Below are 130,547 nucleotides of genomic sequence, written 5' to 3'. Positions count from 1 at the left end.
CTAAACTCTAAACCCAAAAATTTTAGATAATTTAATTTATCAAATTCAAAATATATCAGTTATAAAACAAATAATAGAAAAATTGTGAGTTTTTAAAATTGTTTTCACCATAAAATAATTCTATTATAAAAAAAAATTAAACTTCTAAACTAAACTCTGCTTAAATCTTAAAATCATAAACTCTAAAATATAATATATAATTTAATTTATCAAATTATATTTTTTTTACATATGTCAGTTAAAAAAATTACCATAATAATTACAAGATTTTAAAATCGTTTTTATCTAAATATAATTACATTATAAAACTAATTTTTTATTTATTAAATTGTCTAAAAGAATTAAATTTTAAACATGTGAGTTACAAAATAATTATCAGAATAATTAAGATATTTGTAAATCCTATTGTAAATCCTTTAAACCTAAATATATTATTAAAAAAATTAATTTATAAAATTATCTACAAGTTTAGAATTTAAAATATGCCAATCATAAAATAAATACTAGAAGAATTATGAGTTTTATAAATTGTTTTCACCATAAAATAATTTTATTATAAGAAAATTAAGTTACTAGACTAAACTCTAAAACCTAAACTTTAAAAGAGTGATTATACATGTAATGGGTATTTTAGTTGTGATATTTTAATTATTTCAAAATTTGGTTGTAATATTTTAGTTATTTCAAAATTTGGTTGTTTTGTGTTGTTTAAGTCAGCAAAATCACATTTTTAGCTTTTCTTAACTGCACACACCAATTAAAATTTGATGCATTTTAGTCACACATATTACCAAATTAATTTATCATATATATTTTAACTAAAACTAATAAATTAAAGTACAATGGTCACAAAAATTTGAGCAAAATATGATAGTTAGGAGAATAAATAATTAAGAAGTAAAATCATGATTAGCAAAAGATAATGTAGTTACAATAAAATAAAGTTTCACTAAGTAAAAAAAAAAGAGAGAGAGATAGATATTAGACTTCTATGTCATGTGTAAAAGTTGAGATTACTAAAAAAAAATTAAGTATCATTTACTTTTTTTTTTTGTAAAATTTAGCACCAACTAGATGATCATATCATAAAAAATAAAAAATAATAATAAAAAAAAAGGTATTTTCAATGTTGACTCTTAATAAGCAAATTATAAAAATAACTCTTAGAAACTTCTCTGCATAGTTAAAAGTTTGAAGACAATCTCTTAAAGATAAGTTGGGATTAAACTTTAGTTTTGTAACTATAAAATTAATTATCATTTCTCTTTAAAATGTTTATGCATGCTAATATATTTTATTTTATTTTTTCTATTATGATTAATATCATGTAGGTCAAATATAAATACTTTTATGCAAAGCTAACATATTTACATTGTTATGCTTCTCTATATTATATCTAAAAACTGAAGTTACCATTTTTTTTTATAGGTTTTTGGCATATTCATTAGTTAAAATTAAGGATCAATTAGACTAACGACGGATTTACGTTCACAGTAGTGGGATAGTTGTCACTAATATTTTTTTTATATATAAAATATTAATTATTTTTATAAAATATATATTATTAAATATATTTTAATTACTCTATTATGTCTAATATAATAAAATATATTAATATTTTATTGTTTAATTATTTTTATTTTATGGTAAAATTATTTTAATTTTTTATGAGAAAAAAAATTACTTATTTTAAAAGTAAGTCTTGATAGATCTTCTCTATTCAATAACTAATGTTCTATATCAAAATTTTAAAAATTTAAATATTAAATAAATTTTTTTAATATATAGATTAACTTTACAAATTTTTTTAAAAAAATAAAAATTATATAATACTTCGTACGCAAAAGTTATTTACTAGTTCTATCGTAAAATAAGACCACTTTATAGAGTTTTTTTTTTTTTTAAAAAAAAATCTTCCTATACCACACGTATTTTTCATTAAATATAGTTATTTATAGAGTAGGTACAGTGTTAGATGTTGGAGTTTTATTTTTATATATATGGTTGTAAGTTTGAACCTAGTGTCTTTGATTGATAAAAAATGAAATAGATAATTTTGTTCCAAGCGGATTGGATCAGTACGACCAATATGATAACAAAATTCTCCTATTTATTTATCAAAAAATTAATTGATCTATTCCGTGATTTTGGTGAGCGGTTGATATTATAGTCTATAAACGATAGGACTAGTTAAAGGTTATTTTGTTAATTAGTCATAAATAATTTTTGGAATATTCATATATGTTTTTTCAAAAATTATATACTTAATTTTATGTTTGATTTTAATAATCTCGCTTTAATTTCCGAAAAGATATTTCTTTAAAAAATATATACTTTTGGCGAAATAATTAACCTTATTAGGTACACTTCTTATAAAAACCTTATTATTATTTAAATTTTCTAATATTTTTATTTACCATTTGAGAACATTTTTATTTAAATAATTTTTTACTTTTTCGAAATAAAGAAAATCTATGAAAATATTTTTGACTGTTTTTAAACATTATTAAATTATTCTTAGCTATTTTTAATCAGATAGTAACATTTGCATATAACTTGTAATCAAATTTTCTTGTATGCATATTAAGATAATTTCTTAGAAAAAAATAAGTTAATCAAATTATAGGTTTTGATTTTGTTGTAAAATATTTTTATAAATTTTAAAATTTTAAAAATACATTATTGTGATAATATATATTTTATTCGACTTTAACATGACAGCATTTTTTATTTTCTCTATTTTTCGTAGATTCTACTAAAACATTTATTGAATCTTGCGACAATAATCCTTCCATACAATTTGCTTATTAATGACTTAATGATTTTGAAAGAGTTAAAAAAATTATTTAAATGATATAATGTTTACTATATTAAAAATTTAAAACAATATATTTAATATACAAATTTTAAATTATAATATACATATACGAAGATTATTTATTGTATCATTATTCTTAAAGTTATGAATATAGTCTATATAATATATTAAAACTAACAATAAAAATTAACTGGTAAAGTATCAGTTGACTAAATATTATTTTAATATGATAGAAAATATGAAATGATTACAAAGTTCATTAATAAACTGAAATTATTACCAAAATATTAAAAGCTACGCCGATATACAACAAAGTAAATTGGTATTAAAATGAAATTAGCAAAATGGATCCATAGAAGAATGTGTTGTTACATCATTGATGATTCAAAGTTAGGTTTGTGTTGATTACTCGTTAGCTTATTCTTTTCTTTTAGCAAGCAGACAAATGAAGGGAATATTACGTAAAGAGTACTAGATGTTCCCAATGAAAAGTTAAAACTTTTTTCTCTTACATTAAAAAGCAAATTATTCAATGTTCAAAAATAAACAAGATCAAAAGTAAGCAATTCTCCCACACACCTCTCTCTTGTTTTTTCCCCTCTAATTGGAAAAGCAAATTATTCTTGGTCAACTAGATCCTCTTGATAATATCCAAGGATTTTGCTTTTTTGTAAGATGATGTTTCTTCTAATCATCCTACTCTACACCTTCGTAGGTGCCTTGTCTTAGGAAACAATGTGGACTGTGGTAAGCCAATCATTTTCCATTAACGAATCAGATTACTGTAATTGGCTTCGTATTTCCCGTTCCCCTTTGGATCATTTGCTTTGGACATGCCTGTCATGATGAAGACAGCTTATAATAATTTCTTTCCGTTTAAAGCTACAAAAACATGTGTTATAAATCATAGAGCAGTGTTTGGGCATTTTCTCTTTTTATTCTGTGTGTGTGTGTGTGGGTGGGTGGGGGGCTTAGTGTTACTTGCATGTGGCAAACTGAAGTGTGGCCTTTATTTCCTTAGCACTCAACAATGTGCATGTGTTTTGTTTTGGCAACACATATCAAATATATTGGTTTGGTTTGGTTTGGTATCATTCTTGCTATCTTCCTACTCATGGACAACTTTTCTCTTTCAGTGTCATAAGGGGAAAGGATCATTTTACACTCTTTCAAACCCTTTGGTTCCTTATGTTTCAAATGTTCACAATGTAGCCAGTTTCTTTCCTTCCAATCTTAGACTGGCTTCTGAAACTGCCAGACTGGACTATCATTTTACCTCACTCTCTACTCATTATGTACATATAAATACTTTTTTCATCCCCTTTTTAATTATTCCCACCATGGTTAAAATTTCTATTAATTAGTTTTGACATCAAAGGTAATTAATTAAGATTGAGTGAGGCATGCATGTCTCTATCATGTACGTAAAACTCATTGATTTGGGACCTGAGTGCTTATGATAGAATCTGTATGTGTTTAAAAAAGGAGTGAAAAGCAAGGAGTAGCCGTTGGGAACATTCCCACTGCTTTAAATATTTGTCTGAAGTAAGAGAGTAAGAGCCAAAGAGAAGAAACAAATGGGGCACCCACGTACGTGGCCAAGGCATAAGATTCAAAGTAACGCCACGGCCAATCAACAAATTTAAATTATTACGAGGGAAAGGAAGTGCTTTTCCTTTTATATAAATATATATATATATATATATATATATATCCCTTCCACTTTAATTTCTTATCCTAACTACCATCTTCCAGCTAACAAATAACAATAACATGGAGGAGGAGGAGGAGAATATTAGGATCGAATCCATGTCGTTAGAATTACAACATCCACATAGTATTTTGAATTTGGAATTAAATTAGATGATGAATTTTGAATTTGTTTGAACTGTGTTATAGTATTTTGAATGCATATATATATCCGGACGAAAAAGTGGATAGAATAATGTTATCTAGATTTTAATGATAAGGTGGAGTGGTGCATGAGAGAGAGAAGACACTGACGATTTTGATTCAGTTGGGGGACCATAATAAAAATAAACTACTCAAACCCCAATACTTGAATACTCTCATTATTGCATTTATGCTAAATGAAGAAAAACATGACTAGATTTATCTAGACATATCAAGTCATTTATTGAGAATGAACTAGAGACCATGACCATTCATTATGCCATTTCTCTCTCTTCTTTCCTTCCACACAGGCAAGATAACTAAAGTCACAAATCCATCGAGGTTAGCCATTAATACCTGATCACTTCAGTGTCCTTTTGTTCTGATTTCTTATTAGTACTTATTTAATCCAATCACGTAATATTGGTATGGGGGCTCCACGGCTTCTCGTGTACTTTCAGGTATGCTAATTAATTGCTTCATGAAAAGTGTTTAAATTCCTAACTTTTTAAAGCATAAAATGTAGGTTAAATTGTATTTTTTTTTTAATTTTTATCTGATTAAATGTTCATTTTTTTTTATCTTTTATACTTTGATTGATTTGCTCCTTTTACACGAATATAAAAATAAGATTTTTTTATAAATTTGTTATATTAAATGTTATCTATACGACATAGAAAATGACATGGTGATATACTTATAAATAAATCAAAATATTTTATAATAGATGTTGACTTACTCGTCATTGAAAGAAATATTTTATGATAAATAAATTGTCACTCGTTATAAAATATTTTTTTATTACTTACACTAAGAGTTCGTACTCTATTGAGCCAATTTTTAGCGACACCGACGACCCTTCAAGTGATTTTCGGTGAAACCCTTCATACTTTTCTTATACTCCTAGGTTCGTTCTCATTCTCATTTTTTTTTTGTGCATTTCATGTATGGTATTGGTGCTATTTGATGTTGGTCCAGATAGAGAGAAAGATAGCAATGAAGGAAAAGAAGTGCGATGACAAAACGTTAAAAATGCAACAAGAGAGAAAAACAACATAATGCAAAGAGATGGGAAAACAAGAAGAAAATAGTAGTATGACAGCACGAAAGAGAAAAAGTGCAATAGAGGATCATTTGTTAACTTAAAAATAAGACTTTTTATATTGGTTATTTTTATAATTGACATAGAAAGTCAACGTCGATTATTTTTATGACCAACATAAAAATCAATACTTTCTATGTTGCTGGAATTTATGACATTTCAAAAATCAACATAAAAAAATATTTTTAATCGTTTATATTCTATTTTTTTATTTTATTTTTAATATTTATTTGTTAAAATGTTCATTTTAGGTTTTTTTTATCTTTTATACATAGATTGATTTGGCCCTTTTAAAAAATGGTCATTTCTAATTTTGTAACAAAATTTTGAAACAATTGTTGATTGATTCAAGAGGTGAATATTTTAGTATTATATTTTCCTATATAAAAAGTATGAAATTCAATTGACATTCATATTTAATAGATTTATAATCCTAGTGAAAAACATATCCTACGAGTAATTAAAAAAATAATGTGATTTTTTTTTTTAAGTTTTGCAATTGTTTTTTATTACCATGTTTATGAGTTTTTTCATTTAAATTTTAGAAAAAAAAATATAAATTAGATAAATTTATTATTATCAACTAAATTAACTACTTTTCTTAATTTTAATAAATTAGGTAATTATATCTTATATACAGAAATGAAGGTGGTGATATATTACTCCATCTAAATTTATATATAAACAAAGAATATTTATTTTTTAAAACAAAAATATAAACAAATTTAAATTAAATCTACTTTATTTAATGTTCTTAATCCAAAATACCTCTAAAATAATAAATAAGAGCATTATTTACTGCAATTGTGGTTAAGAATATTTTAAAAAATATAATTTATATTTTATGTAAAATTGTAAAAATAATAATGTCCATTTAATTATCTTTTTAAACCGTGTAAAATTATTATTATTATTATTATTATTATTATTATTATATATATATATATATATATATATATATATATATATATATATATATATATGTGTGTGTGTGTATGTGTGTATATATGTATATAAAGGGTTGTTTAACATTTACTTGCAAAATTATCAAAATTTTCAATATATTATGATTTTAAAACGTCAAATATTTAGATACCGACCTAGCTATAAATTTCTAATTATATAATGTGTTGTATTTTCATACATATCTCAAGTAAATATATTGACATTATACATGCTCATGTAGAAAAAATAATGATACATGTATGATAAAAACTATTCAACTTTTACGACATCTCTTATATGTTTATTTTTTTTAATCATTAATATTATATCTCTTCATAATAAAATAAAGGAGTAATGTTATACATAAAAAAAATAAAAATTGGAAAACAAATACGATGATTTTGAAGAATCAAAATTATCGTGACCTTTCTCCATTTTTAATCATTAAATTAATAGTTCTCTTTCAGATTTTATCAAGTATCTTATTAAAATGAATAAAACACTTCGATCGACAAAATATAAAATATAAGAATAATAAAAAAGAATTTTATTTTTCAAGCTTAAATATTTTTTGTCCTTGTAATATATCAATTTATTTGTCCCTAATTTTCTTTGTTTTTTGTTCTTGCCATTATTTTTTCATTGTTTATACATGATTGTCAAACATAAAATGACTAAAATTCACTCAAAATTGTGTTTATTTGAGACAAGTCATGCAAAGACAATAAAAAAAAAACGATAGAATGAAAAAAAATTACAGGAAAAAATTATAGGGTCAAGAAATGAAAAATGGATATATTATAGGAAAATAATATTATGGAAGTTTAATATTGTTTCATCTATTGTTGTATTTTGTCTTTTTCTAGTGTGTAGGTACAAATATAGGAGTAGTGGCGGAACTTTGATAAAAAATTTGGGAGTGCCAAATTATTATTATTTATATATGAATTAAATTTTTTATTAATTAAAAAATAATAAAAAAATTTATATTCTTTATTCAATTTTTTGAATTTTATTATAATTAATAATATAATAATATATAAATATAATATTAAAAAATATATAAATATAGAAAATTTTAGAAGAATGATGACTGCCAGTATCATAACTAAGATCCGCTTATGTATAGGAGTATATTCTTAATTTAGTGAGACATATTAACGATTAATCGAAAATGTCTAACTTACATCAACTCAATTAGACATATTAAAAGTAAGATGATAGAAAAAAATCTTCTACCGTCGATATTTGTAGGTAAAAACCGTTGTACATTTAAATGAATAATTAAATAAATATTTATTTAATAATGAGATGGTGACAAATTTAGGTAATCATACAAATAAATGTGTTATATATAATTATTTTTTAGTACAAATATATATATTTTACAATTACTTTTTAATATAAATATATGTTTTAAAATAATTTTTTAGTTTCATTTTATTTCTTATTTTTTATTTAAAATTTTACATTTTAACAAACACTCGAGATACCCATCAACACTCGTAGATATATGAAAAAATTATATATATTCATCAAATAAATAGCTGCATTAAATGTGATAGGTGATGAAGGACTACTATCCATTTTCGTCCTGCCTAACTTCGTTTTGTTCTCATCACTAATTAATAGTTAATTGAAAACATTTTTAATAAATTATTGTGGCTTATGTTAAACAAAATGAGAGTGAATATTTATATTTTAAAAAATAAAATATTTTAATAATTTCTATTTATTTTAATAAATTTTTTTAAAAATAATAATTTAAAAGTCAAAAATAAAATTATTCAAATATTATACATGATTTTATTAATTAAGATTCTTCAATGTAAAAACCAAATTTAATTGTTAAAGTATTATATTCTAATAAGTTTAAACAAATTTAATATGTAATTATATAATTAAATATTAATGGGTACTCATAGGTACGGATACTATAATACATACTCATACCAATTTGGTTAATATGCGAGTATAGAAAATACTCATGCTTGTTATCCGTGAATACTCATTTATAATATTCATTTTCTACTCGTAATGAATTTTATTCATGGATTTTTTTTTTGGACATCCCTAGTTAGAATGATGTGTGTGTGTATATATGTATATTTTGTAGGGATGTTGTATGTTAAATGAAAGTTGAAATGTAGAGATGTTGTGTAGTGTTAGAAATAAATGTGTTGGCGATGTTTAATAGTTTAAGGCATGATGTTGAGTTGTGTTGATTGATTTATGATTAGAGCATAAATTCTTTTAAAAATTGAATATCCCAATGTGTGGATACGGTGTCATGGTGCTCTATGAGCCCAATTATTGAAAACTCCTTCTTAAAAAGTTGACTCTTTAAGTAGAGTATTGAGTTTCCTCTAAAATCTTAGTTGATGCAGTATGGGAGTTAGGTCGATCCATATTATCTATAAGCAGCCAAATATAAATCTATATAGGGGTAAGATAGAGCCATGTATATACAAAGTGACCAAACTGAGTAAGGTACAAGCTCGAGAGTCAAAATCCCTAACTTAGTACCGTAAGGAGTGTAGTATTTGGAGGGTAGTCAACAGACTAATCCCATAGGAGGCTTACTTATGCATGCTAATTAAGTTATATATGCTAAGGCTAAGGTAGGGTGACACCCAAGTTATTCTACCTTGACAAAAATACTAGACTTTCATAGTTTAAGTGACGAAATTCGAGAAACCATGTTGTGTTATGAATTTATATCAAAACTAGTTGTTGATCTAGCTAGTAAAAAAAGATCGTGTTGTTAAGTTAGTTTAATAGGATCAAATCATTTAGACTACTCATTTATGTTGTAAGAGATCTATTAGTTGAATGCGTGACAACACATATGGTTATTATGTTGTGTATATGATGTGTTGATTTTGTTGTGTTGTTTGTTATGTTGAATTGTTTATGAGTTGCATAGTTGTGTTGTAAGTTGAAATCATTGCTATGTGGTTTAAGTTGGAAAAATATGTATGAATTGCATGATGTGCTCCAAATGTTGATGTTGGTAATATAGTCATACATTAATTCTATACTCATTATGTTATGCTTTGTAAGTTTATCATTGCATATTTCCTTATAGTTGGATTGTAATGATCATACTTTGTGTGAGAGCAGAATAATGATAGGCGGGAGGAGGAGTTCATAGAGAGCCATATTGAAGGATATCATAGTTGTTTTAGAATTACCCTGGTGTAGCTAGTTTTTTTATGGTTGCCTGACTAGTAACCTATGTTATGTTTCAGTACTAGTTTTTATATTTATATACTTGTATAGTTATAATTGTAGTCTCAGTAAATGATTTGTTTTATTAACTCATTTGTAGATAAAATTTTATACATGTATATATATTACTTCATGTATATCAAATTATTTTTCACATGTTAATCCTAAATAGTTGATATATGTTTTTCGTTACTATTAAGTAAGTCGTAAAATATAAGACTTTGTTAGATCATTGCATTTTGTTAGGAGAGTGATTGTACAATATTAATATTTTTAAATGATAAAAGTGTAACTTATTTTATATTTTAATATATAAAGTTAGAATAATATAACATTTATATTTTTCATAAGTGTAATTTAGTTTAATAATATTAAGTTAAATAAATTCAATTATATATTTTAATATGAGTAAATTTTAATATAATATTATTATCTATCTTCGAAGAAAGTGTAATTTATACTAAATGTTATTTATAATTTTATATTAGTGATAGGATGCGCGATCCAAGAGTGGGAGAGACGTACGCATGCGAAATCTGGCATGATCTATTAGTGAAAAAGTTTGTCTCTCTGCATTAAACTTTTTCATTCAAGTGTGCACGTTGGAGGGTCCCACCAATTTCTCTTTTCAATTTCAACATATATAATTTTTTTTCTTTCCAAGAACTAGCAAGACAATAGCTATAGCTATTAGCTTTGGTCAATCAGTCAGAGATATTCCTCCATTTTATTTTATTTTAACTCACCATAGTTCGTATTTACTTATTGTTCTATTCTACCACATTGCCATGCGGGACAAGACCCCATCTTATTTTCAGCCCTCTTTAGATTCGTACTTCATCATTATTATTCATTATCATAATCACAATTATAACAACTTCTTACTAAACTATTAGACTTAATATAGGCATGGAAACATCTTAGCTAGAGAGCATGGATTGTTTTCCATCTATTTCTCATTTGGTTTAGTAACGTTTTTGTGCAAAGATAGACGTTATGTATTTCAAATAACGAGAAAAAAAGAAGTTTGTTTGAATAACCAGTGAGTGCTTCTCGTGTGTGTGTATATATAGATAAGTGAAGGGTAATGACCTAAGATTTTTGGATTGAAGCAGTAAGAAGCATCCGCGAGACACGCTGGGTCATAACTATGAATAGCGAGTTATTTTTGTTTCATATCATTTATATAAATTTCAGTCGTACATAGGTTAATATAATAAAACATTTTCCTCATAAATTACAAACATATGACTTATTTTTTATAATTGATTTGGGTTGTGGTGATGTTAACATTTGCAGAAAAAGGAGTTGTACAGCAGTTGCTGCTGCAATGCAATAAATAAAAGAATACAAAATGCAATTCCCCATGAAGGTGTATGGTATAGGATTAAGCAAAGCCCGCAATTCAATGGGAAGAAAGGTTTGTCTGAAGTTGCCAAAGGTTTGGTAATGGCAATGCTATGAAGTGAAATGACAGTAGATGTGTTACCATAATGGGAATCTCATGCAATCATTTACTTAATGGATGTGGCGTGTAAGAAAGCTTCGCTCCCAAGACAAATCAGTGTCACAACAAAAACCAAGTACACATCTTCAGCCTTACATTGCATTGCATGCATACATGCTGTTGCTCATGGATGCATGCCTGTAATGTGGATTTTTCCCATTGCTCTCTTTCATAACTCATTAGCAAAGATTTCATACATTGCAGATTGAAGATTGAAGATCGCAGTTTGCAGTTATCAGTGCAATTAAGATCAAAAAGTTGCCCCTAACGTATCCTGTCAACCTGCTCATCACCAGAGTTAGGTACCCAAAGCTATCAGAGCTGACGACTTTTGCCAACACTTTTGCTAAACATATATTCCTTTTAAAATCTTACTAATATATCCCACATCTATACACGTCACATTTTCCTTTAAATATGTTTTAGTAAGGTTAAGCAATTTTCAGTCAAATTCAATTTTAATTTCTAAACTTTAAAATCAATAAATTTTATCTCTCCATTTATAAGAATGTGAGGCATGATAGTCGAGTGATTTTTTTTATTAATGGGAATTGAATTAGCTATTAAAAATTTGACAAATCAGTCATGATCATTTATATATATATATATATATATATATATATATATATATATTATTGACATTAAGTATAAGTTTAAACATTCACACCAAATTTTATATTTTTAATAATTTTTTATGTAATATAAATTTAATTGATTTAACTATTGAATCATATGATATTTGTTAAGTACCAATTTTATCTAAGTTTTATGCATGTTTTACTTGTAAATTGATATAGCTTTTTTTTCTTCTTTAGAAATTGTTTAAGATAACACACTTTGCTAATATATTTATACTTATCTCATTTTAATCCAATTCATTGTAATTATATCACTTTTTGATTACTTGTGATGTGTGTTATTTTGTAGGAAAAATAGAAAGAAAATTTGATAAATAGAGGGGAAGAGAATTGGAGACTTGAGCAAATTTGCAAGAAAGAAGATGAAATTAACTATTTAAATTCAAATTCAATTAAGCATTAGAATAAAATTTTGAGCAAATTTAAGACAAAAATTCAATTGCTCTCTTGGCAAATTTTAGTTCAAGTAAAAATCTCAATGCTCAAGCATTTGAATAAAAGCTCAAGCAAATTTTGAATGCCTAAGCAAAAATTATTTTCTTCACCTTAAAGGATTTTTTTGACTCGAGTAAATTTCCTAAAACTTAAGTGAATCTATGGTGACTTGATCACTATATTTTGAAAATCACAGCATATTTAAGACCAAAGGTGGAGAACAAGATTGAATGACTAGACTTAAAATGAACCATCTACCGACCCAAGTTGCTAGGAATAGAGCTTAGATTCGTATTTTAAAAAGGATTTTTCTTAATGCAAATTTCTCTCTTGAATATTCAAGGAATGGGTATTCAATAAAAAAAAATCTTAGAACCTCTTTATCAAGGAATAAGTATTGAGTGAATTTAATACTAATCAAAATAGTGAATAGGTATAAGAAGTGAAATCCAATCTCAAACATCTCATATTTGAACTTTTCAACTTTTAGTTGCAAGTTTGTCACATATTTTATGTTTTTATCAATTTGAACTTTTAGTTTAATGAATCAATGAACTTTTGAAAGTGTACTGTATATATTCATTTTTTGCTTTTTTAGATTAATTGAGAATCAATCAATCAACCTATTTCTTGAGGTGACCTTACTCATCACTGTTATAAATTGACTCTAGTATACTTACCACATGATCAACATTATTATACTTAAGATCACGATACCAAATTTTATATGATTTGAACTTTTCTATATATGTTATCCAAAAATTGATATTTACATATATTTTAAATATCATATTATGCGTTAAAATAAAATAATATGATGAACTATTAAATAATTTGAAGTCATGTGAAATTTGATATACATGATCTTTCATTGGTTTGATTGGTTAAATTTATATTATATAAAAAATTATTGAAAGTATAAAATTTGGTGTAAGTGTTTAGACTTACATCTTGTATCAAGGTATCCCAAATCTCTTTCTCTCTATTTATATATATATTTCAAATTTTACTCCTAGACTAACAATTTTTTTTAAAATTTTTTTAGGTTACATCAAGATTTTTTTTTTGTTACAATCAATTATTAAAAATGTAAGTGAATTAATTATTATAATAGTTAAAACAAATTAAATTATTATAAAAATAATAATAATAAACTAGGTAAAATGTGATTTTGGTCTTCAAAAATATGGACAAAATTAGTTTTAGACCCTACAATTTAAAAAATCATAGTTTTGGTCCTTGTCGTTTTTAAGAACATTAAGGCAGGTCGCAGGCCTCTTTAGTGGTATCACCTAACCTTTGAGAAGTGTCCTTGAGCCTATTTATATAATATTATAAAACTTATTAGTCTACATAGTTGTACAACAAATCCTGTTTTTATAGTTTTATATTATTTTAATAAATAGATTATAATCATTGTCTCTTTTCATGCTTCTTGTAAATCTTTTGTGATACTGCGCAGAAGTGTTTGTTTCTTCAACAACACAAGAGACACAGATTAAAACTTCAATCACAAACCAATATATTGTACTAGGATCCCTAATCTTGAGAAGAAAACTCTCATTATCCCCAAGAAAAATGTATCGAAAATTTATCCATGAATTTTTCACCTTCTAGCACCTCATGGTTGTACCACCGAACTGACCTCTAGCTGAATATCATGGCTTGTAATACTTAGAAGCATTAATAGGTTTTCTATCATACTCTACTTCAGTCGTAAGCCTGCGGCATAGAACTCCATATAGGGCTTTCTTTTTTAACTTACGTATGCCTATGAACCGGAACTACTTTCAAGAAAAATAGAAGAAGAAAAAGCAAATTGCATTGTGTCTATATTAGCAGACAGCTTTACCAAAGAAATATCCTAATCTTGTTTGGTTCTGTCACAACTGCGGCATCTGAAACAAACTGAGCTGCTGCAGTTTGTAAAAATGTTTTTCTTTTGTACCTACTTATATATGGTAGCCTTTTAATTTGACAGCATTGTTGAGAAATATAAATTTAAACTCTGCAATTTGCGTTAAAAACATTAAAATGTTTTGTGCACGTCAAATTAGCCAACAAAAAATTGCTTCTTATGATTTTGGGATGTATTTTCAAGATGTTGACATATGAAAAACATGAGTGAGAAACATAAATAACTACATATGATGTCAGCTTTGATATCAATTTTTTCTTGATAAAATCATGGAACTAAATAGTATTACTCCTCGGCGTTTATTTCAAATCATGTCAGAATAATGAAGTGGCGTGACAAGTTCGGTATTGGTCTATCTAGTTGTTTCCCCGTTCTTTAACATGACATTTTGTGTCTGCATTTGTAGAAACTTGCAATCATTGAAGAGAGATAACATCAGCTATTAAACCATGCTTGGATGAAATTCATCTTCATAGAACCCAATTCCTAATTTTAATTAATAACAAATCACCCATGCACACAAGAAAATCCTTGTGCCATAACAGAAGTTACGACAGATTGAATGTTATATTCTACATGGAAACATGCAATGTCAATTGGATTTGAAGGTTATTGCTAAAATTAAAACAAAGTGATGAAGCAGAGTCTCGCAGTTCTGTTCCCTCATACTCATACATCCATCCACCTATAGAAATGACATGTTTCTGTAACATTGAGGTGATTCTTAACAATTAGCTAACTGTTATATTTTAAGTTAGAGACTGTTAGACAATTAATCTTGTCCATAATATAAACTCCTAAATTGTATACAGTCTATGAAATGGATGTTAACATGATTTAGAATTTTGCCTAAACAAAACTCCCAAATTGTGTCTATCTATGGATTTGTGATGTTATGCGGATGTTTTCTAAAAAAACATATTTGCACAGCTTATGTTGTGCATAAGAGAACAAGCAGAAAAACTATTGCCTAACATAAGAGAAGGGCATGCTTAATGTTCCCCCCTCTTTAACTGCTATCAGTTTTGTGGTATGTCATGATTCTGATTCACTGCAATATCTTTAGAGGCTTTTTGACTAGGAAACAGAGGAGTAAAAGCCTCCAATTGAACAACAATACTACTACAGTTCAATGCCTGCATCTCTCAATTGAATTATAAATCTTGACATGCACTGAGAAAGAAAGGGAGTGAAGCTTCAACTTTTGCCCCTAAAATTGGCAACAATCGCTAGATAAACATTTCAAATTTGTGAATCTAATTCCGAACAAGAGCAAATAAGAAAAGGCAAGAATGAAAGAGGTAAATAGTGAATACGAGAAGGCATAAAATTAAAATTTAGGCATACTGAGTAGCATAGTCTGGAATTTATAGATTCATGAAATGAAGGCAAAGTTTATTAAAAAGCGACGATGGAATCGAAGTCGAAGTCGAAGTCGAATACTTTTAGTGGTGGTTCCCGGATTTGACCTGCAAATAGGGCTAGGGTTAGGGCAAGTCTGATAGAGAAGAGAATGGAAATAACAGTGAATTGTGAATTGCGTACGTGAGAAGGAGGAGACGCATAGAGGTTGTTGTAGACTTGCTCGCCGACGAGGTAGATGCCAAAGGCGACGAGGGCGATGCCGAGACCAGGGGTGGCGTGACGCAGCTGATTCGTCAGCATCGGATGCTTCCTCCATTCATCCCTTCTCCTGAAGAACTCTCCCGTGTGTTTTCCCTTTCCCGATCCCATTTCCTCTTCTCTCTTCTCTCTTCTCTCTCTCCCCTTCACTCACCACTTTTTCTTGCTTTTCTTTCTCTCTCTCCCCCTTACTGGGCTCACCCCGGCCCAATAAGAATAAGAAGCCCATGGGCCAGGTGTAATTAATTATATGAATATGAATATGAATATGAATATGATGAGGCTATGGTGTTCTGGTTGGTAAACTACAGTCACCAACCACAGGGGCAGGGGCAGAGTCAGAGTCAGAGTCAGAGGCAGAGATGGTAGCTATTGCATTTCAACAAGCTCTCCCATTTCGTCTCTCTTATTCTCCTTCTCCTTTGGCCTTCCCAATCATTCACAAATTCTCCAACGCAGGCAAGTGAGTCAATGCCATCTCTTTTCTCATCTGCTTTTCTTTCTTTCAACTCCATACCTTGTTCAATCAGGTCGTCATGCGATAACTATCTGTTCAAAGAAACATGCGAAATCAAGGCTCACCCTCTGCTTTGCTCAGGCACAACCCGTGGCAGTAAGTGCTTCTGCTTCCATTCACTCATTCATGCTTATATTTTATGAATTATGGTTGTGTTACGCAGGGGCAGGAGCACAAGGTGGAGTCTGGTAATGATGTTGTAAGAGACACAAGTGTGTCCGTTGTTCTATTGGCTGGAGGCCAGGGCAAGAGGATGGGAGTCTGTTCTATTCTCTTCTCTTTATTCCAAATTCATTCATAAATCATAAATCATAAATCATAAATCATAAATCATAATCCTATTTCTTTCTTATCATAGGCTACCATGCCAAAGCAGTATCTTCCTCTTTTGGGTCAACCCATTGCTCTCTATAGGTAATCACATCCTATTTTCCTTGCATTCTGCGGACCCTCCACAATCACTCTTTCAACCATCTATCATATAATTATGCCAATCCTTTGCAGTTTCTACACCTTTTCTCACATGCTTCAAGTCAAAGAAATTGTTGTGGTTTGTGATCCTTCCTACAAGGACATTTTTGAAGGTTACCCCCTTCCTTTGTTTCTTTTGTAAACCATGTCTTTGCTTCTTGCTTATATATATATATATATATATATATATATATATATATATATATATATATATATATTATTTTATTTTATTTTTTTTGCCCCAGATGCCAAGGGAAATTTACAACCACAACTCAAATTTGCCCTGCCTGGGAAAGAAAGACAAGATTCTGTTTACAATGGCCTTCAGGCATGTTCAGTTGCTTTTCAATCTTAATCGTGGCTTACTTTCATGCATACTAAGCCATTTCGTTACTTCAATTTTATTTACTTCTTAGAAATTTCTTTCCAAATAATGATATCCAGATTTGGGAATGAGAACCCATCTGATACACACAAAAAGAAAAGAAACCTGAAATGTGGTTGGATATCCAACATATAGCCAGTTACCAAAACCATTTTTCTCGTGAATCATTCATCATAATTATATAGTTAATTCATCCTTGATAAATTTTTGGTCAAACCGTCAGAAGCACTGAGTCGCCTTGCTGGGTGAATCAATCAGTGATGTAATATAGCTGAAATCTAATTGCTTAATATGTCAAGACAATATTAATATTAATAGTTTGGTTTTCTATTCATCCACGTTTTCAATTGATTTCAAGTTTTCACACACTCAAAATAATGTGTTGTGCTGTTAAAAATCTTGTAAGATATTAATTTAACTGTGATCCACATGACAACATCTGCTTTTGGTGTTTGATTCTGAGTTGCATAAGTTAAAATTAGCAAGTTTCTGTAAGCATTTGTGGATCCCATGTTATCATTGAGTTGTTGATCCCTTTAATTATTAAATGCTTTTTTTTTTTTTTTTTTTTTTTTTTTTTTTTTTTTTCTGTTTTTGCAGGCTGTTGATCCAAACTCTGACCTTGTTTGCATTCACGATTCTGCAAGGCCTTTGGTGTTATCAGGAGATGTGAAAAAGGTAATGTTTCCACAAGTTTAAGTCCATTGCATTTGATTTTTCTTAAAGTTACATATTCATGAAGGAAACTCAACAATATTACATGAGTCTGGTGTGAGTGAGGTACGGAAAAATTCTTGTCTTTGAGAATTGATGAAGTCAGAAAATGACAACTTTATATTTATGTTAATGTTAGAGTCAGGGACGCACAGACACTTCAAAGTAGTAGTCATGTTATGTTAACCATCTCTGATGGCACACTCCTGATAGAAATGCTCATGTTATTTGGATCCACATAGTGACATTATGTGCCTGTACTATTTACTGGATTTAAATGCACAGTTTGTCTGTTTTTGGTCAGGAGCATTTTTCAAATTCTTCTGAATGCCTATTGGTTAACTCGCCCACCCCCTCCTTCCCTTAGGGGCTCTCTCTCCATTTACAATTCAATAAATTCATATAAGAGGATGCTTAGATTACTCATTTGTATTCTGTGTTTAGGTCCTTAAAGATGGATTATTGTACGGAGCTGCTGTTCTTGGCGTCCCTGTGAAGGCCACAATCAAAGAGGTATTTGCTAGTTGTTAGCATGATTATGTCAGTTCCATCAAATAATTGAAGTGGTTGATGAATTTTCTTTTTCTATAGAAGGGAATATGATATCCCCCCATCCAAAGAAAGAATTCTGTAGAAAATTTCAAATCCAAGTGATAAACAATTTTATGCAAGAGTCCACATCTATACATTTCCTCTTGATAACGGATTACTGTTCAACAGGGTTGCTGATGCTCGAACAAATTAGTTCAGAAACACTAAACTTTAAAATACTTTCTGTTCTGATTTCCAACAATTAACATTTATCTTCAAACCTTTTTTTTTCCCTATCAGTTCCTCTTCCCTACGTATCTTAAAAGAAGACGTGGTTTAATGAATTTAGTTTGTCTTCCTCTCACATAAAAATATGTTTTTCTGTTTTATTTATTTATTTGCAGCTATATTCTTTCTTCGTTCCTCTGCTTGTGTTGACTCTCTGGTTTTTTTTATTTTTTATTTTTTATGTCAGCTGATCCACAAGCTTAATTTTTAAAATTCTCCTTCTAAATTAACTTGGAAGTTTAGGTTCACACTTGTGTATGTATGGAAGTTAGTTGTTCCCTTCACAATTATGGACAAGTTTTTATCTCAGATGCGTTTTTTGTTTATACATTGATAGAAGTAGCAATAAGCCAATAACTATAGGAATAATTGTGCATACAAGAATGTCTTAAATTTTTTTTCTGAATATGCATGAATTTAGACCCTTTCCTGTGATGGGTAAATGTACTGAAATTTGTCTAACAATCTTTCTGCAGGCAAACAGTGAATCATTTGTAGTTAAAACACTGGACAGAAAAACGCTATGGGAGATGCAGACCCCACAGGTCTCACTAATAATATATATCTCATCTTTGTTTGTGAACTTTGTCAATTACTTAGATGTATCCATTTTTACAGGTTATCAAGCCCGAGTTGCTTAAGAAAGGCTTTGAGCTAGTACATAGGTAGTTTCTCATTCTTATGCTTCATTTAATTGCAACTATGTGTGCACATTAAGAGAAGTATCTTATTATTCGGTTATGCACGAAATCAAAGAATGAAATATACTGTCGTAGTGGCACTTGTCGGATAATTGGATGAGTCACACCCACTACCAAATTGGAATATGTAGTAACAAGTACAGACTATAGATAATTTGGTTTCATTATTTGCAACAATGTTTAGAAGATACATTCTTTCTCATAATCTAACTGGTTTTTTATGGCAACCTTCCTTACAGAGAAGGTCTTGAAGTTACTGATGATGTGTCCATTGTTGAGCACCTAAAACATCCTGTTTATGTCACTGAAGGGTCTTATACAAATATTAAGGTAGGCAAACTTCCCCCTATTCCTTCTCTATTGGAAGCTTGATGGATAGCAATTTATTTTGGTAGAATTTCTTTTACTTATTTTATCTTGAACTTGAATTATTTCTTGTTATAAACATACCTCCGTTAACATATTTGGTCCAAAATCTTGTCCTCTTTAAAAATATTTGACTTATTTTATATTTATTTAACCAATAGCAAAAAGATTTTCCTGGATTTAACTTTATTTACATATATATATACCTTTGCTAAAAAGAATACTTACACTAGCACTAGCATTGAAACATGTAGTAACGTCTGTTACAAAATATATAAACTCATTGTGAGCTATCTTGCAGGTGACTACGCCTGATGACATGTTACTGGCAGAGAGAATATTGAATTTAAATGCTGGAGAAAATATAGTTTTGCCTATTCACCTTTGAAGGGAAATCATCCCCAATTTTTTCATAATAGATTACTTTTGATCCTGCAAGGTGCTAGCAATCTCGCAGCAAACAAAACTGTAAACAATTTCTTGAATTACGTAGTGTAGTTTCTATTGAAAGTTGTGTAAAAACACATGGTTCATGCTTAAAACAAGGAAAATGTTCCTGCCTGGAAGGGAAAATCCTCTTCAATCAATGAAGCACCGTCCGTTAGTGGATAAAGTTTGACCTAATTAGAATAAAATTCTTCATTGACGGAAAAAAATTAAGAAGTTAAAATTACGCAAACTTTTATTATATATATATTTTTATAAATATAGAAAATATTACAAAGATAATGAAAATAGAATTGAACCTAAATTCACATGTTTCTACTACCTTTTTCTAAAACTGAAATTAAGAGTATTGTTAAAAAAAAATTTACACTATCAATCAATTAAAAATTATCTGAAGTACAAGTAAAAAAAAAAATATTTAGTATCACTTTTAAAGTTATCTCATCTATTTTATCTAAAAGTTAAAGTATATGATTTAATTTTAATTTATTAAAAAAAACTAATTCATTTTATCTTTTTTTTTATAAGCATTTATAAAAGTATTCATTTAAATTACGCAATCTAATATGGTATTACAGGAGATATTTGATATACAAAATCTTTTTACTTCCTTAAGAATTTTAAATCAAGAATTTTGATTTCTTATATTTGGTAACTATTTTAATTTTTTTTAAGAATATATTTTTTTATGAACCATTTTTGTCTCAATTTCTTACAAAAACATTTCTATGGGATGAAAATCCAACAATTTTGAGTTAGGAATTTGTTTTTTTATATATATAAAAAGATAACAGTATCCCATTTAAAACAGAAAATCTCTTTTTCTATTTTTCTCTCTCTGTGTCTCTCCCCCTCTCCTCTCCCTATCACTCTTCCTCTCTCTCTCTCCCCCTCTCCTCTCCCTCCATCTTCTATTTCTCTTTCTCTCTCTCTTTCTCTCTCACTCTCACTCTCACTTTTCCTCTCTTCCTCTTCCTTTCCCTCTCCCTATCATATCTCTATTTTTTTTTCTTGTATCTCATTATTTTTTAACATTATCAATTTTACTAATATTATTAAAGTCTATTTTGTTTCTACACTTTAATAATATTTGATAACATTTTATTTATTTATTTAAATGAAATGAAATAATATATTTTTATCCTTCTTATTTATTATATAATATTTTCTTTATTTATTTCTTTTTGTTAAATTTTGTATTTAAATAATTTTAACTATAAGTTTTCAACTTTTTAAAATAGTTTATTGTCATATTTGTAATAAGATTTGAGTAAATAAATATATTTAATGAAATTATTTTAATAAAATATATTTTTGTAAAAAATATTATATATCTAGGAATATACTGTTGTAATCAAATATAAAAAAATTTAATTATTAAGAATGTTGTGTGAATATTTTTAGAAATATTTATGAATAGTTAAACAAATTTTAATTATTTTTAAAAATAATCATTTTCGATATTTATAATTTTCAAGAATGATAATTATGAAAAAAAACTTCTCTTTTATCAAATCTCAATTATAGTCATGTCTTCCACTTTTTAGTTTAAACGAATAGTTTCAAAGTTGGTTTCGGTGGCTTCACAATCATGGTCATACATAAAATTCGTCTGTAAATTATTATTGATTGTTTAAGAAACTCAAATAATAAGTAGATCCTTATAAAAGCTCCTTCATCCCCCGGTGGAGCTGTTCAAGACGATCCACGAATATACCTCAGGTTAGGGCACGTGGCAGATTGACCACCTCCAATCATGGCTTCCTCAAAACATTTTAGAGAGTATATATCACTTCCCCCTTCCAACTAATGACTATGGGCAGGATGTCGTGCTGTGGGGCCCCTCTAAGGATGGAGTTTTTACTACGAAGTCAGCATTTACAATTGCATCCTCCTCTCATACAATTTCTCACCCCCCGGCCTTTAAAGCAATATGGAGATGGAACGGCCCAGAAAGGATACGAGTCCTCTTATGGCGAGTGGTGCATGGAAGTCTAATGACAAACCAAGTAAGGGTCGATCGAGGTTTAGGGACTGATCCAACTTGCCCGGTTTGCATGCAAGGAACTGAAAGCAACCTTCACGCCCTAAGAGATTGCAAATTTGCGACAGAAATCTGGTATAGAGCTTCAGGGGGTTCTCTGCCCAGATCATTCGCTGAAGATAATATTCATGATTGGGTTCATGCTAACCTAAAGGAAAGAAGGCCATTTCACGTGAACTGGCCAATATTGTTCGCTGTCACGCTAGACTCCCTTTGGATTAGACGAAACAAAATGGTATTCGACAATTCCTTCTCTTCATCTGAACAGGTGGTAAAGGGAATCAATGCTCGTGTTATGACAATAATCTCCAGCCACACAAATAATTCTTTATTGAGTGATCCTCTGTGTGGTCGCCAAGATACTCATTGGAGGTTTCTGCCTATAGGTCACATTAAATTAAATGGGGATGGAGCCGTGTCAAATGATGGAATCGGAGCTTGTGGAACGTGATTCATCAGGCAACTTTCTACTCACTTTCTCAAAAAAACTAGGTTGCATTTCAATCCTCAAGGCTGAATTATGGGCCATATATCAAGGGCTTCTTATCATCAAAGAACGCTATTCTAGAAGCCTTATCATTTGTGAATCAGACTCCGCTGAAACAGTTAAACTAATTGAGGAAGGGTGTGCTCGTCACCATCCTTGCTTTGGTCTTACCCAACAAATCCAGGAATTATCTTTACATTTTTCATCCTTTTTGTGTATTCACATTCCTAGAGAAGCCAACATTGTGGCAGATAGGTTAGCTAAACATAATTTTTGGATAGAGGAGGAGCTAACAGTCTTCTTTTCCCCTCCTAGTTTCTTTCATTCTTTACTATCGGCAGACCTTGTTGGTGCTGCTTAATTTTATTTCCTTTGGGCGTTTAGCCCCTTCTTTTACCAAAAAAAAAGCTAACATGATTCACGTGCAGTCGGGTACTAACATAAGGATTTTTATAACCTAAGTGTTTTTAAAGTAATTTATTTGTTTACATGATAAATAAAATTCATAGATTGTAATACAATAAAGGATTTGTTGTGTTAGAACTCTGCTATTCACCTGTATAAATGTCCTTTATATGAATGAAATTCTGGATCTCCCTTTTATCTTTTCTATATTTTTTCCCTCTTAATTCTCTAATTCTTTTTCTACCCTCTTCTTTTGTTCTCTATAAAGCTTTTATCTTTTATTGACATTGCTTCAGAACAACTTCTAAGTTATGTTTCGGAAATATGGATAAGTTTTTTCAATTCTTTCAAATTTAATTTATCAAAATCTCAACAACAAAAAAACTCTTAATTTTTTATGATTGATATTTATTTATTTTTAATGAAACAATGAATTTAAAGTCAACAAGGAACGCGGAATAAGCATTATGACAAAAAAACTTAATGAATGGTGGTGGCATTTGACTTGGCAGAATATGGCATAGGATAGGAGAGGCCATAGGTCGTTCCCTCTCTCCCACCCCAACCCTCAATTTTTTTAAAAATTTATTAAATTTATTTTAAATTTTTTTAATCCTCCTAAAATTTATAAAAAATATTATAGATTAATAGATGAAAATTATCATGTTAATTTATATTTAAGAAAAAAAAGAGAAATATATGTAAGATTGATATATAATGTGATAAAAAGAGAAATAAAAAATTATAAATGATAATAAATTATTATGTTAAAATATTTTTATATATGTTAAAAAAAAAATTGATCCTTAGGCCAAATTTTTGCCTCTTCCCCTAGTTATGTCATCACATTATAGTACTATAATTTTTGAAAACAATAAAATTAAATAATATTATGTTAGTCTAGGTGAGTAGGTGGAGCCAACACTAACATCACGTAAAGTTGTAAATTAAAACATTCATGAAAAAATTAATATTTTTTTAACAAGTAATTAGTTATATATATTATGAAAAGTGGGATCGATTTGATGATGTCATATTCAATTTTTGTCTGTATTAAAATAAAATTTGATCAATAAAAGTCATATTCTTTAAATGTAAATTAATTTTTAATTATTAATTTTAAAAAATATTTAACCAACAAAAAACAAAGCTCTCCATATATATATATATTAGTTATCAATTATCAACTTTGAAACAATATATAAATTATATTAAAAAAAATAATTAGGAAGGGAGCACAACAAAAGAAATTCAAACCATTGGAACTCGGTGACAACCTTGGTGGCATTGAAAATGACAAAAGGCTCAAATCAATTTTGGATGGATGATCGTTGATCAAAGCCCATTTTGGCGGGAAGCTTATGTAAGAAAATGGATTTTATTAATCAATATAATTAATAAACATTAAATAAAGATAACTAATTATTTGAAAATGGATTGTGCTTTAACATAATAAATATTTTATTAATTAAAGCTTTTTCATTTTTCGATAAAAACCTCTTTTCGTCCCTTACATTATTTAATATTTTCAATTTAGTCTCACTTTAATTTTTGGTTTCAATTTAGTTCCCAATAATTAAAATCGTTGCAATTTGGGACTTCCGTCCAAATGATTTAAATGGAGTTAACTGGTGGTCACGTGGATGTCAGGTGGATGCCACGTAGATGCCACGTAGGTGGATCAAAAAATACTTGAATACACCTGGAACCAGAACGGCCCGTTCTGAAACCAGAACGGTCCGTTCTGGTTACATTATTGATGTGTAAAATTTACACCTAGAATGGGTTGTTCCAAGTCCAAAATTAACACATCAACAGTGTAACCAGAACGGGCCGTTCTGGTCCAGAATTTCGTGAAAAAAAACCAAAGTACAAAGCATTTTTTTTAGGGAAAATACAAAACATTTCAAACACTAGATTTAATAATATTGTTAATGAGGATTAATAACTTCAATCGCTAAACATTTGGGTTATACAGTATATCATTAAAGATGATGCAGTGTATCACTAAGGACAATGATAACAAGTTTTATTTCATTGTTAGTCAAACCGGAGTGAACTACTTACTACCAAATTGACACTATATAGTCAACGATAAAACGAAACAGTGTTTTTCCTTAAAGTCATTGACGATGTACCCCAACAATAACAACCTGTTCTTGAGGAGGTACCCCTAAACCCTGAATTTTATTTTCAACTTTTTAAATACATTGCGACATTTTAGTCAAGATTTTGAACTGGATAAATTTAAATCAAATAAATATTTTAGAAGGTCTTATCTTATTTGATTTTTTTTAGTTTTATTCATAAATGAATATTAATTTATTGTATTTTTTATTTATTATATATATTTATTAATATAGATGTAATAAAAAAAATATATAATAAAAAGCATGGCGTTCTGGAATGGGCCGTTCTGAATTCAGAACGGCCCGTTCTAAAAGCATAACGGCCCGTTCTAAAACCAGATCAGTCCGTTCTACTATCAGAACGGCCCGTTCTAGTTTCAGAACGGGCCGTTCTAAATTCAGAACGGGCCGTTCTAGTTTCAGGTTTTTTCAAGAATTTTGGCATCCACGTACGCATCCACGTGGCATCCACATAGATGTCACGTGGCCAACAGTTAACTCCGTCTAAATCATTTGGACGGAAGTTCCAAATTGCACTAATTTAAGTTATTAAGGACCAAATTGAGACAAAAAATTAAAGTGACACTAAATTGAAAATATTAAATCATGTAAGGGAGGAAAAGAGATTTTTAACCTACATTTTTCGATAAATATCTTTAAGATAGTGATTAACATCTGATTTCTGGAGATATTTTGCCACATCAACTTCGGAGTGGCTAAGGTAAATTAGAGTGTTAGCTGTAAAGTACAGAGATAAGGAGATGTTTGGGGCCACTTGTAACATTTTGAGCAACATAGTCAGGTCTGAACCTAAAATTGCTTTTGAATTAAAAATAAAAAATAGTTTAGCCGTGCTAAGCAAGGCTCCTTTATATGCACGCTCACCAACTCCTGCCCAGTTTTTATTGGTACTCACTCCACTAAAAATATAATCATTCCTCATATTGTGTAGTATTAAATAATTCATGTAACTCATTTCATTTCCTTTTCCTTCTACTGTACTACATACATACGAAACTCTAAACTCATTTGTAAGAGTAGATTTGACTTCTCTTTAGAATAGTTGAATGTGCCAAGAATTGCAAAAGTAAATACGATTTTGTAGAAAGAAAGGAATCTAAAAATGTTTCAATATTCCTCTTTATTAGTTCTTTGAATAAAGGATGGAGCAAAAGAAACACAAGCTGAAACTGCTGAACCACATAAAATTCACATTTCACGCTCGCACCCTTCAAGAATCGCTCAAAGAAAAAGAAAAAAGGTAAAGAAGAGAAAATATATATCCCCAACTCAAACTTTCCTTATCTTCTCCGCTCCCTTTTTTGCTTACCGCAGTCACGAAACAATGTAAAACTTCCAACTCTACGCGCTCTAACCGGGGTGCCACCTTTTACCTGCTTACAAAAAACATCGTGACATGTTATGTTATGTTACATGTTTTGTACAAATAACAACAGTTATTTGGAGAAACAGACAAGTTTTGAAATTAATGGCAGAGAATGGAGTTACCTTTATTACCCTTCTAGGCTTGGACTTATTCCAACATAAAAATCCACAACCACCAGCTCCCGACCCTGATTCATATCCCCTACAGTAAACCCAAAAAGAAAACAAATTATTTTTTTGAACCAGCAATCATTTTTTGTACGCCTCTTTTTTCACACTCGCATGCAATATTTTATCATTAACTATCATTCACTTTAAAATACTATTAAACCAATGGTGCAAACAAGAGGTGAGAGAAAAAGTGCATGCAAGTACAAAAAATTTCATTATATGGACCCTGTGAAAATCCATACAGGAAACCATATCAGAACAACACATCCGCAAATTGTGATTACCAAGTTGCAGGAACTTGTATTATATTATAGAGCTTGAATTATGGGTTATGTACATAAGAGCAATCACTTCCAGATATTAAAGACATATCTCAACAATAAGAAAAATATTAATACTGAATTAACTATTGTTGATGGTGAGATGTCACTCATGTCAGAGTCAGGCACCATCTACGGGTCCATTCCAGATAGATGCCATGTGAAGTGGCAAAAGTGCAAAGGCTCCAGACAGAGCTAACTAACAAGCGCACATGCCAGTTGCTTGTGGTGTGTGTCAGTATATGTGCATGTAATGACTGCAGATATTATATATAAAGCAGCATTTAAAATACTATAAGCATGCATTTCAAAACCACAATAACTTTCAAGTAGACATCTTTTATCTTCAAAGAAAAAAAAATCCCGTTATCCTAGAAATTAATTCATGCATCCAATACGCATCTCTTAACTGTGATGGATAGAATAAGGCCGGGAATTCACCATGCAATTTGCCAAGTTTCTAATCATATTGTCCATACAAGTGAGATGGACTGCAAAATTGAAAGAATACTTACAGATTGTCTTTTCCAGAAATTGATGCTAAACTGTTGTCATGCAATAAACTTGGAGACATGGGATATCGATCAGCTTTTCTACCAATCTGATCCTTCTGTGGAACCCTTCCATTTATAAGGCTCAAAACTTTAACTTCATTATTTGAGTCTTCTTCCCAATGCTGGTGAGAGCAAAATCTTGTTGAATCCATGGATTCTATTGAGTCCACACCATTCTGTGGCAGTACTTGATTCTTCTCCGGTCTCAAACGACTCAATGATCCAGGGGAACCCTTTTCTACAGCCTGTAACCAGGCAGTTTCCAGCCTCTGCTCACGAATGATGGATTCAATTCTCTGCATTGGATTATCTTGTCTCCTCTCTCTCACACCATTTCCTTCAGCCAGAATATCTGATGAAGCAGTGGTAGATTGAAGGTTTCCATCCAGTAAAGGAGGCAAACTAGAATAAGACTCCGTTCCATTCATATGACCTTGTCTCTGTTCCTTCTCACTAGCCATTGCTGACTCTGCCTGCTTTAGACCCAGTAGATTAACCTGAATTTCACCTTCACCATCTGGCAAGTGGATTATTCTGACTTCCACATTGCGCCTAAGAACCTTTTCCATCGAGTCTGTAATGCTTCTTAAAAACCTCTCAGCCCTAACTTTAATATCTGCATCTCCAAAAGCAACATATGCTACCAAAACACCTGCAAGGAGAAATATATTAGGAAATGGGGGGAATAATGCATGACAAAACAAAAGGTGAGTTCTAGTAATAAGGTGCAGCAGAAAAGTATCTGATTAGAAGAGAGAAAAAAGGGAGATCGGGTTCTGAAAGGAACAGAAAAGATGGAATGAAAATGGAAATGCAAGATAAAAGCACTGTTAAAATATCTACAGAATATCTTAGAGGGAGAGAATGACACATAATCGATTCAGATGACTTGTGTTATATTGGGGTTTGTTCCTTATTTTTAAAAATTTCATCTTGTCAGAAACTAAATTTTGTTCTCAAGGAATCTACCATATATTTTGGTTAGTTGTTTGTTACCTTATTAGATTCGGAATAGGAATACAGTACTTAACCTAATTCCTAGGATAAATAGGGGTTAGTAATAGTACTTCGGTTTTTGTAATACATCATAATGCATAATATTAGTATCCTATATTATTCCGAGTTTCTACTCTCTTTTCCTCCTTCACCTAACTCCTGTAATTTCAATAAGCACAGTGAAGAAATATCAATTAAACTCCTACAGGTTGCACTTGCGGCCAAAATGATGAAGTGCTATCTGTAATACACATTCTAACCATCATCAATGATGAGATTCATTTTCTCACAACATTATTCAAGTTGACTTCCTTCAACCATGTTATGTAACTCAAAGTGTCCATTATCTTCTTTGAAAATAGTAGACATAACTAAAGGGGAAAAGGAAACCATGCAGAATAATTTCTGAAAATCAAGTAAAATATCCTTTCAATTAGTACATACAAGAGCAAACAACCACCAGACAATCCAGGGAAGTTGTCAACAGTAAAAACAGGCAATAGTAAATTATTGGCTTGATAAACTCTGAATCCATGGTAATAAAATCCATCTGGTATCTATTTGTTTAAAAGTAAATGGCTTAATATAAATAAGTCTGTCAGAAATGCTTCTAAATATTCTTAAAGAAGAACTTCAATTTTCAGCATAAAATATAATTAACTTACCTTCTACTTCGCATACTGACACAAGCTTTCCATGAATGTGTAGCAGCTGCTTCAATGTCTTAGAGTGACACTTCCCGATACAATGCACCCAGATGTCACATAACTTCCCTGAATCTATGCACCTAAACATTGTATTCCCAACCATAAAATCATCAGATGAGACCACTGTAGAGCCATCATCTAAGATCGGGCTGTTTGATGGCTTTGATTTCAAGCTGACACCACCAGTCTTAGAGGATATATCCTTTTGATGGTGGGAATTATCATTTACTGCTTTTTGCTGGGATGCATTGAATGTTGACTTTCGAGGCACATATTGAGAGTCTGACTTGTGCGTATTAGAGGTAACATCTCTTGAAACACTTGATGGATCATCTTCAGTTGTCTTGCAGCTCTGCCTCCTACTGCTGCTTGACTGAGTAAGATCTGGAGAAGGTGTAGAACCAAGCTGCAATAGAGTAGCTGTGAACCATGTAGAGCGTTCACTGGATGTCCTCAACTGTTTTTCGGCCTCTGAGAGAAGCTTCAAAGCATTCTTTAACCTCTCCAACTCCGATTCATTCACTGAGCATGAAATCCATGTGTGCATTTCAATAATCATCGGGTGATGGTAGAATTTTCATTTTTACAACACGCAACACTATAATAACAATAAAAGGGGATAAAAAGCACCATGGAATACCAGGAAACAACAAGAAAATATAAAAAATAAATAAATAAATAAAAATAAAAATAAAAAAAAACAGATATCACTTTTCTGAGCATTAAGGGTACTGATAATCTGCACCAAAGCCTAAGGTCACAACCAAAAAACAAGATTTAGGAAGCAGATTTGGCAACATGTTTTTTAAATGCTTTGGCAGTTTTTCCAGTAGACAAATGTGAAGCTCCACCAAATACAAAATAAAAGAACATCTTCAAATCTAGAAATGAGAAGTTGAGAATTATTAATTAAATAATACACAGCCTTCACATTGGTTTTTCCATAGAGAACTTAAACTGGATGATAAATCAGAAGTACAAAAAAGAAAAACATTAAGTCACATGAAAATATCAATCATTCTAAACTTCTGAATGGGAAAGGGCATTGCACTATATAACACCAAAGTCACTCTGCATGTTTTAAAGATTTGTCACCATAAAATTTAGATAACAAAGATAAAAATCTTATGAAACCTAAGCAGGGGTTGTACTCACAACTACGTCCACCTAAGAATGAATCATCATCAGGTTTGGTGTCAATGACAGCATATGATCCAGCGATGATGTCCATAATAAGGCCGGCTAGTTGAGACATCAAAACCATTGGATCAACTCCAGAATCCATCAATTCTCTGGCTCTTTTCACTGTCTCTACAGTATCAGATGACATTGCTAACTCCAAAAGTTCCAATAATTTTTCATCTGAAACAACTCCCACCTGTTGCAGGTAATACAAAGCAGCATTATGTTTTTATGATAACCATTTGACCAAAACACTTTTGTAAAGTTAAAAGCATTAATAGAAGTTAGAACTGTTATATGCAAGTTTGGATTAACTTATAATAAAAATTAAAAATAAGAAAGCTTTTTTTTTCGTCAACTTCCTAAGAGAGCTTTTGAAAACCAAAATGATCGTCTCCTCATATAATTAGGTGTTTGAAAACATAAATTAGTCACAACACACTCACAAGTTCATTTACAAGAGAAGTGGTAATTCTTTTCCCCAGCAAACTAAGCTGTTCTAACATTGTTTCTGCATCTCGAAGTGAACCATCTGCATTCATAGCAATGAGTTCCAGTGCATCTGTTTCAACATCAAGGTTCTCCTGGGTAGACATTTTCCTCAACCTGGTCACAATATCCCCATCTTTGATTTTATTAAAAAGGTACTTCTGGCATCGAGATTGTATTGTTCGTGGCACATTGTCAAGATCCGATGTTATAAATATGAATACAACTCGCTGAGGTGGTTCTTCCAGAAACTTTAGAAATCCCAGCCATGTCTTGGAGGGCAACAAGTGACACTCATCAATAACAAAAACTGTATATTGCGAGGAGACTGATGATGACCCCATTGACAATCTTTTCAGTAGATATCTAGCTTTATCAATTCCTCTCTTATTGGTTCCATCAACTTCCAGTAGATCACTGCTCTTACCAGAAAAGAAATCAGCACATTCCCTGCAGTAGCCACAAGGCTTACTCTCATCAGGACTTGCACAATTCAAGGCAGCTGCAAATATCCTAGCAGTTGATGTTTTGCCAGTCCCACGGGGTCCCTGAAAAAGATAGACAGGAGCAACCCGTCCCCTCGAAACGGCATTGATAAGTGACTGAACCACAATATTCTGCCCAATCAGTTCACCAAAGAACATAGGCCTATACTTCTGGCTGAAACTCCTACTATTTTCTGGCGTGCCTTCATCTTCCCCTTCCCCATTGAAAGCGACAATCTCCAATCCCTCTTGACTCCTACAACTTGATGACCACCTTCTTCCATCCAATCGGCTCAAGCCCTCGAGATCAAGCTCCCCAAAGTTCGTGGAAAGTTCATCATCACTCCTACCAGTTCCCACAGACGACCCTTCTCTAACATCACCACTATTAGTAAGCAATGGAATAACACCTCGAGCACTTCTCAAAGAAAGTCTCCTCTTGTGCGAGGCCGAAACAGATCTCCGGTGTCTCGGATAAATAGTTTGACTTCCACAGAGCATGCTACTCCCTTTCCTCCTTAAAGTGTCGGAGAGTGAGGGGGAATAACAACTCCCACACATCCCTCTATGTTTAGGAGTCCTCTTGGACCAATAGCAAGGAATTCCACATCCTTGGCGGCCAGGCAAATCCAAATGATCATCAATCTCATCGTCGCAGTCGCCATCATTCACCGAAGTGGTGGTGCCATCCCAGGATCCAAGAGTGCTGGGATAACGGCGACCATACCTATTGTAAGAACTAGTTGACAATGCAGGGGTGCTATAGGAATAAGAAGAGTCCTCTTTTCGACTTCTTCTCAAAAACTTAGAGGAAGAGCGAGACCAATTCTTCCGCCTAAGCTTGAGAAGCAAAGGAGAAGTCCCTGAAATTGGCCTCACACCCTCAGAATTAGTGTCATCATCAGAGTGTTCATGTTCAACCGAGTCATCCCTGCTGAAAAAAGACCCCTCTAGCAATGCCTTGGAAGAACTCACAAAATTTCTCCCTGGATTGGTTTCTCTACGGTGCTGATACTTTGCTAAAAAATCAAAATGAGGGTTACTTTTCTTACTCTTTTTCTTATCGGGGACTGTTCTTCTGGAAACAAGATTGGCATCCCCACATCGGAAAATGGAAGAACGAGTTCCACTTCCACCAACCGCCAAGAAAGTATCACTCTTTGAGTCACAACCATTGCGAGCATCACTTAAACTGTCTCTGTCTCTATCTCCAAGAAGCGAAGAAGATCCACCCCCATCACCGTCATCATCATCATCATCATCTTCTTCTTCTTCTTCTTCCTCGTTGTGTTTCTCGCTGGAAGATTTATAGTTCTTCCAATTGTACAAGAAGACCCTCTTCTCCTTCTCTTTGTCATTGGCGTTGTTGGTGAACCTTCTGCTTCCAGTGTCCTTGTTCCATGCAGCGACGGATCTTGAGGAACTGAGTGGTGACTTCCAAGAAGAAGTGGTGCCAGGATCTCTGAGAACTCGAGCAGCCTTGCGGATTTGGGTGAGTTCCTTCTTCAAGTGAAGCTCAGAAACCCGCATTTCCGACATCTTCCCCTTCTTGTTCAATGACACACGCCCATTTACACTAGAAACATACCCAGTTCAGGATTCGGTCTCAAAAACCTGTTTATCGTGTAAAAATCATGGCTTTGTGAGAAGAAAAAGAGAGGGCAGAAGCAGATCTGACAGATGACACAGTGGAGAGCGTGTGTGAAAATGAAATGAGGTATTTTTTGGTTGACCGCTCCTATTTCTCTCTCTCTATTTTTGCTTCTAGTGTTTATTTTTCTCTTAATACGTTAGGGTTTTGTTTTGGCGCTCCAACAAATGCGAGAAGAGTTGAATGGAATCTGTTTGTTTGTGAGTGTGTGGGTTGCTTTTGATGATCATAGAAAAAAGTAGCAACAACTAACGTAACGTTAACGTGGGATGGGATCAAAATGAAAATGGTCCCTCCAAAGTCCAAACACATTCGGAACACAAGAGAACCCAATTTTCTCTTTCTAAAATCTTTTTCTCTCTCTTCCTTATCGCCTTGATTGATTCCTGTCTTGTTTCTCCAATTTTTGACTTTCTGTCCATCTTAATTCCCATTTCTATTTCATTAACATCATATTCATATCCATAAAGAAAAAGTGCTTTTACGATAAATAAAAGGGGATTTGGTGTGGGCATTTAAGGGGATTTAGTTGTATCACCGTCCTACGCTGTTATTCAATGCATGGTCGTTAGTTGCGATGTGAAATTCTTGTGACCCTCTCAACGTAATTCTTGCATTATAGATATCATAACTATTTTCACTATTATTCTACACTTAGCCACAAAATAATTAGGCAAAATAGTGATTATGACACTAGTCTTTATCTTTGTGTGTGTCTGCGAGTGTTGATTCAGATACCTTAGTAGCATATTTTTTTATTATTAAAAGTTTTATGTGAATTTCATTGAATAAGTTTTATTTTATTTTATTTTCAATTAAATAAAAATTACCAAATAACAAAAATATTTAAAAAGAAAAGGTTTGAATTGCCGAGGGATATGAATGGAATTAAACAAGAAACAAAAATAAACGAAAGTGCATGGTAATTAAACCCACCCTAAAACCGTGTTGAATGCAGTAGGCAATTAGACAAAGCATTAAATTAATGGAGTTTATATGGATGTTAATTATTTTACAAGCACAAGGCTATTGCCATTAATATTATTGGGTAGCTTATAAATATAAAGCATAGATCCTTGAAGAAACGAAATTTGATGAATTTAGCAGCAGAGATTTGTAATTATGTATAATGTTTTCAAATGTTACATAACAAAAGCATGGTCACATTCATTACATAAGACGATATCGAAGTACGTAGGGTACAGATATTACTCATTTCATATGTAAAATGTACTAATGTTGGATATCTCATTCGTTACATGAGATAATCGATTTCCAACCCATTTCAAATCAATTGGGTCTAGTAATGCATCAATAAACAAATATTCTTTACATTAATTTCACAAATAACATTTTAAAAAATTGAAATTGTTGTTTTTGGTTTCTAATTTTTATGTGATCATTTTTTAACTATTTTTTTTTTTATAAAAGGTTAAGTGGTCATTTTATATATTATACACAATCATTAGTGATATCATGTCAATGTTTAATATCTCTAAAAAGTTTATAAACCCTTAAAATATATATTATTTATTTATCTTAAAATAATTACTAGGGACTAAAAATAGTGAATTTAAATTTTGAAATGATGAAAATCAAAGATAAATATTTTGAAGGAATCAAAATAAAAAAAATATTTTACAAAGATCAAAAATAATGTTTATAAATTTTAAATAGATGAAAAACAAAGAAATTATTTTACATGAACTAAAATCAAAATTCACTCATTTAAAAAAAAAACATATTTAAGTCTTTGAATCAGCAATAAGCATTGAATCATTATAAATTGTCTTTGACTTATTAAGTTGAAATACATATAACAGGATAAAAAATTATCTCATTAACTTTCAATTAAATTATGTTAATTTTATGAAATACATCATATTTCACTAAAAAAAACTGTAAATGAATAAACTGTAATTGCGGCTATAATTGAACAATTTCTTTTGACGGTAAAAAAAAATAAATAAAAAAACCTACAATTTCTGTTATTTTTTTTAATTCGTAAATTATGACTAAAGTATGTCATGAAAGAAAAATGATAAATGTAAGAATAACAAATGACAAAAAAAAAATATAACTGCATACATTAATCCAACAATGCAGGGCTACAAAATATTAGAAATTTTGGCCTTGTGTTTTTTGTTTTTGACAAATATTGTGTAAATGATATTAGTGATTAGGTCGGACAGAAGCAAAGAATATATGGATTTGAAGGAATTTCATTTTCCAACGTTTAATAGAAGTACTCCTACCCAGCAGACACCACTATTATTTTATTTCAAGCAAGTTTCAATTCAATTGCATTGCTTCTATCGTAAAATATTATAACAAATTCAACTTCCAACGTATTATTATTATTATTATTTGTTTGGCATTTGTCGTATCCACTTCCCGTGACGTGAGTGTGGCAATTGCATAACCCAAGGCCCAACAATGCAAACTTGAGAGAGAGAGAGAGAGAGAACAATTATTTCAACTTTCCAATAATAAAGTAAATAAATGCACGACAGGAGGGGAGGCTTTTGTTCATAATCACCTCCATAGTCCATACTACCGATGCATCCAAATTTTTAAACACAACATAATAAATTTGAAAAAAATAACTTATTAATCTATTTAAATTCATTAAATATTTATATAAAAATTCAAACTATCCAATTTTTTTAAAAAGAGTTCATCCAATTTATTTATTAACAATTTTTTTATGAATAAATATGTAATTCATCCATAAAAGTAATATTTCAAAAGTTAAATAACTTATTTTTTAAAATACTTTATTTCTCTTTTTTTTTTATTTTTATAAGTTATTATAATCTTATATAGTCTTTAGAATTTACAAAAAAAAATTATGTCAAAATATTATTCTAAAATCTCAATTCAACAAACATCTTATATTATAATTTAATGAATTTTGAAAAATAATAAATAAGTCACTAATCATTCATAAAATCAAATAAATAAATTAAATCCAATCTATAATTTATTTTCATTGTAACGGATGGATCAAATGGATTTACTTGTAGATGGATGATAGATAAATAAATTTATTTGCCACTCTTATTACATACTCATTTTAAAATAATACACATTTAATTTCATACTCGTGAATAATAATTTCAATACCTATGTTCGTTGAATGTCTTTATATCTTATATTTTTAGTTTTATCACCTGCATTTTAATCAACTTGAACATAATATATATTTGAAAATACCATTTATAAAAAAAAATGGAACACTAATAAAAAGTAAAATATGTAAATTGTAAAAATATCCACAAATAATTTAAGTTTTCTTTACTAAAAGTCAATTAAAATATTTAAAATTCTATTTGTAAAATATAATACGTATATTATGAAAATATGAGTATAATTGAACAGTTATTTATTTATTTATTTATTTATTATTTGATAGAAAAGTCCAACCCTTATCTATAAAATAATATCTCTAATCTTGATTTCATGTCCAAAATTAGAATTCAAATTCTGGTGCTTAGTTAACTTTATTGAATAATTTACTATCGCAGCTACAAGTTTTTGTGAATAATATCCATACTCAAACCAAGACTAATTTGACAGAAAAATAAATACCCTAGCCATTATGAGTACCCATTGAATTTAAATCTGATGGTCATCCGTTGGAATCGGCCTTGATAGTTTATTTTTTAGCTTCGAAGTTCAAACCAAAAAGGGACCAATTTTTTCTTTTTCAGTACTTTATTTTTTACCAACGAAAATTGAGAGCAGATTTTCAGTTTAAACAAGCATACTAAATGGAATGCTAGCATGGCAAAGTGATGAATTCGAAGCATAAGGTTAAGGTGGTCCTAATCTCTGATCAATATTGAAACAGTACCGAAACATTATAAAACGGAAAACAGAGTTAACAATGAACTTCTGGAAAACAGGAGTCGAACAATTTAAAACTTCAAGCTTCAGTTCGCTGAAAGATTTCACTACGAACCTCACCTCCAAAGATGAAAAAAAGAATTATTAGTGCGACAAATTATCAGTACCCTGTTTTTTCTTTCGAAACGGAGTGCACCTTGGTATGGTATACCTTCCACGAGAGCATTGGCTCGAGCAGCACCAAAGTCCCTTTGAGGCCCACTTATCTTGGAATTGAATTCCACTGAAGCCACTTTACCACCAAGGTACCCACATCAAAATGTAGAAATGAATGAAAAATTTATTAAAATCAAAACAGAAACTGCAGAATATATTTATATAATATCTTTGTTGTCAATGACTACTTAAAAACACAATTCCCAAGAAGATTAAACAGTAGGAATGAACAGTAGCAAAAACTTGAAGTTCCATCTGCATAGTCATTAGAGTGCACCATTCACTAGGAACAGGAAGCAATTTTGACTTGTAAAAATGTTATCAAACATTCTAAATCTTGTCTGTTTAATTGATGACTGGTTCAAAGGTTGAGAGCTTTCAAACTCTAACCCTCTTGTTACTGCAGCTAGGGCACTTGTATTGCTTGATGTGCTCAGCCTTAGCAGGAGTAATTTTAACACATTTACCATGGAACCATCTTTCACACATATCACAACAGATCCAGAATTCATCAGTGCCATAATTATCGCCACAAGCGCCACATGTTGCACCTTGTTCATCATCCTCTTCTTCATCTTCTCCACTTTCATCCTCTTCTTTGGGTGGTGCAGACAGCTTCATTCCCTTGGCCTGAGTCTCAGGTTGACGGGACTATTAAAAGGAAGCATCCAAAACAGGAAGACCAAAGTGACTTTCCACCCAAGGGCAGTGATAAAAACAAAAAGTACGAAATAATTAAAAACTGCATACCACCTTTCCACTTGATTTGCATTTGCTACCATTGTTGTGAGCAGATGGTTGATCCTTAGATTGCTTAACACTTCCCGTCACAAGTTCGAAAATTGTTGGCAGATCATTTATCATCTGAAAAAGCCTTTTCCTGTAAATATCCATTTGAACCAAAATTAGAAGAACCTCCTATATTTGACGTCATAAATGAACTTTGAATCCGAATTATTCTTATTGGGCTCCTTGAAATTTTTTTTCTTCACCCTCCCTATCCCAAAATTTATGGGAAAGATAAATGATTTACCTACCAATGCCTCAGTATTTAATCAAGCAGACTAACTTTGTAATCATTTTAGATATTCACTTGAGTCACTGTCAATTGTATAATGAAAAAGGGATCAACAGGAGACTCAATTGTATAATCATTTTACCCTGTCCCAATATAATGTTATTTAAAGTCTCTACTCTCGTTGTCTTCTTCCTAAATACCTAAAAACCTATTTCATCATGTTATTAGAGAGGCACCATCCTCCGTGACCCATCCCATCACTACTCCACTACCAAGTTCTCTAAATAAGTTTTTATCTGAAGGCCAATTCATAAAACCCACCCAAAAAAAAAATGAACCATTTACATGTGAACCTGTGTAGGGTCGTTTGCACAAGCCCATAGGTTAAATGGGTTTGGTCCACAAACCCATGGACCAAACTGCTGGTCTGCATAAAATATAAAAAAGACTAACACCCAACAGCTTAGATAACCTTTCCCTTCACCCATTCTTTCATCATTCTCACTGACAAGCTCCTAAGCTTCGAGATTGTCCTAAAAACTCTTTTAAACCTAAAACACAATTAATTATTAGTGACTTTTAGACACAGCCCACGGTTGTTCCTCTTTTAAGCAGAACAGTCTGTTTAACAGCGGGCTTAAGTGAACAAATGTGGGCTAGACTAGGCATGCTAAGGCTGATCCATATACATAGATTTACATGATTCTTTTGTTAGAATATTCACATGTTAAATGCACCAAGTATTCATACTTCATAGGAATCCGTGCCACTTATTCTAAGCCTCAGAAATATTAACAACTTAGTTTACGAAGTGAGTATATGTGTGTAGCCAAGTATCTTTGCAGTATAAACTATAAGCACTATTTTAAAAAAAAATTGCTAATATTTACTCTTTGCTAAAGCTATTCTAGCCTTTCTCATTTAATCACTTTCCATCCTTCAAATTAGATTCCCCACTTGTCATGTTTCATTTTCGGTTTTTAATTGCCCGTTGTCATGTCATCATTCTAGCATCTCATTCAATATTTCCTAATGCCATTTGTAGCTGATGACTCCCAAATTGATTGCTCCTATCCATGACCCAATGATTGATTAGCATAAACTTAATGAAATTGATATATAAGCATATAAATTCATATATGTGCATATAAAGTATGCATAAATAAGAAAATAAAACTTTTAAATCAGACTTCATATACGTAGTTGGAACTTAAATTAAAAATTATAAGAAAATCAATCGACTCAAGTCATGCACAATCAAATCATAATTACACCAAAACATGAAGGTGATTCAAAACATCAAAACATGAAGACCTAGATATTTTAACAGAAAAATATATAAAGACCTAGATATTTTAACCAAAAGATATATAAATAAAGACCTAGATATCTAACAAGATATTTTAGTTTGTGGTGTGGAGGATCATTTCCATGGGATTTTCATGGAAGACAGAAACTTGGTGTAAGGGTGGTCATGACTTATTTGTAGTGGCTTGGAGTAGTAACACAGGCAAATGGGGCCATGGATTATCATTTTGTTCCTGGGTTTGATTTGAAAAGAATATTTGCTCCATGATTGTTGGTTTGAGTTGGAGGAGGATGTGTGTGTATAAATATTGGACATTACTGGGAACAGCCAATCAGAACTTGGACAATGAAGGAAGCTTTTCTTTTGCTCATTTTTTGATTGTAAGTTGTAATCCCTCCTATCACATTCTATTCTTCTGCATTGCTCCAATGCTCTCACTTTCTTCGCTCTGTATTTTGCTTTTGTTCCCTTACATTTGAGGTTGCTTTTCTGTTGAGATTGTTTATGGCCAAAAATTTGGTAACTTAAGGGGGTCTTATCATTGCTATCATATTTAAGTCAATACAAGTTATAAACATTCATTTATTTGACAACATGTTTCATCACTTCAGCAAGAAGTAGTTCTAGAATACACACTTGTTACAGAATTAGGATGCTACTACAGTGTTAACAGTCCTTTGACAAAACTGGGGGCAGAAAATAAGCTCTGGTTTCTTTCAGCCATGGCAAACAAAAACCAGTGTTACCAGTCCTTTGACACATCATCACTCAAAAAAAAATCGAACAGGGAATTAAAAAAAGTAACAATTTCAATAACAATAGGTTTCATCAAGAAATAATATCAAAACAGGGATAAATAATATCCAAGAAACTAAAATTTTAAACTCCATTCCTTCCTTATTTTTACATCATCAGTCACCATACACTTACTAAAAGCATATACTAAATGGAGAATTATAACATCTACAATTTAAGTTTAATCTTATATACTAACCAACAATGTATAACCAAATTCCAGTGTTTACATACTTCACAGTGAATAGGTTTAAACCTCATAAAGTCTCATGTTACATGAATTGAAGCAAAAACAGAGCAAATGAATGAAATTTAAAACTGAAAATGGAAAAGATAATAAAAAGAGAAACAAGCCAACAAAAAGAAGAAGAAAAAAAAAAGTTCCTTCAGACAAACATTACAAATTTAATAAGTAATTATCTTTACAGTCAAAAAAGTTACCCAGATATAAGATACAGATAGTCATTATACATGAAGACATGAAGAAACAAGATTGAACATGCAATTTACACACAAGCATCAACCTTAAAGCCATGAGAAGAATATAAATAACATGGTCATGTCCAAATTGGTTATTCTTCCTTAGAAATAAAACAACATGCTTAAATTTATTGACAAGAAGATCGAGATGGAAATAGAATTGGTACTAAGTTTCCTCTAAATACTCTTTAGATTGATCAAGACTTTCAAAGATTATTTACATCAATTAACTACATAATTCTTTAAACTCAACCATGAATGAACTAGCCTTATATAGTTTTTGGAGACTGAGGTGATCAATTGAAAAAATAGTTTTTGAGACAACAAATTGAATTAAATCCAATATTTCAGGAACCAAAACATAAAATTAGTAAATATCAAAAGTGGGTTATCTTGCACTTCTATTTTCTAACCTACTCCATCAACAGTATGTTTCTCCTCCAAAGTTGTAAACTAATATCAAGTACACACATGAACTTGATTTTCATTTGATTCAGTGTTTCATGAGAAATTACACAAATTACAATGTTGCATGTTTGACTGTAGACTTGTAGATTATTGAGAAGCATGAAATACTAGCAGTTTAGCACTGACACAAAGCATGGATCAATAAAGATTGTAATGTGTAAAGAGACTAAACTAATGATAACTTTTACTCCAAAAACTCTGCACTGCTTGAAATGAGTGATTGTAAACAATCTAGATGTATCAAAGAAGTTCAAAACTAGCAAGGATATGAAAGACAAAATACTTAATAGAAAAACATAAGGGAAAGATAGAAGCGAGTATAGAAAGAAAGTTTTAGGTATTACAAGAATAATAAAACAATTTTGTAAGGCTAATAGGAATAAAAGATTTTGCAAGTGTATACTAGAGAACAGGATGCTTACCTTTCATTCTTACCAAATCCAAAGCGCGCACCAAAATAGAAAGCAACAGCAAGCAGCCATGAGTCACTGTGAACTGCAACCAGTGATAACCAGTCCTTCTCTTGCATACCATCCCTAGCAAAATTTATACCTAATGCTGGCTCAGGAAGTTCAGGAGGCACTTCCTCAACAGGCAAGTTCACTTCCCAAGTTTCATTTGGAAATCCATAAAGACACAAATTCTCCTTCTCTGCAACAAGAAAAACATAACGTTAACAAAAAAACACATTGCACATAACACTTCAAATAGTCACTCTTTTGGGTTCTTCCTATTTGGAAAATTATGGAGGACAACAATATTTGTAAATTACTTTAATAACTGTTCAGATATTTGCTATTTGAATAAAAAAAATTGATATTGCATTACAACATAGTGCTTTATTAACAAGGGATAAGTAAAAATGTATTTTAAAATTAATAATTTGCCCCCACTCTCTTTCTCTCCGTTCCCCTAATATAAGGGTTAATTCCTACCCTAACAACATCAAAACATAACAAAGTAAAGGAGAAAACGACAAGCGATGAAGTTTGATAGGACATCGTGAAAAGCATTCAACCATGTAGAATTGACTATTGAGCACAGTGATAACTAAATTCACATGAAACACATCAAACTTTACCAACTCTTGCGTAAGAGGAATAAACAAAATAATCGTTACTAACAGTTCATTATCAACAGGAAATCCCCACATTCAACTGCCAACATTTATGACTGTTCAACAGCCATTATATCTCAAGTCCATATTCATGGACACTCATGGATGGACAGAAACGGGAGAGGGAGTTACATTACAAGTCCCTCACTAGGGAACAGACATGCACGCTACTCGCACCATGCACATTCATACTCTCAAGTGTGCCTATATAAGGCTAACACACAGTTGGTCGTAGATGTTAGTTTAATTAAAGTGGAAGGGAGATAGGACACCCTCAAACTTTTTTGAAATGATCGTTCTACCCTTGCCTTTTATTTCTGAAAATTTAAAATCTTTAACTTGGCCACTCCAACAATTCGTGTTTCTCATGGGCCTCTCAATTTAGGGAAACAGGAATTCTCAAAATAAATTATCAAGGCATACCCTAGCTCCTTCCCCTGTACGCAGTGGAGATGAATTCACAATTATTCATGGATGAGGCCAACATGTAAGGTTTGAAAAATGGAGTAGAGTAATAGTGGAAATGTGGTCCTTAGTAGTAAGAGTTGAGAAAGGCAGAAAACAATAACTGAATTCCACAAGCACAGGAAATAATGAAGGTGCAACAAGCAATATTAATAATTTGGGAGCAGTGTAACAAACAGGAAAGGATAAGAAATGGTAAAATGACAGAATTACAGTAGTGAGTGAAAAAGCAGAAGCCATAGTGATACTGATAGAAGACGAGGTTGTATTACAAAAATTAAATAATAATGAAGAAAGGCATAAAAGAGAACCCACCAGGATCGCACTGCTGGTAAAACTTTTCAACGTCTGGAAGGAAGAGCAAGAGAAGAAGAGAGTGTAAATAGAAATGGAAAAAAAAAAAAAAAAAAAAAGTGGAGACAGAGAAGAGGAAAAAGGAGTAGTGTACCGGTAGTGAGGGCCTTAATCAAACCAGCGCGTCTACCCTTAAAGTCGGTGAAAACCTCTTCCACTGTTCTGGGTATTGGGTGCGGTATACTTTCCATTCTGTGTTTGGATTGAACAAGGTGAGGCTAGGGTTTTGTTTTTGCGTAACAGATTTGGGGGAAAAAGAGGTTGTCGGGTCCGAATTTAAATTAGCGAAGCAAAAGCGTGAAAGAGTAGAGATTGAAATAAGAAGGAAGCATTGGAATTTGGTGCAGAGAGAAAGAGAGAGAGGATTGGGTTGAGACTTTGAGTTGAGAGAACCAAAACGGAGATGATTATTAGTATATATATTAATATTAACATCACTTTTCACTTTTCATTTCCTCTTCCTTCTCCTTTTCCCAAAAACAATTCTCTATTACCCTAAATAAAAACAACATTTCTTTCTTACCCTAAATAAATTATTCAAATTCTTATCAATATCAAAATATTTACATTTTACTTAATATTTATCTTATGTTAACAAAAATATTTGTCATGTAAAAATATTAATATATTAAATATATAAATTAGATACATTAGTTTTTTTTTTATCGTTTTGACAATTTTTTTAAGGAAATTTAAATTAAATAATCAAAATATTAAATATGCATGTATGATTTTTATTATTTTTTATAATATATATGCATGTATGCTGAATGCTTGAAAAAAATCATTTTTTTTTCTAAAGTAATTGATACAATTTTCATTACAATATATACAAGTTTTATTATTTTCAAATTTTTTATAGTGTGTGTGATTATACGTTTTTAATTATGTTATTTAAAAAATCTATTTTTATTAAAAGATAATGAAAACACATATTTTTGTTTGATAAACTAAAATATTCATTAACTTAAAATTAATGATTAATGATTAATTTAGGTTGATTTTTCCTGATTTTTTTTATATAAACTAATTAAGAATCAAACTTCTGACGACATACTTAAAAATATGATTATCTGTAAGTACGTATATCGTAAATGTATTTCATCTGTTTTTGAATTTAACCTTAATTAAGTATTCCATTAGTTATAATGTTTTCTCTCTCTTTAATTTATACTATGTTAGATGCATATATTTAGATTTTATAAATCTTTATTTTTAAAAGAGAAAATATTACTGGAAGACTTCATGTCTCTAAATATTTTTAAAAATAAAAAATATAATAGTGTGAACGATTATTTAAAAATAGTTAATAATTATTATTAAAAATATTTATTTTTTTAATTAAAAATTAAGAGTATAATAGCGAAAAATAGTTACGAGAAAAAGTATTAATTCTTTTTAAAAAATATTACGATTATTAGTACTAGTATGTATTAAAACAACCATTATTTCATAACTATAAAATATAAAAAGAGAGAATACAAATTTATAAATGTTAGTAACATTATTCATATAATGATACCACTTTTAAATTTAAAATTTTTGTTAAAAATTATCATTATTAATTATATATCAAATATAAATATTATATATAATACACATTTGATATATATATATATAGAGGAGGGTTCAAACGACACCGGTATAACTTTTACAAAGTGTTACACCGCTCAATAACTTTATATTAAATGTGAATTTTGAAAATTCAACCGTTAGATTGAAAGTTCATCTCTCTTAGATCATATATGTCAAATTTTATATTAATCTAAGATGATTTGATACTTCATTCTCATAAAATAAAATTGACGTAATATATACATTTCAAAATATACTAAAATATGAACGTTTTGATTACCTTCAAGTTGTTGTTTAATTTTAATAAAATTTGACATATATGATCTAAGAGATATGAACTTTCAATCTAACGGTTAGATTTTCAAAATTCATATTTAATATAAAGTTATTAAGCGGTGTAACACTTAATAAAAGTTACACTGGTATCGTTTGAACTCTCTTCATATATATATATATATTTAAAACCTAAACTCTCACTTTTATTTAAAAGGATCTTTCTTTAAAAGATAAATTTGACCTTTTTAATAAATAAGTTAGACTAAATCATAAACTTTGATAAATCACTTGATCTATTTTCATTTTTAAGAAAATTGGAATCATGTTTTTTTATTAATATAAAAGATTATAATGATGACACAGATAAAAATATGTCCTTACACACCTATTCTAATATATTATAAATTAAAAAATATATAAATAAATAAATTAATTTACCTCATGATTAGAATAAAATAATTTATATTTGTGTAAATATTTATCTCATAAATTTAAATACTATTTTGGTCTAATGGTTTATAAAGAAACTAAAATATGATAAAAAGAAGAAGATTAAGAATAAAATTATAATACTATAAGAAATAGAAATTGTTTCTATCCCCTAAATATCACTCTATCACTCTTTTTATGGTACATAAATAATCAGTCCATCGACAAATATTTAAGAAAATATTCTATTACTAACTATAACAAAATAATTAATATCTTAATTGTAATAATGAAATAATTAACACTTATTTAACATTATTTTCACACCAACAATTTAAATTCATGATAATATTTGGATAAAATTCTATCTACTATGGTTGAGGTTAAGGGTACCATATACGGTTTCTGTAAGATGAGTTGATTTTGCTTACATTTTAGTGGAATGTATATTTCCATCCGTGAGAAAAGAAAGGCATACACAATAGACCTATTAAAAGTAGTGTTAATGTTATGTAATAATTTCCTCTTGATACATTTTCTTTAATTAATTAAATATGAGACTCGTCAAATTTTATATTTTTAAATAAATTTTAACTAATTTTAACTCTATTAGTATTACTACTGTCTATTAGTGAATTCACTTAGTAAAATACTAGCTTGCTTTGTATTGTAACATTTTTTATTATTAACATTACCATTGTATGTAAAGACCATGTAATCGTTTACTAACATCAAACTTCATGAATTCTACCACCCTAATCTTCAATCATTACCACAATATTTATATTTGTTCCTCTAAAACAAACATCCCAATATAAATTCAAACTTGAATGCAAATGATAATCATAAATATTCATTCACCAATCAAGGAGTTTATGTGAACACTGAGATATAAAGTGAGTTAAGAGATGAATTTAAAGTAGCAATAATTAAATAGAAGGAGAAAAGAAAATGTTCTCTCTTCTAAAGTTTGCTCCCCTCATGCCAGTTTTTGTTGAGGGGTGGGAAGGAATTAAATTCCATCTCACTTTTTTTGGTGTTTTATTCTTTTGCATGAGTGGATATGGCAGTCTTTCCCAGCCTCCTCTTTCATAAGTTAACTGACACTCACTGGTTCATTTTCTCCTATCAAGCTTGATTCATTTATTAACATTTAGAAATCAGACACAAAAAAGCCCATCAACTAGGATTTGATCTCCAATATTTTAATGGACAATATCAATATCAATATCACTAGGAAGCATATCATATATTGAAAGCTTCTGTCCACAACCCCATTTCTCTTTATCTAGATCCTTAAACTGTAGTGTTTGTCTAGAATCACTTGTTGCAATAACAAACACTACAAGCAATATGCTTGCCACCATACCAATTCCATCCTGTGCACCACTGCACCCTTTGAGCATCCTTCCATTATTATTATACCAACCACCAAAGAGACCGAGGCACAAACAAGTATCAAGATTCATGAGGGTTTTATGTATCTTGAAGGGCTTCCCATGCAAAAATCCAAAATCCCGGGGTTGGACTTCTCATGTATAGCAAGAAACTCCATAACTTCATTCCTTCATGTGGAATTCTCTTACATGCCAAGAAACTCTCCTTATCTCTCTCAGTGTAACTTGAGTCTTGAAATGCTTAGCCCTCAATGACATTGATAGTTGCGACACACTATCTTTTACTATTTCATTTTTATATAAAAAAATATAATATTTTTTTTATATAATAATTTTAATATTTCTTATTATATATTTTTCATTTTTCTTCATAATAATACATATTAATTGTCATATACAAATTAATTAAAAATTAGATAAAATATAAGAATATAATTAATAACAATTAATGTTATCTTAAAATTTAAAAATTACAAATAAATAAAAATAAAATTTTACTAAAAATTTGACAGATGAAAAAAATAAAGAGAATATTAAAGATGGAATATAGGATGAGGATTATTACCTTATTATAGATAAATTACATATTATTTTCTGTTCAAATTTTGTTTGTTTCATTGAAGTTCCATGATGATTTATAAAACGAAGCAAACACGTAGGACGAAATGATTTGGTTAACAATAGGAGATAAGCTCTGTTGGATCGGAATTGCATCTGACCACTGTTTCTAAGCATAATTTTGTATGAAATTAAATTAATATAAATTATTACAAAATTAGGGTTTGTTTTGGACGCAATGAACAATGAATAGTTGTGGAGCAGAATGAGAAAGTTACTCAACTAGGGATGAAATGACCCGGATCCAGAGGCTTATTTTTTTCCACAAGTTCAGTTGTAAGTTGCAACTTCCTTGATCCGATTCCTTTCACTTGGCAATATGAATGAACAAAGTTCCTCTCTTTCTTTGCAGTTGTGAGGGGATTTTGTAGCCTCACTGCACCTCTCGATTTTACTCAAATTCAAATTACTCGGCTCCCCGCTGTCATCATTCTAGGGCGACCTAATGTAGGCAAGTCTGCATTGTTCAACCGGTGAGGCACAGCCACTCAAATTTAAACACAGTTTGATGATTTTGCTTTGTGATAATTAAATATTATTGGTTTTAGTTTAATTCGGAGGAGGGAGGCTCTGGTATATAACACCCCTGATGATCATGTTACCCGAGACATACGAGAAGGAGTTGCCAAGTTGGGTAACTTACGATTCAGGGTCTTGGACTCTGCTGGCTTGGAAGCTGAAGCCTCTTCCGGTTCTATCCTCCACAGAACTGCTTCCATGACTGCAAACGTCTTAGCAAGGGCTCACTTTGCACTCTTCCTCACTGATGCAAGGTTTCTTTCCAATTTTCTATTACTCTGCCTTTCACAGCTTGCTAATGCTGTCTCACCATTCACTAGTGTTTTTTCCTCTACATTAATCTACCCCTATCCCTCAATGCCTCAATTCAACGTACTAATGTCTGCTATCTCTTTCTGTTTCTTTGGTTGCTCACCAGAGCTGGACTTCATCCTCTTGATCAGGAGGTTGGAAAATGGTTGAGAAAACATGCACCCCAAATAAAACCTATTGTTGCCATGAATAAATCTGAATCACTCTTTGATGCCTGTGGCTCTCTGACCACAGCTGCTAATGAAATGTGCCGGTTGGGATTTGGGGATCCTATTGCCATATCTGCTGAGACTGGACTGGGAATGCATGAATTGTATACCTCTCTTAGGCCTCTCCTGGAGGACTACATGCTTCGTGTATTGAATGGTAAGTGAAAGCTTATGTCATTCAGGCTTCAGCAATGAAAGAATGATAACTAGTTAACTGCAACTGCAAGGCTATTTTTTGCTCACTTGTACATTTGATAAACTTTTATCATTTTGGGTACATGGAAGGGCTTGCTAAACTAATTATATGTTGTTGAATTTTTTTATCACACAAGGGGAAAGATCATGTATTTTGGGTTCATCATTGTATTGCTGTCTAATCACCTTTTTTTTTTTAATTCTGTATTCAATTGTTACTGATCATAGATGAAGGTGTTCTAGAAAATAGCCATGACGAGGATAGCAGTGACCTTGATGTTGACAAAATTAAGCTGCCATTGCAATTAGCTATTGTAGGACGCCCTAATGTCGGTAAATCAACCTTATTGAATGCATTGTTGCAAGAAGACCGCGTTCTTGTGGGTCCTGAAGCTGGTCTGACAAGAGATTCAATCAGAACCCAGTTTGAATTTCAAGGAAGAACAATTTATCTGGTATGTATCCATTAAAGTTTTGGTTCTGGACTTCTGGTAGTATTGGTAAAGTTAAAGACTGATAGCGATGAGAGATACAAGTAGGAATGTTGCTTGTAAGAGGAAAACATAGTAGTTCTTTGTTTCTCTGGCCTTCAAATTAGATGATATTGGTTCATGCTTCTTTACCATTTCATGTGTCCTTGCAAGCATACAAACACGTGTCTCTTGTTCTGAAAGGCAATATTGAAAAAATGCAATTGCAAGTCAGCATGTTCTCTTTAAAGTTCATAATACCCTTCAAATATATTTTCATAATAGCTATTGTACAATTTTTTCTGGTGAGCATGATCAACTTTCTACAATTCTGATTTTCCTTTAATTCTTTGATCTTTATTCTCTGCACCTTAATTGTATGCAGTACATTTAACTGTCAAACATGATGCATATAGCATGGTTATAAGTATCTGAATTTATATTTTGATTGAAAGTACTCAATATGCATGCTGAATATAGTTTTGCTTCAAGGGTAATAAAAGCAAATATTTATTATTGAAATGTTAGTAACATTTTATAAATATAATAATGTTTGCTGTCATTCAGGTTGATACCGCCGGTTGGTTGCAGAGGACAAAACAGGATAAAGGAGCAGCATCCTTGAGCATTATGCAATCAAGGAAGAGTCTACTCCGGGCTCATATAATTGCTTTGGTACTAGATGCGGAAGAGGTATATATGTTTCATGCATCTTATGTTTTGGACAAGGCCAAACAACTGTGATATAATTCAGGCGATTTTTTTTAGCTTGTTAAATTGCAATTTCATGAAGTCTACTGTTCCAATTTCGTTCACATGTTTCTATTTATAAACACAAATTTAAACCTATTAAAATATAATTGCTCTGGTAATTCACTTATTGGTTGGAAATGTTGAATTTGGTGCTTAGTTTTTGCTGTTTTGGTTTGAAATACTTTTCATTGATGATTCCTTAGAGTATCTCTGTATCTGTAATGTGTTTGTTCTAATGTGAGCAACATGTGTCCCATTTAATCCCCTTCTGTTTTGTGTACCCCTCAATTATGATGGACTTAGTGCATGAATGACTGTGAAGTATGTGTATGTGTGCAGAATATCCTCTTTTATAAGCATGATCAATCAGAAATATTTTTTCTCCTATATCCCGTTCTATATGCTGATTAGTAATTACATTTTGAATTGATTAGATTTTTTTGTTGAAAAAATCTGTATTGACCAGATTTTAAATGCAAGACGAAGTATGAAACATGCTGAAGTAGTTATAGCCAGACGGGCAGTGGAAGAAGGACGTGGTCTGGTTGTGATTGTGAACAAGATGGACCTTCTAAGAGGCAAACACAAATCATCATCCTATGAGAAGGTTATGGAAGTTGTTCCACAAGAAATTCAGACAATTATACCTCAGGTCTGTCATGTAATAATAAGCTCAACTTTAAGTCTAGCTGTTCAATAAATTGGATTGTCACGCATCATGCTTTAAAGCATTGTCTTTAACATAGATGTCAAAGTTATGTATTTGGGCATGATGTTAAAATCGGTCATTGTTCAAACTGGAGAAGATATGTGCATGGTTGTCAACTTATCATACAGTCCTTCCCAGTTTCTCTCTTTGCTTTTAAGGGCGAGTAGCAAACTTAGTATTTGTATTTTGATTTAGCATTGACATTTGACATTGTCAACAGGTAACAGGAATCCCAGTTGTATTCATTTCAGCATTGGAGGGAAGGGGCCGGACCACTGTCTTGAATCAGGTCATTGATACATACGAAAAATGGTGTTCAAGATTACCTACAGCTCGTCTTAACCGTTGGTTGCAAAAGGCAATTTTCTATCATCACTTTTTGTAACAGTAACATGCAATTGGTAGTAAATTTGGTTTCTTATTTCTCTCTTTGGGTTGGTTGGCTTTGATCAGGTTATGAGCAGGCATTCTTGGAAAGACCAAGCAGCACAGCCTAAGGTCAAGTATTTCACTCAAGTCAAGGCCCGGCCACCTACATTTGTTGCGTTTGTGCGTGGGAAGACTCAGCTTTCTGATACAGACATTAGGTTCTTAACAAAGTCCTTGAAAGAGGACTTTGATTTGGGTGGAATTCCTATAAGGATCATGCAACGTTCTGTCACTAAGAAAGATGGCAGCGGAACTAGCAAAAGTAGCCATTCAGTAGGCAGAGTGTCCGAAAGGATCGTCTCTGACAAGAGAAGTGTCTTAGTTGAATCACAAAGTTGACTCCTCAATAAAGGTACATGGGCATCATTCCGCAAAATTTGCAAAAGCGAGCTTAGAGTAATTTATTTTTAATTTTATTCTCAGTTCAAAATCTTGATAATCATAAAAAAAAAAAGTTCAAAATCTTGATTCTGAATTCTTGAACTATGCCCGGTAATGAGAAGCGCGATTCAAAGGTGCTGAGTTTTATGCATATGACAATAATAGTATGATATTGGCATAACTGTTAGAATTTAATGATTTCCAATTTGAATAGTATGATTTGCGGTTTGATTAGTTAATGATTTGTATATGAATTGTAGATGAGTTTTGATTAGTGCAGTATGTGAATGTTTCAATTTTGTTTCATTTGTACTGTCTTTGTTCCTATTTATAAGACTCAATAAGACTCAATAGTGAATAATTGTTTATTTTTTTAAATAAGACTCGATTCATATTATCTCATATTAATTTTTTAAAAATTAAAATATTTTTAGTTAAAGTGTGTTGTCTTAATTTAGTAAAATGCATTAATTATAATTTTTTTAAAGAATATGCACTCAAATCGGTTATAAAATATGAGTAATAATTAGGAAAGAAAAATAATATATATATATATATATATATATATGACAAATTTATTGTTATCAATCAAATCAAATTAACTAATTTTCTCAATTTTGGTGAATTAAGTCATATATATATATATATAAGAACAAAGGTAATAATAATTTTATACCTTTTTTCATTAATAACATGAATGGATATCAATTATTGTATTATTAATATTTGGAACATGAATGAATAGCAATTGTATCATTTATAACATGAATGAATTCTCATTTTTTACAATTTAGCTATTTGTTATGTTCTTTAGTTTAATTAGCTATTTGTAATTTTCTTTAGTTTAATTAATCATTTGGTCCTTGTGTGATATTTTTTTTTTGTTTTTGTTTTAGTCCATAAATTAAAAAACTTTACTTTTTAGTCTTTATTCAAGTAATTTTAATTTTTTATATTTTAGAAGTTTAGGGTGATACATTTGAAATTCATCAGTGATTATTTATTTATGTGCATTTCTCTCATTTTCTAAGCTTTGAAAGAGTAATATTTGTTTTTTTTTTTCTTTCAAAAGCTTAATAATCTATAACAATATATAAAAGGGATATTCTATTTTGGTGTTCATTTTTATAAAGATAATTATACTGTTATATTGTATTATAGTTTTTTTCCCATCAATATATAAGTAAGAATAAAATAGTAATTTTTTTTTATAAAGATAAATAACTACTTTCTTTAAAAATAATATTTACTCACTTGTGTTTTATTCATTTATTTTTTCTGAAATATATATATATATATATATATATATATATATATATATATTTTTTTTTTACAAAGGCAGGAGTGCCTTTTCCCATGTAAGTAAAAATAATGGAAAAGGAAGAGGGTATTTTCTCGTTCAAAAAGAGAGGCTTGTATTCCACTGAGGATACTATTTAGAGAGCTAGCGAGTCACCATACCCTACTGATTTATAGAGACCAAAAATATGCTCCAGATAATTGTGGGTCATCATATGTTGGTTTTTCTTTATTCAATGAAAAGACCAGATTATATGTAACACCACGTTAGTCCAATCATTATTCTACATGGCTGGACAACGCATTGCTCACCACCATTCGCAAGGTATTGAGACACATCTTAGATGTTGAGGTCACGATTACAAAGATGCAGTGGCAGAGGTCACAAGGGCATAATAAGTATCACAAGATTAACATCATCATCCTTATAAAATTATAAATGCCGACAACTCATTGTAAGACAGGGAGGGGACAGACACAACGAATCTACATTTCCCTTTCCTCTTAATTTGTTGAGAAAACAAAAACAAGCAGGGTAGAAATGTAGAATACCAAAGCTATCCTTTGTTATAAGGTAAGCTGATTTTTTAAGCTCAGCATTATATTATAGAAGAAGAAATCCATATAAAAAAAAAATGTTTCAGAAAAACATAATTTATATTTTCAAATCTTACCAGGTGTCCCTACTCACCGGATATGATGAAATTAATATTGATTTACATGTGAAGAAAAAAAACTAAAAGGAGAGGAAAATCAGTTAAACACGGTGGAATATTGGATTAAATTGTTTTAGAGAATCCCAATTTTGTTGTAAAAATTAATTAAGATATCATAAAACAATTCATTCGCACACTAACTCAAAATAATATCATAAATTTTGTCCTTAATAACTTTAAAGTTGTTAGGAAATTATCATCATTTTTATTAAATTATATCCACAAGCATTTATCTTGGCACTTGGTTATACACTTGTACGTGGATTCCTATAATACGCACGGTGTATTTTTCATATCTAAGTAGAAGGTATTTCATGTAATTATGTTTTTTTTTTCTCGCGTGTTTTACACAAATTTGAAGCTTTTGACACAGAAGCAACCAAACACATGGTTCGTATCTGTAGATGGATTCATCTGAACATGGGCTGCCAAACATAGCCAGCATTCTCTAAAGAAATTTGAAACAGCTGTCTGTGCAGCCAACCAATGTCTAGCTAGATAGCTTATCAAATAATAATAATCATAATACTAATTTTGAAGAAACATTGGACCAGTGTTTCGTGGGAAATCATATTTTTAATACGTTCTCATATGACTCATCAAAGTGGTTGTAACTATGATAATCAGACAGTTATTTTGCTAACATAGTGTAAGGAATGAATCAATTGTATGAAGAAAAGAAACATGAACACATAAATTGTGGCGATGATAAATATAGATATATATGGGGGAGGAATAGAACAGGAGGGCCTCCAAAAATGACAAGGAGTGGGAAGTCTTGTACAAGGGTGATGAAAACAAAAATCGCAAGCCGATGATCACCGAATTTTATTTGTGAGGGCAATTCACATAATCAATGCTTCCCCTGGTATCCCCATGGATTTTTGCTCGCCCAGTTCCATAAGTCCCTGCACATTTCCTCTATACCGTATTTTGCCCTGTATTTAAAAACAAAATCATAATCATAAAATGTATAATACTAACAGTGCTAGTGAAATTGCATCTATAGAAGAAGTGTGAATGAACAAGGAAAATTAAGGAAGGAATAGAAAAAGCAGATTTATGTGGCATGTTGTGAAATAGGATGCAGTGTGGGTGTAAGTAACATAATGATAATGGGATGGTGTGTTTTAGATGTGATATTTATAGTGAAATAGAAATACTGACTTCCAACCAAGTTCTCTCTCAGCCTTGTCGGTGGATGCATATACGGCAGTAGCATCTCCGGGTCTCCTGGGACACATTTTGATTGGAATTTTCTGGAAAAATGAAAGGGGTAGCGAGATTAAGTATAGTAGTAGGTGCATAGATATATGAGTATGAGTGAATGAGAATATATAAAATAAAAAAAAAAGGACCTTGGCAGAAGCTTTTTCAAATGCAGCAACCATTTCAAGCACAGATGTACCTCGTCCAGTTCCCAAGTTATAGGCAGTACAACCAATGTTGTCGGTTGCAAAAAGCTTTCGCAGTGCAGCAATGTGACCCTCGGCCAAGTCCATTACGTGGATATAGTCTCGGATCTGCATAGGATGTAGATGTAAATGTAAATGTAAATGTAATGTAAGGGATATAATTAAGGGATATATAATATTCTGGGAATGAGGAATTAATGACCGGTGTTCCATCTTTAGTAGGATAATCATGACCATAAACATTGAGTTGAGGCAAGCGTCCAACAGCAACTTGATGAATGTAAGGCATGAGGTTATTGGGGATGCCTCGAGGATCTTCTCCAAGTTGGCCACTCTCGTGGGCACCCACGGGATTGAAGTAGCGGAGGAGGATGATCCTCCACTCAGGCTCCGCTCGCTGAATGTCTCGGGCAATGTCTTCCACGAAAAGCTTTGTTCTTCCGTAGGGATTCATGGCCTGCAAGAGGGACTCCTCCACGCAGGGAACTTGGTCTGGCTGCCCGTAAACGGTGGCGGAGGAGGATATAACCATCTTCTTACAGTTGTGGTTGGCCATGACTTGGAAGAGGTTGATGCTGCCCACCACGTTGTTGTGGAAGTAACGGCGTGGCTTGGCAACGCTTTCTCCGACGCCTTTGAGACCGGCGAAGTGGATGACGGCGTCAAAGTTAGTTTTGGAGAAGAGGTTGTCCAAATCGTGGACATTGCGGAGGTCTCCGTGGTAGAAGGTGAGGTTGTTGGAGAGGTGAGGGCCCACCAGACGCCCAACCCTGTGGACTGCTTCCATCACGGAGTTGTCGAGGTTGTCCATGATGGTAACTCTGAAGCCCTGCTTCAGAAGCTGCACCACCGTGTGAGATCCGATGAACCCCGCCCCACCCGTCACCAGAACCGTTGTCATTGGGGACACCATCTCTCCTCTCTCCTCTCTCCTCCCTTCAACTCTATTTATTCAACTACTCATCACCTTCCCTTTATTCTCTCTTTTAAATAATAATGCCTACTTACTTTCTTTTTAATTCATATTTTTATCTTAATAATTTCACTTTTTTATTATTTTGGTTGATTATTTTGTTGTTCCCAAAGGGTGGAAATAAGCAGCCTTAGCTTAGGAGAGAATTGTTGCATGGGTTAGCTAAAATATACTTGTCTTAGTGCAAATATTCATCACACTGTCCTTTTTTATTTCCCTTCGTTTTATCTCCTCATTCCCCAACAACTAGTTCACATCAATGCTTCATTTCCATCTTATTATGATTAAATGAATACTCTCCCACTCAATCGCATAAATTAATTAATGGATCATATAAATAAAAGAAGATTGTGACTACTCATTCATGAGTTGAGATAAACTTACATGAAGTTTCCACAAAAGTAAAAGACACTAAATTTGTCCCCTTATGTTATTTATTACAGATTACAATGCAATGTCTATCGTTTTCTTTCAAATTAACATGATCCAAAATCAACATCGGATCATTTTAGAAAAGTTAATGGTAACTCATCCAACGAGGACGCCAGAATATAATTTCTCACCATCTTCCGTTTCCAATGATTCATGACTTCAATTGTATTATTGTTGTAGTTTGTCCTAACCTTGTTGTTCCGGCCAAAAGGTGGACTAGGGTTTTTTCCTAGATCGTGCCTCAAAGTCAGAGCATTCAAAAGTGTAATCTGCCTCCTCAGCTCTAGGGTTTTGGGTTTTATGGTACCTCGTTCATGGGCCTCTTGGGCCCCGAGAATAAGGGGATTTCCTTAACCGTCGTTATCTCTAGGGTGCAGGGTGAGTGAGAGCAAGTCTAGTCAGATTCTGACCGACTGGTTATTTCGAGGGTGCAGGGTGAACGAGGTCAAGTCGAGTCGGGCTTTGACCGATTGGACCCACATTGAGCATTCAGTCGGGTGAATGCCGAGAACCCCCTTTCATAGGCGAGTGGGAATCGAGTTACGACCGAGTAGAGGGTCAGGGTCGCCCTACTACCGTTAGGGAGGTCAGGTCGGATTACGACCTGGACGGTACACTTGCCTTCCAGCCCTGAGCCTATAAGGCGAGAGGGCTTAGGGCCTGGCGGCATAGTCGGGTATTTGCCGAGCAGAGGGTCAGGCTCGCCCTACTGCCGTTAGGGAGATCAGGTCGAATTACGACCTGGACGGTACACTTGCCTTCCAGCCCTGAGCCTATAAGGCGAGAGGGCTTAGGGCCTGGTGGCGTAGTCGGGTATTTGCCGAGCAGAGGGTCAGGGTCGCCTTGTTGCCGATGATGAGATAGGGTCAGCTATTAACCGGGAGGATCTTAGGGAGCCGGCCGATGCGGGGGCTAAGTTATCGTAAGTAGAGACATCCTTTCCGTATCCGACCATGCCTTAGAGCACATATGGCGAAATAGCTTAAAAGGGGTCGGGATCCGATTCGAGTGACGTTTGGGGTGTTGGATGCGTAACGGTTCCCAAAGCCTGCCTCTTCACCTTACCCTTGAAGAGACGTGCATTCATTGTAGCGCCGTCGCTTGAAGGGAGTCCTTATGACAGTGCCACGTGTCGATTGGTACGCGTTGCAGAAGCGTTGGGGGTCCCAAAGGTCAGGAGACGTGGCGTTTCACGCGCGTCCTTTCCCACACGCGACTCTCCATCCCTATAAATACCCTTTTTACACAAATTACTTTACTCTTTTGTTCCCTCCTTTTTCTTTCTTGCTTCTTCTCCAGCGAGCGCTTTTCTTTTCCCCTGTCCCCTCACGGTGGTTTACGGTGGTTCTGAGGCATTTTCTAAAGGAAAGGAAGTGTCTTTTTTGAAATCTTGGTAGGTACGCCCAAATACTTATTGTGTTTAGTAGTTATTCTTTGCCTGTCGCTCTAGTTGTTTGGTTATATAGGCTTTAAATCTATGGAACTGGTAAATTATAAGGAGATTTATGAATGGGTGAGGGATGATGTATTGAGGTGTGACTCTTGTATAAATTCTTGGGCTGCCATGGAAAGTTTCAATAATGAACATGTAGTGAGTCGGGGTTCTGATAATATTCTAGTGTGCGAGCCTTGTGTGGATAAAGAGCCAGTGTGTATTAGTTCAGCCTCGGAACGTTTTACCTTTTGTTATGTTACCCTAGTTGCTAAACTTAGGGTTAGGTGGCCTCTTACCGAGTGCGAAAAGGGGGTACTTAGGACTTTGAACGTAGCCCCTACCCAATTCCATCCAAATAGTTGGGCCTTCGTTAGGGGGTTTGATGTTTTGTGTTCCAGTCTCGGAATAACACCGACTCCTAGTAAATTCTTTTATTTCTTCGAAGCACGTGTCTCCAAACGTAGTAGCTGGGTTTCGGTGGGTAGTGTGTCGGGTCGAGGTTTGCTATCTCTCTTTCAATCGTCCTACAAGGACTTTAAAAGGTCCTTTTTTCGCATTCGGTGCCTACCTGGGCACGAGGGTTTACTTGAGGGATTTCCTCTTTTCTGGAACAAGCAACCGATCTCTTTTGGTGGGCTAAAGCCCGAGTCACTCCCGGAGGATGACCGAGAGGACGTTAAAAAACTTGAAGACTTGAAAACCCTTTTCAACACCGCGAAACTTCTAGATCTAGAAAATAGGCCCCAAGAGTTGAGAATATATATAGGTATTTTGCGTTTGTTTGAATGTTGAAATTTTGTTTATTTCGTCTTTGGCCTCTGTTATCATTATTAATTATCGGGTGCATTTCTTGTAGATAGAATGGCTAGCTTGGGAACTCGTGAGATGATGAAGTTATGGAAGCAACAAAAGGCTTCCCAAGTTGCTGGCGTTGGCGAGTCGGTCACCGAGAGGGTTGTCGTGGCCGCGAGTCCTGTGACATTGGCGAAAAACGTGGGCCAAACTTCGCATAAGCGTCACCGCGAAACCGACAGACCAATTTCGGTAGTCAACTTGGATACCATTATGGCCTCTGAAGGGGATAAGGGTGACACGGAGGTCCAATCGGCTGAAAGGACTATCAGCGCTTGCCTTGGTGAGAATTGGGAGCCAGTTGATCACGGTGTCGATCGTGGTGACTTGGTTTCTTTCTGGGATGAAAAGTTCAACCACAGTGCCCATATTCGTGGGACTGACCTACTAGAGGGAGACCGTGAAGACTTAGAAAAAATGAGTGCTTTTTCGATCACCAAAGGGGTTGAGTCACTGACTAATCGACTATCTGCGCTCTCAATCGTCAATGAAGATAAAATTCGTGGGTTAGTCCGAGAAGTCAAACTTCAAGGCAAGAAAATTAGTTCCCTTGAGGAGAGTGTGAAGAAGGGCAAATCCGATCTCCAATGGGTGGTGTCCGAGCGCGACAAGTTGCTTGAGGGGCGGCGCGCCTTTAAGGAGGAAAAGAAGACGTGGGCTTCCGAGAAGTCAGTCCTTGAGAAAGATCTCGAGGAGGCCCACCTGGCCCGAGACAAGAATGCTGATGCGGCGCAGATTTTTGAAGGCGACCTTGCCTTGGCGAAGGCCGAAATTGAAAAATTACAGGCCGACCTCGAAGCCGCTAAGATGGATGCCTTGACTAAGTTTGTGCAAGGTTTTGATGCTGCAACGAGCCAAGTGAAGCTGCTTCATGCCAACATCGACCTTGGGGGGCTTGGCTACTTCAAGGAGATTGTGAATGGGGAACTTGTGGACCCCCCGGAGGACGATTGATCTTGTCCGTCAAACTTTGTAGTTTTCATTTTATTTTCAATTTCTGTTGTACTCCTTCTATTGTCAGTTGTTGTTCTTGTTTTGAAAACGCTTCATGAAACATGCTTTTTTGCTTGATATTGTGCGTTATTGAAATTAGGGATTCGTTCCCAACTCTTAACCATAAGAAATGCATTTTGAACCAACTGTAAGGCTTTCTAAATGAAAATGAGCAACAAATTATCACCTAAACGCCAAATAAAATGTTGAGTAGAAATTTCTATGTTAGAATAGGATAATCACTTGATCACCCGAATTCCGGATCGAATAAAAAGAATTTTTAAATAAAATAAGGGAAACACATGATCGCCCGAATTCCGAGTCAAAATAATGAATGAAAATTTTTTTAAGTCAAAATAAGGGAACCTTCGTGATCGCCCAAATTCCGAGTCAATTTAAGGAATGAGAAAATTTTCCAAGGGAACCACGTGATCGCCCGATTTCCGAATCAAATAATGTGAAAATTTTCTAAGTTAAAAGACGACCGTAACGTTATCGCCCGAATTCCGAGTCAAAATGATGAATGAGAAAAATTTCTAAGTCAAAATAAGGGAACCTACGTGATCGCCCAAATTCCGCCCTATAGTTGTAGAGATCTTTATGAAACGAACGTCATCGGTCCTTTACCGATTTACGATTTTGGGATTGCCGATTTTCTGGGTATAGAAAATAAAATGTTGAGTAAGAAATTCACCACGTTAGAGTTCATAATCGCGTTTTCGGTCTTCGAGTTGTTTATACTCGCCCAGTCGGACTTTTGCCGACAATTACGAGTTTCGGTCTTCGAGTTATTTATACTCGCCCAGTCGGACTTTTGCCGACAATCACGAGTTTTGTCTTCGAGTTATTTATATTCGCCCAGTCGGACTTTTGCCGACAATCACGAGTTTTGTCTTCGAGTTATTTATACTCGCCCAATCGGACTTTTGCCGACAATCACGAGTTTTGTGCCTTTAAAATAACACGTTAGGAATCATGAAAGAAAGCAATGAGATGACATTTATAAGGATTGGAAAGGTGGTGCCTCGTTAAAAACTTTCTCAGCAAAAACCCCTCATATTTTTACGGGACAAAATACTGAGTTAGGAAAAGAGTGCACCTAATACAAATGGATAAACAGACTAGCTATAGTAAAAGCGCAAATTCGCAGCGTTCCACGTCCTCGGTATCATCCCTCCATCCAAGGTCCTGAGTCGGTAAGCTCCTTTGCCGACCACATCATCAATTTTATACGGGCCGACCCATTTCGGTGACAACTTGTTCCTCATTTGTGTTAGCTGAGCGCGCTTCAAAACGAGGTCTCCTACAACGAAGTCTCTTGGAACGACCTTTATGTTGTACTTGAAAGCTGCTCTTCTCTGGGCTGCTACTTGATTTATCTTTGCTATTTCTCTCGTCTCGGCGATCAAGTCCAAGTCCACCCGTCTTCCTTGGTCAGATTCCTCTTCCGAAAAAGCTGTAGTACATACTGAGGGTTCCGCAATTTCGATCGGGATCATGGCGTCTGTTCCATACACTAGGTTAAAAGGAGTGTCCTGGGTCGACGAATGAACAGTTGTGTGGTATGACCATAGCACCCGGGGAAGCTCCTCCACCCATGAAGCGCCTGAGTCTTGGACGCGCTTCTTCAAACCCGAGAGTATGACCTTGTTTGCCGACTCAGCTTGACCGTTAGATTGGGGGTGCTCGACAGAGGTGAATATCATTCCGATGCCGACCTGCCCACAAAAATCGCGAACTCTCGCGCTTGCAAATTGTGTCCCATTGTCAGAAACAAGTACTTGGGGAACGCCATACCTGCACACCACATTCTTCCATAGAAACGCTCTAACCTTCTCTGCCGAGATGGTTGCTACAGGTTCTGCCTCAATCCATTTGCTAAAGTAGTCCACAGCCACTATCAGGAATTTTAACTGTCTCACAGCAATCGGAAATGGACCGAGAATATCAATACCCCATTTGTTGAATGGCCAAGGCGACAGGATCGAGTGGAGTCGTTCAGCCGGGGAATGGTGCAGAGTTGCATGCCTTTGACATCCATCACACTTCTGAACCCAATTGATGCAGTCATTCCTCAGACTCAGCCAAAAGTAACCTGCCCTCGCCACTTTGTACACCAGAGCTCGTCCTCCGATATGGCTTCCACACATTCCGCTATGCACTTCGTCCATCACTTTTTCCGCTTGTGACGTGGTCAAACACCTTAAAAGGGGAGAGCTGAAGCCTTTTCGATATAATCTTTCATTGATGGTCACGAACCTGGCCGACTCTCTTTGTATTAGTGACGCCTCCTTCTTATCCTCTAGCAACTCCCCCCGAGTCAAGTATGCAATGTACGGTCCCATCCATGAATCGAGCTCTTCTTGGATGAAAAGAACACTCCCCTGTGGAGTGTTGATGCTCGGATGAGTCAATGTTTCCTGGATGACTGACCGAGTGGCTCCTGGCTTCTTTGTGCTTGCGAGCTTGGAGAGCAGATCAGCTCGTGAATTTTGCTCTCGTGGAACGTGGTTAAGTGTGAACTCTCGGAAGGTTCCAAGTACTTGGCCAATTGAGGATCCTTCGCTTGGAAGGTTCCAGCCACTTGCCCGGTGATCAATTGGGAGTCGCTTCTAGCTGATAAGCTCGTCGTCCCCATCTCCTTCGCCAAACTCATCCCTACTAGCAACGCCTCATACTCGGCTTGGTTGTTGCTTGCTCGGAACTCAAACCGTAACGACTGCTCTAGTAGTATTCCCCCCGGGCCCTCCAAGACAATTCCAGCTCCACTTCCTCCTAGATTTGAAGCACCATCAACCGATAGAATCCACTGGGTTTCACTGACCGTATCCTCCTCGGCCGGAGGGGTCAATTCCATCAGGAAGTCGGCTAACGCTTGAGCTTTGATGGCTCCTCTTGGCTCATACTTGATGGAGAATTCCGATAGCTTGACCGACCATTTCATCATTCTACCAGCTAGGTCGGGCTTCTGCAAGACTTGCCGAATCGGATGATCAGTGCGGATTATCACTTCGTAACTTTGGAAGTAGTGTCTCAACTTCCTCGCGGTTATCAGTATCGTAAGGGCCAATTTCTCGATCTTCTGATACCTCGTTTCTGCTCCCTGTAAGACCCGACTCACAAAATACACTGGAGCCTGAGAGCCTTCCTGCTCTTGGACTAAAATTGCACTGACAGCTCGGTCGGAGGCCGATATATAAACCAGCAAAGGGATACTCGGCCGAGGTTTCGTCAAGATCAGTGGCGACGCGAGCGACTTCTTTAGCTCCAGGAAAGCCTCCTCACACTCAGTTGTCCAGGCAAAACGATTATTCTTCCTGAGGCATTTAAAGAGTGGGAGTGCCTTGTCGGCCGCCTTTGAAAGAAAGCGCGACAAGGACGCCATTCTCCCTGCAAGTTGTTGTACCTCTTTCACCATAGATGGGCTCCTCATGTTGATAATCGCCGAGCACTTGTCCGGGTTGGCTTCAATGCCGCGGTGAGTCAGCAGGAAACCGAGGAACTTTCCCGCCTGGACACCGAAAGAGCACTTCTCAGGATTCAGTTTGAGCTGGTACATGCCAATGGTGTCGAACAATTCCTGCAAGTCGTCAAAGTGCCGACTGACGCTTTCCGACTTCACCACCATGTCGTCTACGTAAGCTTCCACATTCTGACCTAGTTGATTCACAAGGACTTTGTCCATCAGTCGCTGATAAGTCGCCCCTACGTTCTTCAGACCGAACGGCATAACCCGATAGCAGAAATTGGCTTGATCGGCTATGAAGGCGGTCTTGTCCTCGTCTGCAGGATGCATTCGGATTTGGTTGTACCCCGAGTAAGCATCCATGAACCTTAGTAACTCGTATCCCGACGCCCCGTCCACCAGGCAGTCTATGTTCGGCAGCGGGTACGAGTCTTTTGGGCAGGCCTTGTTAAGGTCGGTGAAGTCCGTACACATTCTCCATTTCCCGCTGCTCTTGCGCACCATGACTACGTTGGCCAACCAGGTCGGATATTGGATTTCACGAACGTGTCCTGCCATCACTAACTTCTGCGTCTCTTCCGCGATAGCCCTTCGTTTTTCCTCGCCAAACTTCCTTCTCTTCTAAATTACTGCCTTCGCACTAGGGTCTATGGCCAACTTGTGGCACAAGAAATTTGGATCAGTTCCAGGCATGTCGCTGGAATGCCATGCGAATGCCGACACATTGTCCTTTAGAACCCTCACCAATTTCTCTTCGTCCTCGGGAGTCAAAGAGGTACCTATCTTTACGTTTCTCCCTTCCATTACCTCCACTTCCTTGACGTCTTCTACTGGGGCGGATCGGTGGTCGAACTGACCCATTCTAGGGTCCAGTTCGACGGAATGGACCTCCTTTTCTACCCGCTTAGTGTATAGTCGCCTTCGCGCCTTTAAACTATCCCCGTAGCATTTCCGAGCAACCTCCTGGTCCACCCTGAGAACTCCCACAGCACCACTCAGCAACGGGTACTTTACCTTCAGATGGGAAGTAGACACTATTGCTCCCAGCTTGTTCAGAGTCGGCCTGCCGACCAGTATGCTGTACGATGACTGAGCGTCGACTACCAAATACCGAACGACCACCGTCTTCATCTGAGCTCCCTGGCCAAAGGTCGTCTCCAGATCAGTGTATCCCCTTGCGATGACCTGGTCTCCTGCAAAACCCACTAGAGTCCCTGCATAAGGAATTAGTCGGTCGTTAGGTATTTTCATCCCCTCAAAGGTTTCCTAGAATAAAATGTCCGCGGAACTTCCCTGGTCAATCAACACACGCTTCACATTGTACCCCATGACAATCGCCGATACGACGACGGGGTCGCCCTCATGAGGGGCTACTCCTTCGTAGTCTGAGTCCGAGAATGAGATCTCAGGCTGAGTAGGTTGCCTGAATTCCGATACTGTAAGCACCGACCGAGTGTACCTTTTTCGGGCAGTAGGGGTAGCTCCCCCGCCCGCGAAGCCCCCTATGATGGTGTTGAAATCCCCATGGATGGGTTGCTGATGGGCTTCCGACACCTTTGCTGGCGCGTCTCTGGGAGGAGTTTTCTCTTTACGCCTATCCCTCTTGGAGTCATCTTGCTTGCGCCTGGGTCGCCTATCTGACGAGCTTCCCTCCTGCTTTCTCGCCACAAACTCCTTCAGTCGTCCCTCCTTGATTAAACGCTCGATCTGTCTTCCCAAAACAAAACAATTTTCAGTTGAGTGCCCGTGAGTCCTATGGAACTCACACCAATCGGTTTTGAAAGGGCCCAACTAACGCTCCGTCGCCACCGGGAACTCAAACAACGATGCGCTATTGACATCGTGGAGTATTTGTCGCCTGGGTACAGTGAGTGTAGTAAACTTCTCTTCTTCATTGCTGCGCGTCCACTCGCCCCTTGACCGACCACCGTGATTGGCCTGCCTGTAATTGCCGTCCTTCACGTTGTACCGGTCACGTCGTTTGCTCCAGTCTGATCGCGGTCGGAGATGCTTGTTCCCCTCCTTATTCCTGCCCCCGGCTTCTCGGTTCTCAGCTGCCCTTTTAATGATCTGGTTCTCCTCCGTCTTGATGTGGCTCAAGGCGAAAGCCCTCACCTCCGACATTGTTTGGCAATTCGCCCTTTCAAGTGCAATGTCGAAGGCTCCGGACCTCAAACCTTTCTGAAACGCGATGACCGCCATTCTCTCATCCAACGATGCTATCCTTAGAGCAACCTCATTGAATCTCTGCAGAAAATCCTTCAATGACTCCTCCCGTTGCTGCTTAAGATCAAATAAATCCGACGTGATTGGTTGCTTCTTCTTATTAGCAGCAAATTGAGCCATAAACAGCCGGCTGAAGACGTCAAAGTCGGTGATGGATCGGTCGGGGAGGCCACTAAACCAATCAAGCGCCGCCTTTTTGAGCGTTCCCATGAACAACTTGCAACGGACTTCCATGCTCCCTCCGCAAATCAACATCTGAGCTCGGAAATCCGTTAGATGTTGACTGGGATCCTACGATCCATCGAAAGGTTCGACCTGCGGTATTCGATGATCCCTAGGGATGGCCTCGGCCTCTATGGCTTCCGAGAAAGGCCGAAAATCCCTTGGGACTTCCATCATGACATCCTCCTCCAATGTTCTGGTGTTGGCTTCTATTCTGGCCTGTAACTCATCCGCTCGCCTCCTGATCTCCTCGTTCTCACGCTGAATGGCCTCCTCTCTCTCCCTGGAGTGTGCATTATCCTCCCGTAGGCCATTGATCATGGCCATCATCTCCTCCATGGTAGGGGGTTGAGAGTTGTTGTTGTTGCCGCCTCTCACCATGGTAAAGTGTAGGTCTTTCTGTATGACTTGGGGCGTAGGAAAAGTTTCACCGTAGCCCCACGATGGGCGCCAAAATGTTTCGGCCAAAAGGTGGACTAGGGTTTTTTCCTAGATCGTGCCTCAAAGCCAGAGCATTTTCAAAAGTGTAATCTGCCTCCTCAGCTCTAGGGTTTTGGGTTTTATGGTACCTCGTTCATGGGCCTCTTAGGCCCCGAGAATGAGGGGATTTCCTTAACCGTCGTTATCTCTAGGGTGCAGGGTGAGTGAGAGCAAGTCTAGTCGGATTCTGACCGACTGGTTATTTCGAGGGTGCAGGGTGAACGAGGTCAAGTCGAGTCGGGCTCTGACCGATTGGACCCGCATTGAGCATTTAGTCGGGTGAATGCCGAGAACCCCCTTTCATAGGCGAGTGGGAATCGAGTTACGACCGAGTAGAGGGTCAGGGTCGCCCTGCTGCCGTTAGGGAGGTCAGGTCGGATTACGACCTGGACGGTACACTTGTAATGAGCAAACAATGAGAAAATTGTGAATCACTCATGTTGATAACACTGAGATGCAGAGCAACGAGATATTTATTAAATCACTGTTAGAATATTTAAGAAATACCTCTTATATTATTATTATTAAGGTTAGCTTAGTAGTTGAATTAAAATAATTAAAAATATGAGAATCTAGATTAAATTTTTATTGCAACTATCTTTATAATCGTTTTTATCTTTATAAAAAAAAAATGCAAGTGCTATATTCAATAGAAGCGGGCCAAATAGAAATTGTCTGATGCCCGCAAAACTCTATTTTCCATGATCAAAGTATCAAGGTTCATGATATATACACCTCCTTTTTTTATAAGTACACCTCCTTTTAAAAAAAATAAGTAAAATTTTAAAATATTCTTAATTTTTTGTTTTAAATTTTTTAATTTTACATTCACAACATTTAATTTAGTATTTTTTTTACATATCTTTCCTTCTTTTTTCAATTTTTACATGCACCTCCTTATTTTTCTTTCACCCACCTATTTTGGTAGCATGTAAAAATTGAAAGAGAAAAAAAAAAGTGTGTGAATAGGAAAAAAAAAGTAACAAATTAAAAGTTAAAAGTGTAAAATTAATTTTTTTTAAAAAAAATTATAATATTTTATAATTTTTTTTAAAAGAATGAGGTGTACTTATAAAAAAAAGGAGGTATATATATCATGAGCCAAGTATCAAACCCAAAATGTTTTAATGCAAGTGTTAATTTGGGCCATACAACTATGGGCCATTCTATAGAAGCGGGCCAAATCAAAATTGTCTAATCCACAAAAAAACTCTGTTTTTTCCTTGATCAAGGTATGAAACCAAAATACGTATATGAAATTTGAATTGTATTTAGGGAAATGTTGTCCCGTAAGAAAATAAAACGAATTTTCAATTAAAAACATTATTAATCATCAGATTCAGGTTTCGCATTTCCATTTACAACTAATCATCGAGAGTGAACGGAGAAGGAACAATTATGAATCGGATGTTTCACGAAATTAATAATGTCAAGGTAATTTATTTCATTTCATGTGCCAATAAAATAAAATAAGAGCATTTCCGCATATACGTAGAGGTTGGTGTCTTCATAAAATAAAATTTTTAATAAGAGCATTGAAGCCTCATGCATTGTCCTAAGCCATCGTATGTCTCAATCTGCCATGATCATTTGAAATCCATGCATGGCAGACAATATTGCTTTAGGAATTAAGCTACCAAAACCAATTTTATATATATACGCTATCAATTAATGCTTATGTCACCCATTGAGCTCGCCAATGTCATTGTACCTAATTAAAATATTTAACATCTTTAACAACATTTACGTATTTATATTTATTAAAATTTTATTATAAATTAAATTAATAGATTATTATAATACTTTTTTAGAAAATATTATTATAGATACAAAAATATTTTTATTTTAATATATTTTTTTAATTATTTCCAAAATTAACTATCACATCAAGTAAAAATATGACATATAAAAAGTATGTTTTTTAAATCTCTAATTATTTATTAAAATTAATTAAAATATCAAATCAAGTAAAAAAATGACGCGTAAAAAATATATATAACTAAAAAGTTAAATTTAAAATAAATAAAATTTGATATGTAATATAAATTTAGTGGTAACTAACTTAAAATATTTCCTTTCGTAAAAAAAAAAAAAATTTCAATTTTAAAAAACTTGTAGATAAAGAACGTTAAAATATAAGTGATAATATATAATATATATTAATACTAATTATTATTTTATAAAATTTACAAAAAAATTAATAATATTATTAAAATGTTACAAAATACCACTTTAGTAATATTTTTAAAAGTATTAAAAATTTTAAGCAACATAAATTTTATCTTACATTTGAATATTTGATAAAATATTAGAAAAAATATATTAACAACATTCCTCATAATCCAACAACATTTTTTTAATGTTACTAAAAAAAAACACACATTTTATTGTAGCACTTACGAATGGCAGATGGTTAATTAATAAATTACCTTTTTCAAGACACTAAGAAACCATTTGTTTGATGAATGCTTCACCAAATATACAAAGAGATGATTAGCCAAAAGAGATTGGTTTGTGTGGTCCTGTGTCTGCTGTGTGCTTGGGGGATACAAAAAAAGCTTCCAACTAACTTGTTGCACTTTCAATGGAATTGATCTAGCCTAGCCGTCACAAATTAAAATACAAGAGGATTCCCCTATGCAACTTAGACTTCTTCATTTTCTCCCCATTCACCAACACTTGTAATGGACATAATATACATTATATATACTGCCAGTTATATTATAATTAACACTTTAACGTATGTTATAATATAACACTCTCTTGGCAGTATATGCATCATTCAAAAAGTATGCATTCATTAATTTGTAGGTGCATAGCTCACGTCTACGAGATAAGTTTGCACACAGTACTAGTGTGGGATATAATTAAAAAAGTTCATTTAAAATAAGTCGTTTGAAATTGATATTTCATTTAAAATACACATGTAAAATTCTATCTGAAAATAATAAGTATCTAACACATAGCTAGTAACTAGTTATGGCACACAGTTGGCCGTACTGTGTGATCACAGCCTCACAGTATTTCCCGTGAAGAAAATAAAGGACAAATTAAACGAGTTGTTGGACATACTCAGCAAGTAGAAGTTTATGCAATTCAATCCAGTTACCCACTTTAGGTATATAGTCTGACAACTGTAATGGCCAAGCTAATTAATTACTTGTACGTACCTCATACAAATTTCACTCTATAATTATATAATTTCTACATTTAAATGTCATGAAAAAGATGGATGGAAATCTTAAATTTAATTATCACTCTAAAGAGATAAAGAGAGACAGGAGAGTAAATTATATATATGTATGATAGTTAGTATATATAGTTATATGATGGAAGAGAGATATAAAAGAAATGATAGGTACTGTATTCAATAAGTGTTTAGACTTAAGAGTGATAGAGTATTCCCATATTACTACCCTTACTTTTTATTTATATATAGGCTGTGAGATGATATTGCATGCGTCTACGATCTTCACGACAGTAATGTTCAAATAGGACAAAGCAGAATTTCTTGTTTAACCAAAAGTAAGTATTCAAATGTTTTCTCCTGACTCATTTTTTATGTGGGATATAGAATGAATTTCCTCATATTTATATATTACAAACAACACAAAATAAACCTTTCTAGTTACTTATTAACAAATTCTCTTCGCTATTCAGTTTGTGAAGATTTTCCTAAGTAATATAATAAAGGGTACAATTATCGAAATTTAACTGAATTTAGAGATGCCTTATTATTGAAAAATGGGGAGACTTAGCATTATGTTTTACTCTAATACCTTACGTTGCCAGTACCCATTTCATCTAAAACAATTGGTTAAAATGTTTATGCCCTTTTTCTGCTTGCAATTATTCTTTGATAATCGATGCTGCAATCGATAGCCTAGACACACTCATTTGATTTATATGCAATCATGCTATCATTTTTTTATATCTCCATATTATGTTGGCTTTTACTTTTTACATGTTGCATATTTATTAAAAAAGAATGCACATGTATTCCAATGCAACACTAATTTTTTTTAAGAAAAAAATTGTCTCCTTATTGTATCAATAAGATATATATTAGGTTATAAATAATAACTAATCAAAGAATTATTAAAAAAAATTCATTAACACTAATATATTTTTCCTTCTTTAACAGTATTTATCTACCTACATTTATTAAAATAATGTTACTATAAATTATATTAATGGATTATTTTGCAAAATTATTTATGAAAAATACTATTATAGATAAAATAATATTTTTTTTATCTTAACGTTGTTCTCTCTAATTGTTTCTAAAATTAAATTCCCACGTCAAGTAAAAATTGTCATAAAAAGAGTATCTTTTTCAATCTCCAATAGTTTTCAAAAGTTAAAATCTCACGTCGAATAAATGAAATAATGAATTACATGAAAACAATATATATAATCATAAAGTGATATTTGAGATAAATGAATTTTGATATTAAATATAAATTTAATAATAATTAATTAATAAGGATGTCTTTAATCTTAAAGAACTTATAAAAAATTATGAGTCATAAAATATAAGTGATAGCATCTATTTTAAAATTAATTATTATTTTATAATTAGAACTTAATAATATTATTAAAATGTTATAAAAATATCACTTTAATAATATTTAAAAAATGTTGCCTACTTATATAAAAATATTATTAAAAGTCTTTAACAACATAAATTATATACAACATTTGATAATATGTCACATAAATAAATTAATAATATTTATACACAATTAAATAATAATTTTTAAATATTATCAAAAACTCTTTCTGTTATGTATAATCCAGTGAAAAGTGTAGCTTTGAAGGGGAAAATAAACACATGGCATTCTAAATGATACTTTGTATACATTAAAAGAATACAACTTTATGAAAAGTCAATAAAGCTTTTATGCAATTTTATTTTGAAATTTAATTAATTCTTTTAAAAAATATGATAATATATAAATTAAAATTTATGATTAAATTAAAAAGGGAAATGCATGTTTTTTTAAATGAAAATAAAAAATAACATTTATAAAGTAAATGTCAATATTCAGTATTCACATTAGAGAGTACCATAAAAAATTAAGTTACACGTATTAACTAAGATTTTTTTTTTAATAAGGATGTATTTAACTACTTCACATCCTCTCGGACAACAAAGAATAGTGTAACGTAATAGATAGAGTGCATCGAAGGCATTTTTTAATTTATTGAATTGATTAATATATAGAGCCATGATTAATGTTTATGGTAACACTTTAGTTTTTGTCAAACAAAATTTATAGTAATAAATACTAATCTAACATCATCTTTTTTGGTGGACCAAACGTTTCATTATAAGCTCAAAAGAAAGTTAAAAATAAAATAAAATAGTGGCATGCTAATGATTTGGATAACAACAAAAAAATAGTGTTATGTTAATCAACTTAGCTAATTTTCTAAATCAATTAACATGTCTGAAAATAAAAATATTACAATGAAAATTTATTTATCAAAAAATAAATAAATGCCACTTTTTTCTATTAGAAGGACAAGTTTTATTAATAATCGTTTATATAAATCATAATTAAATTTTAAATATTATAATTATGTTAAATTTTTCAAAAATTTTAATTCTATAGCATTTTATTTTTCCTTTTCTTTAGTAGAGAATTTGTCAAATTTCAATATTTTTTCCCTAAGTATATAATAAATACTTAAAATAATGTTAATTCAATTATAGAATTGAATTAATTTAGTGTCCTGAGATAAAAGTATATTGTAAATTAAATAAATAACAGATATATATTATTATGTATTCACTTCAAAAACAGATAATTTAATAAAAAAAATATCTTCAAACTTTATATGAACAAATTTTATATACACGTGATAGAATCTTGACTTTTTTTTTAAAGGAAAAAAATTGACTTAAAAATAGTATATATTAAATCACATAGGTAACATAATTAATTTTTTTAATTAAAAAAATTAATAAATGTATTTTTATTACAAACTGTTGAAAGAAATAAGTTTTACTAAAATGAAGACAGTTCTTATAAATATTTACATATCTAAAATGTAGAAGACAAATCTATTCACATAATTATTGAAAATTTCAAAGCATAATTATATGTTCTCTTATATATATATATTTCATATTCAGTTTATATGATTTTAATGTTCCCAATAAGGCATATTAGTATTTATTTAAATTAGTTTAATTATTTTATATGAAACCATACATATACATACACATATATATATATATATATAATGGAAATGAATTTTTTATAGATAAAAACGAAAATTAAGATAAATTTATATGAAAATGTATTATTATTTGAATTACCCAAATAATTCATTTCCATAATATATATATATATATATATATATATATATATATATAAATATTTACATGATCACATTTAAAAAGCTCTATACTTAATTTAGTTATACTAGTTGTATATGTATATATAATAATACCAGTTAAATAAACAAACAAGTTATGATATAATAAAAAAATGTTTGAAATTGGAGTATAAATAATGAAGTCTTGCATAAATATAATTAAAATATAGTTAAATATGAATGAGGACTGATCTAATAGATATATTAATTGCTTTTCAAATTTTTTAGTCAATATGTAATATTAGACCACTCTTTTGGCTTCTTTTCTTACACATTGAATGATTATTTTTAATTTTGAAAAATTCTATATATATACTCCTATTTTGGGGTGTATTGGAATATTAAAGGAAAGAGAGAGGTAGAAAGATAAAATAGTAAATATAATATGTAATGAAAAAAGTGGAGAGGAAAGGAAAAAAAATTGTAGAAGTGAATTGCAAGAGAGGATTGAGTATAAATTTATAATTATCTTTACATGTACTATCTAATAAGTGGTATCAAAATGAAGTTATTAGTTTAAAACCTTATGTCATAAAATAATTAAATACAATGATATATATATATATATATATATATATATACTATTTTGACTTAATCATCTAATTTATTAAGATTAAAAAATAATTAATTTAATTAATAACAATATATTTATCTTATTATTATCTTTATATTACTTTCCTTTTCTAATTAATATTACTCACGTATTCTATAATCAATTAAAATGTATGTTTGATATTATTTTTTTTCTTTTAACCAACTAATATACATGTTGATCTTTAAAGAATTTAATTAATGTATTTTATCAAATTAAGAAAATATATTTTAATAATGGATTTTTTAGTCTAAAAATAATTAACATATAAAAAAAATATCTTATATAAAGGAACATATAATTATTCTAAGTTATATTTTATAAATAGGAACAAGTATAGTATTATAGATGATAATTAATGTGAAAAAAAAATAAAGAGATGTACAATGAAAGAATTGAGATGTGAAAAAAAAAATTCAAAATTAATGTTATAACATCTCAATATTTTAAGATTCATGAACGTTTACATATCCATACTCATGCAATTTATTCCTTAAGCTTGACCTATAATTCTAATAAGCTAATTTATTTTTACAACACTACTTTTTTTACACCATAAATTTGATTCTATCTAACACTCAGTTTTTTTTTATTACCTTACCTTTTATTACTTTCTTTTTCTCCTTTATTTTTTTATTCCAAAGTGTATGCACTTCTTGAAGTGTGAAATGATTATTTTTCTTATTCTTGTTTGTTTTTGTAGGATTTTGTTATTATAAAATTACACTATATATTAACTAAAACTTTTGACCAACTATAGTAACTGGTAAGCGCTTAATAGCCCAATACTGCTTCATCTATACATCCAACACGAAATGCCTTCACCTTTCTAATTGAGAGATTTTCCATTTCCTTTGTTCACTACCAGGAATGGCGTTACATGTATACGTGAGAAAGCGATCGAGGAGCATATACGTCCTCGAATTCGGAACCCTAATCACATTGATTTAATGTTTTTCTACAATAAATAAGCTGAGGCTGGAATCTTATATGATCTGGTACCCTATCTACATTAGGATTAGTTTTGTGTGAATAAAACTTTATACTATATGTCTATCTGTAAAACTATTCTTGTAGTGTTGCGTTTTGAATTTAATAATGAGAATGTCAAACTAAATTATACTCTAGGACAGAACTAACACATACTGTAACCAACACTACCCTGTCTATCCCCACAGCTAGTAGGAACACGCCAGCATTTAACACAAAATGGTAACTTCAATTTTCAATTTTAGTTTCTATGGACAATCAAAGTGCATAAATATATATGAATGATTGAAAAGCTCAAAACTAAAACCCTAATAAGTGCTACCGACAAAATACATACTGACGACTGATGAAAATCAGTCATACAATTATGTTATTGAAATCGAAGATAAGATAGGTGATTAATTAGAGTAATTAACGCAAGCAACCTAAACAAAGTTGATAGTAGAAATTAGCACAGATAAATGTCTATCTCTCTCTCTCTCTATATATATATATATATATATATATTAATATATATATGTATGTGCAGTTCACAGATACGCATGATTGAGTCATTACTTGAAGGACATGTTGCTGTACTCTTGATTTGGTGGCTCAGGGATTGGATTCCACTCCCACAGTCGGTCAGAGAAGGTGGTTGGAAGTGGATTTGGTAGTGAGTTGAGAGACACTACTGGTGATGGTTGCATCAGCAAAGTTGAGAACTGATTGGGATGGCTTTGAACATTGTAGTACTGTTGTTGATAACTCATTAGCCTGTTCAGTTCATCCATATTGACAACACTATTATTGGAATTAGAAGGCCCAGCAGAGAAGATTGTTCCACAAGCAGGGGCAGTTGCATGGGTTGGTTGCTTAGATTGTTGCTGATGTTGCATCATCATCAACCCTTCGTCGTCCAGCGGAACAACTGGAAGACCCATTGTGGTGGTGAGTGCACCCATTGCAGCACGGTAAGCATTGTATTTGGAAAGTCCAAGAGCTGTGTTGACATCACTGCTTGCTTCGGTTTCGTTCATTTTTTCAACTATGTGATCGTTTGGCTTTGCTTGTGCCACAAATCCCATGTTATTGTGGTGAAGCATTTCGTTGTGCTTCTTATTATTGTCAGAATTTGAAGAAGCTCTTGATGATGAGGATGGACGTGTTGGGAGACAGCGAGGGAGGGAGGGATGGTCCTCGACTCCAGCTCTCTTGTACACACGGCAAAGAGATATCTCAGCCTGAAAAAAAGGAAAAACAATTCAACTTGGGTGGAGTACGGAGGCATGAAGAGAATTTATGGTCGATGATAAGACTTGAAAGAATTCATGCATGCAGTCATAAATGTGAGTGCGAGAAAAGGATAAAGAGAGTGAATTAATGGCAAACGGTGCTGGTTGTTTTGATTTTCTGCCAACTCTTTTATTTTGATCCCTCTTTCTCTCACGTATTCATTAATTCTTCACCTCTCGCCTTCTCGATCCTCAGTCTTGACTTTAGACTATGAGTGGCTGCGAGTTTCACGCAGCTACTATATTTTGGTGTGCTATAGCCACGCACCTATGAATCTCCAAGGGTGGAAGCGTCTATGCGCAACACCAACACACCAGGTAAAACGTAAAAGCTAGCTAATTAAAGGAACAAGAATTACTATAGGTTTAAAACGAACTAGGGTTGAATTTAAAAAGCAAAGCAAGAAGAAGAAGAAGAAGAAAGAAAGGGTAAATATATATGGTAATAAACCTTTTGATATCGTTCAGTTTCATGTTGCGGCAGGCGATACTCGTTCATAATCCAACTGGTTCGGATGCCTTTGGGAGCTTTCCCAGAATAGAAAACTAGGGTTTTCTTGAGGCCGATGGAGCGAAAATTCTCGGTTCGGATCATCCTGTCAGCTCCTGTTGCCTTCCAATAACCAGAGGTAGTGACACGATTGGGACGATCACCGTTGCGATACTTTCTATCTCTCGGCACATAAAAATACCATTCCTTCTCACCAATAGCTGCCAAGGCTGTTCATCAAAATTCACACAACAAATTAACATCTCAATTCACAGACATAAGACAAAGAAAAAGAATATATATAGAAGGCGAAAAAGTTAGCTAGGTAGGAAAAAGAAAAAGAAAAAGAAATAATATATAAAAAATTAAAGGGAGAGATGGCAGATAAAAGGGGGAGTTAGTTCCCAGAATTGCTTCAAGAAAAGGGAAGCTTTAATATATATACCGGGAAGTTCCCAAGGGTCATAGCGATAAAGATCGAGGAAAGTAATGAGCTCAACGTTGAAACGCTTTCCCTCCACCTTACGGCGAAGGTAGAATTCGACCAGCTCTTCTTCAGTGGGGTGGAAGCGGAAACCGGGCATGACCATGTCGTGGTCGTGATCATCGGGTTTGTTGATGTTGTTGTTGTTGTTATTGTTGTTGTTATTGTTGTCGTTGGTGGTGGAGGTGGTGGTGGTGGTGCCCTCCTCTTGGCTCTGGCTATGGCTGAGACTCATGGTGGGTGATGAGTTTGGCGCTGCAATTGCCATTGACTATGTGTAGTAACTAACAATAACTAGTTAATAATCTCAGGCAGGGGCTACAACTACACTTTGCTTTGGCCTCACCTCTTTATACTCATAAAAGTAATATTTGTACCAATTTGGTGGTACACTAGTGTTAGGCAAAGATAAGAGATTGATGGTTAACATGACTAGTAGTATATGCGAGTGACCAGACTCAAAATTAAATTAATTATTTTATTTTATTTTTTAAAAAAAATTGAGAAACATCTACATTACATAGGTGGCCCTACATGGGAAGAGGGTATACGCTAAGGTGTTTTTAAGATGAGAAAATGACTTTTCAAAAAGAAGACAGGGTGGCTACAGCCCCAAAGCGGTGCCCTTGGACCTTTCTCCCACCACCTACATCTTATATCTTCTCTATATTTCTTCTACCCTTCACCAAAATATGTTGTAAGTTTCTGTCACCAAATCATATATATCTCACCTAAAACACTCGCCTCTCTTTTACTCGTTAAACTATTATTTATTTTTTTTAAAGGATACACTCGTGTGTTCTTTCCCTCTTTTTTGTCTCTTTCCAACAGATCATGTTAGCTCTCTAAACTAAAACTGTTTTTAACTAAAACCGACTTTTCATTCACTATATACTTTTTTAATCTTATACCCCTCTTTCTTATATCAACAAATTTGTTTTTCAAACATTTAGGTTATACTACTTCATTTGTTCCATGCAAATTGTTGAGTATATGTTAAATTGTTTTCTTCATTTCGTTATTGCGTTAATAGGTTCTTTTTATTGCCCGTACATTAGCAGTTCACGTGCACCACATGAATCTCGTAAGTACGTTTCCTCAAAATTATATACACGATGAAAATATCACAAAAACCTCCAACTTGGTCCTCCATAATTAACAATTACATATGGAAGTTTAAAGTTAACTACTATAAGTTTATTGTGTATTACATTGATACATTTAAATTAAAGTAAAATTTTAAAATAAAAAAGGTTAAAAAATTAATTATAGATGTTCTCATTATTAATAATTGGTATTTTATTTTAATAAATGGGAATATATAGAGATACATTTTAAAAATTGGGAATGAAATCTGGATTAAAATATATTTTTATTAATACAGTGCATTTAAATTCAAATTTTTAAAAGCGAAGTTAAATGATGATTAATTATAAGATTATAATAACTTTAAAATTCAATTTTTTTAAACAATATGGTCAATTTAGACTACAAATTGTCACTTGTTATTTTAGTCTCTAAACTTAATAAAATGGAAGAAAAAGTCTTTGAAATTGTAACTTGACACTCATTTTATTTTATCCGTTAAGTGATGTTTGTTTTCTGTAATAAAAATGATTATGTGATATAATTATTAAGTGTTATATGACATACATTATTGTCACATGACACACATGTCATGTGAGTAAGTAACGTGTCATATGTTATGAGTGCAACACAAAGTTATTTTAGTCTTTAATTGTAACTTATTATTTTAGTTTCTAAAATTACAACTTTTAATGTTGCTTTAATCTCTAAAATTATAACGGATATTAATTTATTTGTAATATAATGTCATTTTCATCCTTGGAATTATAGCTTAATATCATGTTAGTTTAGTCTTTGAAATTGCAATTTGGTGTCATTTTAGTCTCTTAACATTATTATAATTTCATTTTAATTAATTGTGGCTTGAATATATACAATAAAGTAGATAAAGTTATTATTGTAATTGGAAAGACTAATAAATAATCAAATCATGTTGTAAAATTGATAACTAACATTGTATTTTTTTTAAGTATGTTATATCTCCTCTTCTAATTAATTTTTTTCCCTCTTTTATTCATTTTATTTTAAAAAAGTACATATAAATAAAAAAAAATCTATAGTTTCTCTATATTTTATATTATTTTTATAATTAATTCAATTATCAATTATTTCTTATTTTTCTCTATTCTGAAGAGAATTTATTACTTTTATTTCTTAAATTTGTAGAGTTTAGGATAGATCTAGTTTTCGCTTGAATAATTTAAAATTAAATTAGTATTGTTTATAGAAAGACTAATATATTTATCATCATAGATTCATAGGGTAAGATGGGAGGCTCGAAGAAAAAGAGTGTTAGAGGACCCCAAACTAAAATTTACGGTTAGTTAGAACTTAGAAATGTAATATAGATAATTAAAAACTTCGTTTCATATTTATGTATTAAAAAAATACAAAATTAATCGATTAAAAGAAAAAATAACCTCAAAATGAGAATAAATATTAAGTATTATGTTGTTAAATATCATACTCTTCATATAAAAAATATTAATTTAATTATTTATTTTACTTGCAATTATTCAAATCAAAATTATAATACCCTAAACCCTGTAATTTTTAAGAGGTGATAATTAATAGAATGCTTTCTAGAATAGAGAAAAATAAGAAATAATTGATAAGTGAAATAAGTATGAATATAAAATAAAAATATAGAAAACGTATAAACTATTTTTGTTTTATTTATTTTAAAATGAATAAAATATGATTAAAAAAAACAGATAATTAGAAGAAGAGATATAATATACTTAAAATAAAAAATACAATGTTAAATACCAAATTTATAATATGATTTGAATATATTTATCCTCTATTTACAACATTAACTTAATTGCCCATTTTATTATGTAAATATTTGAGTCACAATTAATCAATTAAAAAATCACAATAAAATTTTGTAACTAAAATAATTTTGAATTATACTTTCATTCTTGAAATTGACACCATGTTACAATTTTAAAGACTAAAATATTGTGTATTATATATACTCATATGACATATAACACATGTCATGTAAGTGTGCATCATGTGTATCACATGACAATTTTTGAATCACAAAACACTTCTATTAAAAAATATATATTTTATTTAACAGAAAAACTAAAACGAGTGACAAATTATAATTTTTGGTATTTTTTTTTAATTTTTATCAAATTTGGAACTAAATTGATAGCAAGTAACAATTTAAACGACTAAATTGGTCATGTACTCTTAAAAATATTAAATATGTCTTCATTATATATAGTATATTAAAACTCAAAATTTAAATAAGAATAATAGTATTTAAAAAATAAAAATTATAAACTAAAATTAAAACTTGATATTCATTATAGGAGAGAAACCATGTATCTTATTTTTCTTCTTTCATTTTTATCTTTATTATTTTAATACACTCCTTTTCTTTATATCGCCATTTTCTTAATCATTTTCATGTTATCCACTCTAGCTATTTTAACATACTTATTTAATATTTTTTAATAAAAATTGATCTTTAAAAGTTTTAGTAAAGATTATTAGTATGAATTTAAAATTAATAAAAGTATAATGACCCAAACTTAAACTTTACCTATTAAAACAAAGAACGTGCATAATAATTCAGACTAAAATACTTAAACTTGGCCTATTGTTTATAAAATATATAATTTAAATTTAGCTTATTTAGTTATTAATTTTTTTAATTTGTTATCTTTATACTAGAAAATAAAGTAAAATAGAAAGTAAACATTATTTTATACTCGTGAAGATAAATTAAGATTAAAACATAAACCAATTCAAGTTAGAGGTAATAATACAAAATTAATTTTTATTCTCATGCCTATCAAACAACATAACTAAATTTTTATCACACTCTTTACTCTCATCCCCAAATTTCGAATTGCACCCCTCATGGATCTTGGATAGATGGAGTGTAGTGTCTCATAGTTGATAAAATGAAGCAGTGTGAGAGAGAAGATGAGCCATCTCTGTTGAGTTACATTCGAGGGAAACATCGAGACATTCAGGAAAAGGTCTTTGCTTACTTCAACACGAATCGTGTCGGCTTAATTTGACAATAGTTCTACCTACTTTTACTTTTTATTCTATTGCTGTATTTTTATTTTTATTTTTCTAATTTGTAGTTTGTATGTTGGATTGGAGCTTCGATTGCACGAGAATGACGATGACTACGTTTCTACGAATGTTGTTAGTGGTCCTCAATCCTCATGGTTCGTTAGAGACACGGTGCTTGAGAAGGGCTTGGGGTCGTGGAGGATGACGGAACATTGCGAGAATCAGACATCTTCATTATTTATAATTAGTATTTTAGTTTATGTAATATACTCTCTCTCTTAGGAATTGAATACTAATATTAAGAAAATTTACAATACTCACGTATCTTCCCTCTCTCTTTGCCGCATAATGGGTATATCATATATACACCGTATCAACCGGTAAGAGAAAGAGTTCTTCGCAAGTAAGTTCAATATCATATTTTAGATTGATATACACTTCACTTTTAATTGTTTAAAATCAGCCTTCAAAAACAATGTTACTGATAAATTCATTTGCAGTTTTTGTTTAAGGTTATTAATTAGGATTTGGTTGAAGATTTTTCACCTAGTTAATTAGGAATGAGTGAAAGATTGGGGAGTAAACCCCAATAGTTGAGAAAAGATGACATTAGAAAAATTGTTGTCAAAGATCATTAATTAGTCAGAACATTAATTTCTTATGTAATAAATTCGTTTATTAATAATAATAAAATAACACTATTTGTGTGTGTGTATATATATATATATATCTCTTTAAAATTATAATACTTTATAATTAGAAATAATAAAAAAGTAAAAGGCCATATGAAATTTACTTCCCACTCTAATCTTCTCATAATTGCTATTAAACTTTAATCCCCAAAAGTCTTAGATGGGATGTGGTTTTAGAAGTATGTGCAAGCTAGTTGTGATAATAAAACAAATAGCAAGAAAAGTTTGCGTTGACAATTTCACATAAAATTTCTTGGTGCAATGCATAAAACGGCTCAATGTGATGAAGAGATTTTATAGCTGGTGCCCGCTTGTAGTTTTGTGGTCTCCAATTACTAATTAGGTTTTAATGTAACCATCACAAAGGCCTTATATTTTCGCCACTTTCTTCTCTCACACTGTTAGCTTCCAACTAAATTTAGCTAATTAAGAAAAGCTCCAGCAGAATAAAGATGGTAAATAATTAATTACTTTGTTTATATGACTGAGAGTGTTTAAGTTAATTAGTGTGAAGCTTTCTCAGATCATTTGTTAAGCGTGAAATATCCATAATATATGAAATTAAAGAATTTAAATAAACTTCTCAATAATTTTACTCTGAAAATTTGAGGATGTTTCTAGTTTCATTTTAAAATTAAATAGAATTTTTTAGGCATGTTAAACAGAAAAATAAAGATGATATTAATGGTTTTCAAAGAAATTTTATGTGTGTATGGTTAGAAAAATGGTTTTTGGTCCAAGAGTTTTAACCGGATCTAAACGCCCACCTTATACATAATGTATCATAACGTGATTGTCATTAATTGGATGTAGGTAGCTAGGCAGCAATTAATCGCGCCAGTCGCTAACAAAAATTGTCATTTTCAGTTAGGTTTTGGTTTCCTTCTTAAAAAAATCTGAGAAGTTACGAGTTTTTTTTTCGTGGTATCTTTTATCCAAATAATTTTCTTTGAGTTGGTAAGATCATTATAAATAGTAAAATTCTTTTTAATCTATGTGTTTAATTCATAAATTAAGAGTATTTATTAATCTATTCTAAATATTTCGGAATTATAATTGAAACACGAATTATATAATTTTGCATGTATAACATCCAAGGAATAGTACGTATTTGAATATTGATGGTCTTTGTGTAAAAATAAAAATAAAAATAAATAGGTGTATGTGGGGATAGAATGGGATGAATGAAGAGTGGAGTGAGTTAATTTGAGTCAAAGGAGGAATTAAATAATGGTACGCTGCGATTGAATAAAGCATGTGGTGTACTTATAATTGTTTGGATGGAGGAAAATCATATGATAGAGCAGATGGGAGGTGAGTGGGGCAACGGAGAATCAAATTTTGTGGCAGATAGATAGATACATATACATAGATATGGGTTGGCTGCCGAACGTTTATAGTATGGGTGTATATTATATATATAATACAATAAAAATGTTATGTTATCCAATGGAAGAGTCAAGAGAAACCCGTGACCACTCTCTTTCCTTCCTCTCTTGACAACAACAACTCACTTTCTTTTCTTTTTTCTATTTTATCTTCTTCTTCAAATCACTTCTTTAATATTTTCTCTATTCATCAACGCACTCACTTCCTCGAATTCATTTCCGATGTTTCTTTTTACACTTCCATCGGATATGTATAAATTATAAATCAAATGAGAAAAAATTAGTCATAATATATATTTTTCATTTAATAACACAACCAATTTCACACTTGTATTTTTTAATTAAAATTGAGATTAATTTAATTAATCATCAATTTAAATATGAAGTCGCAATTAGATGTATTATTATACTTTCTAAAATGATGATGAGGTGACATTAGGTGTGAATTAGTTTGTCTAATATGAGGTTGGATGGATTTTGTCACGTCAAACGTGAAGTCCCAAAGAATCTTTACCTTGGTCACACTAGATACGGTTTGGATGATGTCCGGTGTGAGCAAGACAAAAAACTTCCTACCTTAATGGTGTCAGACACACAGTACGTTGCGCTGACCATAGGATGTTTAGATGATGGAGATGTCTTGGTGGTGTTGTATGATGAACATGAATAGATGTTTTGAGTTTTATTACATGTTGTATGGTGTATGATGATTGTTCTATAAATGTTGATTGGATATGTCATATGTTAATGTTTGTATGGTGTTGGATGAGGATGAGCATATGTATGTCATATTTATGTACGATGTTGTTGATCTCTATATGTATTTACTAGATGTGATGCGTGTAGATGATGTATAGTGAGGTGTGGATGTTGAGAATTCAATATGACATTAAAGCATGTTGGCTAACTTAGGACTTGAAAATAGAAAATTATTTTTGAAAACTAAAGATCCCACATAAGGAATCTTGGATTGATGCTCAGGTAGGCCATTATGTTGGAAAACCCTCATTGAGTAAATGTGTATATTGGAGTGGGTTTTGAGTGTGTTAATGTCTCCTCTATGTTCTTGGTTGTGTAAGGTAGGAGGTTGAGGGTTATAACCCTTAACTAAGCACTTGGAAGGATTATGTGGTTTCTAAAGGATAATCAATGATCGAATTTCATATGTGACTTGGTAATGCATGCTAAGGTCGTGATAATTCTTTACCCAGTTGTAATATTCCTAACGGTGGAATCAAACTTCCCTAGTGTAATGATAATACTCGCGAAACTAGAGAAGGGATTGATATCCCATTTTGTGGTGATCGAGTCGACGCTTCGAGTACGAAAACGATTAGATTGGTTTGATAGGGTGAAGTCACTTAGACTACTTATGTTGTTAGGAGATCTCTATAGGTGAATGCGTGATGACGCATTGGTTGAGATGTTTGCATATTATGTATCTATCGTGTGCATTGTTGAATGCCTTGTTTGACATGTGGATGAGATACATGTTTGCTTTAGAGTGTTTAGCTTTCATGTATGTTTTGTTATGATGTTGTAGGTTATAGAATTGTTTTCTATACTTACATATTTTTGGATTCTAGCTTATCCTTTTGTTTCTATTGTAGTTTGGACTGCAATTAACATACGTTGTATGATAGCAGATCAAGGTTAGGTTTGAGGAGTTGCTATTGACAAGTGGTGTGATCTTTTGTTGGTGACAATGCTACATCGTGTAGCTTGTATAGGTGTACTTGACTAGTACTATGTTATATAATTTATCTTTGGGATTATTGTATATACATGTATGATTTATTTCAATATGATGGTGACACTTTTATACTCACATTTTACACATGTCCATATATTTGTTAGTTAAACTTTATAATTCTAGTAAAGCTAAATTTTGTTGTTAATAATAGTGATTCTATTTAGTGTAACGACCAAAACGGGTCGTTATAATTAGCATATAATGGTCTTCAAGAAATAGAAGAAAAAAAAGAATAAATAACAAAAATAAATTGTTGTACTTTAGATAAAGTTTATTTTCTCTTAAAAAAATAAGTCACAAGTTAGTTTTTCCTATGCATTTTTCTATTTAAAAAAATATAGAAATTATATAAAATCTATTTATTATACTCCTAATTTAATTTGAAATTTATCAATTTAATATATTCCCAAATTTATTTGTTAGATTGGTATAATTTATAAAAAAATTTATTAAATCCTATCACATCAAATGACATAATTTTTTTTAAATAATATAATTACTCATGAATGATATTACAAATGATAGTAATATTCTTAAAAGTCATTCCTTAAAGTCATTTTTTAACTTTGAAACATAGGCATGGATGATGATTCATATAACTTATTGGCTATTTAGTAAATGGTAATACAAACTTTATTAATAAACGAAAACATAAAATGATAAAATAGATAATAAAATAAAGAATATAAAAGGCATAGAAAGAAGAATGAGATAAAGGAGAAAAAGTTAAAAGCCAGCAATAGCATTTTAATAATGTGAAGACAAAAGCTTATAATGTATGTGATATAATGTCCAATTGCTGAAACTCAAGTCAACTTTAAATTAACTCATATAGTAGAATGTAACATTTGTAGAGAATGAAGTAAAGACAAAATGAAACTCAAAATTAAGAAGAAAAAAATAGTATTTATTTTTATCTATCTACAATTTGAGGTTGGGAGGGACCACATAAAAAAAATGCTACATAAAGCTATAAATATATTTCAAATATTTGAGGGAAGTCATCATGGCCTTAGTGAACCCTCCTTGGTTCTGTCATAATTCAAATGAAAGAAAATAATTGTCATCTCGGTGAAAATAGGGATGAGAATAAGAAGTATCATTCTATAATTTATTTTATAAAATTAAAGTTTAAATTTGATTTATTATTTATTATAAATTATTTTATATATATTTTTAAAATTCTAATTTAATTTATTAATCTATTTAAAAGTTTATTTTATATTAATAATATTAAATAGTTTAATAAATTTAATTTTAAATAAATTAATAAATTTATTTTTAAATACGTGTGTGAGTTTTTATTTAATTGACATGATAAAAAATAGTTTGCATTATTATCAAAAATTAGAATTAAAATAAAAATAAAAATTAATCTAAGAGGAACAATTCATAGACACTCGTGTATACTACAAGGGTGATGAAAGCAAATAATCTTATAATTTTTTTAAAAATATTTTCTATATCCAATTTGAAATATTCTAAATAACTTATAAATATGAGGAAAAAGAATAGGTGAAGATGCAACTACTAAATTTTTTATTTTCTATTTCTTGATTTCGTATGAACAATAAATGTAAAACATTTAAGTGTAGTTAAAATATAAAAAATATTGTAATTTCATTTTTTCAATTATAATTTTATTTATTTAATTATATTACTAATAAGGTATATACACTATTTTTTATTATATCATATAGATAAATAGGTCGACTTATTATATATATATATTATCAACTTTTTAAAATAAATAAACTTTTAAAAGTTTAAATTTATTAACTTTTATTAAATAAGTCAAATTACCAATTTATATTTAAGATTTAACTAATCTTCTTTCCGTACTTATTAAGATAGTTGAGTGTTAGGAGTATTAGTGCGTGTTTGGTTTTATTTTTAAACGTAATTCTTTCTTCTCTCTCCACGTCCACATGTAAATTTACGTGAAAACTCCTATTCATTGCTTCTAGTTAAACGTGATTTTTCCATGTCTCAACTCTAATGCAAACACACGTTTGTGTGAGTTGATTTTCATAAAAGAATTTATCGTAAGCTTAAAGGTGATGAATGTGACAATATATTGAGTATAAAAAAAATGAGAATATTTTAACAATTAAACTTAAATTTTATAATCAATAATTAAATCAAAGCTTCAATATATTTTTTTTTCTAACAAATATTTGAAGTTTTTATTTTATTCGTTATAAAAAAAATTGTAGTTCTTTCAATATTTTGTATTAATCATAACATTAATAGATTTTTCTTTTTTGAAAAACAATAACTAATCTTTTGTTAGCATGACATTAGTATTACGATAATATACTTTTTTTTTTTTTGGTTCGTTACGATAATATACTTAATAACGTGACATTTTACAGATAAACTTTCTTAATAACCATCCTTTTGACATATGTGACAAAGCTGCATAAAATTTCGTTAGTCTCAAGTTTTTAACTTTGTACGGAAATTAATGACAAAAACAATAAGTTGTAGACATTCAGATTACATAAACTACAAAAAGAATTTATAGGGATTACGAGTAAAAAAATTAACCAACAAAAATATGTAAATATAATTTTTAGTGAAAAATAAAATGAAATTATAAAAATATATTTATAAAATTCTAATTAAATTGTTTTAATATAATAAATTTTAATTAAAATAAAAATATGCTCATCATTTCACTAAAATGCTTTTCATCAACAATATAAAAATATTGTACCTTAATTTAATCTTTTATATATAATCATTTAAGTGGACCTAATGGTAAAAAATTTGAATAATTTATGTATGACTCTTAAGTTTGAATTTTGTTATCATCATTATATTTTATTGTTATAATTGTAAAATTTGTGGATAAAAAATACAATTTAAATTACATGTACGATTTTTTAAGTGTATGAGTGTGTGTTTGATTTAATTTATTTAAAAATATATCTATTCTAAATTTTCCATATTTAAAAAAACGTAATTAATTCTATAAATAATTAATTATAAACTGCATAGAATTAGATTAAAAGAAATATAATTTATTTGTTATAATCTTATTCAGCATCCATATATATATATATATAAGGGATTATAATTACATCAGTGTAATTTTTATTAAGTATTACACAGTATAATATAAAGTTATTACACACGTATATTTTATTTATTATAATCTAATAATTGGATTTACAAAATTTACATTTAATATAAAGTTATTGAGAGGTGTAATATTTAGTAAAAGCGGTGTAATTATAATCCCCTTATATATATATATTATGATATATAAATTTTATTTTGATGATTATTTTATAATTTTTTGTTTAAAATTATTTATAAATAATTGTCATCAATTATTGATAACTTATTTAATAGAAAAATAAAATCATCATTAAAATGTAATAATGTAATTTTCTGATATATTTAATTAATTATAATTAAATAATGAGTGAAAATATATTAAAATTTGTAAATGAAACACATAAAAGAAATGGTGAGATACTTTTTGCATTTATTAGAGTGAGAATTGGATGTAGTCCCATCAACTTGATCTCTCTTGGACTCTTGGTTGCCACAAAAGCCAACTATCACTAATCAAAATTCAAAACCGCCCAAAAACTAAAATATCTTTACTTCCTCCATCCCTAATAATTACCACATTCATTCAACTAAATTCCATTATTTTTTTAAAATTAATTAATTAGTTAAAATATATTAATTAATTTAGTTAAAAAATACGTATTACTAAAGGTGTGTTATTTGCTAGTGAATGTAGACGTAGGTTACAAATTTGTTGCCATGTAAAAGCAAAAGCGTGTCGTGTTATATTATATGATCACAAATCTTAACATTCACATGCAACGTCCATCTCACCGGTCATGGTCAATATTGGTCAGTAGTCATTTTTTTTTTTTTATAAATTAAAATTATTTAAATGGTGAGTAGTAATTTTTAATATTACTGTAATATATAATGTTATTTTAAAAAATTATTTAGTTATTCTAAGTTTTTTATTTTATTTTTAAAAATGAGACAATATTTTGAAAATTATTAAACAATGTTTGATTAACAGAAATTATGTCCAAAAATATAAATTAATTTTTAATTGTCAATTTTAAAATATTATGAGTCATTCTATGAATTATACTTTTTTTAAAAAATTATATAAGTATTTATAAACATGTATATGCAAATGCAACAATTTATTAAATTTTTATATAAAAAAAATTATTAAATTTTTAATACTTATAACATAATTTTTTTGTTACATAAGGATCTATTAGAGAAGATTTTAATTAAACTATTTATCCAGAAAGAGCTAAGAGGAAAAATATTAATAATTTTAAAAATAAAAAATTAATTGTACAAATTTTAAATTTTTTAATAATATTATATAGATATGAAATATAAACTGTAAAAAATAGTAATGAATTTTTGTGGAAGAGTTTAAATACATATAAATTGGGAGAGAAATATATTGACTTAACTTATAATTTAAAAAGAAAAAAAAAATGGTCTAAGTTAGTTAACAAATAACATTAGACGTTGAATTTGAAGGCAGAAAAAGAAATGAGAATAGATAGTAAGAGGAAGGAAAATGAGAAATGGTGTATGGAAAATGGAAGTGAGCGACTAATAAATTTATTTGTCTTTTGGTGTTAAGTCTTGGAAAAGTATTCCAGAATCGTCTCTTGACTATCCCATATGCCTTCAAAATTTAGAGATTGCATTTTCCATATAAATTCAAATTAAAGAATTTTTGAAGAATTTGACAAAACCGCCTTTTCCTTTCTGCTTCTCCATGTCTGTTAATTAATTGACTTTGTGAGAGAGATATCAACTTTTCCAACTCAAAATCCATGACTCCTTAACATACACTCAAAAATTGTTATATAATAATCAATAAATTATATTATAAGTAGCAAAACTGTTTTTGCGTTTATTATTACAAACATTAATTATAAATATGATATATTCACGATATTATTTGGGATGAATCCAGAACTTCAATTAAGAGTGTACAACACTTGTCTAATTTCATTAACTTGGCTTGACTTGAGGTTAAGTTTGACACGTTTTAATTTTACATGACGTACTGTTTTAGGTTGTTCCAATCCAATTTGATGTTCTATAAATTATTTTAAAAGTACAAGTTTTTAACAATTATATATTAATAATGAAAATATTTAATAGATGTATTTTTTGACAGATTTAATAAATGTTATTATTTATTTTAAAATTATTAAATTTAATAATTCAGTTATATATATTAAAAAATTCACTGTATAATGTTTAAATTGATATATTATATTAAAAAAATCAAACTCGATCGTGCTCATATTTATTATTATGTCTTGATTATGTCAGATTAAGGTTCAAACAAATGACCATATCAAAATTTTGATTGAGATAAAAATAAACTCATCTCATGCTCACCTTTAACAATAGTTACACAAGAACAATAAAGCAATTGGGACAATCACATCTATGATTGCAGAATAACGATGTTGAATTGAAAAATGGTGATAGTTACATGCAAAAACTTTAAGTTCAATTAAGTATTTACTTCTATAGAGATTCAAAAATTAAAAAAGCATACTTGAAGGAGGTACCTGCATTAATTATTTGTAACAATCATGAAAATATGTAGGGGACTAGGGGGCGATGAAACTTTCTGTCAATCCATCGACAGCCTCCATACCTTTTAACCATGCACAATCTTGTTCCCGATACAAGCTTTAAATATTTTTTTATTTTTTATTTTTAAATTTATTTTGTTTTTAATTTTTTAAATTCAATATTATTTTTATAGTTTTTATAATTTAAAAAATATTTTAGTTTTTACATTTAAATTTTGTTAAATACTATTACATCAAATTTATCTATTGATACCCTTGATAATGAAAATATGACATTAAAATTAAATAACTTTTATATATGTTATTGACGACTTGAAAAATTAAAACATAATTTTTGAAAAAATTATATAAATTAAAAATAATAATTTAAATTTAAAGAATTAAAAATAAATTTATCTTAAATTTAAGAAATAAAAAAAATATTTATACCTATGTAAAACAAGTTGGATTAGGACAAACTAAATTCTGATCGGATTACTAATATTTTTAGGACTCAAGCTCGTCCATCCACGTATTTTATGCTTTTTCTTCATGCTTTTATTTAATTTTTGTAAAAGAAATATTACATAAAATATATTCAGTAAGTTCCAGACCTTAAAATAACTAGTCCACCATGAGCTATTTGGCCAAGTCAAATTGACCTAATTTTATCTCAGAAAGCTCTTTCTCATGCAAAATTCATCTTAGTAATCAAGGAGAGTTTTGTGACACCCCATTATAAATTAGGTCAATTTATTAAATATTGACTAAATTATTTCTTATAAATTAAGAATATAATTGTATATTTTTGTTTGTGTGTGTGTCTCTCTATATATATTAATTATTAACTAAATATTGCAGCAAATATTTTGTTAATTTGTTTGTCCTTAATATATATCTGATGAAAAGTTAAAGATTAATATTTTTTTTTAAAACATAGAGATCATTAAAATAAATTTTACTAATTTATAATAAACTTTTTCTTTATATAATTAGTCAGAAATTAACTATATATCAACTATGTTATGAATTTATTGGTGATTGTGGACACTATAATTGCTATTTCAACCATAACCTATTCGCTATTGCTAACAAGATTTGGTTACCTATTTTGGTTGATTATCATACATCAGAGTTAGGTGATGTACTTAAACAAATGGATATGACGCAAATTATGGCCTTTATATCGCCTACTATTTAATAAAATATACATAAATCAGGACAAAAGAAATATTTATTGACTTTCTCTATGTTAATATTTCTCAATGACATGATTTTAAAAAATTAACTATTGTATAAATTTCTGGAAGGCGCCCATATATATCATTTTCAATATGACCGACCAGATATATTAAATCGATAAACTCCTTCAAAGAATTCAAACTAATCTTAATCACTAATTATCTTCTGATTGTTGCTGTAATGTGATTCCTTTGAAAAATGACATTGTATTTTCCCAACTTTTCTCCTAATTTCTTTATTTGACATGAAAGATAATTCTTTAGTACCGTCAATCATTTAATAGTATATTTAGATATTTATTGAAAATTGATTTTCGCAGCAGCAAGATATGGAGACACTTGGTCATCCTTGACAGTTTCAATTGACAGCCAGATATTCATTTAGTTTAATGTTAATTTTAAAATTGACATATATATATATATATACGTTTTAATATAAAAAATATAATTCAAAATTTATTTAAATACATAATTTGAAGGGTTAAACAAGTTTTTAATATCTTAAATTTCAGAATTTGATTTTGTCCTTCTTAATTTTTTTTTACCAACTTTTAGTTATTCATTAATTTTCTACCAGATAAATTACTCTTCAATGTTAAATAGTAATATGTATTAATAAATTATAATGACTTGATTATTGATGTTTACATTATTACTTAATCGATGTTAAATAATATAATATGCATAATTTTATTATTCGTTCATGGTTATAGGAGTAAAAAATTATTTTTAATAATACCTTTTATTTAAAAAAAAAATGTTTGATTATAAACAAATAGTAAAATCACACATGTCATGTATTTAACATCTACTAAGTAGCCATGTAAATATATATCAATAATCGAGTTAATTATAATTTATTGTCATACATTATTATTTAATAAAAAAATTTAACCATAAAAACTAATTCATAGGACAAAAATTAATAAAGAATTAAAAGTTGGCAAAAAATAAATTAAAAATCAAATTCTTGAAAAGTCAAGACATTAAAAACTTATTTAACCTTAATTTTAATTATATGAAGTGAGTTTTATTTTGAAAAAGAGTCCAATTTTACACGCTCTCACATTAAGAACTGAATATGTCAAATAAAATTTATATAATTAACATATGGAAGTAGTTGGATAATAGTTTGATGAATTAATAATAATAATCAATTATCATTAAAAATATATTTTGATTGAGAAATGAGTTAAGAAGTTAACCCCTTTGATGCATCTTCAACAAGTTTTATAACTCATGATTATTGTATCTAACTCAAGATTGTCTCCTGATGTGAAAAATTATGATATATAAGAAAGTTGCAATTCAATGTATAAAAATACGCTAATAAGATTTGTGATAGTCATTAAAAGTTTTAGAAAGTGTTACACGCATGATAACGATAAGCATGCAGGGAGACGCAAAGGTGAATAATATTGGTTTGTGTGGTAAATGGAGTTGACAGGGATAGGTGGATTTTCTTGAAGCAAAATGTTTCCAGACTGCAGAAAAGAGTAAGCATGATTCATGAATTTGAGGATGAAAAGCAGAATGCATGGACCTCGTTATCTGCTAAAATATCTTTGTGAAGAATGAGAAAAAGAGGTTAGCTAGGCCTAGCAATGAGGATGATGCAGTATGATGTTGATAATGACAAATTAATTATTCCTTTTTGGATTATAGAAAAGAGTATGCATGCATGGCAGTATTGTGATCGTTAATGGGTGGGGGATGATATGATTATGCATGCATGGGAGCATGAGCATGAGCATGAGCATGAGCATGAACATGAACATGAACATGAGCATGAAAAGGGAAAAGGGTCCCATTTGGCTACTTGTGTTGTGTCATTAAATGGTAACACAAACCGTCAAGAAGCTCGTGGTTTGGACCATTTTGGCGGTCGTCGACACCTCTTCCATCTTGTGACTCATGGAATCAACAACACACATATGAATGTCAGGACAAAGTTGACCCGCTCATCATTCATCACACTAAATTACTAATGCCAAAATTTAATGTAGTACCAAATCCTCACAAAACTCTTGTACTTTTCCAATACCCATTATTGCATAATCCAAATCACTATAATTCAAATTAACTAAATAATTAAATTATTCAAATTATACCGTAGTAATAAAGGAAATTAAAAAATATAATTTATCATTTTTTCATACATTTTAGTCACAATTAGGGTACATATGATATAGTAAACTCAGCAGTCAGCATTAAGCAATGTGACAGCAGATGTCTGGGTTGGTCACGAAGAAGGACAAGATGGGTGTGGCCAATCACCGACCATAAAGGAATAGTTTGTCTGATATGTATTGTAAAGACTAAAGAGTGTTTGGTTTATTTAACCGTCCAACCAATCTCTACATCCATTATCCGTATACCATTGGCCACATTTAAGTTGAGTCACCTAAAAGAGTTATGCTATGTGGTCTTTGTCAGCGACATATATATGTGTCTACTACTTCAACTCCATTTTTTTTTCTATTCATGTTTATTAATTCTTTTCTCTTATAAAAAACTATTTTGTATGGTTACACTAGTTTTGAAAAGGTTTTCAAACCATATGTTAGATCAATTCAGCGAACAATTTAGAATTATTCTTTAAGAAATCGTCACTTCCTATATTAGTTTCAAAATAAATATAAAAAGTGACTTTTTAGGTTTGATTGTAACCGCAACAAGTATGAAAAGTCATCCATTTATATTGTTGTGTTTATAACCAATCTAATTCTTTTTATATTATCTGTGATCACAACCGATGTGAAAGTTTATGTGAAAAAAGAAATACTTGTATCATTAACATCCAATATTTCATACAAAAACTACAAATATAAACCCAAAAAAACTTTATTTCATTTTATGTATATATGTTCGTGACTGAATATAAATAGAAAACAACACCTTTTTATTTTTTGTTTTATTTAATGGAAATTCATTTTCCCTTCTTATTTTCACTTTATTATAAACCCCCGGTCATATTATATTTTGTTCATGTTTCACAAAGCTAACATTATTATTTTGTACGCTTCAATATCCACTTTTTTTTTTAATCTATAAGAATCAAATTTGATACTAGAAGTTTCATAACAATTTATACACTATTTATTTAATCAACGGAGTGACATATTGCATTTTCAGGAGCGTTTTTTTAGTTTCATTAGAATTAAAGACTAAATTTAGAGTGATATATATTTTCAAAAACTAATTTGATCATTTACATAATATATTATTATAAATAAGTAAATATATTAAATGAAAATATATAAGATGAGGAGATATTCAGTTGCTCTAAAAGTAAATTTTAGTAGACTTAATTTAATCAATAACTTATGTTATATATTAAATTTTAATAATTCAACTGTTAAATTAAAAATTTTAAATGTATTGATCATATCTACAAATTTATTCATAGTTTGAGAGACATATGACACTTTGTTATGTTCTATTCAAATCAACATATATAATACTTTTATGAATATTTGTCAATTTGAATTGATGAAACGAAACATCAAATAATTTTCAGATTTTATAAAAAATTTGTAAATTTATAAAATATTTATTAAAAAAATTTTAATTTAACAATTAGATTATTAAAATTTAATGTAAACCATGAGTTATATAGTGAAGTAAACCTATAAAAATTTACTCTTAGAGCAAGTAGATTTCTACTCATATAATATTATTTTATTTTTTAAAATAAGTCAACTTATTAGATGTATAAAACTTTTTAAAGGTCTAAACTTGACTTTTAATTAAAAATATTTTCTAAAAAACTTAAACTTGATCTTTTTAATAAATGGAACAAATTAGACCAAACCTTATACATGCTTGGTCATGAGCTCTTGATAAATAGCTTGACCTATTTTCATCTCTTCCCTCAAGAATAACTATACCTTAAAAAAATTATTACAAAAATCTCTTTGAGAAACATACTCTAAGATCGCAAATGTTGCACCAAAAAAAAAAAAAAATAAAAAAAAAAAATATATATATATATATATATATATATATATATATATATATATATATATATATATATATATATATATATATATATATATATAACGGGGAATGCTAATATACTCCCACTTATTTTTTAGTGAGAGTATGTTAGCAACCTACACCAAAATTTTAGGGAAAAATATCACTCATTTTTTTTATTTGATTAATTCGTACAAATGATATAATAGTAATTTAATTTAATTTTAAATAAAAATAAAATATTTTCTCTCTCTTATTAATTTTATTCTCTAAGTCATTTCTCTCTCCTATTAAATTTCTTCTCCAACTCATTTCTCTTTCCTATTAAATTCTTTCTCTAACTTATTTTTTTCTCTCCTATTAAATTCATTTTTTAAGACTTTAACTCATTTCTCTCTCATCTCTCATGATGTCTCCCTTCTCTCTCTGAACAAATAAAAATTAATAATAGAATAAATAAATGAATTGGAAAATGAAATTAATAAAAGAGAGAAAATATTTTATTTTCATTTAAAATTAAATTAAATTACTATAATATCCTTTGTACGAATTAACCAAATCAAAAGAAATGAGTGGTTTTTTTTTTCTTAAAATTTTGGTGTAGGTTGCTAACATACTCCCACTAAAAAATAGGTGGGAGTATATTAGCATTCCCCTATATATATATATATATATATATATATATATACCACCTAAATTGTGATAGAATTCACAACTTGTTTTTTTTTTTTTTTTTGCCTCACATTCTTAAAGATGACTCACTTTGATCAATCCATGAAAATCAACAATTAAATTTATAAAGTGTTTTAGAAAATCTTTTCTCTTCAATTTTTGTTAGGGATGAAAATGTGAGTTAAATTTAGTGATTGAGCTTGCCAACTTGCTTATTTTTGTGGATTAAGCTGGACAAATAAACTCACTAACTCACTATTCTGTCAATTTAGTGGGTTCAACCTGCCAACTTTGTGGATTAACCTACCAACTCACTTTTTTAATTTTATATTTTTAAAAGATAAAATTGTAATAGATTCATGTTGGACCAATATTTTTATTTTATAGTTTAACTACTTTTTCTAGATACTTATTCTCATTATATATGAAATAGAAATATATTATTTTAGTCACATATTATTTTATTAGTATATTTTCATGTATAATAACTTTTTTTAATATAAATATATATTACTTTGACCCTTTGCATGAAAAAATATAATACCTCTAATCAATTTTACAAATAATTAATAAAATAATAGGTTAAAGTGATGATGTATATAGAAATATTCCAATTGAAATCTTTTTCAAAGGAAAATTAAGTTGGTTGAATGTGATTTAATTTGTCAACCCACTATTTTTAACCCACAAACTTGTTAAAGTGAATCAACTTATCAACCTACCGCTAAATGGAATGCAATACATTTTTCAACTCATATTTTTTAATAGGTTGACTCACTCCATCCCATTTTACATTAATTGACTCGTTTTGCCACTCCTAATTTTTGTAGCTCTCAAACTCACAATATTCTCTTGAAAATTAGAAAACGAATTACATACTATTCTATGAGAAAATTTTATTATTTAAAGATTTTCAGCTACAATTAAAAATTATTCTTTAGTTAGAATTGATTATTTTGTTAATTAAGAATCTAGAAATCAAGATGTGTAATTACAATCGATTATTTTGCTTCATTATCAATTATTTGCGTAAGAAAATTCTTATTGCCTAGAAAAAATTAATTATTTGCGAAAGAAAATTCTTCTCGCCTCGAAAAACTTGATTGTTACGTTCTGCAATTGATTATCTGAAGAGTTTTACTTTGTTCAGTTTAAAAATAGAAGAAAATAAAAATATCATAAAAATAGAAAACTACTTTTTTATATAATATTAATAAAACATATCTACTGAAAATATAAAAAAAAAAACTAAATGCAGCCTTGGATTCTTGCTCTTCTGGTAGCATTACGAAGAAAAGGCACTATAATGTTTCTGGTACTGCCTTTTTAAAGCTAAGCCTACCATGACATTTCTTCAGACTCTAATTAGTTTGTGAAAGACGAATCATGGATAATTCATAATTGGGTCAACTTTGTCATTTCATGATCTCCTCACCCTACTTTCCCTAAATAGAAGGCAACATAAAGTTGCTGCACTCAAAGAGCTTGTTAATTTTGCGTATGATTAAATCTTAACGTGATATTATAGCAGTAACTAATGCACGTCAAGAAAACCTCCACCATTAATATATTTCATCTTATTTAAGTTATATATTTTAATAATAATAATTAAAAAAAAGAAATCAGTTACAGACGTCTAAAAGTAGTCCTGTTATTACATATTCTTAATTGATACCGAGAACATGTGAAGAAAAACACGAGGTTGAACGCATTCAATCAGTTTCCCATGTGAGTTGAAGTAAAGAGATCGGAAATACCTTTCATAGAAACATTTTATTGAATGGACGGTCATTAGTAGTTTATTACTGTCAGAAACAATAAAATGTTAGACTACTCGATGATGTTATGTTATATATCCTCTTAAGTATTTTATGTTTAATAAGAAAAATATCAAGTATTATAAACACATTTCTATCACATACATAACATAAAATGTATTTATTTAGCAAGTTATAAAGATTGGAATTAATGTTATTGAAGTGTAAAGTCTAGAGGAATTTTGGTGTGGTGGCTGGAAAGCTGGATGCATAGGTGTCACTTGATAATGGCACCAAAATATATGACAAAAGGTTTAGGTGTAATTCCTGTGAATATAGCCCCCACGGCAACAAGTTAAGTGGGTCAAGTCAGGGTCAGACAGGCCTCACAGGTGGATTCACTAACACCCATGCACATACTCTCTCAGAGACCTGTCAGATGCAAAAAAACAATCCATAACAAATGCAACTATTTTGCCATGTGTGTAACTGTAAAACTAGAGAGGTATCTATTTTTGAACCTCAGTTTGGCAATAGAAATTTGCCAAGTATTAATTGCCAAAAAAAAAAGAAGAAGAAGAAGACTGAAGTTTGATATTGAAATGCGTATTTGGGTGAATGGGGTTGCAATGAGGAATTCGTAGTTGAAAGTAATAAATGGAGAAAAGCCGAAGAAGGGGCATTGCATGAAACACACAAACAAAAGCATTGGCGGGTCCACTATTAAACCTTTGGATCCATTCATTTAATGGGTCATTGGATCCAAATCAAAGCAGTGACTGGTCAAGCATTTGACCATCTGACCCTAATCCTGACCCATTTTTGACCCTCTGACTTTGCATTTATTCTTCTTTAGATTTAAAAAGACTTTGGAACTAACTTCTTGTTGGTTGGTCCGGTTGAATCGAAAAAGAGAGTGCTTCCTCCCAACGTCTCTCTCAATGCCTTTCAGATCTTGGTCTTGGTCTTCTTTCTGTAGGACCAGACTTACTATGCAGGCAAGCATCCCGTGATTATATGCAAGCTTGGATACAACTAATGAATGCTTATGTTCTGTTTTTTTTTTTTTTTTTTTCCACTCTTCTATATGTCATTTAATCTCCCTTCCGGCTTTCACCGCATCACCCAAAACAACCATTTAGTTTCGTCACTGCAGTACAAAAACAGGTACGGTGCTTAACAAGTCAGAATTCGTGAAAACTTAATTGCCAATTCGCCAGCCAAACATAGTTAATATAAATATAATTTAATGATTTAATCTATTTATTGTCGGGCAAATACAGGTCTGATTACATGAATGGATATGACGCTGTAATGCTTTATGTATATACTCAAATTATAATGCCCAAACAAATGATTGAAGCGACTAATGAATAACTCTATTAACTTGACAGTTAATACGCAAGAGGCATAACCGAAAATATAGTATCTGAACTACTCTTAACATTTATAATGATCGACTTATGACCTCAATAAACAAAAAAAATGAATTAGCTATTGCAAAAATCATAATTTTGGAAGGAGGAAACCAAACATGCCAAAAAAATAAACTAGTAGAGGATACGGACACAGTGGTGGGGTATTTGTCAGACGACCAGAACATTGATGTTGCACTCATTCCTTAGCGTTGGCAGTTACATTACAGGTGTAGTACACGAGTGCCATCGCCTGTGAGTCACTCTGTCCCTGTCTACCATGAGCCAAGATTTACCAAGCATTCCCCGCCCCCCTCCGAAAAATAAAGCAAGGCAAAAGAGAAAGCCATATTTGAATAATTTATGAAAACAAAAAGATGAAAAAACAATTAGATGGTGAGGGTTACAACATGAATTTGAACACGTTACATGATATGCATATATAGGAATAGGAATAAATTTAAATGTAAATAGGAGCATTTTAATTTTTAACGTATAAATTTACATGGAAAAAAAACTTATAAATTTACATTATCAATGGATTACACTTAACTGTAAGTAGAAGCACTACGTAAAAACAGTGATGTTGCACATCTTTATTTATGGCTAATCGTAAAAATTCACAATGAATACAATTTAAACTAAATCATATTACACTTAAAAAAAATAGAGAAAGAAAGTTAAAAAAATTTGTTTTATACTTTAGTGCACCGATTTTCTTCCCTTGTACAAAGGAAAGTGAATCGCATATTGTAATTATAAAACAGGCAAGTAACAAATGGTCAGTAAGTGGCCTCTATCTGGGCTACTTGTCATCTTTTTGGGGTTTGCAAGGACTTCACTATGAGAGCTACCTTGTTGACAACCAAGCAGGGTCTTTCACATTTGATCAATCTTGTTGAGTATCGAGCAGGGTCTTTCCAAAGTTTGGTCTACAAAACAGATTACCGAGAAACCATCAATTTGATCAAACATGTAAATGTATATCTTCACGCTGATCAAGCGAGATCATAACAGATATCAGGTGTCTTGAAAACGGTAAATGGGAGTTGGATATATTGATTCATGTAATATGGTAAGCAAAACATGCTCACAAAAATCTTTCACAAGCAAACCTCTTATTTGAGTATATAGCTTAAATTTTGGGGGGCACCAACAGTTGGAGCTTAAGTTTGACTGCCAAAATTGATTAGCACCTTAATATATCAATCAATTGATATCCCAGACTAAATTCTACTAGAGTGATTGCAACAATGCACTGGGAAAGAGAAATAAATAAAATAAATAAGTTCCACTAGCAAGACCTGCTCCAAGAGTAAGGCAGTGATTGTAGTATATCCAAATCTATGTTATTAGAATGTGTGTGCGGGCCCCTATCCAAGAGTGACGGACAGTGTTAGTGATCTTAAATTGAGTGACCTATTTGTCCAAAATTGTCTTGATACAATGGAGTCGTGATGTTACTTATATACCCTTTAACTTGTTTCTAGCCCACCAATGTGAAACTTGTTCCCCCAAAACTCCCCCTCAAGACCAATTAGCTTGACCCAATTCTGACTTGTCTTCAATCCAACTTGGGTTATACTCTAGTTTGCATTTGGGCTTCGTAGGCCATAAGTCTTTCTTTCATTTATTATCTGAGTGGCATGTTTATCCAAAAATGTCTTGACACCATGGACTCATAATCTTCTTACTTATATACCTTTTAACTTGTCTCTAATTCAACAACACGAGGCTTGTTCTCTGACACTCCCCCTCAAGTTAACTTGACCCAATTGTGACTTGTCTTTAATCTCCAGATTCGGTTTATACTTTTGAGCTACAGAGGACATACGTCCTGCTTTCATTTATATCGTGGATTGTACTCTTTTTCTTTAGTTTTAGAGGCCTCGAGTCTTTTTTTAGCCTTATATTTGTACTCCTTTTTTAGAGGCCATACGTCTTTAGCCTATGTTTTGAAAAGTTGTCTAATTTATATTTCAAATTTTGGATTTGCATTAAGTTTTCTTGATATTAAATGGTATGAATAAATACAGTATTTCGACTCTGTTTGACGCAGCCTGTGTCATTTTCCATAGTTGAGGATGTTTGGCTTTAGCCATTATGTTACAAAATAATCCAACCAAAGTGTGAAGGGTTCCAGCGTCACTGTTAATAATAAATGCATGCCCACATGCCAAAAAAAGAAAAGTATCTAGCTCCAGATAAAGTATTAAAACCTATGTAGAGAATTCACCTGTCAAACTAAAATCTGACAAGAATTTTAACCTGATATTTTACTTCAACTCATTTTCAGATAGTTTTTGCCTCAGGTTCTTCAGAGCATCCACAACTTCTGCATCAAGATTGTGCTTCAATAATCTACCTTGAAAAGAAGTGGGTCTGCATATAATAACATGAATAAGCAAACCAATCAGCAAGTTGTTTCATTGTGATAGCACAGTTTGTTTCTCTTAACACCAACATAAGTTGCACAATAGACAAACTGATTCAATTGAATTGTAAAAAAGTCATGCACTGTTTTCACAATGCAAAATAACCAAATCATAGAGGTCCCTCTTCATTTTTCTCTTTAATGGAAGTTTTGTTTTTATTTGGAGGGAAGGGATAGAGGTTTAGGATACTGGTGGTGCCTGTGATTGCATGAACTTATTCTTACAAAGTCCGGTCAAATAATGTTTTATTTTCCTTCTCATTGTGGTTCAATTTTTTTGCAGGAAGCCCATCAAGAATTAAAATGCAAGCATATATAAAAGCTGGATATCAGACGTGCATTAAGGAGATTTATGTATTCAACAAAAGATCACAACAGATTATACTGGTTTAGAAATTGGCAGTGCATTAATATCACATCTCAAGTTGCACAGTATCCATACACTAACCCATAAACCATACCTAGAAAAAAATCATAAAAGACATAACCAAACCATGTCTTAGACAAAAAATAAATATTTCTGAAAATTATTGCAGTCAGGGAACACCTTTGCTCTTGAAGCATCCTTTCAACCTCCTTCTGTGATGCCTTGATCTACTACCCAAACAATTAAATTAATAAAAGCACTACGTAAAATATCATTTTCAGGGCATAAAAATCAAGCATGTCAAAACAATTAAGAATTAGGACTTAATTGCATGTCTATGTAATTTTAAATGATGTAAACTATCAAATCTAATATTCCATCAGAAAACCTGGGATTTTAAATGTGCAAAGTAAACCAGACTATTTAAGAAAGAAATTTTATGAAAGGATAACAAACAAAACCATCCTGCCTCAAATTAATGTTTTACCTCCGTAACCAATGCCTTGCAACTCCAAATAAAGGCTCCCTGAAAATCAGCAGTATAAATATTTTGCACCAATAAACAGAGCACAATGCAGACACAGTTACTTGATATTCAGGTGATGGTATTTATCAGCATTTAAAGAATCATGAAAAGGAAATCATGATAAGATCAGATAATTACTTTTATTTATGCAGAAATTAATGGTTTACAGATTTTGATAAGGAGAGTAAAATACTCATAGCTGGAAAAGAATTGTGAAGACAATTGACAATCAAGTTGCATCCATATCACTCAAGTTTTCAATTTATAGGAAGGAAGCATACAGCTCCATGTGCTGCTTGCTGATGACAGTGATCAGAAGTGACTACCCACACTTTGGGGCAACCATCCTCTTTTAAAGCTGCAACCTAAAATGAGCAAAGATTACTACTGTTAAAGGAAGGTCTTTCTTTAAAACATTTTAAAGTTAAATGCTGACATCATTGCAATTCAAGGACCACGTGCATAAAATAATATCATTTTACATTGTGCAACTTTAGATACTAATACTTTAATCACTATTTGAATTTCACATTTAAAAGCAAGGCAACCTGGAGATTCTAGTACTTACGGAAACAGGATCAAGAGAAAACTTGAAAAACAAAATCCAACCACAACAATCAGAGATCCTAGATGTCATTTGGAAGAGCTTATATGGGTTTATAGAAGAGGCTTGTGACCCTCTTATAAGTTCCTTTCAGCTTCACGAAAAAATTTATAAAATAAATTACTCTCAGATTATTCCAGTATGCTTCACATTCAAGCTTTTGAATAAATTCTCATTTAATAGAAGTTTACTGAATAAGGCCCTATTTAGAAAAAATTTCTCAATAAGTTTCTTTCATAAGTATTTCAACTTTTATAGAAGCTCTCTTATCTAACTTCTCTAAAAGCTAAGGTGTATAAATCGATTTTAACTTATGGAAGTTTGATTCATTTTACTTGTTTTCTTCTCTTACAAGTACTTATTAAGAAGTTTATCCGCATTGAACCAAAGTAATGAATTAAGTTGTTTACTCAAACACACCCATAGTATGTCAAAAAGATAATAAAATTCATATTCCTAAATCGTGTAACAAAAGAAGGAAACTCTAAAAGTCCATGAAAATTGATCATAGAAAAATTGCAGCTAGGAACTAAAGCAATCTGCAGTAATATCTAACCTCTTTCTCAATCCATGTATCAGCACACGTTTCACCTGAGAAAATGATATCAAGACTGCAAAATGTCCAAAACTACAACATTATAACTTGGAAGAACTTAAAAAAAGTAAAATTATATGTCACAAGACAAATATTTTGTTACAACAATCAAAGGCAAATGATAGTTATAGAAACGATATCTTTACACCTATATCAATCATTAATTGGAATTTCCCTATTAGGCTTGCTTATTTAATCATTTTGTAGCATGCAATAATTAACCTAGCTAGAAGAGTGATAGGATTCTTGATTCTATGAGTGACTACAGGTGGTGGTGCATGGCTGTATTTAGTTAGCAGGGCTATTTTCCTAGTTGATTCTGTTAATGAACAAGACCTCAGTTTGATAAATAGATATGCAGAGGTAACTCTCCATGGCTAGTTTCTTAGAAGGATTACAGTTACTAAGGCCCTAGAAGTTTGAAGCAATATCAGATTTGTGATGAACCTGAAGAAAAATCATTATTGATTCTCCTCAAGCAGTGAAACCTATGAATTTGTTTGACACTTTGACTACCCATGGTTGGTTTCAGGTGCTTAATACGACACCTCCCTTGTGTTAGGAGGTTCTACCCAGTGGGATATATTCTTAGCCAAACACAAACCTGGGTGCTGAATGTGCCAAGGAACTCAAAGTTGGTCACTATAAACCCAAAGGCGGTGTTCATGCACATGACACTGATCAGATGATATGAAATGAAATGAATTTTGGCAAAAGATATACATGGCCAATTTTGATAGCAAAATCAAATGCAAGCTTCTTGAAAAATACTATTAAGGTCAACAGCAATGGCCTTTCCCAATTACATTGTATGATTAAAAAAAAAAAAAAAAAAGGAGTACCCAGCGAAATCTTCCTTGTGAGTAGGGAGTCCAGACATCATTGCGTCAAACACAACAACCACTTTGACCTCTGTAAAATTGAAAAGAAAGAAAAAAATGAGTAGCATGCGGAGATTGAAAAATGAAAAATGAAAAATGATAGAAACCTCTAAGCATGCTAAAGGTAAGAAGCTCATCAATTAGCTTCTGTCGAGCAATATCAAGTCTTCCATTCATAAAATGTTTCTTGAGCTTCATCCAATAGCCACAGACATTATAGCCATCCACAAGCAATACAGGGACCGCATTATCTATACCCTGCTGGTTGGTACTGTAGAAGATAGATTTTAGCGAAAGAAGCATGAAAAAAGTGTTGGTGTGAATAGAGTAATTGACTTACTAGTAGAGAGCGGTGGTAGGATCCCGATAGAGGTCGTCTGTGTCTACAACATCCTCCTTCTCGACCTTCTTCTTGCGGTAACTGGTTGCAGGCCTAGGAGTGCTAGAATTTCTATTCTGGAAGCTCTATTTCACGTAATCATCGAAATGAGTAAAGGAGGTTAATTATTAGTTATTAGTAGAAGCAAATTGAGTTACCTTCCATAGCTTTAGGAATCGGAGGTTTTGCTTGACGTTTGATGTGATTCTTGGAGGAGTGCATTGAGAACCCTAGTGATAATGAAATATGAATGAAAAAGCCATTATTATTATTATTATTATTAATGAGAGTAGTAGAAGAAGAAAGGTACCTGAGGCTGAGTGTCATGGTGCTGCTTCTTGCTTTTGGCGAGTACCACCGTAGTGAGTCCCGGTGTCAGCACTAACGATGGTGGAACCGTTTTCAATTTCATATTATTCACCTTCGCCGGTTATCACTCCTCGTCTTTCTTTCTCCATTCATTTTCAACGTTTCTGCTTCCCTACTAGCTAACTGTAACAAACTAGCCACCAAAAATACAAATTAAATTAAATAATTAAATATTACATTACATGTTCCTTTTTCTCATTCTGTGGTTTAGCGGGGCTCTCATCCCACCAACCATTGAATTCCAAAGGGCCCGTTAGTTCTGGGCATTACACCCAAAGGGGCTTGCTATTCACACTCCACAAATTACTATTCAAACCTCTTTTCCTTTTTTTCACAAAAATATCCCTAAAGTTTGACACTCCCAAGTTATAAGAAAATTTTTAATTTTTAAATACATAATATTTATGTTAAAATCAAATATATTGTAGTGGTCGTTTCCCGCAGCAAAAGATGGTTGTAGGAGTGTCCAAACATGTCTAATAATGCCGAGTCCCACCTTTTGCTTCGTGGGCCTTCATTCACATTATTGCTCTGTGGAGTGTGGATGGATACCGAAATCGAATAGTCATGTGTAGGTACTACGCAACAACTTACAAGGCTCCAAACTCATGTTCTATGTTATGTGAACTACAGCATTGTGCAACATAAATAATGTAGTTGCGGAGGCAGAATTCAAAGATAGTGATATAGGAGTATTACACTTGACCATCGCTCTGTTTCCCTTGTCAAATGAGAGGCTGAGTTCAACTCCCCATGGCGTAGGTCTTTGTGATTTTTATGGCAATTAAGGCTTATTAGTATTCCAGAAAGAGAGGACTATCCCATCCATCATATCATCCTCCACTTCTTTCTTAAATGAATTGTAAATCTTGTTCACATCACCATCAATCTTTTAATTAAGATTCATCTTCTTATCACAATTTATATAATCACAATAATAATTAACTTGAAACAAGTGATAGTATTATCTTTTGGGGACTTTTTCTCGTCATGAGTAAATCTCTCATAATTTAACATGTCATTCTCAAAAATAATTGAAATAACAAAACAAGTAATTTTTTTTGTGAGAATATCCAAAAAATTCAAAAGGAAAAAAATGGTTTAGAATGTGTAGAAAGTACTATTAGATTATTTCGACAATTATAGTTAATGTTATTATTTTCCTCTAAAACTCATATTAATTATATGTTAAAATATTATAACATATTATTGTTATTAGTCCCAATTTTGTGATTATTATATTAATATTTTGTAAGCATTATGTTAACATTATTATTATAAAATAATGATTGATAATGTGTTGATGTAATTGACCTTGTGTGAGCTTAGTATAATGAGTAAATAAGTTTATATTGATTTAATATGGAGAGATACCTATTTCTAACCATCGCATAATATAGTTATCCCATTGAGATTTTACAGAGTAAAAAACACAATGAAATATAAATAGTTTCTCTCTTTTATTTTCTTTGATCTATCACAAGAACTAAATGGATTAAATACCTTTTGTCTATTTAGGTATTTTTAGCTTTATTATTTTTTGTTTTATATATGTTATATTTAAGGATTAAAATACGTATGAATATATGAATTATTTATTGTTGATGTACTTATTTTGTACATTTTTTATATGATAGATTATATATAACAAGTACTTTATAAAATCTCATGAAATATTGTATTTATCAAGAAAAAAATCATCTAAGTCTATAACAATTGGTCGATATGTAAAACCAATTTTTAAAAAATCAAGTAATAAAGATAAAAAAAACTTAATTAATAATACTATTTCTAAGTAAAAATGATTTTAATAAATCACTAAAATTATTTTAGAAAACTTAATAATAAATATATTAATCATTTTGAAATATTAATGTGGTGACTGTAATTAAGTATCCATTGGGGGGAAGTAAGCGTGATTTGCGTAGCTTTTACATGATGCGTCATTTTCTCACATATTTATGATCTTCACCTTCTGGGCTAAAAAAATTGAATCCAGGGGCAAAAAATAATTATTGAAAAATGTGGTACACGTTTGGGTTTGAAGCATGAAAAGCAAAAGGCGTGATCCTCTTTTTAGTATTGTCTTTAAGTGGATCATGTTGATGAGAGTCATAGTTAGCCACATCCTGATAGGAATAATTAAACTTGATATTCAAAATTCTTCCCCCCTTCCCCCTCTGTTATCTCCTTTTTTTTGTTGATATATAGGCAATGATTGGTTTGGAGAAAACAAGTCCGATGATCTGCTTTGTAATAAAAGCTCTTGGCATTTTAAGACAAGATCAGTTGGCAATGTGTGTCATCTTGGAAACAGGACAACCTGGATATATAAATCAATACAAAATCAGATAGTAATTTATCTAATTAATTAACCAACTTGGATGGATGGTAGCACACTATTTTCAATTTTCAATTTTCAATTTACAGTTGTCACATGTTACATAAAATTCTGTTCCATTTTAAAATTTATTCGTGTACTTTTGGAATATAGTATACTAGTATGCTACTTCTCCTATCAAGAACTGTAGGGAAACGAACTTATTCAGTTGCTATAGAAACAGTGAAGACCAAAGATCTCCTTCCTGAGCTAGTGTTTCTCTTTGTGTGAAATTGTTAAAATTGCACGTCAGCTATAAATATGACTAAAATAATATCCCAATTGGGTTAGGCTCAGTTTTCTTTCACTCTTTGATGTGTTGATTAAAATGATGGTTATAAGATTTGAAGAATCCTTCTTGATTGAAATAACTTTAGGGCTGTGATATACTCGATTTAGTTCAAATAAAAATGATGAGCGCATGATTTATTTATATTGTTGATAAGGTGGATGTAATTATACATACAATACAACTACAAGGCGTATCTAAATTGATAAAAAATTTCTTGGTTTCATTATAGTTTTAGGTGTCTTTTAGAAAGACAGTGGCGTTTGTACACATATACATGACTTATCATAGTGTAAGGTGGTTGTGACATTGTTAATTGTTTGAAAAAGGAGCACTCCGCAGCCACTTTCGTCTTTAACTGCTCCACAAAGAAGAGCATGTGGAATTGAACAGAAGTCTGGTCACATATCATCAGAAGTGTAGTATTATAATATAAAATATAAAATAAAAAATAAAAAAACAAAGAGTGTAGAGTGTTGAAGTAGAATGGGAAGTTAGTTGTTGGTACTGCACCTAACGTAACGCTATGGACAATCCCAAATACCGTGCCATTGGGACCGCCTTGCTGTTTCAAATGCAATCCAGCTCTATCAACTATCATGGCACGTGACTGGGGCCTCACATTCCTAAGTGGTAGGGATTGTCTTTTGGACAGAATATAATACACCTTTTTTTATTCACACCATACATTACATTACAACTATGAATATGTTTTTCTAGCTCCAAAATTCCTTAGTTAAACTCTGCATGGTATTGGAACTTCCTACCTTTTCTCTAATCTCATTTTATTTATCATGTTTTGCAATGTTATGTTCCCCCTCCAACACTCCATGTGCATCCTATTTTCCACTGCTTTTTTTTTCGAAGAAAAGAATCTATCTTTTATATAGAGAGAGGGTTATTGATCTAATCATGTAAGCTTCTTCTGGCACTGCATGTGCACCAATCACCTATGCCCACTTCATATTATTTTCCACTTCTCAACCTCCCTTTTATATATATAAATATTATATATATACCTTTCAATTGATGCAGGCAATTGAAACCCGCAATCCAGCCACCATGAGCAACAGTCCTGCACCTTGCAGCCGATCCTGGTAAACACCAAAACTAAACTAAGCCTTTTGATTCCTCGTGACAAATATTTTTCTTATTTTCTGTTTGTTTTCCACATATGTATACCATGATTTTGTTAAAGGTCTATCAGTGAGGACTCTCTGAGAAGGTATGTGCAATTTGCGAGTGAAAGCTGCATACAAGAGTTATTGGCAGCTTCAGACACAAATAAAGGAAATAGCAACGATGGATGGAAGGTGCTCACTCTTGACAATGGTGTGGAGATATCAAAACGCAGGTCAGGATCACTCCACACTTTTCGCAGCCGTTGGATTCTTAGATCTGTGTCTCCACAACAGTTCATAACCGTGGCCAATGCTATTGATGCTGCAAAGGTGAATATGAATTTTCTCATGTAATCACACAAAATAAACAAATTATTATTTCCTAAGGGAGCTGAATGTCAATTATGGGAAAAGAGAAAAAAAGGTAAACCAAAGAAAGGAGACTTAAGAGGATTAGATTCCATCCAGCATGTTGAAAAGAAAACTTTTGTCTCTAGCATTGTCCTTAATCCTATAGTTTGTGGCTGACATCCCTAGGAATGACAAAAGTCGCACTTTGCCTTGTCTTTTACTTTTTTTAATTTTTTTTTTTATTCCTCTTCTTTGTACATTACGATACTATACATGTTTGTTCCTTGTCACGAGGGTTCAATACTTCAATTGGATTAAGGAATTAATTGAATGGTTAGTGATTACATTCTGATGGTGGTTTTGTATTATTTTATTAAGCCAGCAATGGGACTCTGATCTGGTAGAAGCAAGGTACATAAAGGATCTTGAAGACAACCTCAGCATAATTCGTCTTAGGTTTGGAGACAACTCCAAGCCTCTCTTCAGGAACAGGGAATTCATTGTCTACGAGCGCCGTGAAACCATGGAAGATGGCACCTTGGTTAGTACTTGGTACCAAAAATGCTATGCAGCATAACCCATAATTAGAATAGCTGTTGAAAAAATTAACCATAATTTTAAGGTTTGTCTAAACAAGACTAACTGTGTTATAGGTGGTAGCAGTTGCTTCACTGCCAAAGGAAATAGCAGCAGGGTTACATCCAAAGCAAAGTAATGCAATCAGAGGACTGTTGCTACAATCAGGGTGGGTAGTAGAGAAGCTTGAAGATGATTCATGTGTCGTCACTTACGTTGTTCAGGTAATTAATTAATATTCATAGATTAACCAAACCTTTCTTTGCATTCCTCATGCCTTGGTTTTGTTTCAGTTGGATCCTGCAGGATGGCTGCCCAAGTGCTTTGTCAATCGATTCAACACAAAACTGGTTATGATCATTGAAAATCTTCAAAAATTAGCCCAAGCGTGTCCCAGTGAAGGTGAAATCTGATTACTTTGTAAAGGTGGAAAGAAAGAGAGTGTAACCAAGTATAGTATTAATGCTCATCATTGATATTTACTTACTAGTATTATTTACAGATAAATATAATTAATTTCAGCATTTAATATAGAGATTTAAGTTTGCATTTAACATATTACAACTCAGCCAGCTAGAACCCTTTCGGCTCTGCTTTTCGTGGAATCAAAGGCTAATTTCACGGATTCACGGATTTGGAAGTCAGTAATTATTTATAGACATGATTTACAATCAAATATTTTTGGTGTTGATTCAACTATTCAATCAATTACCAATAAATCATTTGTTGGAGTAATATTGGATTTGATTTTCTTAAATAAAATTTTAAATTTGAATTTTGTATATGAAAAAAAAATTAAAAGAAAGATTTTTTTAAGAGTGACCAGCCAGATTTCTTCGAGAAAAATTAATTAGTGAAATTTGTAAGTGCTTTATACAAATAATATAATTATTTTAAAAAATTATATAATCAATTATGCAAAAGACGTTGTTGCTATTCATATGAATATTAAAGTTTGGACATGGAAATGAACAAGGATTGATCTTTGCCACGGAAAAGGAAAAAAAATAGGCTTAAAAATGGGAGAAAAACAACACATACAAAAAAAAAATGTCAAACCTATGTTTAAAATGTAATGTGCATGGGTAACACACGTCCCATGACTATAATATGATAATATTTATTTTAATTAAGGTTGCTATTTTTAAATTAACACAAATCATTGAAAATATAATAATATACTATACAATAATTTATTCATTAGTGCGTTATTTTTATTCATCTAAATATAAAAATAAAAATTATTTCTTATTCATAAAATATAAAATTAAAGGATCAATCATCAAACCGATTTTGATCAAAGTGACTTGTGTAATTTAGTTTTTAAAAAAATGGTTAAAACTAAAAAAATATTTATAAAAACAAAACATAATTACATTAATAAGATTATGTCAGACAACAAAACGAGTACAGGAAAAATATCACAAATAAAAAAGAAAGGATTATCTAATAAAAAAAATATTAAGTTGGATAAAAAATTAAAATTTATCTAAGTAGAAGAAAAAAATTTAGAAAATAATAAATAATGTAGTTAATGTGAATTTAGAAAGAGAGATAACACTAAACAATAATTTTAAAAATTAGATAATCTAATTAAACATTTTAAAATAAAAAAATAGAACTATTTAGATTAGTATAGTAGTTGAAGTTGAAATAATATATATAGAATCTCAAGTTCGAATTTTTTTGTCATTCTCTTTGATTAAAAAAAACTAAATTGAATAATATAAATAAAAAGAAAAATATAATTTAATCGAAATAGTATCGTAAAAGATGTTATTGAATCCACTACTTCAGCATCTTCCTTTCTGTGTTCACCAAGTGGACTTTAAATTAGATTCCACCATTGGCTTTACCACTTTTACTCTAAAGTGTTCCTTCTCTATACCCTAAAATGCTCCTTATCTATGCATTTTATTTATTTTTTTCACTTAGAAGACTGAAATTAAACTAAGGATTTAACACCTTAAGGATAGAAAATCTCATGACATCATGCAGGAGCAATGGAGCATGTGAGGCCACATATACATTAACATTGCCACTAACTTAATTGCTCCCATTTTAAAGAGCAGAATACAATGTAAATAAATTTCATATTCGTTTAGAACGTGATAAAAAATTATAATTAGCAAATATTTTATATACTGTATGAATATATTTTAATATTTAAAATTAAAATTTTAAAATGAAAAAATATAAATTATTGCTATGAAATTAATATTGACTAAATTTAAATAATGCGGTGCGAAAAGAAAAATACTTTAAACGATAAAAGAGGTAAAAAAAGAAAAGGAGATTTTGTAAAGAAAAAAAATAGCAAGTTTTTCCTTTGTGATTGTGAAATGTGAATGGAAAGTGAGCATCCCTCATTTTTAGTCATTTCCTTTTCTCTCTCATGCTCCTTACCACCACATATAAAATTTTACTATTTTAAGGATGACAAATAAATCTGTACTCGTAAATAATATTCGAATTTATCCTAACTTTGATGATAAATACTCAATTTGACCAGGTATGGATACTCGTGAATAATACTCATTCTCGTCCCTATCCTCGATCTAATACTCAACTCCGATTTAATTGTATTAAAGAATTTTAATATTTTATTATGCGTGATTATTTATTATAATATGAAATATTTATAGTTGTTTAATTATTAAAAAGTCTATTGATTAAAATATGAGATACAGAAATAACCTAATTATAATTGTAATATAGTAAAAAAAATTTAAAAATATTGTATTTTAAAAAAAAAATTGACAGTTACATGTATAACTGATACTCGACGGGGACAGGAATGTGGACGAAAATAATATACCCGACAGACATGAATACGAGTACATGGATAGGTTTAAGTTGTGGAAACGGGAACAGATATCATGAAACTTGTACCCGACTCACCCATTGTCATTCTTTCTCTCTACTTCATCTATCTTGCTTATTATTTGTTTTATAAATGTGTTCTAATAGTTGGACTTTAATTGAAATCTTTTAGAGTAAGAATAATCATTTGATATTTGCGATACTTAGAAATTTTTGTGTTCTTTTTTAATTTCACCTTAGTTTATGATGAAAAGTTTACTTACTAAGATTTAAATATATTTACAAAGTTAGAAAACAATATATATCATAAAGTAGCGGATTAAACTATACTAATGAACAAAAGAAAACGATGCATTTGTAAAAAAATGTCTAGTGATAAATTTTCGTGTTTGATAAGAATATTGGGGAGAAGGGATAACTTTAAGAACTTCACATGTCTATCTAACCACTTTATAAATTAATTACACACAACTTTAGTAAGGAGCTAATGATACTAATTAAGATAAAGTAAAAGAGTGTTGGATATGTCTCATTCATTCTCAATACAATTATCCATTTTCAGATGTACAATTCTTATCATCGTATATACGTTCCTCGTGTTCATTTTTTCCCCTATTTTATCCTTAATAATCATATATAATATTCAATAATTGTACAAATTATTATAATAATTTTGTAGCATTTTATTTCATTAGTTATAATAAAAGTGTTAGACTTTTTTTGAGTACATAGTTTTTTGAGAATGTTTTATCATTTTTTAATCACTTCTAAATCATTTACGTACATTCTACTCTCTATTCACATTATAAGCAATCACATTCTTTATAAATAACTATCTGTATTTTTAAATAACCCTCCACTATTGTATAATTTTATTATTTGTTACTTTTAAAAATAATTTATAGAGGTACAAAGTACCTTTTTGTAAACTGGGTTTTTATAAAGCAGATTCTTAATCACCTACATTATTGTTATATAGCTAGCAATGCTTTGCACTTAAATTTATTCTTAGTGGTTGCCACTAATTTTATCATGATGCATCATACTTGCCTCCAAAAAAAAAAAAAAGTGGTGGTTGAAATTTTCACATGCTCATGAATTTAGGGAAGTATAGATAACTCACGAACTCGAATTGTAAAATTATTTGTTAGTACATATTTAGAAAACTGTAAAACTCCTTTAATGTTTTATCTATTACAAACTTGAATTTTGTGGATATTAAAGACTAAATCTTATACTAAACATAATTTTATTAGAATGTAATTTGTTACGGATAAATTTTTGGGTCAATGCTGACACACTAAATGGAAAAAGACTTAATTATGGATGAAGAAAGTTTAAATATAAATAAATACTATCTCCAATTCTTTTTTATAAGTACAATTTGTTTCTAATAGAAAAGGATATGAGGGAGTAAGATAGATGTTAATTAAGACATTAAAATGTCACAAGTTTAAAGAAATTATTGCAAATAAAATGTGAGAAAATTATCATTGATATTAAGAAATTTTGTGTAAATGTTACTCATGGTTTTAGTACAAGTTGACACTTAACAACGTTTTCCCCCTGAATTATGATTATTTTATTTTACATACGATGTTGAGTATATTTATATTTTATTTTTGTGATGATAGTTATAATTATATAAAAAATAACAATCTTTATCTTTATACTTATTTTATAAATAAAACAATGCATAATTTTTAAAACAATTTAATTGAGAAATTGCATTTATAGTTTTAACTTTTAATGCCAAAACATGTGAAAAAAACCCGTTTCCCTTATAATGCATTTAAAGGCAAAAGCCGTTGTACCAAAGGCAAAAACCGCTTCATATGATCAAATGAGGTTTAAACTTTAAAGACGTAAAATAAAAAATATAAATGTTTATAGAATTTTTTGTGATGCTTAGAAAGTTAGAATTAACATATAGAAATATTTGAATTTTCTTTTACAAATAAAAGATTTAATAAAATTAATGTTATTAAGAATATATAATAAAATTTATAATCATTAACAAAAATGTATGAATATATTGTTATTATTTAAGTTACATGTACAAACTATTTTATGAAAAATTAAAAAATAAGAAGTAAGAAAATAAGAAACCCAAAACAAATACATTTCCAATAACTTTGTTTCCTAAAAACAGGTAAGAAGTCAAATAAAAATATTTTTAAAATTTTTGAAAACAATATTTTTTTGTAAAATGATATATAAAGATAAAGAATGTGTTTTTTCAAACCAAACCATACTGATCAAATATATTTTCTTTCACCAGTGCTTCACAATGTCCGAAATTCCACAGAATAATTAAAATCAAGCACAGAACATGGAATTACGTTTCTTCCTCGAATCATTCATTGTCTTTAACTTTAATTACATAAACATTTGTTCACTTTTTGTTCCAACAGGAATGTCACCATTACATATAGACTGACACCCAACTTTTAGCATGGCATGTGTACGAAGTGTATCAACATTTAGCAAACATACTTGATATGTATAGTGTGCCATAGATTTGAGGTACTTATTTATTGATTACATAGGGTCAACTTTTGGATATGGCAATCCTGCACTTAAATCAAAGGTGTCGTTGCTATTATAAGGATGGCTAGAACTCCCTCTACTTACCTCTTCAAAACCAGAAGAGATGGATGGTGATTCATCAATGGGGTTTGTACCACCTGACTTCAAAATGTTCTCGATTTCTGTCACCACAATACTCATTTTAGGCCTGTCACTACCTGAGTCTTCAACACATTTCATGCTCATATCCACAAACTTGTCAAAACCAATCAGTGTGGACGTTAAACCAATAGCTGGATCCACAAATTCATGCAAACCATATAACTCTTTTGTCTTATCAAGTGCATTCCTAACCTCTTTCACAATATACTTCCCTCGTGCCAATGGCCTTTTTGCGGATATCAGCTCCAACATTAGCACTCCAAAGCTATAAACATCACTCTTCTCAGTCAATTGTTGAGACATATAATACTCTGGATCCAAGTAACCCTGTATACACCACAAACAAATATACTCCATTCTCAGCATTAGCACTTAAGTTTTGGTATTGAATGTTACTATGTTATGCATAACTGTGTGCATGACTCATTTACTAACCATTGTTCCTTTAACTTGAGTGGTAACATGATCTTTTTCACTATCAACCATAGACTTGGAGAGACCAAAATCAGCAACTTTAGCATTTAGGCGATCATCCAGCAAAATATTGTTTGATTTGATGTCCCTGTGTATGATGGGAGGATTAACAAGTTCGTGAAGATAAGCCAAACCCCGGGCAGTGCCAAGGGCAATTTTTAGCCTTCTAATCCAATCTAATTCGATTCCTGATTTCCCTGCATAGCCATAGAGGCATAGACCATATCCATGTTATCAGGTACAAAAAATTGAGTTACAACTTACAAATCTATCATATCACATACGTCTGTGAGATACAAAAGTCTCTGGCATTGACAATGTCACTTAATGGATGGCAAGGCAATAGTATAGTACTGTAACGAAGTTGTATAAAAATATCTCACTAAACTTAATTTTTGAAGGTACCTAAGAGAGCGTCCTTTAAACTTCCATTTTGAACATACTCATAAACCAGCATTTGTTCTCCTCGCGCAAAGCAGAATCCCAAAAGGCTAACAAGATTCTTATGGTGGACCCTTGATAGGAGCTCAATCTCTGCTTTAAATTCAATCTTTCCCTGCATAGATTCTTTTTGAGCTCGTTTTATAGCTATCAGTTTCCCATTGGGAAGGGTTCCCTTATAAACCTGTGCACATTTACACATTACAAAGTTGGTTTATAGTAGTATATTATAAACAAACATGAATGAACTTATGTTACAGTTTATAATACCATGATCTTCACCTAAGCTCTCTTTTAAGTGACTACTCTTTTAAATGTTATATATACATAATTCTTTCCAATATAATAAAATTTGTGAGAAGAATAACGAACACGGGCACTATACAATGATTAAAAATCATAATAGAATATTTAAGCTTAGAAGTAACATTCAAGAGTAAGACCTTCCCAAAACCCCCAGATCCAATATCATTGTCTTGAGAAAAATTTTTGGTGTATCTTTTAAGCTCTTCAAAAGAAAACATCCTTGCTTCTTTCAACTGAGGGGTCTCACTTTTGCTCTCAACGGTATCCCAGCGTCCTGCATTTTTGTGAAATTTAAGCATGTTAATTAAATGAATAGCATGTGAATGATTAAAATGCAAGAGCCAAGTATAGAGATCTCTTACTAAAAGGATTGCTTTGATCAATAGCTTTTTCGGCCCTTTTCTTTTGGCGGAAAGCATAAAGACCTGATAGGAGTAATAACAGTAGCAGGACCAAACCACCAACTGCCGCTCCAATTATGATTCCAATGTTTGAAGATTTACTTGATTCAGTCAATCCTTCAACATGATAAAAAAAGGGTGGAGTGAAAGATTAATTTTAAATGGACCAATTGTTACAATTAATTTTATTACAACTGTGTGGGAAAGACATTTACCAGAGCTCCCAAAGTATTCATATTTATCTGCCAGAAAATAAAATGGTCCAAAACCTTTAGGAGGCTTAAAAGTCTGGTTACTTAGCAGAAAACCAATGCTCAAAGTCCCTGTTCGATTGAAATGATCTTGTCCTGAAGGGAAGACTTGTAAGTTCATTTTGAGATACTTAGTTGAATCCTGAATTGGTTGGCTCAGCGAAACCGAATCAACAGGTAGAAAATGAGACTTAAAGGACTGCATAAGACCCTCCTCAAGCATGGAGTAGTAAGTTTTGTTATCCAAGTCCGAAAAGGAAGGTGACCTGAAAGCTAAGGTTCCTGTATATGGATATGCGCATATACAGTTGGGACTAGATATCCGTTCTGAACTGCATGTAGCAGGCTGACAGTGATTTAATGGTGTTGAATATGAAACAGTGGGTTGATAAGAGGAGCAGTAGCTTTCTACACCTCCATTTTCTTGGCAAAGTGGGTTATCTTTAAGTCTGCAGGGAAAAGTGCCGTTAAGTGAAACCAAAGGTGCAAATCTCAAATCTACTACTACAGAAAAATGAAACACCTTAAAAACTAATCAAATTACAAATTCTATGCAATGACATACAAAAAATGTCAACAAGCATTGTAAAATATGGCTTACATTATCTTGACATTTGGAACATCATTTTGCTGAAAACTGTCAATTGAATTTGTCTCCAAATCAACAAGTCGCAGATGGTTGCTGTAGGAGGAGCCGATATCCAAGGTTCCATTTATTTTGTTGTCTTTTAGCACCCTGCAATCAGATGTTAGGATATAAATATAATAAATTACCATGTCAACGATGATTGTGTTTAACTACTTTATTGTGTTTAGAATTTTAAGAACACGTGAATTCTCAGTACTCATACATTATATAGGAACTTTCACTAGTCAAGACAGGTGTGCTTACACAGTCTGTAAATTGATAATCCTAAACAAAGAAGTAGGAACCTGTCCTTGAAGTTGTGTATTCTCCATCTTTCTGCCATGAAAAGAAAAGCTGTGTAACTGAGCTGAAGTCTTGAAATCACAAAGAGAGAGAGAAGTGAAAGGTCAAGGAAGTGCACAATGAAAGACGTACAATGTTGTTAAGGACTTAAGAGTCGAAAACCATCCTGGAAAATCCAATGGTTTAAAACTATTGTTGCTCATGTCCCTTCAAAATAGATTAAAAAAGTTACTCATTATTACAAGGTAGCAATAACTTCGAATGAACAAAGGCTACTGAACAATAGGAATAACAGTTACAGTATAATTATCATATCTAAGTGTTTTGCAAATTACAGGTTGCAGAGGGCATTCATTCCAGTAAGGTTTGGCAAGGAGCCTGACAGTTTATTGTTGGACAAGAACCTGAAATGCATAAATTAAAGCCAAAAAAGTTCAGTTTTCAAGTAGAAGTATGCACACAAAGAAATGAAATGTTTCAGATGTTCTTTATGTTTGCTTACAGATCTTGAATATTCGTAAGGTTGTTGATGTTTTGAGGCACAGTTCCACTTAATGAATTACTATCTAAGCGCCTATACAAAATTACACACGTGTAACATTATACTAATGCCGAGAGCAAAAAAAAATAAATTTACGAACTTGCTCGAGAACTAATATAGACACTTACACCACCTCCAGACTCTGAACTAGTCCAAGCGTAGTTGGAATGTTTCCAGTGAGTTGATTGCTTTCCAAAAGCCTGACCAAGAAATTTTCAGGTCGAAAGGTATATATTTAACAAGGAGGCTTGTACCCGCTTTCTATATTAATTCAACACATGCTACAAAAGTTCAACTATATTCATAGAGTCTGCATGAAAAATATTAGAACAGTTCTTACACATGAATCAGAGCCATTTCCGAGCTAAAAAGTTGAGGAGGAATACTGCCTGAGAGACTATTCTTCCCAAGATGACTGTATATATTGGAAATGCGTTGATGGATTTTGGTATTTACAAAAGCAAATCATATTTATAAAAAAAAATTGATAAGCCAACTACTGCAGAAGAGAGTTGACTTACAAATGCTTGGCATGGTGTAACTTATCAAGACCAGAACCAGATATATCGCCACTAGATACCGGGATGTTCCCTTGAAGTTGATTGTCAGCTAAATCTAACCAATAAAGCTTTGATAGATTACCAATTGAATGCGGAATTGGTCCACTAAAGCTATTGGAATTTAAAGATCTGCAATTCAAAGTAAATGATTTAGAGTAGGATCCAAGATATAACATTATGTTACAAAAGCTAAAGATAACTAAAGACACATTAGTTATATGTCAGAAGCCTCTTGTAGAAAATAAAAATGAACATGAAACCATGACTTTTCAGTTAGACCAACTAAAATATTTTCACTAGATAATGTAGTAAAAAATCGTTACAAGAAGAGGAGCTCCTGCAGATTTCCTATGCTGTCTGGAATAGGACCCTTGAAGCTACAACCAACAAGAATTCTGTTGACAAGAAAGCACCAGTTTTGTTAGAATTGTTTTTATCAAAACTTGATCAGATTTGAGTTACTAGTTCAACAATCAATTCTGAATTACAAGGTTGTCAGCTTCTTCAAATCCCCAATGGATTGTGGAAGCGGTCCAGTCAAGTCCTTGTTGTAAGATAGATCCCTATGAGAGAAAAGTCAAGAGTTAGTTTAAGCAGAAAAAGAAAAGTGAAGAATTTCTGTGCCTTATTTTGGGGTAGGAGGTTAGATGTTATGGAGTATGCAAATTGCAAAAGGTGAATTTGGATAGAATGAAATGCAAGAAATTAAGGTGGTTTCCGAAAGTGAGTCTTTTTTTGGATGAGATACTTTCCTAGCTTGGACTGAGAAGTGAGAACTGTTTTACATCCTCCAGGTGTGACTTAAATTAGATATAGCACAAGATCATGCTCAAAATAAAATACTTACAAAGTCTCCAATTCAGATAGCGAACCAAGATCTCCAGAAAGTTGACCAACCAAACCAGTGCTTGATAATGTTCTGAAATACTTGCAAACAAGTTAATCTTTCAAATACAAATTCAGAAGGAAACAACTGAGCATATACAGTAGGAGACTCTACATTGATGTAACACGTGAATTCTTGCAATTGATTCCATCCCAACTATCACAAGGATCCGAACCCACCCAATTAGGAGGGGTATTCTTCAAGGTATCCATAAGAGACAAAAGGCTGGTCACTGCATTCGAAATTACAGCCAAAGAATACAACAATTCAGTCAATGAAATCTTTTATACATTGAGTTAGCCAATTTATATTGCTCTTTGCAGAAAAAAAAAATACTGATAAACTTATTCCAAGACTTAAAAGACACAAATTTGGTTTATCTTAACTTCTCCATGTTTTCTAGTTCTGCCAAGTGCTTCTGGTTTTGAACTTACTAAAGCTTAGTTCTATGGTTATAAATATTTAATAAATGAACATTATAACAAATACGGCTATCATATTTCTAGAAAAGGATCAAATACATAAGATAGGATATATATAACTAAAAAACTGAACTCACAATCTCCATCAGCTTGTTCTCCTTCTGCAACCAACAAATAATTCAAAACAAGCAATAGAACTACTAATATTCTTTCACCCATTATCGACTTCAAATGGATCTCCTCACCTCTCTGATATCTTAACTATGTCGAATAACTAAAATCCTTTCTTATCCACCTTTCATTCACTATACAATAATTATTTAACAAAAGTCAACAATAAACTAAAAGAGTAGAAGGAGAAGTCAAGAAACGTTGTACTAGACATCAAGGTTTTTCCTCCCCAATTTCTGTCATATTTAGTCTCAGATATGTATATTCCTATTAATACTTTTTTAGGAACCTTTTGAAAAGTTTATCTTGACACTTCTTAATAAGATTTTCTATTAAATTATATTTTGTTTTTACAAAATCTTTAATTACTCAATAAGTTTTGTTGTCATTAAATAATAAATTAATACAATAAACTAATTTCTTGGATTCTTTCTCTTTTATAAGGATATGGAAAGATCATTTGATAGAACTACTCAACAACGTATGGTGATTGGAGAGATGAAAGGAAAAAATGAAGTCGATGAGAAGATATTAGTCTATTATAGATAGATACATCATACATATAGAGATAGAGGGTCCTGCAATGCATTGAATGGGGTAGATAAGTAGATAGTGCAGCTAGCTAGCGTTGACGTATTCCTGCAATGCTATCTATCTATATGCATGCATTGCTGTAACGTCTTTCCTCATTCTCACCATTCATTCCATCATTGATTCATTATTATTCCTTAGATTAGATCACAGGATTAATCCAATACGTCACTCTCAACGCCCCACTCATTCATTAAACAATTTTCATTACATTATCTATTTAGTTTAACTATTTTATCATCCATTATACATACTATTTTTATTTTTAAAATTATGATATATAATGTCATTAATATTCAGAGAAGGCTATACAGAAGAGTCAATGAACTAGTACGTGAGACTTACGGAGAAACCCTTACATGCAAGTCGTTGCCTATTATTAGATCAAGATGAATCTGAATACAAAAAACTATTTTACATTATAAAAAATCAAATTCATGTCCAAAACCTCTTTAAAGGATGGATTTGTTATTTAGGTCTAAAATATTCCAAGTATCTTTAGAGTGAAGAAAATAACTAGTATTTTACTTTCGTTGAATATGATTAATGTTAAATTGTACCAGAATCACAAAAAGCAATTTCACATCTTATATTGACTAAATGCGTATAGAAGACTTTCACTCTTAAAATGAAGCACTTGGTGATTGGAACAAATTAAGTTTCAAAAAAGAGATAGCAACCACATATTGTTCATCTTGATATTTCCAAGTGAGAAAGGCATTGACAAGAGACATATATAAATAGAGACAGAATTGAGCATTTGTGTTGAACTAGACTGTGCCTTTGAATGTTTCAGCTCCAATCTAACATAATTTTCGAAGACTCGGTCAATTGTAATTGTCGCATGCTCACAAAGTTCATTGACGATGGAGAAAGGTGTGAGAGTCACTTTATTTCTTTTTGTCCTCAAATATTTTTTAATTATCTTGATATGCAGCTGTATTAAACACTACATTCATTCCTTTATAATAGTCATTTCGAATTTTTATACAAATAAAAAATAATATCTTTTCTATTTTTATATAATAATTTTAATATTTTTTATTATACCTTTCTTTATTTTTATTTCATAATAAACACATATTATTTTTTGTGTAAATTAATTAAAAATTCTGTAAAATGTAAAGGTATATAATTGATAATACAGTAATTAATATTATCTTAAAATTTGAAAATAATAAATAAATAGAAACAAAATTTTATTTAAAAAAATCCAACAAGTAAGAAAGAACGGAAAAAATATTTAAAAAAATCAGTCATAATAATTCTATCTATTAATTTCAAACAACATCATTTCTTATAGCTATTTATGCTCTTATAAAGTCTCTAATATTATATATTAAACTAGTAAATAAAAATAGCATATATAATAGAGTTTTTTATTTAAATAATACTATTTTAAAAAATGTTTACCTAAATAGTAATCGTGCAAATTTATTTTTCCAACTAGCACTTTTTACTATTCACGTTCCGGAATGGACCGTTCTGGTTCCAGAACGGGTCGTTCCAGATTAAAAAATAACACATGATAAATGGATCAGAACAGGCCGTTCCGGATTCAAAAAATGCACATAAAATGTGAAACCAGAACGGGGCGTTCTAGCCTACAGATTCAGGCTTTTTTTTTTCTTCCGAATTTTACTTATCAAATACCAAAACTCAGAGACTACCATCAAGTGATTAAATTTATTGAATATTAACATTATAAATATAACTAAATAAATTTATTAAAATTCATTACAACAATAAAGACCAATGGTGGCGTGACCAGGAGTGTGACAATAGGAACAATTTTTTTCACGATTATGTTATTCTCTAATGTCCATCTTTGTTCTAATCCTGCTGGACTTTGGCCAACCCTTGAAAGTTCTTTTGCGTTCTAGATTTTGCCACAAAGTTGGAAGAAACTCCGAGAGAAGTTTGACCCGTTGAGAAATTTACAATAAGGCTAAATGAAATGTGGTATGATTACAACAAGTTTCAGAAAGATACTAGAAAAAAGTTAAATAGTATCAATAAAAAAAACTCAATATTTTTTAAAATAGTTAAATAGTATGACAAACCTTATAAGTGTAGATGAAAAGTTAAGAGAAAAAAACAATATGTATTTTTATACTAGTTTGTTTCAACCACAGATTATGCTCAGTTCTTGATAAATTTGATTAAGTTTCATTATCTTTTATAAAAATATAAATATTCTTTCATAAGTCACTTTTAACTCAAATTAAGTATTTTTTAATTTGTCTCTTCAAACAATTACCCAAGTATTCTTTGAACAATGAAACATCAAATTTCAACAACCAAGAATTCTTTAACAAAAAAGTCTCTCCAAACTTTAACAACCAAGTATTCTTTACAAACAAACTTATTCAAACTTCAAGTAATAACATAGAGTTAAAATTGAAAAATCATTTGTTATTTTGTCTTACTATCAAATTAAGTACAAAGTTTTTAATAAAAAGAATGAATATGAATTTTTATAGAAGTTGTTCTCTTTTTTTTTTTAATCTTCAAACTTTTTTTATGTAAATATTTTGTGAAGATGATCCTTGCATATCCTTGAGCATCTCCCACATATTTATTTTGTGTATCTTCATCTTCCATCTTTGTGTCTATTCTTTTTTAATATTTAAACTTCCTTATATAGGTATTTCATGAAGATGACAATTGCATATCCTTAAGTATCTCTCACATACTTGCTTTGTTTATCTTCATCTTCCTTCTTTGTGGAAAAGGTGTTTGTTGGTGTATTAATTGTGAACATTAAATATTTTTTTACTAAATTGTCACTTTTTATCTGATCAAAGAGATTACTTATCACCTTTATGTTAACAAACAAAAAGAATTGTTAAGTTTACTGGTCAATTTTTTTTTTTTTAAATTTTCCATGTTTAGAAAGATTTGTTTGTTATTTCACTGATGTAAAATATGTCTTCATTCCTTTTTGAAGTGTGAATACAAAAGAAGTTTTTCATTTCTTTCAATTTATTAAGGGATATCATAAACAAATGTGATTTGAATATTGTAACGCCTAATTCTAATACCCAAATTATACAATATAAAATTATAATATTTTCGCAATTATATCATTAACAATATCTATATATTTATTTAATAAAAATAAAAGTAAAGAAAAGAATATCTTGTGAATTTAATACATAACATATCGTTCTAAAATATTTAGAATAACGTATTATTTTACACATTATTCATTTTCCTTACTTATTTAAATACAATATATATATTCATAACGGAAAGAAAATTACAATTAAAATAATATGATTGACAAGTAAAGTTATAACAGATCCATCAAATAGCCTCCGTATTCCAATTTCCTTCCACGTAGGACAGCAGTAATAATAACAGCAAAATGATCTGGAATCTCAAGTTGATCCATCTATTTATAATATATTTAATTAAAAAAAACAAAGAAAAGAAAGGAGTAAGAACAATATCCAATAAATACAATAATTCGAACGAATAAACATAATTATTTATAAATAAAATTTTAACATATATATATATATATATAAATATATATTTATACAGATTAAATATTAGATTTTCTTGATACAATAAAATTTGAATTATACTTGTAGTGACTAGTCAGGATAAATGAGCATCATTATAACACCAACCAAAAGATATTCCACCTCCATTTCTTACTCATTTAAATCCCCAAGGTTAAACCTCCAGCTACAAATAATTCAAACTTTATCATCTATGGCCATAGAGTATTAATTATCTTTAAAATGAGTAAAAGACATTTTAACAAATTATATTAATCATAAAAAAATTACTCAAAATAGATTTAAGAATTTATCATTATTTAAGCTTTAATTAAATAACACAAATTTAAATAAAATATATTAAGAGCACTAATTAATTAAATGACAATGACAATTATTATAAAATAATTAAACAATATAAAATGTGAATATATTAATAATTATTATAGATAAGAATAATCATAGAATAAGTAATAGTAATTAAAGGTTAAACAAATATATGAGGTTAGAAACACCCCACTAAATAATAACGTAAATAAATAAACATAATAATTAAAAGTTAAGTAGTTAGATGAGGTTAGGAACACCTCACTGAATAAATATAATAATAACATAAATAAACATTGTAATTAAAAGTTAAGTAGTTAAATGAGGTTAAGAACACCTCACTGAATAATTATAACAATAACATAGTAATTAAAAGTTAAGTAGTTAGATGAGGTTAGGAACACCTCACTGAATAAATATATAAATATAGTGAGGTTAGGGTCACCCCACTAAATAATAGAAATAACATAAATAAATAAACAGGGTAATTAAAAGTTAAGGAGTTAGATGAAGTTAGTAACACCTCACTGAATAAATATAACAATAATGAGGTTAGGGGCACCCCACTAAATAAATATAAGCAAATAGATGAGGTTAGAGATACCCCACTAAATAAATATAATCAAGTAAATGACATAAATAAATATACATAATAGTATATAAAATTTTAAAAAGATAAGGTTCTCCTCCCCCTTACCTAGATAAGTAGGAGTTGAAACTAGTGCAATATCTCTCTAAAAACTTGGGCAGAATCTCTTCCTCTTTCTCCTTAAACAAGGCACTAGAGCAGAACCTCCTTTTCTTTCTCCTTCTCTCTCTCTTACTTTCTCTCTCTATTTCTCCAGAATTTCCTTCTCTCTAGAATTCTGAATTTTCAAAACCTTAGGCTCCTATTTATAGAAATTTTGAAGTTACTATGCACTATGCACTATTCATTAAAATAATATTATAAGTTACTATGCACTATTCATTATTATAATATTATAAATTACTATTCATTAAAAAATAATATAATAATTTGAAACAAACGTAAGTGCTTACGTTCTTGTTTTTGGAAATTACTATTTATTAAAATAATAATATATTTACTATTCATAAATACGTAAATACGTATATGTGAATAGTAAAATACGTATATATAAATAGTAAAATACGTATATAAAAATATGATAAACTTTCTAATAATCTCAATAAATATTTAAAATCAAAATAACCTGTTTTATTTAATAAAATTTGGGATATTACAATTCTCCCCTACTTACAGAAATTTCGTCCTCGAAATTTTTATTGCTTAAAATAGATAAGGATAATTTTTTTCTAACTTCTTCTTCGAGTTCCCAAGTAGCATCTCCAGTGTCTTTATTCCAAATGACTTTTACCAATGCAATCTGTTTGCCTCTCAACTGCTTGATCCTTCTGTCTACGATCTGTACAGGCATTGTTTCAAATGTAAGGTTATCCTTTAATTGTACTGTATCAGGCATTATTATATGAGAAGGGTCAGAAATATATTTTCTTAACTGAGACACATGGAAAACATTATGGAGATTAGAAAGAAAAGGTGGTAGAGAAATTTGGTAAGCAACAGGACCTATTTTTCTAAGGATTTGATAAGGACCAATAAATCGAGGAGTGAGTTTCTTTGATTTCATTACCCTACCAATACCAGCTGTTGGTGTAACTTTCAAAAATACATGATCACCTTCCTGGAATTCAAGAGGTCGTCTTCTTTTATCAGCATAACTTTTTTGTCTGCTTTGAGTCATTCTCAATTTTTCTTGAATCATTTTGATCTTTTCCGTGGTTTGTTGCACCAATTCAGGACCCAAGATTAAATTCTCTCCTGTCTCAAACCAACACAAAGGAGTTCTACACCTTCTTCCATATAAAGCTTCATAGGGTGCCATACCTATGCTAGAATGGAAACTGTTGTTATAAGTGAATTCAATCAGAGGCAAGTATTTGTCCCAACTACCAGAATTCTCTAGCACACAAGCTCTCAATAAATCTTCTAGGGATTGTATGGTTCTTTCTGATTGTCCATCTGTTTGAGGATGATATGCAGAGCTAAGACGAAGCTTAGTTCCTAATGCTTGATGTAAACTTCCCCAAAATCTAGAAGTGAATCTAGGATCCCTATCAGATATTATGCTAGATGGTACCCCATGCAACCTTACAATCTCTCTTATATACAGTTCAGTCAATTTTTCTAGAGAATACCTAATGTTGATGGGTAAGAAATGAGCAGATTTTGTTAGTCTATCCACAATAACCCATATGGAATCAAACTTATGAATTGTTCGTGGTAAACCAACTACAAAATCCATTGTTATACTGTCCCATTTCCATTCAGGTATATCTAAGGGTTGTAACATTCCTGCTGGCTTTTGGTGTTCTATCTTAGCTTTTTGACAAATCAAACATGTAGCCACATATTGTGCTATTTCCTTTTTCATTTTGGGCCACCAAAACATTCTTTTGAGATCTTGATACATCTTTGTTGCCCCAGGGTGTATGCTCAGCTTGCTCTTATGTGCCTCACCTAAAATTATTTTCTTAATTTCTGAATCATTTGGTACACATATCCTATTATTAAATCTCAAAACTCCTCTTTGATCTAAATCGAACTTTTCACCATCCTTTTGACCTATCAACCTCTTTTTCTTCTGAATGAATTTATCAACTACCTGAGCCTCACCAATTTGTCCATGTAAGTCACTAGTAATTTGAACCGCATGCAATTGTATTTTATCTTGACTTACCGTAGTTGATAAACTCATGTCTCTAAATTTTTCTATCAAATTCATCTCTTGAATCATTAATGAGGAGACATGTAAGGATTTTCTACTCAGTGCATCAGCCACAACATTGGCTTTCCCTGGATGGTAATGTAATTCAAAATCATAATCTTTCAAAAATTCCATCCACCTTCTTTGTCTCATATTCAGTTCCTTTTGATCAAACAAATATTTTAAACTTTTATGATCACTAAAAACATCAAACTTACCACCATACACATAATGTCTCCATATTTTGAGTGCAAAAACAATGGCAGCTAGTTCTAGATCATGGGTTGGGTAATTCCTTTCATGAGCTCTCAACTGTCTAGAAGCATATGCTACTACCCTTCTATCTTGCATAAGAACACACCCTAATCCCATTTTTGAGGCATCACAAAATACGACAAATTGTCCATTAGGATTGGGTAAGGCTAAGACTGGTGCAGTAGTTAATCTTTTCTTAAGCTCCTGAAAACTATTCTCACATTTTTCTGTCCACTCAAAGGGTTGTCCTTTCTTGGTGAGTTGAGTTAAAGGCATAGCTATTTTAGAAAATCCTTCAATGAATCTTCTGTAATATCCTGCCAAACCCAAAAAACTACGGATTTCTGTTACCGTCTTTGGAGGTTCCCATAGTAGAACTGCTTCTACCTTAGATGGATCCACAGACACTCCATCTTTGGAAATCACATGTCCTAAAAACTTAACCTCCTCTAACCAAAATTCACACTTAGAAAGTTTGGCATACAGTTGTTTGTCTTTCAGGATTTGGAGAACAGTTTGAAGGTGTTCTTCATGTTCTTCATGAGTTCGAGAATATATGAGGATATCATCTATAAAGACCACCACAAAATGGTCTAAATACGGACGAAAAATCCTATTCATATAATCCATGAACACTGCAGGTGCATTGGTTACTCCAAAAGGCATTACTTGATATTCATAATGACCATACCTTGTTCTAAATGCAGTTTTCTGTATGTCTTCTGCTTTCACTTTGATTTGATGGTATCCTGATCTTAGATCTATCTTAGAAAATACAGTGGCTCCTCTTAATTGATCCATCAAATCATCTATCCTAGGAAGAGGGTATTTATTCTTTATGGTAAACTTATTTAATTGCCGATAGTCCACACACAGTCTAAAGCTTCCATCTTTCTTTTTGACTAACAAAACAGGAGCCCCCCAAGGTGATACACTAGGGCGTATGAATTGTTTTTCAAGTAACTCCTCTAATTGTTTCTTCAACTCAGCTAATTCAGAAGGTGACATCCTATAGGGTGCCATTGAAATTGGTCCAGTTCCAGGTATTAAATCAATCGAAAATTCAATCTCTCTGTCAGGTGGCAAACCAGGAATATCATTAGGAAAGACTTCAGGAAAATTTTGAACGACAGCTATATCTTTCAAGTTGACTTCCTCTTTAGCTTCCATAGAGGATAAGATTAAATATCCTTGAACTTTACCCCAAGGAAACTTGTTTATTGGTTTAGATAATGAAATCGATAGGTCCTTAGGATCAGAAAATATTATAGACTTTTCTGCACAATTAAGAAGAACGTGGTTGGAAGATAACCAGTTCATACCTAAAATCACATCTAATTGTGATAAAGGTAAGCAGATCAAATTTACAAGAAATTTTTTATCGCCAATAAAAATAGGACAGTCTGAACAAACCTTATTGGCAATTACAGATTTGTTTGTAGGGGTTGAAACAATCAAATTATTCTCTAAAGAAGAAATTGGTAATTGGAGGTATTGAACACAATTATTGGAGATAAAAGAATGAGTTGCGCCTGAATCATACAGTACATTTAAAGTTTTGCCTTTAATGAAACATTTACCTTGTATTAGATCATTGTTTTGAGCAGCTTCAGTTCCGGTCATGGTGTAAACTCTTCCAGTTGTAGAAGGTCTTGGTTTGGATCCGGAAGTATTCACGTGCGTCTTTGGTTGTCCACACTCAGAAAATACATGACCAGGCTTTCCACACTTGAAACAAACAGGTCCTTTGAGAGGACAATCTTTAGTATAATGACCCTGTCCACACTTAAAACACTTGGCTTTATTATTAATGGACCTACTGGAATTTCCTGCAAATTGAGAGGATTGGGGTTTCCATTGTGGTCGAACATAAGGTTTTCTTTCATTATCCCTTTTCTTACTAAATTGAGGGCCAAAAGATTTTGGTCTATTATCCTTATTATGATCAAAACCTTCCAAAAATCGACACTTGTGTATTAATGTGGGAAAATCAGAGATTTCCAATATCCCTACTGCCTTTCTTAATTCTGATCTAAGTCCATCCTCGAATTTAATACACTTCATCCTCTCA

At 31.3% G+C, this 130,547-nt stretch overlaps 11 protein-coding genes and 1 long non-coding RNA gene across 24 annotated transcripts; 3 read left to right on the top strand and 9 right to left on the bottom strand.

Moving 5' to 3' along the window:
- Window positions 1–15,793: 15,793 nt before the first annotated feature.
- LOC109811409 (NADH dehydrogenase (ubiquinone)s) lies at window positions 15,794–16,264 on the bottom strand. Its single transcript, XM_020375165.3, has 2 exons — window positions 16,033–16,264; window positions 15,794–15,956 (listed from the first exon to the last, which is right to left on the bottom strand). The coding sequence occupies exons 1-2, from the start codon at window positions 16,219–16,221 to the stop codon at window positions 15,933–15,935; spliced, it is 213 nt and encodes a 70-aa protein (XP_020230754.1). The 5' UTR covers window positions 16,222–16,264; the 3' UTR covers window positions 15,794–15,932.
- A 127-nt stretch (window positions 16,265–16,391) lies between these two features.
- ISPD (Nucleotide-diphospho-sugar transferases superfamily protein) lies at window positions 16,392–20,696 on the top strand. The gene is made up of 12 exons (XM_020375164.3): window positions 16,392–16,569; window positions 16,641–16,723; window positions 16,791–16,886; window positions 16,986–17,041; window positions 17,132–17,211; window positions 17,344–17,426; window positions 18,084–18,161; window positions 18,642–18,710; window positions 19,493–19,561; window positions 19,635–19,681; window positions 19,957–20,047; window positions 20,385–20,696. The coding sequence occupies exons 1-12, from the start codon at window positions 16,473–16,475 to the stop codon at window positions 20,469–20,471; spliced, it is 936 nt and encodes a 311-aa protein (XP_020230753.1). The 5' UTR covers window positions 16,392–16,472; the 3' UTR covers window positions 20,472–20,696.
- Window positions 20,697–26,719: 6,023 nt separating this feature from the next.
- On the bottom strand, window positions 26,720–33,840 carry STI (AAA-type ATPase family protein). Its single transcript, XM_083075959.1, has 6 exons — window positions 31,358–33,840; window positions 30,885–31,107; window positions 29,688–30,251; window positions 27,988–28,678; window positions 27,105–27,183; window positions 26,720–26,989 (listed from the first exon to the last, which is right to left on the bottom strand). Exons 1-6 carry the CDS (start codon window positions 33,422–33,424, stop codon window positions 26,897–26,899), a joined length of 3,717 nt encoding a protein of 1,238 aa, XP_082932085.1. The 5' UTR covers window positions 33,425–33,840; the 3' UTR covers window positions 26,720–26,896.
- Window positions 33,841–37,707: 3,867 nt separating this feature from the next.
- On the bottom strand, window positions 37,708–44,013 carry AL6 (alfin-like 6). Of its 2 annotated transcripts, none has more exons than XM_020375052.3 (5): window positions 43,702–44,013; window positions 43,569–43,601; window positions 42,094–42,322; window positions 38,352–38,481; window positions 37,708–38,252 (listed from the first exon to the last, which is right to left on the bottom strand). In XM_020375052.3, exons 1-5 carry the CDS (start codon window positions 43,796–43,798, stop codon window positions 37,980–37,982), a joined length of 762 nt encoding a protein of 253 aa, XP_020230641.1. In that variant the 5' UTR covers window positions 43,799–44,013; the 3' UTR covers window positions 37,708–37,979. The 2 variants fall into 2 exon arrangements, with proteins under 2 accessions (XP_020230641.1, XP_020230642.1); XM_020375053.3 differs by having other exon boundaries at window positions 38,355–38,481; window positions 43,702–44,012.
- Window positions 44,014–47,968: 3,955 nt separating this feature from the next.
- LOC109811417 (GTP-binding protein) lies at window positions 47,969–52,185 on the top strand. Its single transcript, XM_020375173.3, has 9 exons — window positions 47,969–48,178; window positions 48,255–48,375; window positions 48,451–48,675; window positions 48,840–49,099; window positions 49,366–49,592; window positions 50,175–50,300; window positions 50,827–51,012; window positions 51,290–51,427; window positions 51,523–52,185. Exons 1-9 carry the CDS (start codon window positions 48,136–48,138, stop codon window positions 51,835–51,837), a joined length of 1,641 nt encoding a protein of 546 aa, XP_020230762.2. The 5' UTR covers window positions 47,969–48,135; the 3' UTR covers window positions 51,838–52,185.
- Window positions 52,186–54,544: 2,359 nt separating this feature from the next.
- LOC109811381 (UDP-glucose 4-epimerase GEPI42) lies at window positions 54,545–56,290 on the bottom strand. The gene is made up of 4 exons (XM_020375127.3): window positions 55,512–56,290; window positions 55,253–55,417; window positions 55,062–55,153; window positions 54,545–54,832 (listed from the first exon to the last, which is right to left on the bottom strand). The coding sequence occupies exons 1-4, from the start codon at window positions 56,220–56,222 to the stop codon at window positions 54,748–54,750; spliced, it is 1,053 nt and encodes a 350-aa protein (XP_020230716.1). The 5' UTR covers window positions 56,223–56,290; the 3' UTR covers window positions 54,545–54,747.
- An 8,436-nt stretch (window positions 56,291–64,726) lies between these two features.
- Window positions 64,727–65,920, bottom strand: LOC109811386 (uncharacterized). Its single transcript, XM_020375133.2, has 2 exons — window positions 65,327–65,920; window positions 64,727–65,167 (listed from the first exon to the last, which is right to left on the bottom strand). Exons 1-2 carry the CDS (start codon window positions 65,918–65,920, stop codon window positions 64,727–64,729), a joined length of 1,035 nt encoding a protein of 344 aa, XP_020230722.2.
- An 8,645-nt stretch (window positions 65,921–74,565) lies between these two features.
- On the bottom strand, window positions 74,566–77,031 carry LOV1 (NAC domain containing protein 35). Its single transcript, XM_020375132.3, has 3 exons — window positions 76,567–77,031; window positions 76,083–76,351; window positions 74,566–75,580 (listed from the first exon to the last, which is right to left on the bottom strand). Exons 1-3 carry the CDS (start codon window positions 76,871–76,873, stop codon window positions 74,912–74,914), a joined length of 1,245 nt encoding a protein of 414 aa, XP_020230721.1. The 5' UTR covers window positions 76,874–77,031; the 3' UTR covers window positions 74,566–74,911.
- A 22,776-nt stretch (window positions 77,032–99,807) lies between these two features.
- Window positions 99,808–105,700, bottom strand: LOC109811378 (yacP-like NYN domain protein). Of its 9 annotated transcripts, none has more exons than XM_020375123.3 (11): window positions 105,332–105,700; window positions 105,180–105,251; window positions 104,983–105,107; window positions 104,750–104,913; window positions 104,604–104,673; window positions 103,723–103,777; window positions 102,844–102,927; window positions 102,524–102,562; window positions 102,217–102,263; window positions 101,472–101,617; window positions 99,808–100,167 (listed from the first exon to the last, which is right to left on the bottom strand). In XM_020375123.3, exons 1-10 carry the CDS (start codon window positions 105,431–105,433, stop codon window positions 101,512–101,514), a joined length of 864 nt encoding a protein of 287 aa, XP_020230712.1. In that variant the 5' UTR covers window positions 105,434–105,700; the 3' UTR covers window positions 99,808–100,167; window positions 101,472–101,511. The 9 variants fall into 9 exon arrangements, 3 of the variants coding, with proteins under 3 accessions (XP_020230712.1, XP_020230711.1, XP_082932084.1); XM_020375122.3 differs by having other exon boundaries at window positions 101,504–101,617; window positions 105,332–105,694; XR_003805273.2 differs by lacking the exon at window positions 102,217–102,263 and having other exon boundaries at window positions 105,332–105,699.
- Window positions 105,701–108,181: 2,481 nt separating this feature from the next.
- LOC145958463 (uncharacterized) lies at window positions 108,182–109,209 on the bottom strand. Its single transcript, XR_014434282.1, has 2 exons — window positions 109,079–109,209; window positions 108,182–108,456 (listed from the first exon to the last, which is right to left on the bottom strand). It is a non-coding gene; the product is annotated as an uncharacterized LOC145958463 (long non-coding RNA).
- Window positions 108,715–110,642, top strand: LOC109811398 (Polyketide cyclase/dehydrase and lipid transport superfamily protein). 2 transcript variants are annotated; one of them, XM_020375151.3, is made up of 6 exons: window positions 108,715–108,809; window positions 109,095–109,156; window positions 109,258–109,510; window positions 109,914–110,072; window positions 110,185–110,331; window positions 110,401–110,642. In XM_020375151.3, exons 1-6 carry the CDS (start codon window positions 108,807–108,809, stop codon window positions 110,518–110,520), a joined length of 744 nt encoding a protein of 247 aa, XP_020230740.1. In that variant the 5' UTR covers window positions 108,715–108,806; the 3' UTR covers window positions 110,521–110,642. The 2 variants fall into 2 exon arrangements, with proteins under 2 accessions (XP_020230740.1, XP_020230739.1); XM_020375150.3 differs by lacking the exon at window positions 108,715–108,809 and having other exon boundaries at window positions 109,000–109,156.
- Window positions 110,643–115,243: 4,601 nt separating this feature from the next.
- On the bottom strand, window positions 115,244–121,455 carry LOC109811396 (leucine-rich repeat receptor protein kinase HPCA1). Of its 3 annotated transcripts, none has more exons than XM_029273971.2 (19): window positions 120,972–121,455; window positions 120,527–120,644; window positions 120,374–120,445; window positions 120,015–120,089; window positions 119,850–119,921; window positions 119,488–119,655; window positions 119,307–119,381; window positions 119,095–119,166; window positions 118,928–118,999; window positions 118,761–118,829; window positions 118,558–118,632; window positions 118,387–118,476; window positions 118,096–118,230; window positions 117,459–117,943; window positions 117,205–117,360; window positions 116,980–117,116; window positions 116,501–116,720; window positions 116,057–116,292; window positions 115,244–115,948 (listed from the first exon to the last, which is right to left on the bottom strand). In XM_029273971.2, exons 1-19 carry the CDS (start codon window positions 121,051–121,053, stop codon window positions 115,472–115,474), a joined length of 2,886 nt encoding a protein of 961 aa, XP_029129804.1. In that variant the 5' UTR covers window positions 121,054–121,455; the 3' UTR covers window positions 115,244–115,471. The 3 variants fall into 3 exon arrangements, with proteins under 3 accessions (XP_029129804.1, XP_020230734.1, XP_029129805.1); XM_020375145.3 differs by having other exon boundaries at window positions 118,387–118,458; window positions 120,972–121,450; XM_029273972.2 differs by lacking the exon at window positions 120,972–121,455 and adding an exon at window positions 120,799–120,939.
- Window positions 121,456–130,547: the final 9,092 nt, after the last annotated feature.

Source organism: Cajanus cajan, chromosome 5, assembly GCF_000230855.2.
Source record: "Cajanus cajan strain Asha chromosome 5, NIPB_CcT2T_4, whole genome shotgun sequence".
In the NCBI taxonomy this organism is placed as follows: domain Eukaryota; kingdom Viridiplantae; phylum Streptophyta; class Magnoliopsida; order Fabales; family Fabaceae; genus Cajanus; species Cajanus cajan.
The sequence above is the reverse complement of the archived record's forward strand: the minus strand, read 5'-3'. Positions and strand labels throughout refer to the sequence as shown.

What these genes read in the sequence shown, in the direction of transcription:
- LOC109811409 (XM_020375165.3), bottom strand. Translation starts at nt 16,221, where the DNA reads ATGGGATCGGGAAAGGGAAAACACACGGGAGAGTTCTTCAGGAGAAGG. An exon ending in ATGCGTCTCCTCCTTCTCAC is followed by an intron (nt 15,957 to 16,032) that starts GTACGCAATTCA and finishes CCCTATTTGCAG; the next exon opens with GTCAAATCCGGGAACCACCA.
- ISPD (XM_020375164.3), top strand. Translation starts at nt 16,473, where the DNA reads ATGGTAGCTATTGCATTTCAACAAGCTCTCCCATTTCGTCTCTCTTAT. An exon ending in CAACCCATTGCTCTCTATAG is followed by an intron (nt 17,042 to 17,131) that starts GTAATCACATCC and finishes AATCCTTTGCAG; the next exon opens with TTTCTACACCTTTTCTCACA. An exon ending in TGAAGGCCACAATCAAAGAG is followed by an intron (nt 18,711 to 19,492) that starts GTATTTGCTAGT and finishes ATCTTTCTGCAG; the next exon opens with GCAAACAGTGAATCATTTGT.
- STI (XM_083075959.1), bottom strand. Translation starts at nt 33,424, where the DNA reads ATGTCGGAAATGCGGGTTTCTGAGCTTCACTTGAAGAAGGAACTCACC. An exon ending in ATTCTTAGGTGGACGTAGTT is followed by an intron (nt 30,252 to 30,884) that starts GTGAGTACAACC and finishes TTTCATGCTCAG; the next exon opens with TGAATGAATCGGAGTTGGAG. An exon ending in AGCCTAGAAGGGTAATAAAG is followed by an intron (nt 26,990 to 27,104) that starts GTAACTCCATTC and finishes TTTTGTAAGCAG; the next exon opens with GTAAAAGGTGGCACCCCGGT.
- AL6 (XM_020375052.3), bottom strand. Translation starts at nt 43,798, where the DNA reads ATGGAAAGTATACCGCACCCAATACCCAGAACAGTGGAAGAGGTTTTC. An exon ending in TTACCAGCAGTGCGATCCTG is followed by an intron (nt 42,323 to 43,568) that starts GTGGGTTCTCTT and finishes TTCTTGTTGCAG; the next exon opens with AGAAGGAGAATTTGTGTCTT. An exon ending in GGATTTGGTAAGAATGAAAG is followed by an intron (nt 38,482 to 42,093) that starts GTAAGCATCCTG and finishes GGATATTTACAG; the next exon opens with GAAAAGGCTTTTTCAGATGA.
- LOC109811417 (XM_020375173.3), top strand. Translation starts at nt 48,136, where the DNA reads ATGACCCGGATCCAGAGGCTTATTTTTTTCCACAAGTTCAGTT. An exon ending in TGGTACTAGATGCGGAAGAG is followed by an intron (nt 50,301 to 50,826) that starts GTATATATGTTT and finishes TGTATTGACCAG; the next exon opens with ATTTTAAATGCAAGACGAAG. An exon ending in TTCAGACAATTATACCTCAG is followed by an intron (nt 51,013 to 51,289) that starts GTCTGTCATGTA and finishes CATTGTCAACAG; the next exon opens with GTAACAGGAATCCCAGTTGT.
- LOC109811381 (XM_020375127.3), bottom strand. Translation starts at nt 56,222, where the DNA reads ATGGTGTCCCCAATGACAACGGTTCTGGTGACGGGTGGGGCGGGGTTC. An exon ending in CTACTAAAGATGGAACACCG is followed by an intron (nt 55,418 to 55,511) that starts GTCATTAATTCC and finishes CATCCTATGCAG; the next exon opens with ATCCGAGACTATATCCACGT. An exon ending in TTGAAAAAGCTTCTGCCAAG is followed by an intron (nt 55,154 to 55,252) that starts GTCCTTTTTTTT and finishes TCATTTTTCCAG; the next exon opens with AAAATTCCAATCAAAATGTG.
- LOC109811386 (XM_020375133.2), bottom strand. Translation starts at nt 65,920, where the DNA reads ATGGAAGTCCGTTGCAAGTTGTTCATGGGAACGCTCAAAAAGGCGGCG. An exon ending in AGAAGTTTACTACACTCACT is followed by an intron (nt 65,168 to 65,326) that starts GTACCCAGGCGA and finishes TTGGGAAGACAG; the next exon opens with ATCGAGCGTTTAATCAAGGA.
- LOV1 (XM_020375132.3), bottom strand. Translation starts at nt 76,873, where the DNA reads ATGGCAATTGCAGCGCCAAACTCATCACCCACCATGAGTCTCAGCCAT. An exon ending in TGACCCTTGGGAACTTCCCG is followed by an intron (nt 76,352 to 76,566) that starts GTATATATATTA and finishes TTTGATGAACAG; the next exon opens with CCTTGGCAGCTATTGGTGAG. An exon ending in AAACTGAACGATATCAAAAG is followed by an intron (nt 75,581 to 76,082) that starts GTTTATTACCAT and finishes CCTTTTTTTCAG; the next exon opens with GCTGAGATATCTCTTTGCCG.
- LOC109811378 (XM_020375123.3), bottom strand. Translation starts at nt 105,433, where the DNA reads ATGAAATTGAAAACGGTTCCACCATCGTTAGTGCTGACACCGGGACTC. An exon ending in ATACATGGATTGAGAAAGAG is followed by an intron (nt 102,928 to 103,722) that starts GTTAGATATTAC and finishes TGCTCATTTTAG; the next exon opens with GTTGCAGCTTTAAAAGAGGA. An exon ending in AGGATGCTTCAAGAGCAAAG is followed by an intron (nt 101,618 to 102,216) that starts GTGTTCCCTGAC and finishes TATTATATGCAG; the next exon opens with ACCCACTTCTTTTCAAGGTA.
- LOC109811398 (XM_020375150.3), top strand. Translation starts at nt 109,089, where the DNA reads ATGCAGGCAATTGAAACCCGCAATCCAGCCACCATGAGCAACAGTCCT. An exon ending in GCACCTTGCAGCCGATCCTG is followed by an intron (nt 109,157 to 109,257) that starts GTAAACACCAAA and finishes ATTTTGTTAAAG; the next exon opens with GTCTATCAGTGAGGACTCTC. An exon ending in TCGTCACTTACGTTGTTCAG is followed by an intron (nt 110,332 to 110,400) that starts GTAATTAATTAA and finishes GTTTTGTTTCAG; the next exon opens with TTGGATCCTGCAGGATGGCT.
- LOC109811396 (XM_029273971.2), bottom strand. Translation starts at nt 121,053, where the DNA reads ATGGGTGAAAGAATATTAGTAGTTCTATTGCTTGTTTTGAATTATTTG. An exon ending in ATTATCAATTTACAGACTGT is followed by an intron (nt 118,231 to 118,386) that starts GTAAGCACACCT and finishes ATCTGATTGCAG; the next exon opens with GGTGCTAAAAGACAACAAAA. An exon ending in GTTCCAAATGTCAAGATAAT is followed by an intron (nt 117,944 to 118,095) that starts GTAAGCCATATT and finishes TTTTCCCTGCAG; the next exon opens with ACTTAAAGATAACCCACTTT.